Genomic DNA, 144,179 nt, shown 5'->3' with positions numbered 1-144,179 from the left:
CCGTTTTCATTGAAAAGCTTCCTTTAACAAGTTCAAACTGCTATGAAACTATGAAAAATGCTTCAATAATTATGAAACTTGGCACAAATGTTGACTACACCATAGCCTCTGTAACAGTATGCTCAATGGTAAATTTCCTGTTGCCATGGCAACGGGGGACATCTCAAAATTGCCAAAAATCACTATTTTGCATCGGTTTTTTTTCATCAAAACTTATTTCAAAGTGCTGCAACTTCTCAATGAATTGAGAAAGAGTAAAAGGCTTTTCAGCGTCGGTTACTAGTTACCCTAAGATCGACCTGAGGCCATTTTTAGCCTGCCACATGTCCAAAATTTTTTGGCGATGAGGGGGACTCCGCCCCCTTCAACCCCCCCCCCAAAAGAAGGGGTCACATCCCCCTTCTGGCAACCCCCTGATGTAATATTTGGATGGGAGACGGCGCCAAAAAAGTGGTCACTTTTTTTTAACAACCTTTCTCAAACAAAAAACAGTGTTGGGGGCCTCAATAGGGCATTTTTTTCACTGTTTGAGGCCTCAAAAAAGGGGGGGGGCAAAAAGCCGTCGAAACACGCTTATAGGTCTTGTTTTATTATAGTGTCACCCCTACTGAAAGGGCCAGCCATTTTGACTTATGAGACACCTTTTTGTTGCATACCATGTACCTCCCAATTCCTACCACTATGCCAGGCGCCAGGCGGATAGAAATCGGTAACCATTCATTTTAACTACCTCGCGGCTCACGAAGCGGCCATTTCGGAATGAGTCCCACGAGAAACATTCATCCTTCAATGGATATATATGGGAAAAGGTTAATAAAGATTCGAGCACCTTATTATTACCGCCTCTCATCAATAAACAGCTGCTGTTGTGATAATTTGATATATTTTACCTAGGAGAATTCTTATCATTAATGTAGTTTAGGAAACTTAACGCTTCCTACGCTTATAACTTAAAGATGACAAACAACGCTGTAGGATTGGTGGTTTCAGAAAAATCGAAGCATTAATGTGCAAAAAAATTGGAAAAACAAAATCAACAAGGAAGGGTACCATTCAATAAAGACAACCCACAGCTGATGATTTTTTTAACTTACAAGTGTAACATTACTCAGCAGCTAAATTAGTATATCTCCGGTGCAGGACTTAACTAGAAGAAAGGAAATCATGGTTCTTTTGGGTTCAAAAACGTATTTCCCAATGCTAAAGAGTTCCAGTCACCGTTGTTTCACCATACCACTGAGGTCCAGTTTCCCATGTTTCACCATACCAGTGAGTTCCAGTTTCCTATGTTTCACCATACCAGTGATTTCCAGTCTCCCATGTCTCACCATACCAGTGAGTTCCAGTTTCCCATCTTTCACCATACCAGTGTGTTCAAGTTTCTTATATTTCACCACACCAGTGTGTTCCCGTTTCCCGTGTATCACCATACCAGTGAGTTACAGTTTCCCATGTTTCCCTTTACCAGTGATTTCCAGTTTCCCATGTTTCACTTTTTCCAGTGAGTTCCAGTTTCCCATAATTCACCATACCAGTGAGTTTCATTTTCCCATATTTTCACCATACCAGTGTGTTCCAGTTTCCCATGTTTCACCATACCTGTGAGTTCCAGTTTCCCATGTTTCACCTTACCAGTGAGTTCCAATTTTTCATGTTTCACAATACCAGTTAGTTCCAGTTTCCCATTTTTTAACCATACCAGTACGTTCCAGTGTTCGATGTTTAACCATACCAATGAGTTCCAGTTTCCTATGTTTCACCATACCAGTGAGTTTCAGTTTCCCATGTCTCACGATACCAGTGAGTTTCAGTTTCCCATGTCTCACGATACCAGTGAGTTCCAGTGTTCCATGTCTCACCATACTTGTGAGTTCCAGTTTCTTATGTTTCACCATACCAGTGAGTTCCAGTTTCCCATGTCTCACCAGACCAGTGAGTTCCAGTAACCAATGTCTCACCAATTCAGGTATTCTAGTTTACCATGTCTCACCATACCAGTGAGTTCCATTTTCTCTTGTCTCACGATATCAGTGATGTCCAGTTTCTTATGTCTCACCATACCAGTGAGTTCCAGTTTCCCGTGTCCCACCATACCAGTGAGTTCCATTTTCTCTTGTCTCACCATACCAGTGAGTTTCAGTTTCCCATGTGTCACCATACCAGTGAGTTCCAGTTTCCCATGTCTCACCATACCAGTGAGTTCCAGTTTCTTATGTTTCACCATACCAGTGAGTTCCAGTTTCCCATGTATCACCAGACCAGTGAGTTCCAGTTTCTTATGTTTCACCATACCAGTGAGTTCCAGTTTCCCATGTATCACCAGACCAGTGAGTTCCAGTTTATCTTGTCCCACCATACCAGTGAGTTCCATTTTCTCTTGTCTCACCATACCAGTGAGTTCCAGTTTCCCTTGTCCCACCATACCAGTGAGTTCCAGTTTCTCTTGTCTCACCATACCAGTGAGTTCCAGTTTAACTTGTCCACCATACCAGTGAGTTCCATTTTCCTCTTGTCTCACCATACCAGTGGGGTTCCAGTTTTCCCCATGTTTCACCATACCAGTGAGTTCCAGTTTCCCATGTATCACCAGACCAGTGAGTTCCCGTTTTCTTATGTCTCACCATACCAGTGATGTCCAGTTTCCCACCTTTCACCATACCAGTGAGTTCCAGTTTACTATGTTTCACCTTCCAGTAAGTTCCAGTTTCCCATGTCTCACCATACCAGAGAGTTCCAGTTTCTTATGACTCACCATACCAGTAAGTTCCAGTTTCTTATGACTCACCATACCAGTGAGTTCCAGTTTCCCTTGTCTCACCATACCAGTGAGTGTCAGTTTCCCGTGTCTCACCATACCAGTGAGTTCCAGTTTCCCTTGTCTCACCATACCAGTGAGTGTCAGTTTCCCGTGTGTCACCATACCAGTGAGTTCCAGTTTACTATGTTTCACCTTCCAGTAAGTTCCAGTTTCCCATGTCTCACCATACCAGAGAGTTCCAGTTTCTTATGACTCACCATACCAGTAAGTTCCAGTTTCTTATGACTCACCATACCAGTGAGTTCCAGTTTCCCTTGTCTCACCATACCAGTGAGTGTCAGTTTCCCGTGTCTCACCATACCAGTGAGTTTCCAGTTTCCTTGTCTCACCATACCAGTGAGTGTCAGTTTCCCGTGTGTCACCATACCAGTGAGTTCCAGTTTCCCGTGTCTCACCATAACCAGTGAGTCCAGTTTCCCCATGTTTCATCATACCAGTGAGTTCCAGTTTCCCATGTCTCACCATACCAGTGAGTCCAGTTTCCCATGTTTCATCATACCAGTGAGTTCCAGTTTCCCATGTTTCATCATACCAGTGAGTCCAGTTTCCCGTGTCTCACCATACCAGTGAGTTCCAGTTTCCCGTGTCTCACCATACCAGTGAGTTCCAGTTTCCCATGTTTCATCATACCAGTGAGTTCCAGTTTCTTATGTTTAACCACTCCAGTGATTTCCAGTTTCCGATGTCTCACCACTCCAGTGATTTTCAGTTTCCGATGTCTCACCATACCAGTGAGTTCCAGTTTCCCATGTCTCACCATACCACTGAGTTCAAGTTTCCCACCTTTCACCATACCAGTGAGGGTGTACAGAGGTATTCAGTAAATTCGTATTTCAATAGTTTTCCCGAAAAAATGACGAATGGTTTTCTCAAGACTGAAAGATAAAAATTCCATGTTGTCTATCGAAACATCCTCGGCTATTAATTCTTTATCCGAAGACTGATGAAAATGTCCGAAACGTTGCGATGGCCATGTTGAAAGCACCGAGTCATTTTTATAGACACGAACATTGCAAAGTGTCTGTCACGTGGTTAAAATAATAGTTTTGTGTAGTTATATGAATTTTATGTTCGATTTATGAAGATCACCGAAATTTGAAATAATTGCATTATATGTATTAACTAATTACTTCTAGTAGGCAATATGTTTAAAGATACTGCATGTTTGTAACATCGCTTTTCATTGGATAATCATGACGTTTATAAACACGACTGCTGTCAATTTATGATTTTTTTATTCTCAAATAAAGAAAGTGTGCCTTATCATAAATTCGTAATAAAGATTCTTGACAGGTAATATAGAGGATATTTTGTTTAGTTCAGTGTAAGATCGGAATATATGTCACCGAGTGAGCACCAAAAGGTATATTTCACGAGTGCGCTACTCGTGAAATATGAACTTTTGGTGTTCACAAGATGAAATATATTTCGATCTTACACTAAACTAAATAAATTTTCTTTTTATTACATGCAAAGAAATGTTTTAAAAAGACATTAAACCTAATACTGTATGAAAAGCGCTCCAAATAATAATACCACGTGACGTCATTTACGACGTCACTTCATTAAGTTGGTTCCCAGTACTGTGCACGCTGGTTATTCACTGAAACAACGTAATGGGCTGAAATTCAAAGTAATGAAATAATCAAATTGATAATTTCATTGTTAAAAACAGAGAAATTATCAGTTTTATATCACTGATATATTTCTATAAACCACCGAAAAGCATGTAATAAACACCGCCTCCGTGGTCGAGGGGTTAGAGTCGATGACTTCTAATCCATGTACCTCTCTGGCGAGGGTTTGATCCCCGGGAGATGCTTTGGTAGTTTAGCGCGGAGGAAGGTTGTCTAGTACCGGTGTAACTCTCCAGGAACGATGGTTAGGAAACTTTCCGCCTAGATATGACTGAAATACTGTTGAAAAAGGCGTAAAATGAAACAAACAAACAAACAGCGTGTAATAAACGGTCGTTTTCAATTATGCAGTATAATAATTATGCAATATAAAAGCTCGCGTTATATATGCAAACAACAACAACCGTTTATATGATTATTTATACAGACTTTCTGACATGTTATATGGCCTTTTATATGATAAGCTGGCGGAATTTACCGAATGTCAACGAACTTGTACCTTTGACTAATTGGATGGTTTTTTGCTTATAGTAATGAAAAAATGATGAAAATATACTTATTATCGAGTAAGCTACGTTGATATTTCTCTTTTTTTATTTTATCAATAAAACCCAACAATACACGTTGTTTTTTTTTGAGGGATGACTTGTATACATGTACATGTATATTAAAAAAAAATACATCACAGAAATATTTCCAGCGATTATACAATTATTCTCTGATCTTATCTCTATATTATATTATAACACAAAACAAAAATAATAAAAACAACATAAAGGATGATATATTTATCAGGCCATGATTCCTTTTAACAGAGTTGGAAGGTGGGTTGGGATCGCAAAATTTCGGAAAAGGGTCAAGCATTTTCAAAATATGGGGAAGTGATATTTTACTAGATTCACCAGCCGAAGGTCGCGAGTCTAACTTTTTATGATTTTTTTTTCTGTATGATTTTCGCCTAAAAAGTACATTTTTTTAATGTAATAGAGTCAGTGCCATCTTCTATGTAAGTGATCTCGGCAGATTTGATGGGGCCCGATACTACCATTCACAATGAGCGGAATTATACAAATAAATATTCGTTTTTATCATATATCTATACATGAAATATTAAGACATATTGATGAAATAAAATGCGTATTTTCATTTTTCGTATTTTCACAATAACATGGGGTTTTTTAACGCTAAAAAGAATAAAATGGACGCTTTTAACAGCTCAATAATGCAAGCATTGTCACTTCTAACATTTGATTATTGTGTTTTTGTTTTTTGTTTTTTTTTTTTGGTTTTTTTTGTTTTTGTTTGTTTTGTTTTTTGTTGTTGTTGTTTTTAATATTATTATTGTTGCTATTTTGCGAAACGATGATCGCAAAAGACAACCAAGACAAAAATGCATACATTTTAATGTTCATAATAATGATAAAAATAATAAAATCTTTATCTACAGAAGGTAACACATTAAGACATAAAATTATACAGATTTAACACCTTATTACCAATGTGACCTTCGAAATAAAAACATACCGATCGAAGAAAATATAACATGTAAAAGGTACATTATTAAAAGGTAATCACAGTTTTAACATATATCTTGACACATAAAATGAACATTCATACAATTTGTTTATCAAAAACTATCATATGTCTTAATATGTGTGTATACTCAGACAATGTACACATGTCGCTTACACATTCAACAACAACTCATAGGGTTTTTTTTTGGAGATGGCCAAGCAAATCTTTTTTTTTTTATCTCATTTCCTTTTCCATGACAATTCCGATTGATACTTTATTTCCTTCAATGTATATGAAGATCCGAACATGTATAAAAACATATAAATACAGATAAAACAACTACATGTACATACAATATGAACACTATTAACACGTAGTCAAATATAACTGTAAACATATTTATTTATCAATTTACAGAAATCAACAATCGAGAAATCAATATTTCTTGAAACATACTCATATTTAAAATGAAAGAAAGAAAGAAAGAAAGAAAGAAAGAAAGAAAGAAAGAAAGAAAGAAAGAAAGAAAGAAAGAAAGAAAGAAAGAAAGAAAGAAAGAAAGAATCAATCAATCAATCAAGCAATTCCCGCTTTAAAGATTTTGTCAGAATGAGTGTAATTATTCTTACAATCAGTTCAATAACAAAAAAAACGCTTTTCTTTAGCTTTCGACGTTTTGTCTCATTCAGAAAAAAAATGACATTTTTAGGGGGTGTAATTATTCTTAGGAGTAAAGATAACAATGTGCAGATAGCCAGTGTTGTAGATCTATGTCCTGAACATAACATTTAACGAGAAACATGTAATAAATACGCGAATACTTAGAAAATGCCGGTAACCCATCCCTGTATTATTCAATGACATGCTAAAAAATATTAAAATTATAATTTGAGCAATTAAACAGACATGTAACAATTTATAGAAATGAAAAGCATGTACCTTTTAAAAATTCTTTGGACAAATCAATGCTGGAGTGAATAATCACAATACAATAGACTAAACATATTGACTCTCGAGTTAATTAGCCATGCCTCGGGGGCTACTTTATTCCAGTACCCAAGCGCATGTCAAATATTCTTCTTTGTACGTTTCGATTTATCTTGCGTAACTTAAAGAACGGTCATTATTTTTTCACAGTTTTTCTTCAGATGACATTTTTCAGACACAAAAGTTGGTCCGTTAATTAGCAAGCAATTACTGGTCAGTCAGTGAAAGGAGCGAAAGTTGTCACACCTTTTTCCGATGCGATGCTCTTTCATCCAATCAGTTTAGACTAAGGCCTGCCCAGGTATATAACGTTTGAATGTCCATCTGTCAATCAAGTCATCAACGTCAACGACTTTTTTAGGATCACTATGACAATGGTTAAAAGGTCTCTTATTCTTTAAAAGCAAGATTAAAACCACGGTTTGAGTCAAAAGTCTCACGGCATTTGGATAAAGAGGTTGCTAGGAATTTTAAGAGAGAACTGTTATATATATTCAAAGACTGGTGTGATATGTAAGCGGTGGACATAAAGTGAAATATAGAGAAAGTTGAGAAAAAATATCGCAAGTTTGAATCTTTAAAGAAAAGTAAAGGTGTATTGTTTTGATAAAAATGGGAAGTACAGACGCAAACCCCCAGGATCTGCTACGAGAGGCTTATAACCAGGTGGCTTTTTATGGAAGCAAAGAAGAGTCAGACTTGCCGCAATACAACGGAAGAGATACTCATTTTACAGAGGATGCATCGGGGCGTGCCGACGGCCATGTCGATTCGTCCGCTGGAGAAGAATCATACGCCGACGACAGCGAGAAAGACGGGTCTTCGGCGGAGGAAGAAGAGGGGCAATATGCAACATTGGAAACCGTCGGAACGAAATACCACACTGGCAATGAGTATCGTAATGAGTCACATGGTGTTAATGTGATTGAATTCAAAGATACCGTGCACGCTACACCGTATCAGTTTCAACCATATCAACCGTACTATCAAGGTGAAGGTCAAACAAATGAATATCCGTCGGATTTGAATCCCGAGTACAAACAGGAGAAGTACGAAAACGACGAAGATGCTCATTATGAGGGAAATTATTCATACCCGCCGTACTTAGGCTATGCGCCCGGGAATATTACACACAAGCCACGGGACGTGCCTTACCCGTACAATATGCCGCCATCTCTACCTGCAGGGGCTCATCAGCCGCTGTGTTACGGAGCCTACGGTCCACAGGAGCCTATACATTCGCTGGCATCTGGGAAAGCAGGCGTTTTTCTGTGTAATAGAGAGCTGTGGTCAAAATTTCATACACATATTACTGAAATGATTGTGACGAAACAAGGGAGGTAAGTCGGTGTTAATTTTGTTGATTCTATTGTAAATGAAACTTTAAGATTTAAATGGACTATGCAATAACTTATTTAAGTAATGACGTTTACAATACTAGTCCTATATTTATTTTTAGTAAACTTCAAAGGATGGTAAGTAGAAAAAATGTAAATATGATTTTGAAATAGTTGTAATATTAATTCTTTATTTACATTCAATATGGCATAATTTAGATGTGATCGTTTAACTTAAGTTACCACATACCCGTGCCGATTTTACGACTCCATAAAAATGGTATTGAACGGCCGTGACGTCTAAGCGCAAAGATGCGCTAAACGTTAGCGTTAAACTATATATTGACGCGCCGTCAATGATTCTTTTTGCACTTTTTACACAGTTCTTATACACTTTAGGTATGTGATAAATAACATTATATTCGTGTCAGTTCATTACTGAATTTATTGAACTCGTTGTTGTTTTTCAGGCGCATGTTTCCCGTACTTGAATTCAGTTTCACGGATTTAATTCCGACTAAAATGTACAATGTCTATGTGGACATGATATTGGCGGACAATCATCACTGGAAATTTCAAAATGGAAAGTGGATCCCCGTCGGAGATGCTGAGCAGTTGCCGAAAAGTAAAATTTTATTTCAAAACTCCCTCCATAGCCTCAGCTGGGTTTGATTCGTTTATGAAAAGATCAAGTTTTCCGTTGTTTTTTTTTTTAACTATTTTTCACAAATCAAATCCATATCTTTATACAATGATTAACCTTTACAATTTGGGTTAAAATAAATGACATTCGGATTTATTTTTCATTTTCGCTAAACGATGTTGTTATTAATGATGATGATAATGATGTTAATGATGATGGTGGTGGTGGCAATGATGATGCTGATGATGATAAAGTTGATGATTATCATGACGATGATGGCCATGTTGATAATGATAATTATGATGATGATGATGATGATGATGACTACAATTATTATAATAATAACGTTTCTATCACAGCTGGGAGGATATACCTACACCCTGACTCGCCGAACACAGGTGCACATTGGATGAAACAGGACATTATCTTCAACAAACTCAAACTTACAAACAACAAGAGCAATTCTGGAGGACACGTAAGACATTTATACCTCTTTTCTCTTCTTCATGTTTAATACTATAATTTATAAACAACAAACTTACACACAAAAAAACTTGATTTAAGAGCCTGTAAGCCATGTATTCCTATTTTCTGTTCTTCGTGCTCCATAATATGATTGAGATGATATGATCATACCAACAACAAAAACACACAAAAACAACAATAATTATTTTGCTGGCCTGTAAGCGATTTATTCCCATTTTCATTTCTTGATTTTCTTTCAATTTACTTACGGTCGGTAGAAATTCCGTCCCCGCCTCCAACACCCGTATTCGAACTTATTTTAGTTTATTTTCATTCTATTGCAATGACGACCTAATTAACTTTATTGTATCTGTTTTAGATTGTCGTAAACTCCATGCATAAATACCAGCCTCGAATAAATGTAATTGAAGTCGGGCCTTGTAAAACAGGGGACCCTCAAACGCTACAGACACATTCATTTCCGGAGACGCAGTTCATTACAGTCACGGCATACCAGAACACAGATGTAAGTCTAATTTTATGATTGCCACGACTATAGGTTCGAATCCCACTTGGGATTTTAAATTCTTCCATTCGAGGAAGCTTTAAGATACGACTGGTTTACGATAGTTGTTCTCTGTTGTCACCATGTGTAAAAGGGCATGTGTTTAAAATTTCCAAATTTGATTTCTTTTTAATCAATGGTGCATAAGAAATATTGATTGAATACATCTGATTCGAAAAAAAATTTTATTTTTCAGTAAAACCGCTGATAACTTTTTTTCGTTTCAAATTTTACCGTTTGTAACGGTTTGTTTAAATACCCGGCTGTTTCAAACATCTTAGATATCAACTACCGTTAACTCGATATTGCTTTTCTCGCCTTTTCGTGATATCGATACCTTATTTGATTCATTCTTTATCTATATGGAATATATTTGCTAATATCGAAATTCTATCTCAATATTTACCAGTATCTCGTTATAAATTTTTCACTCTCGAAAATTATTCTCATTGATATTATAATATTTTATAAATAACATATTTTGATATTTTGTATCCAGCCCTCTTTCTTGAAAGCCTTTCTAAAGCACCCTATAAATATCTATTGTAGAATCGTAAAACTATAGATATTAACTGATATTTCAAAGAACAAATATTCATATTTTTCAGATAACTCAGTTGAAGATTGACCACAATCCCTTTGCCAAAGGATTTCGTGATACACAAGATGGGTAAGCGCCTATGCCAAGTTAATTTAAGCACAAAGTACCCGTATGTGCGCCACAAAGTACCCGTATGTACTCCACAAATACCCGTATGTTCTCCACAAAGTACCCGTATGTACTCCACAAGTACCCGTATGTACTCCACAAAGTACCCGTATGTACTTATTTTGATTTTCATTCTGTAAATTCATTTGGTTTTAGGCTAAAATGTTATTCATCATAACTGTGAAAGTTCGGTAAACATGTATACTTCCGGGATGTTAAAAATCGTCGGTATGAGCAGAATGAATATTCAAGCATGTAACGTTAAGATGTAACGTTAGCAACGTCATTCCGGTCACTGTATACATGTACATGTATATTACTGACTTTCCATATTTCTATATAATAATGATTCGCGCATTAAAAAAAACATTCGCAGATATATAACACATATAAAGTTTTGACCAGTGTGTCATTTTCTAATTTCATTATACTAAAAATATTTCGCTTGTATACCTTTTAAAGAAAAAACATGATTTATCTGCATACGATAATGTTGTTAGCATCACAGTACTATTTTTGCAATTCATACCCGAAAGTAGATTCTCTCATCACGCACTTGTTTATAATTCATGACTTCTTTTTCTTTTACAGAAATGTACAAACAGGTAGAATGCTTCCCGGTGGGTACCCTCATATGACGCCAGCTACGCCGGATCTTGCATTCCATAGACTGCCGCCAACATCACAGGGATACTATCCAAAAGGCGGTTTTCCGATTACCGATGCGCACAGAGATTTACCGTTCCTTCCGCCAAATTACCCAGGTCCTACTTTTTCTTCCGCCGGACCAATGACATCAGGAGATTTAGATCATCACGCCAGTTCGTATGACCAGTTTCGGATAGCTCCACCAGTTCAAAGTGAAGAGCCCGCGCAGGAATATTGGGGTGAAGGTGAACAGTCGGAAGACCAATATAAGATGGAGCCTCCATCGAAAAGAGTGAGATATTCCGATGAAGAATATAATTGTTTATAATCCCACTTCAAATGGTAGAGGGTATTCGAATCATAAAATCGATAATTCAAGACGATGTTCAACTTTACATGATTTTTCTTACATATATAGAAATGCAAAGGTTTTTGGGGCGGGGGATTCTAACGAAATAAGCCAAAAATGCTTCAAATGGTACTCTAATTGAATTAAAGGGAAAGCTGTCATTCTCACGTCGGCGCCACACTTTGGTCAAGTTTTTGCTTGCAAATTGAATCTGAAAAAACTATTCAAGGAAATGACTTGAAACTTCAAAAGTGTTTTCCCTATTTTTGAAGGTTTGTTTGATCTTGGTCTATATTTTGATGGGTTTATTTTAGAGAGAGGAACTCGATTCTCATATTCTATGTAATGTCCCTGAAAGTCGAAGGTCAAATATTTTCCCCTACAATGTACATTTTTCAGTTTATTTTTTTTTATTTTCCTTTGTCATTTTTTTGGAAACAATATACAATAGTCACATAGATCCTTCTATAAAAATCATTTGGTATTTTTAATCATTATTATGGCCATTAGTTAACTGTTGTCGTAGTTATTTCCGATAACCGGTAACTTTTAATGCTTATTGTTTACAGCAATAATTTGCGATAAGTTTTAAGAAATTTGAGGCACACAAAAAAATGTTGCAATTTTTCGAAAATACAAAATGTATAGGTTTATATATTTATTTTAATGGCAAAAGTCTTTAACACAGGGCTGTAGAAAGCGAGTTTTATTGTATATATTTATATTGTTTTGTTCTAGTCAAATGGTTAAGTGCGTCTTGTGTAAATATTAGCAAAAGTTGTGATACATTGGTATTCATTTTTGTCATATTATCATCATAGCATTACACACTATTTTCCTGGTCATTTTGTCATTAAAACATATTTTTTATATTTCATTTCCGACGTGCATGTATTAGCACGTTCTGATTTGTAAACATTTTTTATTGGCCATTTCTCACGTAGTATCTATATTTCAAGTTTCATTTCCTCTCGACAAAAACACATTTCTTGGCCCCACTGAGGTCAAAAAGCCTAAAAACATAAACATTTATTTTTACATAGATCATGTGAAGCAGTTTAAATGGAAAAGTATGCAAAGACTGACAAAGAAATACGCCCGGGATTGAATTTAAAAATAAGTCTTTTTTGTGTAATTTATTGCCCAATTGAGCGAAAAGCGTTCAACGCTTTTCATTTTTTGGTAAATTTGCACAATAAAAATGCTGATTCTGATGAAAGAGGGTGTGGGTATGATCTCAAAATCTGCACACTGGTTATTTCTCCAGGCTTACATCAAATAATACCTTAATATTGGGATTTTTTTACCGGTCCCGTCAAGTTAAAAAACCTCAGTGGTGTCCCTTTAATGTAAAAAAGGTTCGGATACTGACTTTACTTTCCGATTATGGCGCCAGCGGGATTTGCCGAATTAAGACTATGATGGGATCAGGCAAATATTTCTGCTCTTTATAGATGGAATTTATGACATATTTACGACAAATAACAATATTTTTTATATTTCATTTTCATCGATGAATATATAGTTTTATATCTCACAGTGAACTTACACAATGCAAAGCCTGTCATTGTTCCATAAACTTATGAAACAAGAAGAAAAAATATTAATTTTTTTTTAAATAATAAACATATTTTCACATTTTTTTCACATTTTAATCGTGCCATTCATGACTATTTGGTATATCACCAACATGGGATATAGCTATATTTTCACTAATATCATGCATTCTATTTACACTTTTTAACTTCTGTATTTACGACTCAGTTTGCCGCAACACGTGAATCTTAAAAGGTCATTCAGTTTACATAACAATAAAATCGATTTATTTGGTAAGCAAATCTAATGGTTGGAGATAAATCGCAAAAATAATATAACATGCTAATTGAAAAAGTATAAGAAATGCCCAGGGAAGGTTTATTATTGTTTTTATATAAACTTCAATCTATATTACCATTGTGTAACATGCAACACGGAGTGCTTTAAACACATTTTTATCATTCAGAATAATATATTATACTAGATAAGCCATCTGCCCGGAGACTTACGTGATGAAATTATTGATCTAATTTAGAAAATATTATTTCGGAAGCTTCAATAATTGAAAAAATAATGATCAAAATAAATTAAAAAAAAATATATGAATTTTTTAAAAATTCAATGGCTATCTGAAGAAAAAATCGTTTATGATAAGCTAATTGGACTTTTCCCAATGTTTGCAGTTTTATGTAAATGTACCTTTTTAAGTATTAACAGTTGTATGCAAATGGCAGACTGGCTATCCAATTGCTACACTGGGATAATACATGCAAATTACTTAGTAAAGAAAAAATGCTGGGCAAAATAATTCCCGACTGAGTAAATGGAATGTTCATCCTTTTACTGCATTTTTGAGTGTCTTAACCCTAATGAACATTATTATATATAATATTTACATATTATATCATAATCTAAAATGTTTGTCTCTTTTTGCAGGAAACATTCTTGCAGTTTTTACTAAAAAATGATTGCCATATGCTTTTGATAAATGACATCATATTTCAGTTGAAATTAGTTCGATTGTTTCTACAAAAAGGGGCGAAGGTCATACTTGAAAATGTTCTTCCATTTGGCAGGAAAGATCGTTGCATTTTTTTTCCTAAAAATTATTGCCATTTGCTTATAAATAATGGAATTAGTTTTTAGATAAAAATGTGTTTGATTAAGTCTGCAAAATTTGATGAAAGTAGTTGATGAGGCTGTCCAGAAATGTTTTTATAAGAGCAGAAAGGAACATAGTGTGCAGATTCAATTAAAAGTGAACGCAAACGTTATTTCTTCAGTTTCTATTTAACAATTAGATCAGATCTATTAAAAACTAGAGCTAAATTCCTATCATGTATCATTATATTTGAATTCAGTATGTCATTTCCATTCATTTAAGGCAAAAATCTCATTACGATGTTTTGTATTTTCCGTGTCAAGTTATTTCAAGTCTAAAAGTCATCTTGCCATTATAGTCATGTTTGTGCTTTAGTTTTGTTGCTTAGTCCACCATCAGCTCATCATCTCCATTTCATTTAACTGTTTATATAAAGCATTTCTTGCGCATGTCTACGTTTTACCGGAAGTGACGCTTTGTTTGAAAAGGAATTTCAAGCGCCCATTGATGCAGAAATGTTTAAAATATGCGAGCTCAGTAAATACCAGCACCAAAAGATAGTTGAAATTATAGTAATGTCGGAAATGTTAATTTTAATGTATACCAAAATGTATGGCGTCATCATTAAAGCTTTTTTTTGTTCACAAATACTTTGCATAATTCGTAAAGCGTGGGTTTCTTATTGATTTCAAACGGAAGTGGTGTTTTTTTATCATGTATCGTATTTTACACGAGTGCAAAGGGGAATGACGGTTTCAGAACACAACGAGAATAAAAAAGTGCTGTAGATATTTTTTTTTTCTAAAATCTTATTCCGCAATTTTATCTTTCATCATTATTTATTAAAATGTGACATCGAAAACAAACGATATGCCATGCAAGTAACTTGGCTGACAATGGACACGTTTGTTTACAGATGATAAGTAGCGGAAAACATGTTTTAAGAATTCATAGTTTATATATTTTACTCATTTTATTTATTTCTGTAAATATCATAGCAATTGTTTTAATTATTGAAAATAAATATTGTGTAACAAAGATCTGTACAGACTTCATCTTTAATAGATATTTCCCAATTTTCCCTGTATTTACCACCCTTGGCAAAAGTGGCCGCCATTTTAGGGATCTGGAAGGACCCCAAAAAATGGCGACAATGGGAGGTAATAATTGCCATGTGGAACGCACGTATAGTTCACGTTTTAATTTGCATCGTGATATTTATATAATCTGTGGTCTTGATAAAGTACAATGTTTTGGCAATATTGACTTGAGACATTTGAATAGCCAATACCCTTTCGTCAGTAATTATCAACTTCTGAAGTAAATCAGATTTTTAAAAATGGCATGACCGCATACATAGTTCATGTATAACTCAAAAGTCACAGATCTCTCAAATTCAAATTGAAGGTAATTACATGTAGTAAATTGTAGTAGTTTCGAATCTTAATGTAACATTTTTTCCCCGAAATTCGCCTACTAGGTTTTTAGCATGCCAATTATCCACTGTATGACTTTGTGTACTGAAATATTAAAAAAAATACATATACATGTACATGTATTTATCTAGAAACTTTTGAGCTTTATAGCTCAATGATAGACCATAGTTAAAAAATAAAAAAGACACTAAGGAATAACTAAATGATTGCTGCAGATATTTTGTAAAACGTTGAAGAAATCTTTCACAAATGATCCGTGGATCGCGATGCCACCTTATTTACCACTAGGCCATTGGACCGTAGTTATGCATTAAAGGAACTCCTACCCCGAGTTGTTACGGTTATATACAACCGATAAAATTGAGCCATATAACCTGACAGACAGCTTTATAACTAATAATATAATCCAGACATGCTGTGGAGAACCTGTTTTTATATATTGCTTATATGTTAGTTTTATGAAATGCAGTTTTACTTATACCATTATAAAATTACTTGAAGATTTAATTAACTGTTTAATTTTTTCAAGCTTTGAATTTGTAACAGCTGTATTATGAATTCGCTATAAAGATTCCTGGAAGGTTATATGGTCGAATTTAAACGAGTGTTTTCAATATAACGCTCGCCTAGCGATTCGTGTTTTATTGGCAAACAACCGTTTATATAGGATCATAATTTATAACCGTTCAGTTAACTTTATAACTAATAATATTACAGTGTCGTGACGACTTGAAACTCAATAACAACAACAACAATAACAAAATACATGTACATCCATTGGTAAAAAGACTCTCGTTGAAGCTAGACTACAAGAATGATACTTTTAAAGGAACTTTTTTTCTTTTGTTTTCAAAAATTATTATTCTAATTGTGTACAATCATTCTTAAAATGATCAAAAAATTAAATGTTTAGCAACGCTTTCCACTCAAATTGGCCAAGAATTGCACAAAAACACGATTAACAATGCATTTCTGAGCACAGTCCATAATTTCTTGCATATATTTCCGTTTTGTTAGACAATGATTTATTTACTAGTAATAAAAAACAATGAAATTTCGAAGTAAGGAAATATGGAGTAAAATTTAGTTAATTTGGCTGATGATTTGGAACATAGCCTGTATACATACAGTAGACATCAAGTTTGTAATTAAATTTGTGCAACAAAGAAAGTTTGGGCTTTCTCCTCAGCATCAACAAAAGTGACTTAAAATCACAAATGAAAATCGTTAAAACGGCTAAGAATCGTACAAAAAGTCCATTTGCTCTAAAAATGACTGAAGATGGTCGACTTAAATAATTAAGATAGTTATGTTGTTGAAAACGGGCAACCTTGACCCATACAACGATGATTTTTTTTTAATTTGCATTCGCATTATTTCTTTAGTTTAGTTTAAACATATTTAGTTGAGATCTATTGCGGAACAAGTTCTTGCAACTTATTTCAACCACTTTCGAGTCCGCTTCCTGGAAGCAACCAGTACCGGTATGATATGAAGATTCATGGTCATGACCCGAGTAGGACTCGCACCCATGATCACCGTGTTGTGTGGCAGACACACAGCGTATGTGACATATAAACATTTATATATTTTCGATATTCAATCTGCTACATATGCGGCTAGATATTGATACGCTTTTCGTACAAACGAATCACCGTACTTTTATTATCGTAGTCTGACATTTATTTCTTACGCAGTTAAGATGATATTTGAGATGCGTGTTTCCAAGAGACGGACTTTGTTTGTTTTCGGAAATACGGTTGTCATGGTAATTCTATTGTTACAGGTAAATCAGACCAAAAAAATGACTAAAAACATCTGCCGATCAATTGGCGCTGACATTTACAAACAATATTTGTTATCGATTTACATGTACAATGTACCAAATAATCAAAATGCACCTGTTAGTTTTACGTTTCATGTTCATTCCGCGATCATAAGGCTCTTTTATAGAATGTATTGGTGGCTTGAGAAACTATTAACAATAGTAACAAAAAAATATTTTATGGTTAAAAATGTCTAAGAAGTAGTTTGTATGCCCGATGAAAACCTGGTGAAATAGTTTTACCCTTGTCCTGATAGACTCAGAAATAATTAACCTTTACCAAGGTTCAACCTGTACATCTTGATTACCCTACAGTAGATAATGGACCTGTCCAAAATATGAAAGAGAGACGGGTCTATTAAAGAAATTCAAGTTTAAGGCCCATTGTGCCTTAGACACGAATCAATTTTTACTCCTTTAGAATTGGCAAATTTGAATTGGAATTTATATACCGTTTAGAAAAAGGGTTAAGAGCATGTAAGATGCTTGTTACCTCATGAAAGTAGCAGTAAATAAATGTAATCAAAGTAGTAGTTTGACTTCCATACAAAATACTTCTTCACTACAACTGTATTTATTGCAACAGTTGAAAAAGATGGTTCAGATTATTGGCCAAAGAGTAACTGTTTTGATACTATGAAAGTAAACCAAAATTTTAAACGCTTTTGTGAAGTAAAAATAAAAGCATTTCTGAGGAATAATGGGCCTTTAAGCCTTAATTTGTGGAAAATATTACTGTTGTAAAAAAGAAGGTATTTCTATAGAGAGCTGTTCTATAACTGTTGTACTGTCATAAACATAAAAATGTTTTGAACATTTTTTTTAAGTTCACGCACGACGACTTTATAATTCTACACAATTCAATTCATCGGCAGTAAATGTGTATACCTTATAACAAATCGTCTTAAAAAAAAAAAAAAACTCAAATAACAAATTAAATTTTTATTTTGTTTAGAGCGCTTGGCGGAGCAAAAATAACTACATGTATATCAATATATATACATAAAATAAACATACATATTACGTTCACATATCAGAAAAACAAGTCATATATTTTAACATATAATTAAACATATATTTCATAATAATAATGTTTAAAGCATTTCATTACATGATACGGTTTCAAAAGTATCTAATTTACAAGCTTTTCCCAAGTACAGATGATAGCTTTCATAATCAAGCGAATTGGAAATAATTAACTTTAAAATTAAGTTACGCGTGAACTGGTAGGCTCTCTCAACGCTGAATGACTACTAAAACCGGTCAAGCTTAAAATCTCGTGCCATACCATACTCCCCCTAGCGGAGACTAATCAATATACAAGGGGAAATAATTCCCCACTAATTCATACTTCAAGCGTAGAAAATTATATTATATGAACATCATATATTATCCAATGAAAACAGACGTTACAATCGTACAACATTGTAAATGCTGATTATTTTGATAGTTTGGGTCAAAGTCAAGTGGAAATGCGCTAGACTAATAATCTAGCGATGGCGGGTGCGATCTCCCGCTTTTCCGTAAATTCTAATTGTCTTTTGGAAGAGATCTTTGAAACCGAGGTGTCATGAATCGGTGCTCAAAACCGGGATATAGAAGAAGCAGAGTCACATATGTGAAGGTCTCTTGTGCCATGCACTACCTAAAAACTCTTCTGGATTGGTCACAGTATGACCAATCGCACGTGACAGGAAATGAACCAAAAGAACAAGTATTTGAGACAAGAATTCCATCAGATCATGACTTTGATCGTCATTTTTTCGTTTATCTCGAAATACTATGGGCAAATTTGGACGATCTACTCAGTGCGTCTAAAATAGAAAATTAAAAAAAAAAAGATTTGTATACTTTATACAATTTATAATTTACAGATCTATAAACTTGTATATATGTCAAAATAATACATGATTAGAACGATTCACCATCAACACGTTTATACAATTTATCTTAAAGAGCGTTTAGTTGTCAAGAAAGTCTTAAAATCTTGATCATGCGGATGTTTGTTTAAAAGTTGTTTGACATGAACAAAGTCGTAAGTTACGGAATTTTCGCCAGCTTCATTCATGAACCATACGTGTCAGTTTTTTTTATAAAACATTCAAAATAAGAAACATAAATAGATATTATACGGTGCCTAAATCGACGGTCTCCGGTCACAATTAAAAGACCGGCAAAGAACGTCGATTAGACCTCCAATTGAAGGAGAGCTGCTATTATTATACACAACTGAGGAACATTACTTGTTATAAACTAGTTTGAGGAGGGTTGAACACTTTTGTTGATTTTCTTCGTTTGTTGCCAATCAAATCAGGGAAAGCAAATGCGTATAATTAATCTACAGAGAATAATCAGATGAAATATGTGTCGACACATAAAAAAAGTTATTGTGCAACGTTGGGACACTATGAACAACTCTTTTAAAAATTAACACATGTGTCGCTTATGTAATTGAAACACGTGTTTCAATATGTCATATAATGCCTTTTTTCTGATACAAAAAAAGACAACTTATCCCGTGTACATAATCTTTTAACCTTTAAACACGTTGTTAAAGAGTTTACGCTTATTCCATTGCGCAATGGTGTAAGAGGCATATTTCCACACTGTCGTTTATATCATTAACTGTCTTCTCTCCTAAGGTATGAGGCAGGAGTTTACTATGACGATAACCATGGCAACGAGCGCCAAACCTCCTGCTGCAGCGTCCAGAGCAAATGACCAGCCGAGAGTTGAATTCACCAGCGAGTCGAACCCAACTCCGTAAATAATTATTGCAGCTATAATACATCCACCTAAAAAAGAAGAAAAAATAATTGGTTGATGCACTTATAGAGAAAGCAATTTCATGTCTACTTGTAGAGACTTGTGAAAGATTATATTGTCCCAGAAAGTCAGATGATGAAAATCCTCCGAGGTTGAATTTAACAAGTGACTTGACTTTTTCGAAAACGTAGCTAAATACCGTTTTCCGGTACGTCACGGATTTTAGCTCTTGGGAATTAAACCAAATGAAGTACATAACGTTACTTTATACGTGTTATTTCTATTTCTAATCATTAATTTTACCGTTTAAGGTGGAGAAGTCTTGATATCTTATAAAAGATTAACAACACTCCTTTACTATCTGTCTCAAATTTGACAAAAAAATAATTATTTATCATGAAATTCTAAATATTTGAAACAGTCGTGGTGGCACCAGCCATTTTAAGTATAATAATTAAATTCTGCATAAAATTGTTATTATTCGTACAATGATATTAAATTATTTTTATACAAAAAACAATCGTATTTTTTTTATTTCAACAAAAGCATACTTTTTGCTTGTCCACGCTATTCATTTACATTGAAATTAAATTCCCTAGACCCACGGTGCATATCCATATCGGTACCCTCTTTGCGAAATCTGCCCAAACGGTACCCTCTCTGAACATGCACAGGTCATTCTCTGCTAAAAACAAATCAGCCATGAACAAGAAAATAAAGGACCGCTTTCAAACAAAAAGACTAGATAAACCTACAATTTGTTTATATTCATTTCATCATTTGCGGAAACTTGGTTGTATCCATATGACCAAAGTCATGTGCGGGAAATTAAATCGAAATAATGTTGATAATGATAATGACGACTTTGATACTGTTGTTGTTAATCATAATAATTATTATCAGGACAATCCAATTATAAAAGCAGGATCAAGCCTTGGTAACTTATAAACAATTTTCATTAAAACATGTTACGAAGCACGTACTTTTTATTTCATGAACGTCATAATATTCTTTATTATTGAAGTGTACAGTATACAAATTAGTACATATGTTTAGCAACATGTGCTTTGTATGTTGGCATAACAAAATGGTTTCCTATCAAAATGGGAAGGGACTCCACATTTTTTTACATGAACGACCTAGAAATATGTTTCCGAGATTTGTGTAGGTCTATACCAATAACGTATGTGCACATTTTCCGATCACTACTTCGGCCTAATTTTCTAAATGACTGCAAAATGACCCAACAAAATAAATATATATGCAACTCATTTGCTCAAACTGATCTTTAAAATCGCCCGAAAAATAGATATTCAATTATATCACAGTATATTTCTTTTTTATCCTCCATTTTAAGTGTCACACTATGTCTATGTAAGTATTCCAAATATTGTGATTTTCAGGCTTTTTATCTCAGTTAAGCTTCTTTAACATGTATATAAAATTTTATCCGATTGTTTTACATTATTGTTCATGTCGTTCACAATTGACACCTGTCTAGACATTTTTATTGAAATTAAACTCGATTACATGTACCTGTAATGGATTTGTTTTTGAATTATGAATATGGATCTCAGTCTTTATTGAAATCTATTTCATTTTATTCACTGAGATATATGAACTTAAAAGTAACAATTTTTCCGCTATCAAGTTGAGTAGAATTAGTGATATATATTTCAAAATATTGGTTATTGTGATAGAGCTATATTTGATAATGAAATTGTGTATATCACAATATAAAGATAAATGAGCCGTGTCATGACAAAACCAACATAATGGGTTTGCGACCAGCATGGATCCAGACCAGCCTGCGCATCCGCGCAGTCTGATTAGGACCCATGCTGTTCGCTTACCAACCTTATTACAAGAACAGAAACTGACAGCAAACAGAATGGGTACTGATCAGACTGCGCGGACGCAAACGTACTATGTTGGTTATGTCATGGCACGGCTCAATTATAAACTAAATGCTTATAAAAATCTTTTTAAGAATTGAACGTTACATACATATTGAATGATATTTATTTATTCAATGCCATTGCTTATTTTCCTTACATGTATAACCCTTCTTTCATTGTAAAATATAAGATTAAACACAATTATGGCAGGTGTAAAAAGTAAAAAGGAGAAAAAAGTCAAGTCGACTTACCTGCTAAGAAACATAAGATGATAGCAACAATTGCTGTAATTTTGTTCGGCAAACATGCGTACACTATAAGAACCACCATTGCCGCTATAGAAAACACCCAGCCAATCATAGCAAGTGATAGAGTCCATAGCTGGTCTGTGTAGTATTCTGTGAAAATGAAGAAAAACGCCGTTCATGTCATGTTAAATACATTTTTGTAACTAATTAGTTTGAAACTAGCACCGTGCGTTATTTGAGACTAACACTGTGCGTTATTTGAGACTAACACTGGTGTGTTATTTGAGATTAAAACTATTAGACAGGGCTATATCCGCGGGTTTCGTTACTGAGGCTTTCAATCACCGTGTATTATTTGAGATAAGAACAGTTACTATTAGGCAGGGGTTTCACCGTGTGTTTATTAAGTGGTCCAACTTAATGTATTTGGTAATATTATTTAGTAAATTCAAGTAATTTTGACCCGTAGTCAGCTGACATACATGTATTAGTCTATGTTTACGTACCGAATTGTTGTGCCGCAATTCTGTCTACCAAGGATTTTTAGCACGAAGTCGCTCGTTTCCTGATAGATATTTTTGAACGGGAGGGCTAGAGACCTTGGGTTGGTCTCATTTTGAAGCTTAATATAAACGTGAAATAGTGATAAAAGTTTTTTTAATTGCCTGGCCAGTTGTTTTCACAACGGCCCGGGAAATGAATCCCTTGCTCGTACGCTCGAATCTGGAGTTTCCGGCCTTCTCTTAACTTATAGTATATTTTAAAAGGGGATCATTATTTACATTTTTTGGGGTTTTTTTTACACTTTTAAGATGAACACAGGTTTTTTTTATCAATCTGGTCATATTTTTTCTTCCCAGGTCCGAAACTCGTGCCTGTGAGTGAATCGTATCAATCAAGCAGAGATAAACGGTCGCTGTTATTCTAATGCACAAATCCTGAAAATAGGCAACCTTTCAGCCACAAAAGGCATTGTCTCAATGACATTTCCGTTATTATTTTGACATTTGAAGCGTAGTAAATATCGTTATCTAAGTTCTCTTTTAATGAACCAATGACGTGCTTAATGACGCAAAAGGGGAAACAGTAAATGAACCAATGACTCATGCTATATGACGCAAAAGCAATGACTATTCTAGGATTTGAAAAACAGAGAAAAAAATGAAAATTTAATACATTTATTGATTTTTTTGCCTTGTTTATCTGTGTAAAATTTTCCCCCTGCCTCTGAAAAATAGGGGGGAAATCTCAAAAATATGGGTGAATCCCCCATCCCCCTCCTAGAATACATACTGAAAAGGTGAAACAAAGTGCGCAAAGAGTATAACTTACGTGAGTTTCCATATTTATCAAGAATGTCCTGTACACTGACGCACACTCCTAGAGTATTGTTACACTGCACCACTAACCCTGTGTAAATCTTGTCCCCATTGGCACCCTCCGTCTCGTTCCAATACGGTGTAAATATCGCTATTGTACTACACACCACACTAACTATCATCACTATCATCGCAACTTTAGCGATTATCGTACTGTCACCGCACACCATTTTCGATAATCTAGATATATTGATTATTTGTATAAAAAATCTGAACGGACTAGTAAAGTTAACGATTTCTATCCTTGCTGTATTTAATGATTTTTATGTATTTATGTTTCTAAAATAATAATTATAAATTCCCGGACTCCTGAAAAAAAACTGAATAATAATTATTTTCAAAGATTATAATTTTATTTTAAATCAAACTTGTTAAGTGCGTTCCTCTATATAAAAGTCAGGAAGAATTTACGCTTATATATCTATTGGTTATATACATGTATATTATTTTTATAGGTAATATAAAATGACCTAAGCAGCGAGTAATTTATTCTTTTCACCCAAGTACTTTTTACGTATATATCGCAATCCTAATTTTATGATTCGCCTACCAATAAGTCACGAAAAATGATAATACGTGCTATTTTTAATTTAAATTTCAATACAAGATGATTAAAGTGTGTTTATCCGATACCCGCATTTACGTACATCTATTGAATGGTCTAAGTACTTTTGGGCTATTTAAAACGTACATAACTCGTTAAATTGACGAGGTAGGTAAATATCGTACCATTTTTGTTTTGGAAACTCGAAATTCAACAAAAATTCTAAAAATAAAGATTAAAGATCACAAATTAGAGCGCTTTTTTAAATAGTTTAAATATTTGTTTAAATATTTATATTATTTTCTCTTGTCGGTTGAGCATTTAAGAGAATTGAATTTGTGGGACTTATTTAGGACAAGATATATTTATCTTTTAAGTAGTTTAAGGGCGATTATTCAAGTAGATTAATACTTTTTTCTTTGTGTATAAACAATGTAAGATGCAAACATAAAAAAGAAAACAAAGAAATGTATTTGGCCGCAAGTTATAACAAAATCAGGAAAAGGCCTGTTACATAAGAAGTTGCATTAGTTGCATTAGTTACAAAGTTGGCAGCATATGTATATGTCTGTGAAATTGTACACTAATAACTATATGGATGGTTATTTCAGAACGTAAATATTGTAGAAAAGGTGTAAGAAATAACTGTTCGTAAAGAAGCTCGAAAACAAGTTAACTTCTTGTCGTTGAATATATCGTATCGTATCGTATTTATTGTATTGTAGTTTTGTTGTGTTTTGGTTGTGTTATGCTATGCTATGCTATGCTTTGCTTTGCTATGCTATCTTATGCTATGCTATGCTATGCTATGCTATGCTATGCTATGCTATGCTATGCTGTGCTCGTATCGTATCGTATCGTATTGTATCGAATTTATTGTATTGTTGTTGGGCTGTGCTTTAGTTGTGTTATATTATGTTATGTTATGCTATGCTATATTATGCTATGCTATGTTACGCTACGCTACGTTGTATATATAGTATGTAATGAACTTGCCCCGCTTTAGATTTAGGAACCATCAAAGTTTAAGAGAATTATAGGCACATTGCTCAAACCTTTTATGTAAAGGCCAACATGAGTTTTAAAAATGTAAATAATGGTTTTAGAGCATATTAGGCGCATATTACCTGAAGAAAGTAGCAATGAATTTGAAATTATTTGTTGTAAAAGTTAAATGTCAAAATACAAAAATCCGAGCTAACAACAGAATCCAGCCTGGTCAGACTGAACGGATGTATAGACTTGACTGGCTCTACACTGGGTTAGAACTAGATCAAAATATGCAGAACAAATAGAAAAGCAAAATATAAAGAAAATACAAAAATAAAGCTGCGAAAAAGGGCTTGGAAGGCTAATGCAGCGGTCGTCATATATGTTGATTATTTTATAAAATATGAGTGGGAAAATATGGTTTTTCTTTTCTTTTATGAAATTCGAATTCTTTGTAAAAAGAAAATTAAAAAAGAAACTTAAACAACAACTTTTTTTGTCCGGTCAGGAGGTGTATTATTATTTCAGTCTGTCACTCATTACAGTAGTTTTGCATTTGTATTATTTAGAGCTCAATTTTATCCTACTGTCCTCGAAAAATTTTTAAGCTAGGAAGCATTTAAATGTTTATCAGAACAACTCGGCCTTTCTTCATAATAACCTCGTACTTGATACCGATTGAAAGTAGTTCTACCATACCACGTGGTTTTAGATGAAAGTATAATCTTTCATGATGTGTAACAAATGTAAATATTTGACATCCATAGGAAAATTAAGTATATTTCGCTAAAATTATGATTGAACAATTGTCTGAAATCTAGATATATTGTCAAAAATTCCCAGCATTAAATTACGATGTGTTTCCGCATCTTACTATTGCGTTCGATGTCCTTATCCGAAGACTGACGGAATGGGTCGAAATGTTGCGATTGACGAAAAGTCGACGGTTCCTACTTGTGCATCTATAACTTAATTAATGCTCAGTGCGTGTGTGCGCGTGTGGTTGCGTCGTGTGCTCGGTTGTGTGGATGAGGGTTGTATTGTATGCAAGTGAAAGTGCCGGTGTGAAATAATAAATTTAACTCTGACTCATGTTCAATAGAATGTTCTCAAAACTATGATACCATTAAAAATAGAGATCCAAAATGGACAACGACTGTATTTTAAGTTAATGATACCAAATGTGTAAGAAACATTGCAGTGTCGGATTATAAGAATATTTAGTATATAGAAGTTAGCTTAAACAAAAAACAACAACAAAAAACACACACAAAAAAACACAAAAAAAAAGAAAAAAGGTAAGTATAGTGTCTAAGGGAAGGGTGATGACGTCAGAACCTGTAACCAATTCACAGTTATTTTACTGTACGCCAATCCCTCTGGCAAAGTTTGTTAAGTCAGAAATTGTAAAGGAAACACTGACAATCCCCAAGAAGTAATGGTTGACAACTTTTAAAAATAACTTTTGGAAACAGTTGCTTTCTTTCTAAAATATTTCTTCCAGAGTCACCAACTTTAGAGGCAAAATCTGCCCGTTAACAATATCACACAGTCCTTCTTCAATAAAATTAGATTTAAAGGTATTTTTGTTCTTATTTTCTTTTTCTTTTTTCCAAATGAAAATCCCGTAAGGTATATATGGAAGTGGCTTCCCTTTAGCACATACCTGGTGGAAGTCTTTATTTCAATATATTGTTTCCCGGTTATATCATTTAAGTGTTATATCAATTTAAGTGGTATATCGTATAAGTGTCATATCACTTTACTGTTTTATCACGTTACAGTCATATCATTTTTAGTGTTATATCACGTTTAGTGTTATTTTCGCTTTATTTTAGTGTTATATCATCTTAGTGTTATATAACTTTACTTTATTATAAATCATTAAATTAGTTTTAGATAACTTTAGTGTTATATCACTTAAGTATTTTATTACAGCTCTCCATGAAGAAAAATTACTAAAAATCAGAAAAACTGTAATGTGCAAAATATATTCAAGTCTTTAAAAATGATGAACTCAGAAGATTATGAATATTTAAGCTGGATGCGAAATAATTTTCCAGGAAAACGGTAATAGCGTTTTCATAATCCGGAAATCGTCTTCCATCAGTTTTTTCAAGTACTTTGATAACGTTGTAATAGCCAAAGAGTATTTTCATATTGTCGTAAAAGCCAAATAGTACTTTGAATACGTCGTAACTGCCAAAGAGTACTTTGATAACGTCGTAAGAGCCAAAGAGTACTTTAATAACGTCGTAATAGCCAAAAATTACTTTGAAAACGTCGTTATAGCCAAAGAGTTCTTTGAAAACGTCGTAATAGCCAAAGAGTACTTTAATAACGTCGTAATAGCCAAAGAGTACTTTAATAACGTCGTAATAGCCAAAGAGTACTTTAATAACGTCGTAATAGCCAAAGTGTACTTTAATAACGTCGCAATAGCCAAAGAGTACTTCAATAACGTCGTAATAGCCAAAGTGTACTTTAATAACGTCGCAATAGCCAAAGAGTACTTTAATAACGTCGTAAAAGCCAAATAGACGAATCTGAGCAGCACCAAATGTTGCTCGTGACATTCAGAAAAGTAAAGTGACCTTGACACCGAGAGTCTTATGCGCATTTTAGTATTATTTTTAGAGTAATCTGGGACTATTTTTTCTTTCAGAACGTGCTCAAAAGTAATGCATATATGAGAGTGTGGCATTAATTTTTCAAAGAGTAGACCATGCGTAAAAATTTTGAGCGGTTTTCACTAGTTAAAGCGTTATTTGCAATAAAAATCTATGTAGGGTCAGCTCAGGCAACTACCATTTACAGCTCCATATATAATCCATCTGTTATGTTATATTTTCAACGAAATGCTTTACTCGAAAAACTGTAAAAAAAAAAACTGATGAAATATGAGTGTTTCATGAGTCAGTGAATGACGTCAATGATATGATTTTGTTTTTTCATAAGTGAGTAAATGACCATGTTGCGTAAACTTATTGAAAAGGGGGATGGTTCCTTTTTGAGTAAACATGCATTTGTAGGGTTATCTAATTCCCGGCTGATAATGATTTGCTATTGGACAAAAGTAGTGCTTTATCGGGGTAAAAAAATCTGAAAAAGGACCCTCAAGAGCTTTGAAAACAACAACGTTATATGTAAATTTCAGACTCAATTTGTTTGAGTATGTGCTTTGGTAAACCCGGACAAAATTTGCACAGATTTAAACTTACATTTTATTAAAGCGTACAATTTGTAGACTTAAAAAAAACAAAGTTACCAAACATTCCACCCGAAAAAACTCTAAAATCCAAAATGGCGTCCAATATGGCGTCTTAAATGGTGAGTTTATAATATTGTATCATTTGCTTGTCTCACATGAATGATTTAAAAACCATCCAATTCCCATGCTAAAATATTCAAAATATATTAACAAATTAATGTATGTGTATTATCAATATTAATAAGTTTTTCTTCGTTTTATTACTTATTTTACAGAAAACAACCTTTTTACATTTGGAATATTCAGTTAACTATAATTCTGGGATAATGTATATTTCAAGTGGTTAAGTTGACATTATGAACTTAAAGAAACTAAAAAAAAATTAAACCTGTAATTTTATTTTGACTACTATATTGATGTGCACTATTATAGACTTATTACAAATTTCAGAGTGATTAACAAGAAAGACAAGTCTATAACTGTTAAATATGAGGATACTTTTTTCAATTAAAAAAAAAAAACAATATATTTAAACATGCTTGTTTCGTTAAAGTTTACACATAATAAATTACTTCTTACATATTTCATCAGTGAAATTTAGTATAAAACCAAATATAAAAATTGAAGCTTTTTTTCTGACGTGTTTAAAAGATACTGTCCAAATTTACATGTAACTGAGTAGGTAGGGCATTGTGTTGTTGGGTGTATAGCAAATATTTTTTACAAATTAAATGTTAAAGAGATAATAAAAAAGGCAAGACCTCTCACGCCCTCTTACACAAAAAGTGTTGTAATTCATGATCGCAAAGGACCAACTGTTTAACAACACGTATTCATAAGTGAATGACACGTCAATACATGTAGATTTTGATATATAACTGATAATGAGCACGAGATAATTGAAAATGAGAGTAAATGATAGGATTGGTTTTGAATTATTGTGTGTGTCATGGCACGTAGAGTATTATTTTACAGGGCACTCTCGTAGCTTTTTGGTAGCCGAAAATGAATACGTTAAATGATGTCATTGCTGTGCGTCTTTTATAAATAAATTATGATCATATGATGACCACACCGTACAATCAAATGGGCAGACAGCTGTTCCAGCGTCCACAGCTGTACCAGTATATACATGTCGGCGCAGGGAATACAATTGACGTACGGTAAGTATTCATCTATTTTTAACATATCCAAACTGTGTACGAGTAAATCAATGTTATGGATTCATAGTCAACATCCAAAGAAGCATGCTAACAAATTTCTGGCCCTGTACAAGCTTTACTTCACATGAATTTTGACTGAAAATAACCACACTATCCGATGAGATGCGATATTTTTCGTTTGAAATCACAAAAACATATATTTTCATAGATAATTAATCCTTTTTTCATACGATTCGTTAACGTCAACATTTTGTCATTAAATATTCCAAACCATACCTTCAAAAAAGCTTTTCTGTTAAAGTTATAAGGTATTAAAGTTTGTCTGTCATCAAAATTTTAGTAACGTCATCAGCTGTTCGCCTTTTTTTAATGATAACATCGACAGCAATTCATCGGCAAGGATGAATAACGCTTAAAGCTGTTCAAAGAAACAATTTTCAGCGCTTTTGTGCTACAGTAACTAGGAAAAATAAAAACTTTTTTGTTCATTTAAAATATTACTCTATTCATGATACTTTCTAATTATATTATTTTTATTATTACTTTCTATCATTTGTTGTATCTTAGCTGAGAGGCCTATATCTCCATTTACCGCACTGTATTTCAATATTGATATTGTTCATATGAATGAATGAGTGAGTGAGTGAGTGAGTGAGTGAGTGAGTGAGTGAGTGAGTGAGTGAGTGAGTGAATGAATGAATGAATGAATTAATTAATTAATTAATGAACGAACGAATGAACAAACGAACGAATGATGCAATATACGTATATGTTAAAACAAATTGTCTGTAGAAAGTATACATTGTATGAGTTGTTATATTCTAAAAATTACATATTATACATTCATTTTTCTTCCTATGCATGTCCTGTTGTTGTTGTTGTTGTTGTTGTTTTCTATTTCAGAAGGTTACATTGGAAATAAGATATATATGATTGTTATTGTATGTTATTAATGTATAACCTTCTTTAAATAAATTAAAGATATTATTATTATTATTATTATTATTATTATTATTATTATTATTATTATTATTATTATTATTATTATTATTATATAAAAATGTAGCAAGATCTATTAATATGTTTCTGAAATGTAAAATTCAAAGAATGTAAAGGCAAATTTAACGCTTAAAACGAATACTCTGTATTATAACTAAAGCAATCAAGTGTTATTATAAATAATGGCATATAGTAGACATGTCCCATGCTGTAAATGGATGTGTAACCCGAGATGTCTGCCATATAAAATGATTTATTTAAAAAAATGAAAATTGAAATAAATTTTAAGAATGGTTATTATTTCTATTGCACTATACATTAAAACAGATTTCAAGGATAAATAATAACATTTTTTTCCATGCACTTTCATATCCCGGGTTACACAGCCATTCACTGCATAGGACTTGTCCATTATATGCCTTTATTTATAATAACACTTGATGGATTTACCAGACTGAATATTCATATTAAGCGTTAAATTTGCCTTTGCCTTTTGACTTAAACATTTCATAAACCTATTACAGGAACTCCACTGAGGTTAATAAGCCTAAAAACATGATATTTTATTTTTTCACATAAAAAAAACATGAGCACTAAAACATAAATATTAAATAAAATATAACCAAGAATTATAGGAGAAATACATTGAAAATCATATGTTTGTGCTATTCTCAGTCCGATTTGAGTGAAAAGCGTTTAAACTCTTTTCAATTTTGGGTAATGTTTTCACTATAATAATTTTCTGGAAAAACGGAAAAGGCTAATGATCGGAAATGTTGCATATAAGTTATTAGTATAGATTTACATCAAATGGAGAAATAATCTCAAAAAATTATTTCCAGTCTCGTCATGTCAAAAAACCTTAGTGGAGTCCCTTTAATAGGTTTTGCTACCTTTTTATATTGAAATACAGTGCGGTAAATGGAGATCAAGGTCTCTAACCTAAGATATGACAAATAATAGAAAGTAATAATAAAAATAATATAATTAGAAAGTATCATGACTAAAGTAATATTCTAAATTAACAAAAAAGTTTAACTCTTTTCTAGTTACTGTAGGACAAAAGCGCTGTTGTTAATACATGTAATTGTTTCTTTGAACAGCTTTCAGCGTTATTCATCCTTGCCGATGAATAGCTGTCGATGTTATCATTAAAAAGAGGCGAACAGCTGATGACGTTACTAAAATTTTGATGACACACAAACTTAAATACCTTATAACTTTAACAGAAAAGCTTTTTTTGAAGGTATGGTTTGGAATGTTTAATGACGAAATGTTGACGTTTACGAATCGTATGAAAAAAGGATTAATTATCATGATAAAATATAAGTTTTTGTGACTTCAAACTAAAAATACCGCATCTCATCGGATAGTGTGGTTATTTTCAGTCAAAATTCATGTGAAGTAAAGCTTGCACAGGGCCAGAAATTTGTTAGCATGCTCCTTTGGATGTTGACTATGAATCAATAACATTGATTTACTCGAATACAGTTGGGATATGTTAAAAATAGATGAATACTTACCGTACGTCAATTGTATTCCCCGCGCCGACATGTATAAACTGGTACAGCTGTGGACGCTGGAACAGCTGTCTGCCCATTTGATTGTACAGTGTGATGACGTCATTTTTCCAATATGAATGAAGTTGTAAAATTATACGCTAATATAAGAAAAAAGTGCTACATGAAAATATAGTTTCCGAAATATGATTGAAATGCAAGACAATGAATCAAACACCGGTTGTCGTGATAGATGGGAATTTCTAGCATATCAGACAGGGTTATTTACCGTGCTAGAAAAACCTGTCTTACTCCCGCCCATGTACTGACCGGAATTGCCAGCTCTCGGGTAACTGTTTAGCGGAAAGTCGGCAGATCATCGGTACTGCCGTAAACAGTAACCCTCGAGCTAGATATTCCGGTTTATTACCCCTCACTTTTTTCGTAATGCTAATTTCCCATAGGCCTCTGGGAGTTATTCTTACTGTTAATGCAAGTGTACCACGTGACTACGAATTTTGTACTGTTACATAGGTAACAGTATTTTTTAACAGTATAAAATCTGGTCACGTGGTCTATTTTCTAAATAAAATGAAATAAAATGGCCGCCATTTTTTTCTCGATTCATTCTTATTTTCGACGATAGGGCATCGCCGAAGTAACTATTACTCTGATAAAATTTAGGTCTTTGCAACCTAGAGTCCCTTTCGCGTATTAAATATCTTTTTGTTGAATAGTCAACAGGAAACATCCGTTTTCAACGGAAGTATTAAATTGTAATGTAAATAATTTTGTGTCAAACTGGAACATGCAGACAATTAAAGCATGCAACAAAGGATAATTTAACAATTTTAACAAGTGAAACGTTACAGATAGAGTTGGTGGACAGACATCTGTAGGATATCATCGTTATTTTCTAAATGCACCGTGTCAAAAACTATGCGAAGAATATTCTGGATGCAGAAGGATCAGATTTCACAGATCATAACCTTATAAATGGGTTAGTGTTTTGTTTTCTGAATAAAACACAGCTTATTTTATGTTTATGACTGGTAGATATCATCACTTGCCTAAAGAATAAAAGAAAAACAGCTTCTCAAGTAGGCCTAAGTGCACTTAAATTTAAAACTTGCAAGGTAAGGATTGTTTAGTTATTGCTTCTCTTGGCTTATTTTTGTTACAGTTAGATTTAGTTGCCAAATTCAGATCATCACAGTATTTGTTCGGGGTAATAAAATAAATAATACATGGGTTTGTGGGTAACAGTAAAAATATCATCCCTCGTATAAATACTGTTACCCTCGGCTACGCCTCGGGTAACAGTATTTTCCTCGGGGTGATATTTTTACTGTTACCCACAAACCCATGTGTTATTTATATAATGTAAGACCCTTATAATAAAATGTTTACAGAATAAATCGTCAACATTCAATCATAGCCAGTCAAAGCATCCAAATATCGTCTGGCGGGGTGGCCGAGTGGTTTAACGAGTCAGACTAATAATGTAAGTATTTTAGGCCACATGGGTTCAAATCCCGTCATCCGTTGTTTATGTGAGTAAGAAACTTTACACTCATTGCTTAGTACTGATTGGTTCCGGGAACGGATTCGGAAGTGTTTCAATATGCTTGTAAACAGCTTCAAATATTTGATAAGCATATAATCGAACTAAAATAAAGTATTTTTAACAAAATAATTGTTCAAAACAAATTATAAACCAAATTATGTTCCCATTCATATCGAAAAAAAAATCTTGGAATAGGGGACCTAAAAATAATCGATTTTTTTAGTTCAGTGTGGCCAGAAACACAATTCCAAATATTTCAAAATATGTTACACAGGTTGACAACCGATTGCACAGCATTATTTATAATATTTCTGGTGTCTTATCAGGTTTCATAAGATGTTTAAATTTTGAATAAAGAAAAACGTTTTTTAAGAAAATAGTTTTTGACTACAATATACAACAACCTACATGTACATGTATATATGTGAAGTTCTTTTTATACGCAATAGCAGATTTTTGCTGTCCATTATATCCAGTGCTTTCAGCACTTTGATGTTTTATTTCGCAATAGCAAGAACAGTAGAAAATCCGGTATATAAATTCATGCAGTGATAAACAACAACAAACAGGCAGAAAGTTGGTGAAAACAAACATTACAAGGGATGATCCAGAATTATCCGGAATTGTTAATAATTCTGATAGATTTCATGTTTTTCTCGTATTCATCACGTTCTAACTATTTACTTTTAAACATGTAAATTAAATCTTATTCAATTACAGTATGATCAAATGAATAATTTCTTTTTTTTTAATCATGATAAAAAGTCCCTAAATTTCATCTTCGACCCAAAAATAAAAATTCATTCATTCATTCATTCACTCACTCACTCACTCACTCACTCACTCACTCACTCACTCACTCATTCATTCATTCATTCATTCATTCATTCATTCATTCATTTATTCATTCACTCATTCATCCACTCATGTATTCATTCATTCATTCATTCACTCACTCACTTCCTCACTGACACACTCACTCACTCACTCACTCACTCATTCATTCATTCATTCATTCATTCATTCATTCATTCATTCATTCATTCATTCATTCATAGGCTCGTGTGGTTGGAAAAGAATCATTTGTACACAGAGAAGTTCTAGTATCAGTCAAATTTTCATAAATGATTAATTATTCTGCACAGCTTCTTAAAAATAAATTAGTTCTTCTAGAAGTGTCTCAGTTATTTGTATATTCACAAGCGTTAAAATCGTCCAATGAAATTCGAGGTAAAAAACGAACAATATCACAAGTACTAGATTAAATGCCCATAATGCCCAAGAAATGCTTTTATTTCGATTTCTCAAAATATTTTCATTTTTGCTGTACTTTTATAGTTTCCAGACAGTATCCCATTGATCATTTACCTGAATTATCTTTTTCTTCTGTTGTTTTTTCGGCAATTAGTATAGTGATTTCGTATTACATGTATGTATGGCAGTCAAAATACTACTTTCTTTATATGTTGCTACTTTTAAGATAAATAGTGAAAAATAAGTAGTCAACTGCAAATTCTATAAATTAGCGCTGCTTTATTCAGTTAACAAATTATCGTACATGTTCTAAAACCATTATTTAAACATTATAAAATTCATATTTGCTTTTTCTAGAGAAGAAAAAAATTTATTCATTTCTGAAGCATAATGATTGGATGCAAAGTAAAATTCTGTCCTTTTGATTCACGCACCGGAACCACGCATGCGCCGTGCGAGGTAACTTGCCTCTGCATATTCACGATGTTCTTCAACTGCAATAAACAATAACACAATTTATTTCAATAATCATATCAAAACTAGATGGTAAAGATCATTTCATGCGGGAGGTATCCAGCTTACAGAACGTCGGTGGTTCTACTCAGATTCCAGTTTGCGCCCGAAAATATGGACGAAAGGGGCACCTGAGGTCTTCTGCCATCGACGTCAATCCGAACTCAAAGTAACATGTTCTTATCCCAGGCAGAACATCAAAGAGCGTTTTTGGTGAAATAATGTAAGCAACGCCGACTCTGTAATATTCCTGTGGCGTTTTTTTAGCTTTATTGGGTGTAAAAAAACTGCCGTACTCGTCCGTGAGAAAATAAAGCTTAAAAGGATCCTTATATAACTTATATAACTTATGAAGGTTAACTGAATATTGCATGAAAGGGTCTTATACTATGTAAGAATAACCATTTCTGAATTAAAAGAAATGAGAGTCGTAAGAAGGGCTTGTAGCCTAGCGTTGTCAAGACATAATTAATTGCCTTTTGGTGTATTGTTATAAATTGTATATATACTGGACCACAGGAGAGGTATTTTTTAATATATGCAACATAATGTAAGACAAATAACAATTATTGTCAATATATACCCTGTATATATAATTTACAGACTTTTTTGTTTATTGACAGAATATTAAATTCCTGTGAGTGGCTTTACATGTATATTCCAAGCAATAAATTAAATATAAGCTAAACTAAAGAAATAGGTATGCGCCTGATATCTTGCGCATTATTATTCAAAATGTAGGTATATATACATTAAAGGGGGAGGGGGATAGATGTGCATTTAATGCTTTATTCCTCTCCCTCTCCAATACATTTATATTGCGTTTAACAAATCTAAATTGAAGCTCCTATAAAAACTAAACTACCATGGGTTCACATACTAAGCAAAGCAAAATCAGCAAACGAGTTAAGCGGTTTAAAGATTTAAGCAAAATTAAGTTGGATTGAGTGGCAGTGACGCGAAAACATGTTACAAACGAAAGCAATGAAACTTACCAACAATGAGGTAGGCGATCAGCTCTTGTATGCCTTGAAGTTGAGCAAAATCTTCCTCCAGTACTTCGTTGGAATATTCATCTGTCACCAGAGTTAAATATCGTTAAGAATTATAATTATGACTTTATGAATCAGGTTATACTTTTAAAGCCCCATTATGCCTCAGGAAAGCTATCATTTCAATTTCTCAAAAACTGTTTATATTTGGTATCTTGTTACAGTTTCCAAAAACATAGTTATTTGCTATACATGTATACATAATCTAACTTATGCATCTTTAGTTCTGTTGGCAATTGGTGTAATTATAGCTGGGACAAAAGATAAGTTAAATTATAGTTAATAAATATTTTGTATGGAAGTCAAATTACTTATTTGGTTATATTTTGCTACCTTTAAGACACAAAATGCATGTTTGGCGCTACCTTTTTTACAGTTTAAATATGTAAACATGCATTTAATCCATTATTTAAACATTATTAAAGATGTGTTTAACATATTTAAAGATTTTTTTAAAAATATCGATTTCTGAAACACAATGTGCCTTTAAACATAAGTATCTAACCAATCTGATTTAAATCAGCTCCTTAATAACGCTACTCATAAGGGTCTGACTAGTTACCTTCTCATGGTATTTCAAACAATCAATTATTGGCGAGCTTTCAATATTTTGAAAGCGATGCGGTTTCTAATTGTTTTTGCCCTTGAGTGGGACATATTCACAAAATTCTGAGAACAAACATGGCGTTGTCCATATAGCCGACAAAATTAAAAATTGCTACTGCAAAAACTTATCCAACTTAATGCCTGCATCTCAGAAATTCTTGCTGAAGGAAGGGAGGTAATATCTTATTACTATTTATGTAATTGTAGTTTAGAGTTACTTAACCTATCATAGCACGCAAAATGCCCACGCTTTGCCATTTGGAAGTAACAGCTGCTAGAAACAACAACGCACTGACCCATACATATCAGGGACAGACAGACAGATAGACAGACAGAATATGGAAACCTGGCGCATCTTCAGCACGATTACATTAATAGTAAGCAACTGAAGTCCAAATGTTTAGAAACATTACTAGTGCAATGAACAGGAAAAGATATCTTTCAAATATTTCCAAAAATTAGTCAGAATTAAATTTAACATAGTATTTATGTGCTATTATAAGCCCGATTTGAGTTTTAAACGTTTTTTAAAACTCTTTTTTTTATTTTTGGTTTATTCCTTTATCACAAAACCTTTTTCTTGAAAAAAAAGACAAAACAACCACAACAACGAAGCGAACTAATAATCTGGATTTCTGCACACAACATTTTTGGTCCAGACCCACATCAAACGTAGAAATGTGAAAATATAAAGAGTCAAATGTCAATTTCAACTAGAGCTCGACGTGTCCGTCCGTCAAGTAATAAAAAAGAACAGAAATAAATCTTTTAGAGTTGACAGTCGATTAAGATATGTCAATCTTCAACAAAAACAGTTTCAGTAGGAAAATCTTCGAGATTGGTCATCTTCTAGCTGGGATATTTGAATTTCTCTACCAACTCCGAACATGCACATAATTCAGTATACGAAACTGGTCAAAATATTGTTTTTGCAAGTGACAATATTTAGTGAGACGCTGACTTATGCTTATTTATGCTGGCTTATGCGGACTTATGCTGACTTATTCTAAAGGCACATTATGTCTCAGAAACAAATCGATGTTAAATTCTTTAGAAAGGGCAAACATGAATTTTATAATGTTAATAAAAAATGGGTTTAGGGAATGTCAGATGCTCGTTGCCTGATGAAAGTAGCGGTTAATGTTAAATTATTTGTCATAAAGGTAGCAAAATGTACACAAAGAAGTATTTTGACTTTCACAGAAAATATTCGTTCACTGTAACTGCACTTATTGTCAATAAGCAACAGATGAAAAAGATGGTTCAGGTAATTTTGTTATTAAGTATTTTTTTTTGGATACTATAAAGGTACAGTTAATTTACAAAACTTTTGAGAAATAAAAATAAAAGCATTTCGGAGGCATAATGGGCCTTTAAACGGATGTCTTGTTTTCATGTTGACGCTAGAGAGGAGAGAACATACCAGTAATATTTTTGAAAAACAAATAACAAAATTATTTATGTGGTGATTAATGTTAATCATACAAATGGACGTGAAAAAAAACGATAATGTTTCATATATGGCCTCCCTCAAAGAATTATTTTCAAAACATGTTGTTTTTGTTGTGTTGTTTTTGTTGTTGATGGTTTTTTCCCCAGTTATATAGTCTACATATATAAAATCGATTGCTTTAATTAACATTGTTAGCGGATATGTACAAAATATGTACAAGTTTATAGACTAGTTTCATTTCTATTAGTTTAAGGTTATCAGGGTCATTTTATATAAAATTTGTAAATTGTAAAATTATGTTGTTTCCATAAACATTATCTAATAGCCGATTCCCGAAGTGTTGTAACGTTAGCACATTAATATTAATACTATACTAAAATGCCCAGCTATTTCAAGTAGGATTTTGACCATAAAGCAATGATTTTGTCCAGTCAACAATTATGTAAACACATTTCTCTCGTGCAGGTTTTTTGGAATTTTTCTTATTCAAAATTCTAAAAGTAATTTTCTAAACTACGGACAGCAAGTAAAAAGATTATAAACTTAAAAAAGAACAACATTACCATTCATCCAATGAAGGATGGCGGATAGATTTTTAAGCTTTTCTTTGTTCCCAGTGCCAAAGCAGTCTGGATTTCCACTGCCACTAGATTCACTGCCGCTGCCACTAGATTCACTGCCGCTGCCACTAGACTCACCACCGCTGCCACTATATCCACTTCCGCTGCCGCTAGACGCATAATTGCCATCAGGTTCACTTCCACTTCCACTCTGTTCACCTCCGCTAACATTATGTTTACTTCCGCTAGATTCATTGCAGTTACTGTTGCTTTCTGAACGTTCAAATTCACCATTCAGAAGGAGGCGTTTTAGTCTAATAATAATGATAATAATAATAATAAGAAATAAATAAATAAATAATGATAATAATTATGATGATAAAGATGATGATGATAGTAACTGAAAATGAACATGAGACATTGTTTGTTCGTTTGATTTTATTTTTTAATTTATTACTGACTTTGATTTTCAATTATTAAAAACACTTTAATACAACGCTAATGAAATCAATTAAAGTTTTCTTCCTGGAGGTTGATATACCTTGGTGTTTACTGGGTAAAGATGGGCTCGAATGTTAATAAACTTGACAGATCACAGTATCATTAACAGGGACGGCTAAGAATCAAAGTGCTGGAGGCACTAATGCTGTAATCAATTATAATTATATGAGTAATGATTTTACATAATACCTTTTAGTTTTGTTTTACCTTTTTTCTAAGATTAACGTAGATATCTCTTTAACTTTAAATGAATAGTTTTGAATAATTTTGAAACATTGAAGAAGAAAAAAAAATTCTTAACCTGTCTTTAACGTCCGCTTCAGTCATCTCCGCCGATGTGACCGCTATTAGACATACAACCAGGACAAACATTTCCACATTCATCTCACTAGGACAGAGTAGGCGAATTTCTGAAAGGAAAAGAAAGTTAACAGTCGTTAAAACAAGTCGTGTTCTCAAAACACAAAATTCCTGGCTATGAATTTGTAAATCTGCTATATTTTTACAATGCAAGTTTCGAAAAACAGCTTGGTTTTTTTTGACAATATAAGTTTCGAAAAAGAGCTCAGTTTTATATTTTGACAATATAAGAATCGAAAAAGAGCTCAGTTTTTCCTGTAAGCCATTATAAGACAGAAATTTGAGCTAAACTCCATGCCGTATGATAAACAATAGTAAAGTACTTAAATAAATAATGTGCTTTTAGTCGAAACGAAAATGAACTTAAAAATAAATAGGAAAAAAAACTGAGATACGCGTTTTATTTCATAAATATTTCAAAATATTTCATTTGTAACTCTATATAAATTGTATATACATCAAATAAATAAATAAATAAATGAATAATTTAATCCTTACTTAAAAATTGTATCTTCTTCGGTTTGAGTTTCGTATTCTTCAAAACGTTTGACACATAAATCAAGCTTTCGCTCATTTATGCACGTACAGCTTTGTTTATAGCATTTCAAATTGTGTGTACATCACATTTCAGTTCCTTCGAGGGTCAATCAATTTTATTTAATTGTTATTGCAGTTGAAATAGGAATATATAACCAAGGTCATGCACCTTTGCCATTGTCTATGTCTAACTCTTCGGTCAATTGCCTTAAAATTGCTTCGATCAACCTCAAATTAAAATGTTTCAACGCCATTCACTGTAATAAATACATGTACTGACAAAAAAAACAACTGTAAACATAAACCAAATAACGCCATCCCTTATTTTCATGTCAGAATAAGCATACTTGTATATTAAAGTAAATATATTTATATTTTTACAATTTCACTTTTTTTATGAATATATTTGAAAAAAATCATACGATTACTGATTTGTAATTTCTTTATTAAAGCCAACAATAATATAATAAATAATACAATAATATTTTATCAATTAACTTTCAACTAGTGAATAGTTCTGAAATAATTGTAAGAAAAAAAACTTTTTAATTGATGATATTTAAAGTTTGTTGTTACACGCGTCCGAGGGAAAAAACTGCTGAAACATGTCGAGTTTAATTTCCCCTCTGTCCCCGTACTATCTTTGAACGCGACGGTTTAATTTTGACGCCACAATGGCCCATGATGACTCAAATCTTTGGAAACAATAGTTAAAATACACATAAAGTATACGGTATTTCGGTATAGCCTACGATCAAAAAAAAAACTAAACATGTAAAGGTATTTTGAAAACAGAAATTTTTTTACTGAGTTTATTCCATTACATCGTGTTTCTGTGACTCAGCATTGTCAGCCATGACTGTTCTCACTAAGTGGGTCCAAAGTAAAAGAAGGCCAAAATTCATATAACAACAAAGCTCACAATGTAAACTGATGAACAATTTGCAATAACACTTCCATGTATATGTTTTAAGGACTATAATAAACAAAAATAAAAATGATAACAATAAGAATATTTACCTTAAATGTGCTTAATTTCTGAAGACAAAGTAAAATCTTTTGCAAAGTTTTATACACATATTTAAATAATGGCAAAGTCCAATTGAAAGTCTGTTTTACTGAGGAGGAATGCTAAATTTTGCAACTCCTCTTACCTACTGGTGAAATTTCATCCAAACTTGACAGGAATGATCAGTATCTAGTCTAGCTTTGCACGGGTTTTCCGGTGATTGATTATATGCAGAGTTATGGCCCTTCAATATAATAGGTGTTTTTTTTTGTGTTGCCAGCTACACAGAAGCTTTTCTGGACTACTCCTCAGAAACTGCTGGTGCAATTTCAATTTTATAGGAATTATCAGTACAAAGTCTAGTTTTGCATATCATATGCATTTTCTGGTTCAATGATTTTTGTCAGAGTTATGACCCTTTAATAATTTTTATTTTTAAAGTTTGTTCAGACTACTCCTCTTATACCACTAATGCAATTTCAATGAAACTTTTCAAGATTGATTGGTAGCTCATAACACTGGGTTTTCTGCTTAAATGACTTTTTGCTGAGATAATGTCTCTTGGATCAGTGATCACATGTGTCGCCTCATGATAGCCTATTGCATGTAGCAGCAACTGTGTAACAGGAGACGCAAAAAACTTCTACGATCTAGTTTTCAGATTGGGGAATTCCCATTCATCCAGTGAATAGGCTACTATGATTTTATAAATAGTTTTGTTGACTACTGTTTGGACCAATGGGATTACAGCTATATTTAGATCATATAATAAATTGTTTAATCATATGAATAGCTACAATATGAGTCTCAATCTATTTTTAGATTGGGGAAATCCAATTCAGCCTATGAATATGATACTTCACCCAGTGAATATGATTTTATATGGTGTGTTGGCTACTGTTTGGACCAATGGGATAACAGCTATATTTAGATCGTATAATAAATTGTTTTATTATATAAATATAAGTCTCGGTCTATTTTTAAGACTGGGAAAAATTCAATTCCGGCAGTAAATATGATACTTCAATCCAGTGAATATGATTTTATAGATAGTTCTGTTGACTCCTATTTCGACCACAGGCGCTAGTCACATAATCAAATATTTTACATAATCGGTCTATATATGCATATACATATATAGACCGATTATGTAAAATATTTGATTATGTGACTAGCGCCTGTGATTTCGACCAATGGAATTTCAGCTATATCATATTTAGATCATATAATATTGCATGGATATACAGGCTGGCCTGATTCTATACAGGAGACAAATGATAATCAGATAACCAGCAGGGTAAGGTTTAATTAATTAATTAATTAAAAGTATTAATTAATTATTAGTAGTTAATTGATTAATTAATTAATTAAACCAATGATCTTTTTCTACATTTTCTAAGGTAAGCATATAAGGATGGCACAAAATCAACATTTTCTAAGGTAAGCATATAAGAATGGCACAAAATCAATAAAAGACTATTGTTTTATAGTTTTATTGAAAGCTGTATTCACGTACAATACCTTTCAAGTAACCCTTTACACTCTTTGTTTTAACTGAAATTTCAATCTAGATAAAAACCAATGATCATTTTTTAGAGGAACAATTCAAAACATTTCATAACTGAATAGCTAACAGTGCTCAGCACGGATGTGTCCGCCGATTTTTTTTTGTCTCAGCCCTAGTTGTGGGTAGAATTCAGTGGCCGCCAGTTGGCTCCGGGTTAATATCAAGTATAACAATGCATTACCTTAACACGTACATATCATGACAAATTAATAACAATACATCAGTTTCAATACAACAACAACATCATACTGTTACAAGGCAATCTATTTATATAACAAGAGGGGGCCAATTTTAGGCCAATATCGACCCTATAATGCTCACATGGACATTTTTTTCATCATATTATGATCTGATAAATAATGGCCAATTTTAAGACGATTCTTTCTTTGTCAGAAAGCCCTATTCTTTTTTAAGGATTAATGTATGTACGAGGGCTGTCCCAGTATGTCATGGATAACAGCATTTAAATACAAAATACTCAACTGACTTCTAAAAACATTTTTTCACTGATATCTAATACGACATTGCCGAGCAAACATGCAAAATTCCAGCATAATGAGACAGCCCTCGTATAATTCTGCAAAACCATGAGACTTTATTTAAGAAATTATGTTTAAATAAATCAATTCAATATCAGGACTTGTTTAAATCAATCTGGACAATTGCATCATTTTTAAGGAAAACATCATCTACTGTCCAAATAGTGAGGGGCAGAAGATTCAAAGAAAACCCTGTTTACAATCCAATCAAGATGGAAGCTTGACTTTTTTTTTTGCATACTACAGCCATAATGATTTAGTTTATGCAGAATTTATTTTAGCTCGATTGTGTAGGAAGCTATAAGCCTTTAGACACACTTTCAGATCCCTTGGTTCCTAGAATAAACAAGTATTAAGCAATAAGTGTAAAGTTTCTTGCGTAAGGAAACAACTTGTCCCCACAGGGTGTGACAGGGTTTGAACCAATGCGGCTAGCAATCAGTTCAGCAGACAGCTAGCGAAAACTAGTCCCATGTGATAACCACTGGGCCATGCAGCCACTTGATTTGACAATCTTTATGGCTGGAGAGTCAGGGTAGCATGCATTCCGTCAAGTTTGAAACAAAAAAAAACCCGTCAGAAATCCGAATGATCAAAAAGGGGCATGACTCAATCAAAATCCATAACAGAGTTATCTTCACTTGTCTGTAGATGGAGATCCTGGTCATAAAGTCTATTTATAGGTCTTTAACAAAGAAGAGAGTAACTATCAAGTTAAATGGGGAAAAAAGATGATTTTTTTCCCGACGGACATGCAGTGATCCAAAAAGCTCGCCATAAGTAACTTGGCTTTCAGATGAGCTATTGCACAATGAGAAAACCAAATCAATATACATCATAAAAAAAATAACTTAAAGTATCAACAAGTTTATATCACAAAATAAAATATCAGATATACAATATATCATAAACAAAAATACAATAGCCAAATAAAAAAAAACAGTGATGAAATGAAATTATGGGAAATGCTACAATATCATATATATTAATAGCTTTGCTTTTTTGTTGATCATCTCTAAGCAATATTGTATACAAATTTGTGACGAAATTTGTGCATGACCTACCTTGTAGTCAATTTCACAATTAGAAAATATATGGATAATTCAGTGTGTGTGTGCTTTTTTTCTCCAAATACTCAAAAAGAATAATGGCTTGAGCTTAAAATAGAAAATGGTGACTAGCCTCTATTAATCAGGCTCTGTGATTGGTCGATTTTGAATATGTAATGCGCTATTTATAAATAATTGGGAACTAGCCTGTCTATCAGGCTCTGTGATTTTTCAGTTTCAAATCTGACAATTTATATGCTGTAGTTTTCTATCACTTTTGGATTTCAATGCCAACTTTATATTGCGAGCAATTAAGTATTACTCAAATTAATTTTGAGGAGTTAATATATAATCAAGGAATGTTATAAATCATATGAGAACTGCAGCTGGGACAAAATCAAATGGGACATGCACCTGCAGCTTATTGCCTAATGATCTATTTCTTCAATTGGTTGCAGACACCTTCATTTTGTCATAATGATTGTTTAGAAAAAGGTATATTTATGTCCTTAGCAAACAATGTCTATAAGGAAAATATAAGCCAACTTTAGTATATGACTTTATGAAAATTCAACCAAGAATCTTTTTCTACATTTTTTAAGGAAAGAGCATAAGAAAGTATTTTCTATAATAAACTAGAAATGTGTCCATAGGACACGGGTGCCCCCACCGCGCCACTGTTCTGTCAATCTAATGACTCTAGGTCAAATATATTTTGAAAACTAAAAATCTTTTTACTAAGTAAAGGGCAAGAACTTAACAAATACTGAATAAATCCCCAAGCAAACCCCAAGTTGAAAATTGCAAATTTATACTACTGTAAGGCAGGGGCAATAACTCTAACAAAACTGAAAAAAATCCACATGCAAAATCCCAGGTTCATAGCTTCACAGTGATGTGAATCATTATTCCTGTAATTTAGTGATGTTGATTATTATTCCTGTAAAGTTGGTCGATTCTAACTCAAGCACTCAAGGAACAAATAACAACATAATGAAACGTTTTTTACTAAGTCAAGGGAAATAACTCAACAAAAACTGGATAAATCCACAAGCGAAACCCCAGGAGCAAAACTTAATATGCCGAGCAACCTTCCCATAAGGTTTAATGGCTCTATGTCAAATCCTTTTTGAGTTACATGCGACACAAGTTGAAAATTGCAAACATTTTCTAAGTCAAGGGCAATAACTCTAAAAATACTAAATAAATCCAGATGAAAATACCTGGTGCACAACTGCACATGCTAATCAATATTCCTGTAAAGTTTCATGACAGTATGTCAAATCCTTTTTGAGTTACATGCGACACAAGTTGAAAATTGCAAAATTTTACTAAGTCAAGGGCAATAACTCTAAAAATACTAAAAATATCCAGACGAAAATACCCAGGTGCACAACCTCACATGCTCATTTTACCCCTTCAAAAATTTGAGCTTAAAGGAACTCGACTGAGGTCAAACAGCCTAAAATTATAAAATTTGAAATTTTTACATAAATCAAGTGAAACACTTAAAATGGATAAATTTGAGAAAGATTATAAAGAAATATACTTAAAATTTAATTTTAATTCAGAAATTATTTTTTGTGCAATTTGTGCTTGATTTGAGAGAAAAAGGACTTTACAACGCTTTTTCATTTTTCGGTGTATCTGCACAACAAAGTTGAATTTACTGGAAAGCGGAGTTGAGGGAATGATCTAAAAATTTGCACACAAGTTATTGGTTCAGAACTACATTAAACGGTTAACAAAATTCTAAAAAAAAATTCCAGTCCCGTCATGCCTAAAAACCTCAGCCAAGTCCTTTTAAATACAATTTTATTATGAAATTGCAGTATCAACAAGAGCTGTCACAGGAGACAGCGAAGCTGACTAATAAAATACTGGACGCAGTAAGGAGGACAAAACTATGAAAGAACTAGAACTCCGCGAGTCGGATGTGTCGCCTTGTGAACAATATAGTTTAGGAGAAATGGCCAGTACAAAAATGAAATATGAAAAATAACCAAGGGCAATAACTAACAAGAACTGTCGGAGGACAGTAAAGCTCGACTATTCGAAAATTTGTCACAAGGGTGTTTCATTGAGTATAATAATGCTTACCTATATGAATACATAAAATTGTCCGAAAAGGTACAAACTCTTCAAGTTTCAATACATTCCCTTCAGTAGTTATGGAGATACAAGCTTACATACAAAAACTTAACCAAGATTTTCTAAGTCGAAAAAGGGGCATAATTATGAAATAAAACAATTCAGAGTTATGGGACTTGTACCAATCACCTTAGATAATCACAGAGACCAAGTGTGTGAAGTTTCAATCCACTCCCTTCAGTAGTTATGGAGATACCAGCTTACACGCAAAAACTTAATCAAAAATTTCTAAGTCGAAAAAGGGGCATAATTATGTTAAAAAGCAAATCCGAGTTATGGGACTTGTGCCAATCATCTAAGATAATCAGAGAGAACAAGTGTGTGAAGTTTCAATCCATTACCTTAAGTAGTTATGGAGATACCAGCTTACATGCAAAAACTTAACCAAGAATTTCTAAGTCAAAAAAGGGGCATAATTATGTAAAAAAGCAAATCAGAGTTATGGGACTTGTGCCAATTATCTTAGATAATCACAGAGAACAAGTGTGTGAAGTTTCAATCCATTCCCTTCAGTAGTTATGGAGATACCAGCTTACACGCAAAAACTTAACCAAGAATTACTAAGTCGAAAAAGAGGCATAATTATGTAAAAAAGCAAATCAGAGTTATGGTACTTGTGCCAATTGTCTTAGATAAACACAGAGAACAAGTGTGTGAAGTTTCAATCAATTCCCTTCAGTAGTTATGGAGATACCAGCTTACATACAAAAACTTAACCAAGATTTTCTAAGTCGAAAAAGGGGCATAATTATGAAATAAAACAATTCAGAGTTATGGGACTTGTGCCAATCATCTTAGATAATCACAGAGAACAAGTGTGTGAAGTTTCAATCCATTCCCTTCAGTAGTTATGGAGATACCAGCTTACATACAAAAACTTAACCACAGGGACGCCGACAAATGGGTGACTGCATTAGCTCGATTATTCTGCGAATAGTCGAGCTAAAAAATAATAAGTGCAGAGCAGCAGGTTCTGTGCACTGCACTTCTTATCAATAAGATCTATCATTCTATGATGTTTCAAGTCCATAGCTTTCATACTTGAGGAGAAATGACCAGGACAAAAATAAAGTAAGAAAATCAACAAAGGGCAATAACTCAAAAAATAAGAAATGCAGAGTATCAGTTCTTATGCACTGCACTTTTTCTTAATGAGATCTATCATCCTATGAAGTTTCAAGTCCATAACTTTTATACTTTCGGAGAAATGGCCTGGACAAAAATTAAGTATGAAAATTAACAAAGGGCCATAACTCAAAAATTAAGAAATGCAGAGTACCGATTCTTGTGCACTGCACTTCTTCTTAATGAAATCTATCATCCTATGAAGTTTCAAGTCCATAGCTTTTATACTTAAGGAGAAATGGCCCGGACAAAATTAAAGTATGAAAATAAACCAAGGGCAATAACTCAAAAAATAAGAAATGCAGAATACCTGTTCTTGTGCACTGCACTTCTTCTTAATGAGACCTATCATCCTATGAAGTTTCAAGTCCATAGCTTTTTTAGTTGAAGAGAAATGGCCCGGACAAAATTAAAGTATGAAAATTAACAAAGGGCAATAACTCAAAAAATAAGAACTGCAGAGTACCGGTCCTTGTGCACTGCACTTCGGGTTATTGAAAGAAGCATGCATACCAAGTTTGAAGTCAATCAGACTTATAGTGACTGAGTTATGCTCCGGACAAGCTTTAGGGGACGCCGACAACGACAACGACACAGACGCCGCCGCCGACAAAAGTAACCCCTATATGTCACCTTTTCAAGGCGACACAAAAATCAATTATGTATAATTATGTATTAAGTTATAGTAAAAAAATAACATTTGTTAACATTAATTCCAAGATCAAGGGGAATAATACTGGAAATAGTCATGCTAGAGTTATGGACCTTGTCACACAACATTTGTGTAATGATAAGAAATATATATTTGAAGTTTGAAGAAGATACCTTAAAAAGTAAATCCTAAGTTCAAAGAGAGATAAATCTCTAAATATTGCTTCAAAAGTTATGAACATTGTCACATAAGATGTGGATGATGATAACGTACATATATTTGAAGTATGAAGTTGATCCCTTTAGAAATAAATAAGTAACAGTAAAATATAATATTTTTTATGGAAAATTCTAAGTTCAAAGGGAGATAAATCTGAAAATATTGGTGCTAGAGTTATAAACCTTGTCACATAAGATGGGGATGATGATAACGTAAATATATTTGAAGTATAAGGTTGATCCCTTAAGAAATAAAGAAGAAACAGTAAGAAATAGTATTTTTTGAGGAAAATTCTAAGTTCAAGGGGAGATAAATCTGAAAATATTGGTGCTAGAGTTATGAACCTTGTCATATAAGATGGGGATGATGATAAGGTACATATATTTGAAGTATGAGGTTGATCCCTTAACAAATAAAGAAGTAACAGTAAAAAATAGTATTTTTTAAGGAAAATTCTAAGTTCAAGGGGAGATAAATCTGAAAATATTGGTGCTAGAGTTATGAACCTTGTCACATAAGATGTGGTTGATGATAAGGAACATATATTTGAAGTTTGAAGTTGATACCTTAAGAAATGACAAAGTTATAGTGAAAAATATTTTACTGCACCAAAACTTTAATCTAAAATCTGGACGCGGACGCAGACGCCGGGGCGAGTAGGACCGCTCTACATATACTTCGTATAGTCGAGCTAAAAATGTTAAGAGTTTCAATTACAATATCTGTAAACACAAACAAACCTCATTTCCTTCATTTGAAAAAAAAAAAAACAACATCAAAATGGCTACCACTGAAATGCTATTAAAGTATTAGTATAATGTGACTAATTCTGACAATGTAACAACAAAACAATGGAAAACAAGTTAATTCTTAACAGGGGGTGATAAAACATACTGGACGATTTCATTTCACACTTTGTTCGGCTCGGAACAATAATAAGTGTCATATAAAAATATAATTCTCAATCACTATTCTGGAATGCTTTTCACTTTTGGCAACAAATTCAAAACTAACTTCCGGGTCTTGAAATTTTTAAGACAACAAGATTTAACTCCCTCTCAGTCTAACAGTTAAGGTACAGTTTTAAATGTATTGTCTAAAAGTTTTTTTTTATCTATAGAATGAAATAGAGATATTCTATAAACAGGTGCGGTAAAAAAAATTTCTTAAAATTTCTTTAACTTCAACTTCGCAGTACTTGAAATTGATTATTGTTACAAATATTTTTGTTACAAATGCTGACAAAATTTTTAATTTGTCCATTGTTATATTGATCTCTTGTTACCAGTTTTACCTTATTTCACCTGGAATGACTCCTAAACAATGAAACAACGTGAAAACAAAATTAGATTATTTTTGAAAAATAAAATTAGTTATCTGGATACAAATAAAGGAAATCCAAATGTATCATACAGGATAATTTTCCTTACAAAAAAAAGCTCTCTTTACAAAAAAAAGTTAAGTAAAAATTAGTGACATCAAATCAGAAGAAATATTTTTTTCATTTTTTGCCCAAGATAAAATAGTGTTAGGATGTAAAGCAAGATGAAAAAAAGAAAAGCAATAAGGGTCAATAAAGAAAGAATATTCATATCTACAGTGACACAATCTTATTGTTACAAAAAAGTTTCTGATACAAAATTGAGCATCTTTGACATTTAAGTGAGTTCCCATACATGTAATTTGCTTCTAATCCTTGCCTTGAAGAAATTCCCTTCAATCATTTTTGTTGGATCGGGCTTGTGAATTGACAGAAAACACACCCCAGTGTCCAGTCATTCCAATCTCTCACCCTGGCATATATTTTGCTTAAATAATGAAAAACAACGGCCACAACAACAGCTAGAACAAATAAAGATGAAAATATTTTCACAAAAAAAACAACACCTACTTCATGTACTTGAAAAAACATTTTTGACGAATCATATCAATATTTAAAGCTACATGCCTCCAGATAAGCCAAAATATTTCAATAAAAGCACCCCCCAACTTAAAATGTACTAAAATTTTATGAAAAAGATAATATTTTACAAGTAATGTGTGAGTAATTATTTTCAATATTTATGACCATATTTATACTGCGTTACTAATGCAGTTAAGGCTATTTTAAATATTTTTACCTCATTTTGGTAATTTACATGGTTTTTGAGGTGCTGTTTGTAATGTGCAAGTTGCTTCCTTTTTGATTACTTCACAATATTTTACTTTTAAACACATTTTTAAAATGTTCATGAAAATCAGCATGAATCTTGAGGCATACTGCTTTAAATATCACCATCAAAAAATGCAAGTTATCAAAAATAGCTTATTGCAAGTGTTTACTGGCCAATGATTTTTTTTATTCTATGGTGGGTATAGAATATTTTAAAATATATTTTATAAGAGTTGTTAAATATGTGCCATTTTTTGTGTGTTGTTTTTCCTCATTATTCATCAGCGTGGGTACTCATTCATGAAAATAAAATATAGATCAAAGCATATGAGCAAAAAATGTAGCAGTGCTTTCAACTCACTTAACTGACAGAAAGGCCTTCGGTCTTCTTGATTTTGGAAAAAAAGATCATCACTTAAATTGCTTATTTGGAAATATAAAAGCTAGTGTAAGTTCAGATTTTTTGAAAAAATTGCACAATTTTAAAGAAAATTTGGATTCGGAAGAAGGTTTTTATATGCCTAGGCCTATGTGATATTAAGTGAAAAATCACTGTGTAGAAAAGTGGAAATCTGCAAATTTGTTTGTTATTTAACAACATCATGTACCAAACAATATTTCTTATACAATCCTATGTAAAGTCGGTTTTCACAGAAAAATCAATAGACTCTGCCAGAAATTCTATATTTATTGCATTTTATAACCATAAAGTTGTTAATAGATTTTCTCAGTTTTTTGACATTCATATTTCCAATATTGTCATAATGTTGTTTTCATTTTTACATACCAGAACTCATCAAGTTTCATAAGATAACGGGTCCAACAAAACCATCATCAAATGAGGGTCCATCAGTAAGTTCTATTGAAGAGGGTTCAACAAAAAGTTTTCTATTAATTAAGGGCCCTACTAAGAGACCAGGCTGATTACGGTACTTAAAGTCTGATAATAAAAAAAGTCTTCATGTGATAGAGTTTTATCACTTGAGGGTATATATATTTTTCATTTACAACATGTGGGTCACCAATTAAGAAATTTCATAAGAAAAATGATTTTAAGCGTACTTTCCGAGAAATACTTCAAAATATTATGTAGGTATCACTATATCGTTGGATGGGAATGAAAAGAATTCTTCAAATTACAAGTGAGACAGAGTTCATGGAAGTCGTTATAGACTGCAGAACAAGATGAAAACAAGAGCACTGGGGTGGCAATATTTACTCCAAAGAATTTGGTTCCATGAATTAAAAGTCATCTTTCAATTAAGGAAGAGACCCATTAAAAAAAACTCGACTGAAAAATGTTTTATCTTTCATTTTATTCTTATAATACTAAATGACCCCCTACCTCCCAGGGTGGGAGCATTTCTGACCCTATGTGCATGACTTTTAAAACTTTTGTAGAGGTCTACTAGGCATTTCTTCGTGCCAAATATATAAACTCAGGGCATAACAGTGTTCCACAAAAAGATTAGATATATTTAATTTTTAACCCATGGATAAGGATCTAGGGGTTGTAAAGGTCAACAAGGAAATGCTACATGCCAAATATTTAAGCTGTGGGAATTGCAGTTCAACACAAGAAGACTTAAATATATTTCCCTATGTAACTCAAGTAACTCCCACAGCGGGGCAGGTATTAAACCAAGGGGCAAGATTAGCACTCATTTTCACTAGGTACATTAAATTTTTTAACTTATACCCAATGACTAAATGTAACCTTGACCTGGGGAAAGTCAAATCTACGCTCTGCACATTGTCTCATCATGGTATAACATTTCTACTATTACTATAATATTACTTTCTTCAGCTCAAGAGATACAGACCGGATATGAAATTGCTTACAGACGGTTGGTCCAACGACAAGGTGCGTTACAAGTATACTAAAAAAATGCTTTTGGGTGTTAAAAAAAATGTATAGATCTGAAAAACTTGATTCATAAACTGTACATAGTATTTCAAATCATTAAGTATAAAAGCAATTAAGCCTCTCCTCCTCTGATCAAGTAAAATCTGACTGAACTTCCAATATTTAATTGTAATGAACGAATTATTGCGTTCTTTCTTTGAAGCTATGTCCATATTTTACCAGAATACAAGAATACAAGAAAGTTGCCTGGAAAAAAAAATTACGAAGCATGAAGCAAATGAAATTCAGTGAAATATAAATTCTCTAAAAAGGAATGGATCTGTATAGAATAAAAAAAATCTATAAATAGAAACATGTTACGTGGGATGGAGAAAGAGCTACACTTAGCATTAGTTTATTTCTAATTTTAAAGTTTTGCATCAAATTCACAATATGTAAGGCTGTTAACTTGTTCAATTTACAATACTCGAAGAAGGCGATATTCGTCCGTCCTGCATCGCCAGTTCGCAACTCTCACGTCTTGTGCGTTTCATGTGGCCACTCAGAACGTCAACATCCTTATTACACATTTCTTCACTTTTACTTTTCTCTTCGACGGAATCGTCCATTTTACTCTTTTTCTTTTTATATATTTCTTCGCTTCGACACTTTGAAAGAGTCTTTTCTTCACCATTTCCATACTTGCAAAATTTCATTGACATCGAAGAAACACTGCCGTTCAAACTAACAATTACATCGTTACTACTACCATCTGAGAGCGGAGGCGTCAACGATGTCGTACTTTTCTGTTTATCACTACTATCACTGTCGCAATCGACGCGACTTTCAACAGGCTCCACATGAATGAAACCTGGGTGATCATTTTCTACCTCCGTTAATAACACTGCCGGCTCAGAGTTTATTCGCCCAGTGACACGTCTTTTACTGCACCGATCCAATGCGTCATCTGAATCAAAATCATCTTCATTGCACATTTCCGATAAAGAGTCTATTCCATGTTTACCCATAGGCAAGTCAAGGACAGCGTCCTCAGCCTGAAAGCTCTGCAAGCTGACCTGGTCTGAAAAGTGAACATTCATCTGTTCTGTTGCATGCTTTTCTGCAAGTTTTGCGGCTCGTCGGCACTTCCGACACCTAGCACTGTGATGACGGGAACCGTCCTCATGCTCAGATGTCATTCCAGAGTTGGAATGAGGGGAACCAGGACAGGAATTGGTCTTCTTCTTGTCATCATGAGAGATTCCTTGGGAAAAGACATCAGCATTATTACAATTGAAAAACAGATTTTCACACACAACACGAAATTCGTATAATTTTAAATACTAGTACATTAATAATTTCAGGCACAAAGGGGCACCTGAATAGAACCACCAACAATTTTAAGCTAGTTGGATCCCTGGTCCCTGTCAGACTCAAACCCACAGTCATGAGGGCAAGAGTGGTTTGAAGTCAACATCCTGATCCACTTGGCCATAGCCACCCCTGATCACTAAAGGGTACATTTCTTTTAACATAATGAAGAAATATATATTCTTCAAAGTAAACTATACATAGCAAATCTAAGATCTCATTGCTATATCATCAAATTCGCACAAAACAAGTCATGTAGGTTTATTGATAACATTTTTTTTTTTTTTGCACCAACTATTCAACAGTGACAGATATTATCTATAGTTCACTGTAAACTTACTAGATGAGAGACTAGAAATGTCCAAATCTCGTGGCGTCGTACGTCCACCCTCTACAGTCAATGGTACATGATCAACCTCTGCCTTGGCTGATTTCGCTAAATCTACATGCACATCAGATGGCGTCAAAGATGCCGAATCGAACCTTAAAATAAAACAATAACAATTAGTAGTAAGTCAAGAATATTTGTACAGCTAAGTTCAGTTTATTACTGGGTGCAACTTTCACATTATTACAGAATTTGAGTAATATAATTTATAAGCTGGCAATTATTATAAATAAAGTCTCGTACTAAATTATGAATTTTTTAACCAGTTGTCCTGAAATTTACTGCTGCAAGTGAAATACCGGTAATTATAAGTTTTATTTAACTACTACAGAAGAATGTATACAAACAATTCATTAAAATTTGCCACCATAGATAAGTAGCATTTGATTTACATCTTTTTCAAACTGAATCAAGGAAAAGCCATGCTCAACACAAAGGACTCTATAATTGTAAACTTTCTATATTTTACATCCCTAATCCTATATCTTATATACTGTTCACCCCTAATCATATATCTTATCAAAAGTTTTATTAGAAGTGGGAATTATAGACCCACCTGGGAGACTGACACATGCATTATCATAGTCCTGAAGCCCCAAGTAAAGCAATTAAGGTAACAAACTAGCCCATCATATGAAAAGTCCCCTTAGTGCAGTAACGGGTAAAGTTAATAGGAGTTAACCAGTTATTCACTAGTTATCCAATGCACTAAGGTAACGATAACGTGCAACACTTTTCATTTCAGACATACTTGTAATTAGCTATTGAGCCAGCAAGGCCGCGTGTGCTTGCGTCATCTCCGATACCAGATTTCTCGCCAAGTGACTTTTCTCCGATACTAAAGTTGGCAGAGCCACTGCTGAAACTTGCACGTTTTCCAGTGGGTACGTCTGTCTCCATCTCTGCTTGTACTTCCAGCCTGAAAAATAAAAATTTCATGCTGAACATACATTGGATATACAAAAAATACTAGAGATATGTTCAGGTCAGACACATAAAGTATCCTCTTTGTTTCTGTTATGCTGATGCCTCTATTTTTTTTACAAGTAGATCAGTGGGACAAATGCATTAGTTAATACAAAGTTAGTTTAGTTTGATTGTGTTGGACGCTATAAGCTTATTGGAACACTCGCGAATCTGTTTCTGAAACCAACCAGTACTAGGCAATGAATGTACAGTTTCTTTCTCAAGGAAATAATGGCTTGCCCCTGAAAGGGTTTGAACCCACACAGTCAGCAATCCTTAGATTACTAGTCTGAAGTGTCAGCAACTTCAAATATTTGCCACAAAGGCTCTTTTTTCTTTCTTTATTTTTTTCCCATAGAATATCATAAACTAAAAGTGTAATAAATCAACTTGAACACTTACTTTGTATGCATTCCAATAACTGCAGCGTAAGTGCTCCCGCACATACTGCCGTTTAGACTCGAACCTGCTATTGCTCGATGACTGGCAGAATCTCGGTCACTCTCGTCCTCGCGGCTTACACCAACGCGATCAATGTGTGTACCACTTCCACTATACAAACTATTGTTCATTCCAACACTAGCCTCGCCAATGCTCGGTGCGATACTTGGGTTCGGAACCTGATGACCTGTTCCGACGCTCTGGCTGTCGACAGCACCTGCAACATTAAATTGAAGAAGTAAGATCATAAATGAAAGTACTTGCAGACATATAAGGTTATTTGATGCCCTAATCCTTAAAAAAACATTGCATCAATAAACATTATCTGAACATGACAAGAATGTAGCTTAGGATGATTAAAATAAAGTTAATTTAACACAAAATATGTTACACAAAAAGAAGAAATATGTTCAAAGAACACATAGGCACCCTCATTTCACTATTTTTGTCAGCCTGCAGATGAACAGCGTAATGGTTGGAAAAGGGCAAATCTATATGCAATTTCCCATCCCATAAATGGGGGCACACCTATAATAACAAATAAATTTGACATAGGGTAGGTAGTAAATGGTATAGAAAATGTAAGTAAACTGACAAGATTCATCCTTAAATTTCTATATATAAGAGAATAACAGGCACGACTCAGAGCTTTATACATCATCTTTGTGCCATGTTAATCAATAAAGTGTCGCGGGGTTACAAAATGTAAGACCGTGCTCCCTTTGGAATGTATTAAGCAGCTATTCTGAATCTGATTGAGTTACCATGGCATAATCCCCCACTTTATTCTAGTAAAATATCTATATATTCTAGTGTAAAATGAATGATAGTGAATATACATAAAGTCTGACCTCGATGCTATAAAAAATGCTCTATATCAGGAAATTTTTCATTGGACAGTCAGATTTATGAACAAATGTCCAGGTCTGAGCTTGAGATTAATTTTTTTAGGAAACTCAGTCACTTATGATTTAACTATTTAATCATTAAACTTTGTCTAAAACAACATAAAAATTCCCAATTCTGGGGGGGGGGGGGGGGGGGGGTCGGGTCTTGGTCCCTAAGTGCTGAGAAAAAAAAAAACACCCTGGAATACAATTATAAAATTGTCTTTCTGTGTTCCCGAAGTGCCGAGAAAAAACCCTGGAATACTGCTATAAAATTATCTTTCTAAAACAGGTATGAATCATAGATCTTTTTAGTATGAATTTCTTACATGCTGTACAAAACAACAAGGAAAAATCAATATCACTCTAACTTTCATTAGCACATAGTTCCAGAATATAACTTGTTATTCAGCAAGTATTATATGAGTAATATACATGTACATGTATGATGTAATGAACCCTTACAAAACAGGCACAAATACTAAACAAGATATACCATGCTCACATTTTATATTAGAAAATATTGATATTTGCTACACACTATCTTTGTAAAAAACAACCAAAGAAAACCAACATGTTTTGAGTTCATACAAAGTAAAATATGTTATGTTTTAAACTCTCCACACTATGAGTGGTCACAATATGAAAATATAGTGTTGTGTGGCAAAATCTGGCATTTTTTTAAAAAAGAAATGACCAACTTCACTTATCCTGTAATAGGGAACACAGCTTCCCATGCAAATTTTATTCACTATTTTGTTCAAATTAGACATATTAAGAAAGAATTTCATCGATTTCAATAAAGTTTCGTGATTAAAATATTTTACTCAATGATGGACAAAGTATATCTTTACACTTTACTTTTAACCATAACCTTAAATTTGATAGGGCTTTTTGTTTTTGTTTTGCTTTTTGTCATTTCTTAATACTCTTAATTTTCTATAATTCCATTACATGTTGTTCTGTGATTTTTTTTATACAAAAGTTTAAAGGCCCATTATGCCTGAGAAATGCTTTAATTTATTTATATTCAAATTCTTTTTAGTTTTGGCTAGCATTATAGTTTACTGGCAAAAAAATTACCTGAACCATCTATCCCTTCTGTTGCTTTTTGGCCATTAGTAAATAAATAGTGAAGTTTTAGTATAAGGTATTTCATATGGAAGTCCAAATACTACTTTGTTTACATTATACTACCGTTATGACAAGTTATTTCACATTTATCACTACTTTCTTCAGGTAACAGGTAGCTAACTTGCTCCAAAACCATTATTTTAAAGTTATAAAAATTTTGTTAGCTCTTTATACGAAGTAAACAAACATTTTGAAGCATAATGTTCCTTTAATGTTTATCTTTTTTTTTCAATGTTAAGTAAACCTTATTAAGGCCATGGAAAGTAATGTATGGGCGTTAAATAGAGACAATATGGTATTTCTTTAAACTCCTGAAATTGCGATTTTCGAAAAATTTTAAAATATCCACTCATACTGTTTTGACTTGGCTTAAATTTAGATTTAATTTGCAGTAAACATTTTCAGCTTCTTTTACCTCTTAAAACATTCCTTACAATTGTTTTACTTGTTTTACAATTATTTTCTCAAGCTGCAGGAAACCAAAAATGTGCACCCATTGTTGCCAGTTTAGAGCCAGGCCAGCTTACATATCCATACAGTCCGACCAGGATAGTACTGGTGGTAGCCCATTTTTTTAAAAATTATATTCAAATCTCTTTAACTTGAAATGGACTGTTCAAAATTCAAATCTGGGCAAGTTCATTGCACAGTAAGCAGGTAAAGATTTTCACATATATCCTAACCTACCTGCGTAAGTAGAGTTGCCTGTTTCGTTTTCCTCAAACTCAAACCTGACACCTCCGCTGTTTGTTGTCCGTACTCCACAGCCTCCGCTTCTACACAGTGAGATTGGGACAACCCCGTAAACATAGCCCAGAAGTATAGGCACCCCAATACCTGTTATACAAAGCAGAATTTGCAACATATTTTGATGAACATTTTATGATGAAATATCTAATTACAACAGTCATGATAACTAACTTCTTTTGATATTTTTGTTCGGCTTCAGTCAAAGTCATCTTAACTATTTTATGGACAAGCAGACCTTATGTACATTTATTTCATGCATATTTAGGATATTTTCTTTTTTGTATTGTCATTAGACAAGGTTCAGAAAACATTACCTAACTCTAAATTTCTGATTTTACCCAAAATGATGTTGGAAATAAATCAAAACTCAGCATGAATTTTTTTCACATGCACCCAGTTAGCACTGCTTTTGCATTTTCTGAAAGGGGTTATGTATTCCTATTCATTGAAATTTGGAAAATTGACAAAGAATGAGCCCCTTTAAACGAAAAACAAGAGCTGTCGGTAGGAGAGCGTGCTCCCATCTATCCTCAGAATGCTTGATAGTAAGACAAAGAGCCTGGATAATGTAGAAATTTCAAAGAACAAAAAGCGCCATAGTTATGTCAAAATCCATCTTAAGAGTTATGGGCCATGGAAATTTATTCCCTACTGTGCTCTCAAATAAGTGTGTGAAGTTTCAACCCATTCCCTTAAGTAGCTGTGGTGATACAAACTTTGACACAAAAACTGAACCAAAGTGTGATGCTGAAGCTTAGATAGTTAAAAAGCTCTCCCTATTCTTTCAAGTCGAGCTTATAAAATCTTCAAGAACCTTTCCAATACTAACCTACAGCTAGGCCTGCAACAATAGGTGATACCAGTATGGATGCTGTTACCCCACCCACTATGGCTACGTTATGTTTATGTTTTGAAGAATGTTCAAATCGGGAATGTATCTGAAAAGGAAAATGTAAACAATGTCATAGTTTATACAAATTTGTTTTAGTTTGATAATGTTTGAAGCTATAAGCTTAATTGAAAGTCTTGAATATGTTTCCAAGGAACCAACCAGTACTTAGCAATGAATGTAAAGTTTCTTGCTCAAGGAAACAACGGCTTTCCCCCTGACAGGGTTTGAATCAACATGGTCAGCAGTCTGATGTGTTGACCACTCGACCATGCCACCACATTGTCTTAACTAAGACATGTGTACATATTTTGTTACAAAAAAATAGCCTGTCCTTATCTTGGAAAATAAATTCAATGACCTTGATATTTCAACAAAGAGGCAGAGAAAGATAACATATTTATACTGCTGGAGTTTTTAAAGGCTCATTATGACTCAGGAATGTTTTTATTTTAATTTCTCAATTTTTTTTAAAGATACACTATGCTTAATTTGATATCAGGAATTATTGGTAATTGCTACACAGTCTCTTTGTAAATCTAAAATAAACATGTTGTGACTTCACAGTAGATATTTCATGTTTAAAACTCTACACACTTTAGGTGGTCACAATATGAATATATAGTGTCGTTAAAAAAACTGGCAGTTTTTTAAGAAAATACCAACTTTACTTATCCTGTCAAAGGGAATGTGACTTCCAATACATAGTTAATTCACTTTTTTTTATTCAAATTAGACATATTCAGTAAGGATTTCATAGGTTTTAACAAATTTCTTTGATTAAAATATTTTACTCAAAGATGAGCATAGCATATTTTTAATTTTAGCATACTCATATAGTATCAAAAAGTTACAGTACTCATTGGCCAATTACCAGAACCATCTTTTTCATCTGTTGCTTTTTTGGCAATAATAATTATATGGAAGTCAAAATTCTACTTTGTTTCCATTTTGCTACTTTTATGACAAATTATTTCATATTTATCACTACTTTCTTACAAGAATCTAAGATTCTCTAAAACCATTATTTGGACATTATAAAATTATTAATTAAAATTAATTAAAGAAGTAAAAATTTATTTGTTTATGAGGCATAATGTGCCTTCAAAGAGTATTCTTCTCAAAAAAATCTGACCTTGAAATTTTTAAGGGGATATAAGGCATTGATTTTAAGCATGCGCCATTTAAAGATTTACTTTTAAGGCAATATACAAACAAATTTCTTCCATACAGGCATTTTGGTATTACTGTTTTTATAATATTCTAACAATAACCTTGTACACTTAAGGCAGCAGAATTATAGCTTTATACCAGAGCAACAGATATAGAGGATATTTGTTTGTTTGTGTGTAAGATGAAATTTTATTTCATCGAGTGAGCTTTAAAAACAGTATTCTCACGAGTTCACGAGATGAAATAAAATTACATCTTACACAACAAACAGACAAATTTTCTTTTTATTTTATGCTTAAAAACAAGTTAAAACGAAATTTCCATAATTTTTACGTTAATATTAAAATCTGTTTCCCCCATTGAGAGCCCCATTTAGACGGAATTTCTCATTTAAAACAAGAAGTCTTGAGCTGAAAAATAAGTCCGCCAATCAAGGTTAAATGACGGTGATATTTATTCATTTTATTAAAAAAATATGAATGATCGCTTGTTTTAATAATAAAAACAAACAATTCTTGCAGGAGAAAATTCCAACCATCCATCCATATTTCTGTTACTTACTGCGAATTTATATTAGACCTGGTTTCTTAAATGTAAACGGCAGCCATTTTTTAAAGTTGTGTATTTCATGGGAGGAAAATAATTGTGTAAGATTCAGAAGGATATAATTTGGATTTGTTAGTCATACACCTTTTTAAAAGAAAGAAAACTTATTTGAAGATTGTAACAGACAAAAAATATGGGTTGACAGTAGTGAAAACATTCAGAAAAGGAGCTAGGAAAATGGAAAACTTGGAAGCTTGCTGAAGGAACGCTGGGTTAATTTACTTATTTTACGAGTGATGGCTGTCAATGCTTTAAAATTTTTCATAAAGCATACGGCAGTTATTGCTCGTAGGATACTTTAATATGCCCAAATGTCATCAAGAGCAGTTTTGCATGGGGAAGGACTGTAAAAACGAAACAAAAAAAAATTTAGAGACGAAATTTGGTGATTGGAATTTGAGGAATAGAAGTAAGTTTTCTCTCTGTGTTACTTTTGACATTTAAGTTATTTATCTATTTCAGCTTTGCTATTTCTTTTAACAGCCTGACATTGTCAGAATTGTCCGTAAAAATAAAATTGAGGTACCACATGGGGAAAATCTTAAAAAAGTAGTTTCGTCATTGAAAAAAGTGAAATTTTATTTTGATAATTTTCACTGTGAAATTATCAAATATAATTTTCACGGATAAATCAGTAATCCACTGAAAAGCATAAAATAAAAGGTGCGTATTTGCGTATTTACGCAATTAATTTTATAAAATACGCAATTGATTTTTTAAGAATGTGTATCAAAACCCATTAAAAAAAATAAAATACGCAATTGTCTTAAAAACCCGTGCGTATTGTCATTTTTATCACCGCAAAATTAATCTGTCGTACACTCGTAGTTTTGGACAAATTATATCGATATGCATGATATCCGAATATTCCAGAATCAATGCTAACTAATCAACAGTCTCCGGTCTTCGACAGTCCCAGGTCTCCAAAGACCGACTAAGCATGAGACCGTCGATTTGTCTACTCAGGTTGACGGTCTTTACCGACCGTCAGAGACCGTTGATTTTGCGGAGACCGTCAATAGGTAGGTCCCAGCTGTATCAATAGACGCTTTGAAAAGCAATATGGCGTCGTACAAAGTGAAAATGATTTGAAACAAAACAGTCGCAAAATAATAAAAAATCAGTCAGAAAATGAACTTGTTAAAAATTTAATGAAATTTAACATGAGCATTTTATATAAAAAATAAAACAATTGTGAAAAGTTCTAGTAAATTGTTAATCCTATTTTCTTTTTAAAACAGTTAAGATATCTAAATTTAATGTTATTGATATTGAAACCATAAAATTCATATCTTCATAATTGAATACCCAATTGATCTTGAAATCATAGGGTATCGAGTTTTGGAATACCCAATTAAATGGAGCCAATACCCAATTCCAAAGGAAATGATGGAGTAATACCCAATTCACTTTTAAAGCTTATCTGTTGCTCTGTTTATACACTTAAATTCTTCAATCTAACTACAAATGTACTAAATCAAGCATAAATGTACTCCTTTAAGAAAGAGCTGCAATGTACGTAATGACCTGAGCAAACCCGATTAAGATTTGTGTCAGATTTTTTTTATTGTTTATGGAGTACCTACAGTAGGTTTTTTAAGGCAGTATTTCTTTTAATTTCACCTTCAATGGCTTTTTCTACGAAATTTTCAAAATTTACCATTAAAATGCTGTTTAAAATTTTCAACAGCCCTGTAACTTATGTAGTATGTCATCAAGGGCAGTATGGTGTTTGTTTCCTAAGAAAAATAGTAAAATATACAAACTTTTCTTCCAACCCAGACCGGTATGCCAATTATCATAGCTGGAACCGCTATGCCTGCTAGAAGTGTGATGCCAACAGGGGCTCCAACCAGGGTACCAAGCTGCCACAATATCTTCTTCTTTCTACTCCAAGGCTTCTTACCCCAAAATGTGCAACCTGATGGACTGAAAAAAGAAGTATTAAGTAAGAATTATTGTTAGAAATTAACACATATGGCCCGATCAGATTCAATGAATAATACAGCATCTTTGACCTTTAAACCGTGCACATTACAATTTTAAAAAGCAGGCATTATATCCTAGATATACTGATCTACCATCTATAAGGCTAGAATCAGATGACCAACACCTGCTGGCATTCTCAAAAGACGCCCAATTAGTTTATACCAATTTATTTTCAGTTCGGACTGTGTAGGAAGCTATAAGCTTATTGAAACATTCGTGAATCAATTCCTGGAACCAACCAGTTCTAAGCAAGGAGTGTAAAGTTTCTTGTAAAGATGCACTATTACAAGACCACAAATGCCAATTTTTATATTTACTGACAAAGAACATAAACGCATGGGTGCAAGTTCAAAATGTTGGAAATCCTGAAAACCCTATGACTAGCAGATTTTAAATGGCTAAATAGATAAAAAAAGAGTGCTTTGTGGCATATAAATACCAGCACTTGAGGCAAATGCCTGAAAACTTGTAACACTGTTATCATGCATGGCCGAGAGGTTAATGTGTCGGGCTAGTAATCTAATGCTCCCTAGCCACATGGGTTCAAACCCTGTTCAAACAGCTCCTACACAATCGAACCAGGGTGTTCACTAGTCATGAAATCCTGAAGTTCATTTTGACTAAGTTTACCGACTACAAGGCCAAATCCCCATGATTTTAACAAAATTTGACCCTCCAGTTAAAATTCTGAGGGTCAAATCGGGTCGTTTGGAAATTTGAAGGGTTAAAGAGTCATATCAAGAGTCAAACGGACACCCAGCGAACTAAAATAAATTCGGTATAAACCAAGCTTACCTTAAGTAGTGAAGGTCAGAGATTTCTTTCATACACAGCCAACAAAACTCGGCACCACACACTGTACATGTCATATGATTACACGAGCCATCATTCTCTTTTACTATAAAGGCCGAACACCGTGGACATGGCTTGATAAAATCCTCTAAAATTAGAAAATCAATATTTTACTAATTGATGCATAAATTATACAGCATGCATTTTGATAAGCTATTATTCAATTTACTGCACATATAATTATCATTAGTCAGGAAATTTCTGTGTGAATATGACCACAAATTATCAATGAAAAGAGTGTTTGATTGCTTATAGAAAATATATATTATTGGTTTGATACAAAGCAAACAAAAGGGGGCATAACTTGGCAAATATAAATTTTAGGATTATCTGCCTTTATGAAATGATGCCATTGTTTGCCAGTGAACATGTATATCAAGTTTGAAATAAATAGCTTTGATAGTTTCTGAGAAAATGAATCTTAACAAAAATGTTAAGCAGGGCTAAAAATTTCAGTTGATAAAGGGGCCTAACCTTGCACAAAATATTTTAAGGATTATCTGCCCTTTTGAAATGGCATCTTTTTGTGACAATAAGCATGTAAACTAAGCTTTAAGTGAAAAGCCCTTATATGTTTTCTGATAAAATGGACCTTATTGAAGAAGGTTTAAACCAATGCTAAGGATCATACTTCTTTTCAATACTTTGCCAACTGCATTGCCATTGTATAGAATACTGACCCCAAAAATTGCAGCCAAGGGAGGTAAACATTGTAAAAATAATAAAAATCTGAACATTCTATAGATTCTAGGTAACACACTGTTTTAATGTTAAAACTTAAGCTATCACAAAGTAAATTAAGATACAGCCTTAACATAAGAAGCAGTCTTGCATTTAAAAATCTACCAAATGCTTTAAATCTGGTAATGAAACATAAGTCACTTTAGTGCAGTAATGGGTCAAGTCCTTCTAAATTTAATAGGAGTTAAACAGTTATTGCACTAAGGTAACGATATGCTAGCTTTTCCTTTTACTGCATGATTTTAGTTTATTTTATATCTTCAGTGGAAACTGGCACTTACTCTTATAGAAGCAATGGAACGCAAAATTGACCATAAACATGTAGATAGGCAATAAATCTTACTCTGAACAATTCTAGGAGATAGTGATAACGAGTCGACACCTAAAATCTGGAGGGCTCGTCGTTCAGCTCTTGCTGAATCACATGTTCGGTTCGGATGCCAGAAATGCTTGCAGTGGTAACAGAAATATGTGTTACATCCTGGTCTCTCGCATTTTATCTTTGGGCAGCCTGCGCACTCTGTCGCTATCACAGCATAGCTGTAATACAAATTAATCAGGTGCCAATAATTAACTACACATGTATATAGAAAATATAATAAAATCTGGAATGTTTGATTGTAACAGCCAATTTATCCATTATAATAACTGAATTAATATAATAGATAAATAACAAGGTCAGCTTGAAATTTGATAGCAGTTATGAATTCTTAATTCAAATTTTGTAAAATATGGCTTTGTTTAACGCATCTGAAAACAATATACACATTGGAATAGTAAAGAAAATCTGAAATACACTATTATACAAAATAAATGTAGATTATAGAGAAATCAATTAAAAAGTTATCCTGCAAAAAGTGAAAATGTTTATAGCATTAGTTGTCTACCTTTTGTCAATGACAAGGTTAAATTTCAAAGGGTTTTTAAATGGCAAAATCAAAATTCCCAAATAAACCCAAAGGGAAAAAATTAAAAAAATACTTAAAAAAATTAAACCCAAGAATGCCCAATTTTATAAAAAAACTTTTTTTTAAAAAGTTTTCCCATTTTTTTTTGAAATAACTTTACCCCCCAATCTGGTTGCTGGGCACCACTTGCATCTGGACCCCGTCCCAAAACCCTTCCCCACCAAAAATCCTCATTAATTTGGAAAAATAAAGCACCAAAATCCCCTATAATCTCTTTAAAATTTTTCTTTTGGGGAAATTGGAAAACTTTTCAGAGCACCCCGGGAAAATTGCTATATTCACCCACTCTCTGTGTTTTTAAATTCCCCAAAGTACTTTTTAAAGGGCTTTCCCCCGATCAAAATATAGCAAAGGTGGAAAGATTTTCCGGAAATTTATCCGATGGATGTTCAATTAGGCACAGTGGACACTCTCTCGAACCGTCTTTGCTTTTTCTTCGGTCCGCATTGTGACCAGGACCGTAGTACGGTAACGATGGCACTGACAATGTTGTTGTTGTAGCACTCGATGCTGCTGTGGCACCTAATGCAGCACCTTCAGTGCGCTCACGGTCTCTGATAGAATATCCCACATCCGACTGTGCAGATGACGTAGAGTTTAAGCTCATCCGAGACAAACCGGATCTACCTGCATAGAATATTCTTCTGATCGAGAACCTATTCTTCCTCCGCTCCGACCCCTTGGAGGTGCTCGAGGTCGTGGATATAACCTCGCTGTCATGCCTCTTCATTCTTTAAAAAAACAAAAATAAAATACTTATTTTTCAGCTTTTCATAGTACTTTCTTTTGTTTTCATTGAAGGTACATGTATTCTATGCTCATTTTTGGGTAAAATACAAGTTTTTATGGCAGACACTTATTGAAATCTAGGAAATTCTTACAAAATATGTGTAATTTTAACAAGAAATTGCACAAACGGTACATGAAATACCACATGACGCAGTGTTTCTTACAGTTACACTTTTTTGAGGGGTCATTTTTGACCCCCCGTATCAGATTTAAGGGGTCAATTTAAATTTCTGACGGTCATGCCAAACCATTTACTTTAATCAAAAAGTCAAAAGAGAATTGGAACAACTATTTTTCTTTGAATATTTCAAACAGCCAAGGAAAAATGGAAAGAACAAGAGCTGTCGGTAGGACAGCAATGCTCGACTATTCTTAGTGCTTGATAGTAAAAATTAGAAATGTGTCCATAGGACACGGGTGCCCCCACCGCGACACTGTTCTGTCAATCTTTTTTACTAAGTCAAGGGGAAATAACACTCTACAAAATACTGGATAAATCACAAGCGAAACCCCAGGTGCAAATCTAAAATATGCTGAGCAACCTGCCATAAGGTTTATTGACTATGTCAAATCCTTTTTGAGAAACTTGCGACACAAGTTGAAAATTGCAAAAATTTTCTAAGTGAAGGGGCAATAGCTCTAAAAATACTGAATAAATCCAGACGAAAATATCTGGTGCACAACTTCACATGCTGATCAATATTCCTGTAAAGTTACATGAGTCTAGGTCAAATACTTTTTGAGTTATGTTTGGCGCGACACATGTTGAATATTGCCAAAATTTTACTAAGTCAAGGGCAATAACTCTGAAAATACTAAAATATCCAGACGAAAAATACCAGGTGCACACTACAACATGCTGATCAAACATTCCTGTAAAGTTTCATGATCTAGGTCAAAATACTTTTTGAGTTACATGCAAACACAAGTTGAAAATTTGCCAAAATTTTACTAAGTCAAGGGCAAACAACTCTAAAAATACTTTAAAAAATATGCCACACGAAATACCCAGGTGCACAAATACACATGCTGATCAACATTCCTGTAAAGTTTCATGATCTAGGTCAAATACTTTTTTGAGTTACATGCGACACAAGTTGAAAATTGCAAAATTTTACTAAGTCAAGGGCAATAACTCTAAAAAATACTAAAATATGCACCGAAAATACCCAGGGTGCACAATACACATGCTGATCAACATTCCTGTAAAGTCTTTCATGACTGTAGGTCAAATACTTTTTGAGTTACATGCGACACAAGTTGAAAAATTTGCAAAATTTTACTAAAGTCAAGGGTGCGCAATAAACTCTGAAAATAAATAAAAATAGTCCAGAACGAAAATACACAGGTGCACAAACTGCATCATGATGACAACAAATTCCTGTTAAAGTTTCATGCTTGTAGGTCAATACTTTTTGAGTTACATGTGACACAAGTTGAAAATTTTGCCAAATTTTACATAATTGTCAAGGGCAATAACCCTGAAATACTAAAAATATCCAACCAAATACCCAGGTGCACAAACTACACATGCCGATCAACATTTCCTGTAAAGTTTCATGACTCTAGGTCACAATATTTTTTTTGAGTTACATGCGACACACAAAAGTGAACGGGAAACGGAGGGACGGAAAGGGAAACGGACGCGACGGAGGCACAATGGTAAATCTAAAATGCCCGCCATAACGTGGGGGCACCAAAAATGCTTGATAAGAGTTTTACCTCCTCCTGTTTACAAGGTTGGGGTCATGATGGTGAACAAGTGTGCAAAGTTTCAAAGCCAATATGCAATGGAGCTTTGAATATTTTTTGAACTATTACAAAAAAATTTAAACGGGTAAATTCTAAGTCGAAAAAGGGGGCATAATACTGTCAAAATGCTTGATAGAAGTTACCTCCACCTGTTTCGCTTTTTGGGTTGGGGTCATGATGGTGAACAAGTGTGGGGAAAAGTTTTCAAAGCCATATGTCAATTTGACTTTTGAAAATATTTGAACTATAACAAAACTTTAAGTGTAAATTCTAAAGTCGAAAAAGGGGATAATTCTGTTTTCAAAATGCTTGATAGAGTTACCTCTCCTGTCCTACCAGGTTGGGGTCCATGATGGTTTGAAAAGTGTGCAAACGTTTCAAAGCCATATGTCTATGGAACTTTTTGAAAATATTTGAAGCTATTTACAAAAAACTTAAAACGTAAATTCTAAAGTCGAAAAAGGGGCATAATTCTGTCAAAAAGCTTGATAGAGTTACCTCCTCCCTGGTGCTACAGGTTGGGGGTCATGAATGGTGAACAAGTGTGCAAAGTTTAAAAGCCATAATGTCTATGGACTTTGAAAAAATATTGAACTATTAAAAAAACTTTAACATAAGTGGCTACGCCGACGCGGACGCGGACCGCCGACGCCTCCGGGTGACCTGCCAATAGCTCTACTTATTCTTAATCGGAATAGTCGAGCTAAAAAACATTTGCATAAAAACCATTAGAAGATTCTATTTAAAGGGACTCCACAGAGGTTTTTTGACATGACGGAACTGGAAAGAAATTTTTTGAGAATTATTATCCCATTTGGATGTAAGATTTATCTACAAAATAACTTAATGTTCAGGGGCCTCAAGCTATGTTCAAAATTAGGGCACGAAGTTCACTTCACTTCTCCCTCCAGCTGGTTTTTGGGAGAAGTGGGGAGACTTTAGGGAGAAAGTGAGGGAGATTCATTTATCGATTGTTGTTGTATGTTATCGCAATTATGTTGACTCACTGTACCATATCTTATTAAATGAATTGGATTTGTGGTTTACAACAGAATATTCCCAATTTAAATTTTTAAAAGTAGTTTTTGAAACAAGTAATAAGAATGAGCATCAAATGGTAATGCAACCGTTTTCATTGCATTAAATGAAGATAAAAAAAGCCATAGTTGATTTCCTTCATGGATCATATCATGGGTGGATAACAGTTTTTTTCCCTTTTTCTGATTTACTAATTAAAAAGCTTGCGCCGGACATTATATTCCATTTTACTGAATGGTTTGTAAAGAAAATGAAAAAGTAGATAACGAAAAGAAACAATCTTTAATTTAACTTCATTTGTAATAAATACAGTGTAAATACGCCGTCAAAGTTTTTAAATCAAAAATTAAACTCGTCGACAAAAAAGTTATCATAAACTTTCATTTAAAATTAAACCGTAACAGTTATAATATGTCGAGCGGTTTCTCTTAATTCAAATAGTAAAATTTAATTGACGTTTGAATCCGTCCATTCTTAAATAATTGTTACGGGTAAGTTGATATGTTTTAAGCGATTTAATGATTTGGTTTAATTTAATGTCGCCTCGATTTAAAGCGTGAAATTTACAATTGGTTTCTCGCACGTATCGGTAATCCTCGCGTGGGCGGAAGTCTTAATTGTTTCCTCGCCTGTCTGTTAATTAGGACTTTTATGGACAATGTTGGTAAACAAACGGATTAATGACATTTCGCGTTTGATTGAGAATGCATGACAGTCCCTTTTTCCCGGGCGGCGAGGGTAAAAACAAGCAAACAAACAACAACATGTTTAATCACAGTTATTGTTATTGTTTTGGTAATTTTTCAAATAATGGAATCAATAAAATCGGTGACTTCATATCTTCGCTTTCATGTAGGATGTTGGCGAAGTCAGATGGAATTCGGCGACTATTTCGCCCGAATCGCCCACTAGCTCGAGCCCTGTTATGTGCAAAATTTCAGATGATGATCATTAGGTTGCTCTGTTTTTCCAGAATAATTATTATAATAGTGAAAAATGACCCAAAATTGAAAAGCGTTTAAACGCTTTTCACTCAAATCGGACTGAGAATAGCACAAACATATGATTTTCAATGTATTTCTTCTATATTTCTAGGTAACATTTTATTAATATTTATGTTTTAAGTGCTCATGTTTATCTGTGTGAAAAAATAAAATTTCATGTTTTTAGGCATATAAACCCCAGTGGAGTTCCTTTAAAACAAAAAAAACAACCTTTAATGAATTATCCCAGCTACTGTAGCTCCATTCAGGACAAATTTCTTAAAATCAAAAAACACAAGACTAAAATATATAATTTTACCGGGATCAAATATCGGTAAAAATCGGCTTTTATACATATTAAGTTTACGGGTTAAATAAAAGGGGTTTAAAAAATTTTAATTTTGGGAGCAAACATAGTATATATACAAAATGTATATAAAAGACTTTTAACCATTAAAAGAAAACCCCAAGAGGGTAAAAACCCATGTTTTAAAGGTTAAAAAAAATGCGGGATTTCCTTTAAATTTGGGCTCATTAAACCTTTAAAAAAAAAATTTTTTTATATACAGATTACGTAGATTTTCAGCATTGAATGGTAAAAATTTCAGAAAATTTTTAAAGGGAAAAAATAGAGGTTTTTATTGGGGGAAACAAAATTTGGGGAAACTAAGAAATTTGCTTAAAAAATACTTTTATTTTTTTCAAAAATATAATATGTCTTTGAAAAAGCTTAAATTTATGATTTTTTAAAAATTCTAATGCCCCTTTGGGCAAAAAATTTCTCCCAAAACGGTTCAGTATAAAAAAAACCCGGGAAAGCGTATATATAAAAAATTGCAAATGCGGGCAAAATTTTTTTAATAATAGTTTTTCTTACATTTTCAAAAAAGTAAATTTGGGTAATTTCCTGGTTTTTTTTAAAATTTCTTTGATTTGGCTTTAAAAAATTTGTTTTTTGGGAAATAATTTCATTTTTTTAAGCGAGCTGAGGTTTGGGCCCCAAAGGGGCCCTGCTAGCAAGAAACCCTTTACAGTAAGCAAGTATTTAAATTAGGGTTTTTTAAAAAACTTTAATCCGAAGAAACCCCAATTGGACCCCTTTCAAACTTTTAAAATTTTACAAGATAACGATAAAACCCGATGTACTCTGATTAAAAACGGAACCCATAGATGGTTATGCACAGTTAAAAAGGAAACCCATAATAAAAAAGGGAAAAACCAGAATAAAGGGAAAAGCAGAGTATAAAATACCGAATGGTAATTTTAAAACAGAAAATGTAAAATATAAATGAATGATTATTTTAACTATCTTGCGGTAAAAACTAAAAGAAAATCGAGCTAGCTTTGAGGCTTTGCCTTTTTCATATTAAATGTTTAGAGAAACATCCTTGGATCGGGAGAACCTAACTCGACTTGTGGGACAAGTAACTAACAGTTTGATCAATTTTTTTCATGCGCGTCACTATATTTCATTCGAAAATGAGAGGCGGCCATAAGCAGGCCTTTGTCGGACTGTATGATACCTGTCATTGGAAATAATATCACTTTATCAGATTATTGCAAATTTAATGATGGGGAGATCACAGTGAAATCTGTCATTATTTTATTAAATCTATATATATAATATAAACAAGGGATACAAGTCGTGGCCTCACACTACCAGCACGGGTTCGTAAAATGCATTCACACGTGTAAACTGTATAAAATATCCTCTATTCCATCAAAGTTATTGTAGAAGTTAATATATGAACGAGTCATTACCCAAGTTCTACTACAAACACTTCATTAAAACATGTAACATTGCAGGAAATAGCTAACATTTCAATATTTACATTGACTGTCAAGTTGTAGTCCATTTTGCAGGTGTGTTTATGTTCCGAGTATTTTCATTGGCTGATGAAAAAACCGCTATTCGTCGCGGCTATATGCCTTTATTATCCGGATTATTATTATTCATTAGCCAATGAAATTGACAGTTACTAACAGAAGTTGGATTTTCGCATTGGAACATACGGGCAACATCAAAATGGAAGCCATGGATAGAAATTATCAAAACAAACATAAATTGTTACAATACAGGGTTCTCACTAGGACTTTAAAACATGGAGTCCATGGACTCCCAACCCTGAAAAAGTTGGAGTCCAATAGCGCATCGCAACTAATATGTTTACAGATTATTCATATAATGCTCACAATAGTATTGCTGATATTTTGAACCTTCAAAAGACTTCCAAAGTTTATAGTTATTCAAAAGAAACTCTGAACTACATAGTAAAATTATTGTTTTGTTGTTAATATTTATTATGAAATTATTTCATTATAATGCATCAACACATGGAAATCAGGTTTTTTTTGTTTGTTTTTTTCACTTTTATACCAAATCAAATTTTATTCTGCTTAAATAAGTCCACTCTAAAGACAAAAAGTTTATATTTGTAAAAAAAAACGTAAATGTATATAGGCAGCGTTTAGCGGAATGAATAGGAAAATCGTGTACAGCTTCACACAGTGTGAAGAGATTCATCCGATCGACAATTATTTTAGCAAATATCTTCAAAAGGGGGCAAATTGAAGATCGATATTTGAAGATTTAATGTTGATTAAATAATTAAGGGACAATTCTTTCACATGTTTGGCTTGGAAACCGAGAATTTTTGCGAAATTTTAGGGTTTCTGACGAACGTGAAATCACTGATGTACGGGATAAAATCTAAATATCAAAGAAAAGCGTATGTGTATTTTGGTTTGTTGTCAAGGCATTTCGGCACAATATCTTAAATTCTTAACACTCTTATAGAAAGTTTTTGCAAGAATGAAACGTAAGCAAAATTGTGCCTAGAAAATGCCGAAAATATTCGACAATCATTCAAAATTACACTCATTTGTAATTTGAGAAAACAGTCTTTAAACTTGCGGCGTAAATAGTCGATAATTTTATCCTTTTGTCGGTTAAATTTGTTAATTTCCAATCAACTGTTGATCAAAGATATAAAACTATCACCAGGGCTCAAGCTAGGTTCAAAATTTAGGGAGAAGTCACTTCTCCCTCCAGCTGCTTTTGGGAGAAGTGGGGAGACTTTAGGGAGAAGTGAGGAGATTCATTTATCGATGTTTGTTGTATGTTATCGCAATTATGTTGACTCACTGTACATATCTTATTAAATGAATTGGATTTGTGTTACAACAGAATATTCAATTTTAATTTAAAAGTAGTTTGAAACAAGTAAAAAGAATGAGTATCATGTAATGCAACCATTGCATTACAGGGCCGGCAAAATCAATTGTCCGAGTTGCCCGAGTCGTAAAATTGTAGGTCTGGGCAAGTAAAATTCTGCAGTTTACTTGTCCGTGGACAAGTAAATTTCGGCGGCTAAAAGAGGATTCTGAAGAAAAAATCTAGTTTTTTTCTAATAGATCTAAATCAGAAGAAAAATCACACTTTTAATACGAAAACTAGCATGTGAAGGGTGGTGTCATTCCTGAGGGCATTCCGTGCATATTAGGGTGTTACTATTTTAAGTGTTTACATAAAAAGCGACCAACCAGGCTTGGGGTTTTCCTTACGTCATGCAGTTACTGCATGCGCGCGGCAATTAACTAATTATTGAACGTATCAAGGTCACTATGTGGGGTACATGTTTGTTTTGGTTTATGACTGCCGACTTAGCCTTTGCAATAAAATATTTTCGGTAGCAACGGGGATTCACCCATAAAATTGACTTGGAAGCTGTGGTCTTTTCAAGCGCATTTATTGTTTAGATAGCAGACACAGCATCAATCTCGCAACAATTGTCTTTGAAATACCGCTGTGTCGTACGAAAATTAAATACATTGTATAGCTTTTCCAGGTCATTCGGGAATATTTACGCTCACATCGGCAATTTGACTGCTTGAATTTATGTGGACAAAGTCATTTTATAATTTATTTTATGTAAAGATTTCTTGTGAAAATGCCTTTGTTTTTGAATGTCTAATACTGGTGTTAATGTATACATGTCAGTTTCATCGTCGTCGATAATAATGATGTCAAAATTTTCACAATTCATCTGCTGCAACCAAGCGTATATACGTAAATGATATTACATTCTGTGGCAATCATAATTATACTGTTAAAAAAGCCAGATGTCATCAATTTGACAAATCTAACTCAAGAGTTAACAGGATTCAAATGAATATTATATAGATGAATAGAATAAGGAGTGAATAAATAAGAAATGGTACCAGAGTGCAAAAAATTGAAGACAATATTTTAGAGCAATTTGGGTGCAAGAAAAAAACTGAAAAAGTGCTGGCAAAAGTCAAAGACCAATGCTCCTTCCAGTAAAATATACACAATTTGTCGATCACTGTTGTTCTACTTTAATCTACTGCGTTAACATTTTATAAATATATTATATTATAATCATAATATATTATATTATTAAACATATGGCACAGAATGTTTAATAAAATTGAAAGAAAGTTCATAATCATATTGCTCTTCTTTATTGACATTTGCAGTAAATATTAAAAATAAATACGGACAAGTGAACATTGAGTACGGACAAGTAAATTTCTTAGGTTACTTGTCCGTGGACAAGTACAATTTTCTGAGATTTTGCCGGCCCTGCATTAAATGAAGATAAAAAAGCCATAGTTGATTCCTATCATGGATGATATCATGGGTGGATTAACAGTTATTCCCTTCTGATTTACTATTAAAAAGCTTGCGCCGGACATTTTATTCATATTCACTTATGTTGTAAAGAAAATGAAAGTAGATTACGAAAGAAACGATCTTTAATTTAACTTCATTTGTAACAATTACATTGTTATACGCCGTCAATTTTATCAAATTTAACTCGTCGACAAAAAGGTTATCATAATTTTCATTTCAAATTACCGTTACAGTTATATGTCGAGCGGTCCTCTTAATTCTGACACTCATTTGATAGTGTAAATTTAATTGATCCGTCCATCATAAATTATTGTTACGGGTAGTAGTATGTTAGCGATTTAATGATTGGTTTAATAATGTCGCCTCGATTAAAACGTGAATTACGATTGGTTTCTCGCACGTATCGGTAATCTCGCCGTGGGCGGAGTCTAATTGTTCCACGAGTGTCGACTTTTATGACATGTTGGTAAACAAACGGATTAATGACATTTCGCGTTGATTGAGATGCATGACAGTCCCTTTTTCCGGCGGCGAGGGTAAACAAAGCAAACACACACAACATGTTATTCACAGTTATTGTTGGTAATTTTCAATAATGGATCAATAAAATCGGGCGACTTCATCTTCGCTTTCATGTAGGATGTCGGCGAAGTCAGACGGAATTCGGCGACTATTTCGCCCGAATCGCCAACAAGCTCGAGCCCTGATCACCTCGTGTTATATCTGGTAATTACATGTACTATGCAGCGCGTGTATACATTAGTCTGATCAATTAGCGTGATAATGATCGGAAGCGTTATCGCTGATTGGCTAATCGCTTCATGGGTCGATGTGCATAGGACCGCCTAGACTGACACACGCTGACGCATTTGTGTATTTGTGGTTGTAAACAATCGGTAATGTTTATGCGTCCCCAGGCAAAATTAAGCATACATGGAATCCTTGCTCTGAAATATTTGCGTCCAGCTGTAATAAACATGCGTACCGGGACGCCTAAATAAGCGTCCCCGAGAACCCTGCAATAATTTGTACCAGAAGTTAATGATTGCATCATTGATGGTGGTGGATAATTGATATTTAACCGATTACATGATTAAACTTTCTTATATGAGCATAAGATGTCGTTTTACACGTGTAATTTTACAAACCGAAATTTTACGAACGTGTGTAAAAATGAAACATGAAAGGTTATTTTTAATAATATCTTGTCCATGTAACAAAATGAGTCATTTTTTTTGAAATTATTGATTCTTTCATCAACGTCCAACAATCAGAAGAAAAAAACTGTTGTATACTGCGTTGTATTCACTTTTTCATGAATTGAGCAATTTTGAGTTGTATCCCTTGTTAAATTATATATATCCCACCTACATAGAGGTGTACTGGTAAGAAATCCAGGTAATCCTCGCATGTATCAGTGCTATACACTGGGCATGTAAAAGAACCAAGGGGTCTATTCAATAAGAGCTAGGGACTGGTTCCCGGATTCCCTTGTATCTTAAAGCTGTTTCTTAAATGTATACAATGTATACCAGGGTTCTCACTAGGACTTTAAAACATGGAGTCCATGGACTCCCAACCCTGAAAAAGTTGGAGTCCAAAAGCGCGTCGCAATATATTTATGTTTACAGATTAGTCATTCAATGCTCACAATAGCATTGCTGATATTTTGAATCTTCAAGAGACTTTCAAAGTTTATAGTTATTCAAAAGAAACTCTGAACTACCTAGTATAATTATTGTTTTGTTGTTAATATTTATTATGAAATAAATCATTATAATTCATCAACACATGGAAATCTTTTTTTTTTTGTTTTTTTTTTTTTTCACTTTTATACCAAATCAAATTTTATTCTGGTAAAATAAGTCCATTCTAAAGACAGAAAGTTTATATTTGTAAAAAAAACGTAAATGTATATAGGCAGCGTTTAGCGGAACGAATAGAAAAATCGTGTACAGCTTCACACAGTGTGTATGAGATTCATTCGATCGACAATTATTTTAGCAAATATCTTCAAAAGGGGGCAAATTGAAGATCGATATTTAAAGATTTAATGTTAATTAAATAATAAAGGAACAATTCATTCACATGTTTGGCTTGGAAACTGAACATTTTTGCGAAATTTTAGGGTTTCTGGCGAACGTGAAATTGCCGATGTTCGGGATCAATTTTCGGATGGAATCTAAATATCAAAGAAAAGCGTACAGTGTATGTGTATTTTGGCTTGTTGTCCTGGCATTTCGGCACAATATCTTAAATTCTTAATACTTTTATAGAAGCGTTTTTGCAAGAATGAAAAACTTAAAGCAAAAATTGTGCCTAGAAAATGCCGAAAATATTCGACAATCATTCAAAATTACACTCATTTGTAATTTGAGAAAACAGTCTTTAAAAACTTGCGGCGTAAATAGTCGATAATTTATCCTTTAGCTCGGTAAATTTTGCTAATTTCCAATCAACTGTTGATGAAGATATAAAATTATCACCTCGTGTTATATCTTGGTAATTACATGTACAGCGCGTGTATACATTAGTCTGATCACTGTTGCGTGATAATGATCGGAAGCGTTATCGCTAATTGGCTAATCGCTTCACGGGTCGATGTGCATAGGACCGCCTACTGACACGCGCTGACGTATTTGTGTATTTATGGTTGTAAACAATCGGTAATAACTATGCGTCCCCAGGCAAAATTAAGCGTACGTGGAATCCTTGCTCTGAAAAATTTGCGTCCAGCTGTAATAAACATGCGTACCGGGACGCCGAAATAAGGGTCCCCGAGAACCCTGGTATACCTGCCTTTAACACTCGTAAGAGGGGTTGGCAGTATCCAGAGATAGATAGATATAGTGGGAAAGGATAAAAATGACAGAATCCCCTGTGGGGGAGATTAGAGACAAATAATTTCTTTCATGATTTACCTTATAATACCAGAAAACAGAATTTAAAAAAATATCCAAAATCTATTTCAACATAAATTTAGGGTGGTTCGAATTCAAACTAGGCATCTGTAGGAGTGTCTGTCATTATGACATTTTTCCTGGAAAAACTTATTTTCCGGAAATTTTAATGTCATAATGAAAAAAAAAATATAAAAAGTTACGGAAATAACCTTTGACTGCTGAAGCAGATGTTTATAATAATTGTTAGTTTATGTTGTACAATTCATCGTTTGTGCTTATAGTCGAAAACACAAGTAGTTTTTGTTTTGTTTTGATAAATTTTGTTCCTCCTCAATCCAAAATGGCCGACTGTTACCATTAAGTCACGTGACGTTAAATGACCGAATTTTATAACCCCAAAGAAATTGAAATAGCGAAAAGTAAACCAAGTAAATTTTGTCACTTTGATTAACCAGTGCCAACACATGTATACTGAATATTAAAGAAAACCTGGATTCGTGTTTTATAACCTGTCGTTATTATAATGGAACTGTCATATCAACTCGTCCCTAGTCAACTCGACAGTTGGTCAACTGTCATATTTTTGCTCAACTCATCCCATCCTTTCGTTCAGATCATGCTCTCGGGTCAACTAGCTTGTCCATATTTTGGTCACTAATTAATTAATATTCATTAATATCAGGTTAGATGTTTTAAATCGTTTTTATAGAGAAAAAAACAACAACAACAAATATTATTTATATTTAAACTGAGATAAAATATAAGATAAATCAATCTGAAATCTTTAAGATAAAATTATTAAAAGTGTAATGTATGTAAATGGATTTTTAAAATTATCTTAGTGATGACTTTATATGTTATTCTTAAAAAAATTTCATATTCTAGGTGACACCAACGCCTAGCCTGATGACACGCCCAGCCTGATGACATGAAAATTCCCGTAAGGCGTTTACTACTTCTTGGATAATTAATCTTTATATTGTACTTTTTGTTGTGAAACTCATGCATGTTCGATTCTGTTCGTTACTTCAACATGAAAAGAGATTTACGGTCACTAATAGATATACTGACTTTAGATATGAAGAGCTGTTTGACAAATCGGTATAGCATCAGAAATTAGAGATAATTAGATTTTGAAATACATTTCAGGAAAAAGATTAATTAATTGCAAAGTTCTAACCTTAGCCTTAAAAGTGAAATTATGATGATAAATACTGAAAATCAGTCATTCATTGTGCATAACATGTATGTCATTACTATAATTGTGACTGTTCACTATTTTATTAAAATTTAAAAAGTTGATTTTCTTTATATAAGTCAAGCAGTAGAAATATGGTGTTAAATAATGTATTGTTTGCCTTGTACCTATGAATTCACTTATTTTAGGTGGACTTTTACAACATATATTGAAAATAATAATGTCAACAACTCCTAGCATTAAATTACTTTTACATGTTTAGTTTCTTTGCGTATGTTAGATCCGTTCTGTGTATTCATACTATTGTGTTCGAGGTCCTTATCCGAAGACTGACGGAAAGGGCCGAGTAGTTGCGATTGGCACAATAGTATGCATATACAGAACGGATATGGTATTCAAGTATAACCTACATGTACGCTTAGAAACTGAACATGTAAACAAATATATAGTAATTAAATGCTAGTCTCTTTTCCAATATATCAAGTAAAAGTCAACCCAAAATAAGTTAATTAATAGATATAAATGTAAACAATACATTCTTATATACTTATTATCGTGGTTGTAGAGACCGAAAATGCAAAATGCCAACCTAATGACATATTAAGTCGGATTTGTTTATTATTGTGCACCAGTGGGTATGTCTAAATTAAATGGTTGTCAGACATTTTTCCAATCATATTTGTACCGAAACAGACTTTATTTTCCTTTGAATGTCACATATATACATTCTTTTTACAATTATCGAAGATTACACTCCCTGTTTCGGTTTACATCTGAACCGTATTGTTCCCGAGGTTATTATAGATAATAGCCGAGGATGTTCCGATATCCCATGACTTTGCAATTAGCTCAAAAGTTAGAGCGTTGGTTCGATATGGAATGAAATATAATATTACTTGTATTATGACATCTGCTTGTTTTTTTTGTTTTTTTTTTTTTCATTGATCGCATCATAAAACTTATGACCAACGTTATCAGTTGACATTTGTGTTTATGTGAGTTTGTATAGGTGGCCTTTGGCTTACTATTAAAATAAATACAAAATGAAACTTCAGCTTGGAAAAGGAAAATATATAATATGTGTTATTTGCTTGTTGATGGCTATACAAGGTATTCTTTTTTAAGCTTCTGCCTTAAGTTAACATTGCATTAAATGAAATAAATAAATGAAATATTGACAAAATTTGATGAAAAAAATGCGCGTATTTTTAGTTTTCCTTATTTGCACTGTAAAAAATTATTTTTCACTGCAGTGAAAACATATTTTATGTATTTTCACTGATGTCTTGTCGGACTACTTTTTTCTACATTCAGCCTAAAGACAAATTTTAAGGGGAAGTCTTTCAAATTGTTATGTTGAAAAAGAGAAAATGTAAATTATAAACAGAAAATTTAAGTATTTTCTTTAATAACAGGATTTGATTTTATCTTGTGGTACGAAAATTATCATATTTCAGTCGTGGCTACCGACTTACGTGACTTATTACAGATTATGTTATACAAATACGGACTTTTTTACGTGGGGAGTATTATAAGGATCTAACACTGGCTACCGGTACAAACCGAAATATCTATGTCGAGGGTCCTGTTTACGGCGGTAATGAGGCTCTGCCGAGTTAACGCTAAACAGTAACCCTAGAGCAAGGTATTTGATTCCTTTTATTTGCATATCAAATATAAATCATTTTTCGGTAAAAAAATAAAAACAAATATTTTCATGTAGCACTTTTATACAACTTTATTCATAACGAAAAATGAGGTCATCCTATATAAACCTAATTCATTATTAAAAGGCTAGCGAGAACGTCGTCATTTAAAGCACGCAACCTGTCTTATAACGGGGTGAGGGCTGTATAACAGGTTTTTCTAGCAACGGTGTAAACTGTAGATATGCAAGAAGATGTGATATGTACTGTAAAAAATGATAACGAGGGAGGCTAAAGTCTATTAAATCTGTTTCTGAATATGACGCAAATCAATATTTTTTTAGTTTGTTTACTACTTTGACCAAAGAGACTCACTAAGTCGTGGCTGATATATAAATAAATTGGAATAAACACTTTAATGTGAAGAGAACAAGGAAGATATCACTCCACATAGGTATCATTGTTTTATATAACGGACACTAAAAACAATAAAGAGTATAATTGTATGAGATTTGAGAGACAATAGTTAAGTTTATTGTATATGTGCGTAAGACGCTGGGAATTTTCTTGAAATCACATCATTAAACATACTATATACAGCATGGCTCAAGATCCATACTTATTTTCATAACAATAAGGAAAAAGGAAATTTATGTAAAATATTGTGAAATGTACAGAGGAAGTAAATTACACATTGCATCCGTTCAGTAGCGTTATAAATCAAGTTTTTATTGTCCACAAATAAAACAATTTGTCTTGAATGTTTCAGAAAAGTTCAGAAAAATGTTTGAGAATCTTTAAAAAAAGTAAAATGTCAAATTTGACCACTATGTTGGAAATGTCATATCTAGGCTTATTTTATGTAGTCTTCTTCGCTGGCGTATTTCAGATTGTTTAGAGAATATTTGGAAAACATATTAAAACACTGGAAATAAAATAGCAATCAAAAGAAAACATGAAATTGCCCTGAAAGTGTTTTCTGTTGCAAGGACGTACAATATGTCAAGTGTCGTTCTGAAATATTGTATGAATGTTGTTTCATTTTTGACATGATATTTGCATATATGAATGTGCTTCTCATTTTAGTTATTACGAATTGTTTCAATGTTCTACTTGTCTGATTATCTTAATAATTATGTCATTTATATTAGGCAGATAAAAACGTTTTTTAGTGTAAAGCGTTGTGGTTTATTTGAAAAGGAAATTTTATTGTTGTGTTTTTTTTTAATTTCAGCAACATAGTTGCTCATTTATTTTCCCCGTCCATGTGGAAAGTGGGGTCGGGGAACCATCCACCACTTCCACTTACAATGTCAAACATCTATCCCAATATAGGGACATACAAAGTTATGTTATATGATAATTATGTTTTCAACATAACAACATAACTATAAAGAAAACATACATATTCATACCATATATAATGTTGAAAGAAAAAAAAAGTTCCATGGGGACAGATTTATATAGTATTTAAAGATGGAGGTTTATTATGTTAAAAAAAATATATGTTTCACAAATCTTTTAAAAAAAAAAAACATTTTCTAGCCAAAGCTTACTGCCATGTTTTGTATGTTATATTATTTTGATTGTACATAATTCACATATTTAGTGTATATATTCAATACTAAATGTATAACAAGTTTACAGACAAAAACTGCAGCTAAATATAATAAAGCAATTTTAATTGTAGTGAGCACAGGTACATGTAACAAAACTATCTCCAATGCTCTATATTTGCTATATACTACAGTCTTATTCAGTATATTGCCCATATAGAGCACCAAAGACAGTCTGCCTCAAGTACCTGTGGTAGTGAGTAAGTAAGGTAGCACTCCACAGTTAATTTCAAGTTCCTGCCGTCAATGTCCTACAAGCAATACGTCTAATAATTCTGATACCAAACTACACAACCTGGAAAAAGAAAACACATTTTGTTGAGAACATATATGACATAAGATTGCAAGATCATATTAGATGTCACAAAAACAAATTTTATGCTGAAAATGCATTTTAAAGACAACCAGTCATTTAAATCCAGAATATTCACTATAACCAAGAAATCCTTACATTACTGTGGTGTGCTACCTAAACAATCTTTCTAGTATGCTTAGGAGTTGTCTCCCTTAAACCACTTATATTTATGTTTCAGATGAAATTTAATGGTAATGCCTAATTGCTAGAAAAAAAACAAACTTTTAAATGTTAATATGAACAAGTTCTTTCATTATGTAAGTTCTTAAAAAAAATTTTTTTCACTGCTTTAAATACTTCAGGTCTAACCTAGACAGGGGAATTGTACACTTTTCATAGTCAAAGACTAAACTTATAACACTTATTACAAAATGTGTGTATACAAATTTATGTACATAAATAATACACAAATTATCAGAATATAAATACAAATGTAGACCGAAAGCTTTATGTATGAATTGATTCATAAACAAATAGATATATAAAAGGTTTTTGGTGTAAACTACTAGAGTTTCCTTCTTAAAGAAAAATGATAAATAAAAACAATTGAAAATGAGAATCAAAAAGGATGTGAATAAGGCGCGGTGGAAGACCACATTATAATGGTAGTGGGTCTGAGTTCAGAAAACTGTTTTTTTCTTCTTTTTTTTGCTTTGCATATAGTTATGTTAAATAGAAATTTCATAAAAAACCTTTCAAGTATAGTACATGGATATAATATTCTCTATTGGGATTCAACTGGAAGAACCAGACTTTTAAATTGTTGCCATGACTTTTCAAAGTTTTCATACCTAAACGTTTGTTTTGCAACACATTTTTCAATGTTATAATTGGCTATTATTTGTGACTTAAAAATTTCCAGTCCAGGCCTTATTTTTTTCATTTTACTATAATATACATGTATAAATTGCTTTGCCCATATTATTATCTTATTTATAACAATATCTAATTTTGTATTACCAAATAATATATCTATAGTAGTCCAATCATTAAAATTCAGATTACATTTATTTATTATATAAGACTGAAATTGCCGCCAAAATTGTTTAATTATTTCACAGTCATTGAACAAATGGATCAAAGTTTCTGGCTGACTTTGGCAAAAAGTACAAGCATCTTCATTAGTAAGATTCATTTTTTTCAGCAAGTGATTTGTTTCCTAGTATTCTATGATTAATCCTAAATTGGAACCAAGTTGTTTTGGGGTCTTTAAGTAAATTTATAACTCATATCAAATAGTATTGAATTCCTTTCAAAAAAATCTTGGTTCTGTGAATATCTCTTAATTCATACTTGGCCCATTTTTTTGTAAAGAATTAGGAAAATGACCTGCATCTTGCATATGCTTTATAGATTGATTTACACCCTTTTTTATCCTTAATTATTAGTGCTAGAGTTTGCGGAATATGTGTATAGAAGCTAAGTTTTTTTAGCAAATGTTGCATATTATTTACTTCAAGAAATTCATTTAGAAGCTGTTAACATACTAGTGCTGCAAATCAGCCCATTTTACTAGCCTATTTAGAGGGGTAACTGGTCTATGTCAGCCAACAGCAAGTTTCATATACCAAAATGTTCGTCTGGATCTGTAGTTTCTAGAATGGATATTCATTTTTTGGCCCAACCCGCGATGCGAAGCTAAGCGTCAAAGATGGCCGCCAAATCCCTAAATATTCTAGTATTTTTTCGTTGGCTAATTTACTTTTTTCAGTTTTGTAAATTCAATTGAAATTTTGGCATAAAGTTTCTTATTTTCAACTTACTCATGCTATTAATTTTGACTTTATTGATTTTTTTCTAGTTTTCCATGCCTAATTTAAACGAAAGATAGAAAAAAATATGTTGCAAACTGGGTGTGCTTGCCTGAATATGTGTAAATTATTAAAGTTTTATTCTTGTTTAAACTGAATAACTATTAATGATTTCGTTTAGTAACAGGCTTTAAAACTATATCTAGCACATATTTAGAATAAGTTAGAATAAGCGAGACTATTGCCATTTAAATGTGTTTTATTGATTTAAATTCATATACAAAGTGGGTGGGGTATTACGAACGGGCTGGCAACTTTTAAATTAAATAACTTTTTAGTTTTATATTATAATAGTGATATTAAAAAGATTAACAATTTTTATTAATTGGTTTAGTGATGAGACATCTTACCTTTCATAGAAAAATCCCTGGCAATGTGTGTCTAAATGTTGAAATCTCTCTTTTATTTGTCTGATGCACACAATAAGGAATACTAATTTACTGACCTGCAATTCAGTATTTGGGCGTTGACCTTGTGCTTGCCTTTTTTTGTTAAGGATTTGTTTGCAAGTTTGTTTCTCCTTAGCTCATAAACATTCATTGTTGTCTTCAAATGTGATTTTGATTATACTTGTAGGTCACTGTTCAAGACCCATAAGCTAAGCTAAGCATTTATTAGGAAATGATAATATCTATTTATTAACATACAGAATTTTTCGGACAAGATTAATCTCCACAACCATCATAGGTTACTTCCCTTTAACATGTTTTTTATTTTCAAAAGATTTATACTACTTTATGAATAAGAGAATTTCTTTATTATGCAGGGCTGTTGATTTTAAATATTCGAGCGTGGCTGTCTGACATGCAGCTCTTGTTTTAGGCATTAGCTAAAATATGATAATATACAATTGAACCATATTTGGAGTTTTGTCATTATTGATGACGGTATATAATATACATTAAAATGTAAAATGTAATTTGCTAGAACATTTAAAATGGGTAGGTTATTCAGTTTACAGTAAGAGACTTTTCTGCTAGACTGGATCTCAATTATGAATAAAATATTATATAAATAAACATATGTATATATATTGAGTGAATTGAAAATATATATAATTTTCTTTTTAGCTATTCGACGATTTAGGACAACTATCCTAGTCGCCCGAGCGTCGGCGTCGGCGTTAAAGTTTGCGTACCATCTCAAAGTCCATTGACATATGACATTGAAACTTGCACACTTGTTTACCATCATGCCCTCCACTTGAACACTTTAGGAGGTCTTTCAAGCATTTTGACAGGATTATGCCCCTTTTTTCAACTTTGAATTTACAGTGCCACCTCAGATAATTTCAAAATTCCATCGACATATCGCTTTGAGACCTTGCAAACTTATTCACCACCATAATCTCAACCTGTGTACAGAGGAGGTGACTGTATCAAGCTTTTCTACAATATTATGTCCCATATTTTACTATCAAGCACTGAGAATAGCCGAGCACGCTGTCCTACTGACAGCTCCTGTGTATGATTTTGAGCATTTTGTTTCAAGTTTGTTGTTAACTCTGCAACATTTTCAATTATGTTGTGTTGGACTTTCTCTAGGGATTCTTGCTTTTCTCTATTTTATCGTCATATCAGCGTTGTTTGTGCCGTGTGGAGGCTGTAAAAAGTCGCCCAGTACATTTAATCAGAGATGTTATATTTCCGATCCTTAAAGATCGTTCAGCACGACATAATTGTTGTGCTTGTGGTAACTGAGTTATTTCTATTTGGCTTTTTTCTTGTTGGGTGGTTCCAGTGTTCCTCACTTGAATACTGTTGAATCACCCTTAGGATATGTGGCCTGCTTTTTAAATTTGTCTTTTGACGTATTATCTGTGATACGCAGGCTTCATAACCTGTGATCCCCTTTCAAAATTCCATTTTATTTAGTTACGCCCATTGTTTTCTCGTTTAGGGCACAAGCATTTTCTTACTTGGGGACGATTATGCCGCTTATCATGGAGTGGCACTAACGTGTCACATTGAATGTTCCATGATAACCGCCATATGAACACATCTGCGGATGTTTCAAAATTCAAAAGTTTATCAATTTATTATAAATGTTGAATTCTGCTTAAGCCGGTGCTAGGGGCGGTGACGGTAGTTTGCACTTTACAGTACGTCCATGAACAGGCCTCAATCAAACCAAGGCCTGCAACATTTCTTAATTATGTTGTGTTGGACTTTCTCTAGGGATTCTTGTTTTTCTCTATTTCATGGAAGGAATTAAGAAGAGCTTTCGCGCTTGGACGAAAAATAGCTAATCTTTTCCTGGCGGGTACTTGATAGTAATACTATGTGTGCTAGGGGGCGTAGAGTAACATGCACTTTCCATAAACCGTCCATGAACAGGCTCAATCAAACCGAGTCTGGGCAACAGGCAGGGTTAGCAGTGTTATATATTAATAGATCATTCGGGATGGTTATGTTTTTGTGTGCGGTAGTTTTCAATCCGGATCACAGCAGTAACGCATATTAAATTTACCAGCAGCACAGTTCAGCCACCGAATCGTTCCTGGACAGGCTGTAAAGCAGTTTACAAGCCAGTTTCTAGTTGCCCTCACTTTCAGAAGGAACTGAAACTTCTGTACATACTAGAGCAAAGGTACTGTACAGTGCGAAAGATCGTAGAAAAGATTTCATGATCAATCACAACGAAAAATGACCTGCCCCGTCCGGGAATCAAACACGGGTTAGGCCCTTCACAGTCCAACGCTCTACCGCTACTTGAGGCTAACCGGACGACTTGGTCTTTCGGTGATCATTGTATTGCAAACCTTTTATAGTTGAGGAAGTGGATACCTACTTAGTTCGGCTAACTAAGAGACGTGAGATATCGGTCCTCTTATGAACACTGACCCCATCAACTGAGTTTTGAATTATCAACTTGGCCATGTTTAATTGCTCTGCAAAGGATCTTCTGCTTTTCCTGATTTTTACAATCATATATGTTCAATGACATGCATATGTTAGTTTAACTTTATTTCTTTTATATTGTTATAGAAGGATTTTATGTTAAGTCTCTCTAACTTTTTCATCAAGCCGGGAAGGCTATACGTTGCATTAAATAGCACTTGCCGCTACTAGATGATATCCTTAAATAACATGAAATAATCAAATTTGATGCAAGTGAATCTTAAATATATCTAACAGTGAACGTAAAATGAATAAAATAAACTCTTGATATTTTCAAATTTAAACATTTCTATCATTAACAATAAGAATAGTAACTACACTCCTATGATAATTGTTTTTTTTTAAATTAACGGTTGTTAACTGTTTCAGCGGTGTACTTCATGCAACATCATATTGGGTATATATATTTCTAAGTTAATTAGATATTTGCCTGGGTCCTGCTGTCGTGTGGATGATTCTAATGCAGCGCAATTTATTTATTACTGGCTAAACTTCTTTAACAAGGCTATCGCTATCATAAATTACGTAAATATTTTACAAAATAGATAAATACAGAAGTCCTGTCGTCGTAATTCAGATATATTTAAAATTTAATTATTGTACATTAAAAACTCTTTTACGTCTAGGTATAAGCAGGCCTGCTTTATGTGGAGATGATAGCGTATCTATGGCTTGTAGGCTTCATAACCTCTGATCCCCTTTCAAAGTTCCATGTTATTTAGTTCCGCTCATTGTTTTTCTTGTTTAGGGCACACACATTCTTGTACTTGGGGACCATACGCTGCTTTTATGGATGACACTGAACGTGTTCTGCATGATAACCTACATTATAAGCGCGTCTGTGGTTGTTTCTAAATCCAAAAGTTCACCATAACCATGATTAAATGTATAATTCTGCTTAATTCGGTGCTAGGAGGCGTGTACTGTAGTTTGCACTTGACAGTGCCGTTCATGAAAATTTTATTTATTTCGTCTAATGTAACCATAACAATTGTTAGAATTTTACTTGGATTTATTTTATTTACACTGTGTCGTCATATAGGAACATACCGGTAGAGGTAATTGCAAGTTACCTACCATCCACATCCTCTAGCACCGACTTAAGCAGAATTCTTAATTTTACATTAACTGGTACACTTTTAAAGGAAGTGAAGACACGTCCACAGATGTATTCATACGAAAGTGATCATGGTATCTTCAATGTAAAATGTTCGTGCAATTTCATGATATACAACATATTGTCCACAAGAAATAGAGAACAATGGGCGAAACTAAATTAAATGGATTTATATAACGGGATCAAAGGTCAAAATATAATCTTTAAAAACAGGTAACATATCCAAAGGCTTATTATACACTATTTATCCAAAGGGTTATTATACACTATTTAAAAAAGAAATTCTAGAACCACACAACTCGAAAAAGGTCAAATAGAAGGAATTAAAATAGCACAAACACAATTATAATGCCAAGAACGACATTATGTTTCATCCGACTACTATGCATGTTTCATGTTTCATGAAATCGAAGGTCAACAGAGTAATGATCTATGTAGATAAAATATCAAACTTTTTAAATGTCTATTTTGTCAATATAAGAAACTTTAAAAAATAAATTACATTTCATTTGACATAAAAAGGTGTGTAACATATAAATAAATGAGCAGAGGTTGTTTTGCATACATTGTACTTTTCAAATCCTTAGGTGAATTTCTTACAACAAAATCATGCTTATTAAATTGGTAACACATTTTTGAACAAAATTTTAGATCTGACAGGATACCTGTAATAGTATCACACTTTGAAAATCACCTTATATTTATTAACTTACGTAAATATTGTCATTCCATATAATCAGTATAATCGAGGGGTCATTTTTATTCATAGTGGGTCCATATACGGTTCATATACGATTTGAACAATAATTCATTAAATAACCAGAAGCAAATTGTCATATTCCTGGTTTATTATGGTAATCAGTTACATGGACTGCACTAAAGAAGCTATAATTTGTCATTAACACAAAATTTGGGGAAATAATTGATAGAACAAATAAGTACCAGTTACAACCTTACATTGAAAAACTATTTTAATGTACCGCATCTCATTTTATATGTCTTCCTGCATAATTACAAAGAAAGATTTCTTAAGATATGATATGAATGCATTAAAGCATAACTCTCCTGAATACATTACAATGGTGGAATAACAAAATAAGTAATAAATATTTCTCTGTTTACATAAGACAAGAGTATCATTGCAAAATACCCATATGTTTAGCATTATTGTGCTAAATTACGTATAAAAAAAGCAAAAAGCAATCTATTTTCTCAAATGAAATTAAATATCTTCGTATAAAACGCTTTAAATGATATCTTCCGTGCAAAACTTTCACTTGAAATACAAAAGCGGAAACAAATATGAGCATATATTAATATTCTAGAATATTTAGGGATTTGGCGGCCATCTTTGACGCCATCTTGGATTTTTAAACTACGCATCGGACTTGAACCAAATGAATATTCATTCCGGAAACTACAGACCAAGACGAACAATTTGGTATATAAAACTTGCTGTTGGCTGACATAGACCACTTCGGTGTCATTTTACCCTATGAATTTGCAGCACTATACCTCTATATTCCAAAAAGTTGCTCCTTATAAGTTTCCAAAAATTCAGTATATGTGTAAAAATCTCCATTTTGATTTAAAAGATCACCTAAAAACAGAACTCCTTTAGAGATCCATCTATTAATACAAACACTTGAATTTCCAACTTTAATTCCTGGGTTAAGCCATAAATGAACTGAAAAGCATTGTTTACTATTTTCTGGACAGAACATAATTATAGCTATAAAGGACATCTTTCCAGAATGGACTAATATCTAAATGCAGTTTTGCTTTTATATAATCTTTCCCATACTTGAAGATATGGTTTACATATCGACATATACGATCCACTAAGAAACTAAATTTGTTATTTAAACCGGAAAGCCTTCTTATCCATGTTACTTTTAAACTATTCATAAAATATTTTATATCTATCATTTTAATCATCCAAACATGTAGTCTTGTGTAATAATATTCCTTTTGACTTTATCTACAGAATTATTCAACATAAATTTTAAGAAAAGGTTCTGTATGGCGGTAATTTTGGCCAAATCTGGATTTGGTAGACTCAAAAATAAATGATTTAATTTTGCAAGAGCAAGGGATTTTACAACAACCAGTTTTCCTATTGGAGAAAGGACTCTTTTAGACCAGTTCGCAAATAATCTCTTAATTTCTTCAATTTTTAAGTCAAAATTTAAATCTATAATTTCAGATAAATCTGTAGTAAATTTAACACCTAGAACTGTAAAAATTTTGTCATTCCATGACAGATTATACTCTGGACAAAGAATAACATTACTGTTTTTTTTCCGATCCAAACCAGATCACTTTTGTTTTGTCTACATTAATATTAAGGCCTGAGATTCTAGCATAAAATTTTAATGTTAACATTGTGTTCTTAAGAGATTTTTTTGTACCATCTAAAAACAAACTAGTGTCATCCGCATATTGGGATATCTTATATTCTTTTCCACAGATTTTTATACCCTTTATATTTTTATTGTTTCTTATCATGATTGAAAGAATTTCAGCACATATAATGAAAAGTAAAGGCGACAGAGCATCTCCTTGACGACAGCCTCTCTGTAATAAGAACCATTCAGACATATGTCCATTTACAATCACACATGATTCAATATTGGTATAAAACAATCTAATCCAGGTTTTAATAGAATTGCCAAAATTGAAAAAGTCTAAAACTTGGTACATAAAGTTCCAGGAGACAGTATCAAATGCCGCTGCAAAGTCAATTAAAAGTAATAAACCAGGCATATTATTTTTTCTGTATAAAAAAGCAGATCATATAACATTCTAATATTTGATGCCATTAGTCTACCTGGTAAGAATCCAGTTTGGTCTTCATTTATAATATTAAAGTTACATTTAATAAATTTCATAAAAAACTAAATAGCGACATTTCATTCCCTGCGGGCCGGAGCCCGCAGGGTATTGGTACGCGTTTAATTTTTGATGCATGGAGGAGCACGTGACCTGTTTTCGGTACATGGAGGAGCATGTGATCTATTAACCGTACATGATTGGTTAATTGACCTTTTCGAAAACCTAGCTAAATACCATTGGCCGGTACGTTACGGATTTACCTCGAGTTACATCTGATTAAGAACATAGAACCATTACGTGATATTTCCAATTTTCTATAACTATTTTACCGTTTAAGGTGGAAAATCTTGCATGATGTGTTTGAAAAAAAATATTTTCAATGATCAATGTTTCTTTAATATCTATCTCAAAATATTAAAAACAATAATTGTTTATAGTGAAATCTACAAAAACATTCGTAGTGGCATTTGCCATAATAAATAGAGATATTTTCTGCGTAAATTTTGCGTAAATTTTGCACGGAATTATTCATACAATGGTATTTAATCATTTTCTTAAAAAGAAATACCGTAATTGTTTTATGTTCGACATTCTCTCCGGCCTCCGGTCTTCAACGGTCACCATTTTCCATAGACCTTCTTCTATTGATCGATTATTTTCAACTATATTCCTGATACAAACGTTTATTTATTTTTTCCCCAAACAATATTGAAAATAGTTAAATGAAATATCTTCATATCATTAGAAATGTTTCCCGCAGGAAACCATTTTACTTGTTAATAAATTGGGTTTTATATCGACTCCAGGTCTTATTTTGGAGTCCAAACAACCAAAATGAGTTTTATTAGCATAAAAATAGGTAACCTCATTGTGGCAAAATGGGAAGTACAATTTCTGTTTGCCTTCGGATCATCCGTTACGTACATCAATCAGCAGTCCTAATTTAACGGTATATTTCCGCATTGTAACGGATGTTTTCATACAAATTTAATCTTTTTACGAGATGATTACTTTTACTGAACCCCAGGTTTAGTGCACCGTGAAGCTTAAACGGTTAAAGTGTGTTTGCACAAGAAAATATCACATTTGCTGTGTTCCGGATGGCAACTATAAAACTGTGACGTAGCGCATACACGAGCTCATTATATAGTCTTCATTTGCATGTTAAAATTCGTATACGAACTTTAGTGTTACCGTGGGGTTTCCCGTTTAAAATCCTAATTTATGAACAATATTTGATGAGATTTACAACAAAACTTTTAAACAGGTTAATGAAACTGTAGAATGTTTGATTTTTAGGCCGACGGAAAAATATTTTTACATATTTATTTAATGTAACTTTAATACATTTTTAATACGAAAAGCGATTGAGGCAGAGGCTATCTTATAAGCAACATTTAATAAAGAAATAGGTCTCCAATTTTTTAAGTAAAGTTTATCTTTATTACCTTTGGGTATACAGGTTATGACTCCTTGTTTTTGAGTAATTGATAATTCTCCAATTGAGTGAGCATAATTTATTGACCTTACTAAAAATGTGCCAATATCATTCCAGAAAAATTTGAAAAATTCTACTGTAAAACCATCATTTCCAGGACTAGTATTATTAGACATGCGTTTTAAAGAATTAAACATACCGGTGTATGTCAGAGCTCCCTCAATGGATTGCTTATCAATTTCTGTTAGTTTCGGAACATTAAAATCACTCAGTGTTTCAGTTAAAGATATATTTTCAGTTTCTTTCACTTTATATAAATTTTCATAGTGTTGTTTTGTTTCCGCAAGAATTTCATCTTGTGTTTTTAAAATATCACCTTTTCTTGAGATTAAAGTGTTCATAAACTTTGAAACATAATTTCTATTTTTGAGATTACAAAAGTAACGGGTAGGATTTTCTCCTTCATGTATCCATTTAGCTTTTGACCGTATGAAAATGCCATCCATTTTTTTCTTTCTTAAATCAGCAAGCTGTCTTCTTTTACTTTCTAACAGTTCATAGTTTATATTTGTTTCTTTTTCAAGTGTTTCGATTTCTTTTAAAAGTTTATCTTCTTTATTAATTTCTGTTTTTTTCTTATGTGAAGCATAACTAATTGTTTTCCTTCTAATATTTAATAGCAAGGTCTCAAAAAATAACTGATCATTAATATTAAATCTTATTTCTTGAAGGGGTATATTATCTATATCTGATACATCTATTGAATACTGTAGTTTTGTTTCGGTAATAATATTTTTCACTTCATTTATGTATTTTTCATCTCTTAAGAGGGAATTATTAAATTTCCAGTAAGACCGCCCTTTTTTAAATTTACCAAATTCTAGTGACATTAAAATAAGTGAATGATCTGTACGGTACCCAGGTAAAATTAAAGTTTTGTCAATGTCGGTATATAAAGTATCTGAAATTAGGAAAAAGTCAAGACGTGCTTTTTTTATTGGATTTTGTCTAAACCACGTATATTCCCTTTTTTCCAAGTTATTTTCTCTCCAGCAATCCATTAGGTTAAACTCTGACATTAAACTGTGTAGCTTATCACGTGCATTTGGATTGTTTAAGTGTAAGTAATTAAAACAATCTATATCTGGATTAAGTACCATGTTGAAATCTCCAGCAGGAATATATAAAGTATTATTGAATTGTGACATTTTCTCTGAAACCATCTCATAAAAATTTGGGTTGTCTCTATTTGGTCCATAAAATATTTAATAGAGTGATATCTTTATATCGCATATTTTACAGTTCAGAATAAGCAAATTACCTTCTTTATCCTTCTTGATATTATTTACTTTACAATCAAAATTATTGTTGATAAATATTGCAACACCCCGAGATTGACTATTGAAATTAGAAAAGTAGGTATCATATCCCCATATGGACCGTATATACTTTTCTTCCTTATTTGTGAAATGAGTGTCTTGTAACATACATATTGAGTACTTTTTACTTTTTAAGAAATTAATAACATCTCTACGTTTAGCTCTGTCGCCTAGGCCTTGAACATTCATAGAAATCACTGACACATTATTTGTCATGGCTATCTAAATCATGAAAAAATTGTCTAAAAACATGTGAAAAAGAAAATATAATTGTCTGATATTTTATGAGAACAGGTAAAACTTCTTGAAAGATATATAGAGTATTTCAATAAAAACCTTTAAAAATGTAGGGTCTCACCCAAAAACTTAATGGGTCATCCACCAAAAACCTAATCTTATCCATCATTCTGTAATTTTTATATGAATCGATCGGCATATTGAAGAAGAGGGCTTTAAATTAAATTTAAGCTGTAATATATTCTTCATTTCACTAGGGGGCAGTAAATGTGCCTATTCATATATAAAAGGATTGTGTTTTTACAGTGAAAAAGTTTATAAAATATAATGTAGGAAACATATATATACTGGATGTGTTATACATAACCATCCATTTCCAGGTATTTTCAATAAGTTTATATAACAACAATACAAATACCAGTACATAGAGTATAACTTTACATTCCAAAAAGAAAATAAACAGTAAAAAATAAATAACATACTCATTGATTTACTGTGTTTTGACCATTTTCCCTGTGCCTCTGCCCATTCACATTAGATTCATATCTTACACAGTTCACGTTTCACTGAAAAAATAAGAACCAGACCATAAAGAACCGCTTTCAAAACGTAATCGTACTACTTATTTTCTATTATCTGGGATTAAAAAAACTTAGTTTTAATGTATTCCATTAATTATAAATATATACATGTACCGAAACGGCGAAAGGACGAACTGACTCATCAAAACAAATATTCGAAAGAACATCAAATCGACTTCTAAACTTTATAAAGAAAACATTTCTACGTGTGTTTTTCAATTAAGAGGTTTGCATTTTACTTATGTTTTCATACCGTAATATCTCCCAGCTTTGGTGTTGTGAACAACAGTTTATAATTTTTGACAGGCAAAATTTGGCATGGGCGCAGCCATTTTAACAGGTGGCGCTGTTTGCGCGCTGCGCATTGCATTTATAACATGTATTTACAAGCTAAATCTTGTGTTAAAATTAATTCTTTTAGTCATATATCAGAATTTTTTACAAGTCATACAGGCGTTCGTCAGGGTGAAAATTTATCTCCCATATTGTTTTCTTTATTTTTAAATGATTTAAACTATTTCCTGTCACAACATTTTAATGGTCTGGATCTACTATCAAACATTGTAAATGATATCTGATGTTGAAATGTATTTTAAATTGTATATTCTTTTATATGCTGATGACACAGTTATATTTGCTGAATCTGCTGAAGAACTGCAAAAAGCACTAGATGCAATGTCAAATTATTGTCAATTATGGCATTTACAAGTTAATCCTAGTAAAACTAAAATTATTGTTTTTTGTAAAAGTAAAAGAGGTTTATGTAATATTCCAGCCTTTAGTTTTGAAGGTAATTTGCTAGAAATTGTTGATGATTTTTCATATCTGGGTGTTAAGTTCTCTTATAATGGTAAAATTGCTAAAACAAAGAATCTTTTATTAGAACAGGCAAGGAAGGCTATGTTTTCAATTATAGTTAAGGCTAGAAAATTGGATTTGCCTATCGGTATGCAAATTCATTTATTTGATAGCATGGTAGCACCTATATTGTTATATGGTAGCGAAGTGTGGGGAATTGAAGATGTGAATATCATAGATAGATTTCAATTAAAATTTTATAAACTGATATTAAATTTGAAACAAAGTACTCCAAATTGTATGCTTTATGGAGATTTAGGGATATTACCTTTATCTATTCATATAAAAAGTAGAGTTTTGTGCTTTTGGAATAAGATTTTAAATAGCAAACAAGAATCAATAAGCCATATATTGTATGATATGTCACACTCTGTGTATTGTAGAAATGTGTTGAAACTCCCATGGATGAATAGTGTTTGTAAATTACTAGATTCACTGGGTTTATCAAATTTTTGGATTAATAATGTTGCCACTTCTCTTCCATTGTTTAAGAAAATTGTTAAAAATAGACTGAAAGATCAGTTCATTCAAAATTGGCATAGTGAAATGTCACAATCAAGTAGAATCAAATTATAGAATGTACAAAAGTGAATTCAGATTTGAAAAGTTTTTAGATATTTTACCATCTCATTTAGCTTTGGTACTATTGCGCTTTAGATGTATGAACCATAAAATGCCTATTGAGTCTGGTAGATTTTGTAATATACCAAGAGAATTAAGAGTGTGTAATTTATGCAATAATAGCTCACTTGGTGATGAATATCATTATTTATTTAATTGTCAATTCTTTAATACTGATAGAAAAAATATATTACTAGAGAGTATAGTACTAATGTTAATTCAATAAAGTTTTCTATGTTAATGAATAGCACAGATAGGAGTATATTGTTAAAACTTGCAGTATTCTGTAAAAAAATTATTTCAGCATTTAAGTAACTGATAACTAGGCTTATTTTCATAATGTAATACTTTCATTTTTAATTTATATTTGCCATGTAATACATCAGTATATTTCATGGATATCTCTTTATGATATGTCATACTATATGTATATATTATTGTATATGTGACTGATGCCTCTAAGAGGCCCAGCATTTTCAATAAACTGTTCATTAATCAGCCAATCACAGTATGGTAAGTGAAATTACCCAACAGGCTCAGTATAAACTTAAACACTACCACGTGCTTACGCACATGTTTAATGTAAACAATATAAAATGCGGCTAGATATCAACCAATCACGGTATCGAAAGTGAAATTACCCAAGAGGAGCAGTATACAATAAACCTAACACACCCAAAATGTTTAATTTTAAACAACTTTAATAGAAAAAATTAAGTTCACTATTCTTCCAGGGGAAAAAGGACAGTAAAAATAGCCGCGTAATTCATGTTTGATAGAAAGTCAATAAATAAATTTAAACAAAAAATAGTTAACAGTATATATATCTATATATGAAAACTACACAATTTTGAACATTTTCCCAACAAAATATTAGTCAAATAAATGTAAACATTAGTGCTATATCTATCAGTCCATGTATGAATAGTTACCAAACCACACAAAGTCACTTAGATTCCGTGCTTGGTATCACAGTTCCTGAGGACCCGACGGGCACTTTATCCAGATCACTTAGACGAAATACCACTAGTTTTTTTTATTGTTTTTCAGTAATGCCACGATTCTGCCTTCATCGCTCCAGGCAGCCTTCACCTGATCGTGTGCGGAGGTGTTTTCCAGAAGTTTTGCGTTGACCCGTGTGAGGTCTTCTCTTATGACGATGAACGAACCCTTAAGTTGTCTGCGAGCTTTCAATACTTCATGTTTGAGATATCTCTGTACAAACTTACATATGATGGGCCTGTTCCCATCACTACGGAACTTCCCGATCCTATGTGTGATGTCAAAGTCTCCATTTCCGACTTTTATATGTAGCTTATCGGAAATAATTGAAATTACCTTCTTACATGTGTCCTCGTAGGTTTCACTGACATCGTCTGCAACTCCGTAAATTCTGACACTGTTACATCGCGTATACTGTTCTAGATGATTGTTCTTTTCTTCCAATGATTTAACTTTAACTTCTCTTTCATCTATTTGCTCTTGAAGCGTTTTGTTTCTATGTAGTAACTGATGGTTTCCTTCCTGCAGTTGATCGGTTTTTACTTCTAAATCTGATACTTTATTTCTCAGAGTTTCTACTACATCTTCTATCGACTTAACCCTATCACTTACTACCTTCACTTCTTTATGTATATTATCTAGTTCCTTCTGTACTTGGACTTTAATGACTTTTTGTAGGTCTTTGAGCTTCTTACCAAGCAGATCCTCAGTAATCATTAATTTAAATTTTGATTCAATGTATTCTTGTGATGCCAAACTATCTAATTTATCAGAGACACTCTTCAATATATGCTTCAACTCATCAGGATTTGCATTAAATACCAAATGTTTATCAAGGGTAGGCTGGTTTGAAGCCTCGCTTGGTTTACCTTTAGTTTTTGGAGTTTCTACTGGACTTCTGCCAGTCGGAGACATATCTGCATCACATTGTTCTTCTGTCGATTGTTGTGGTTTGTTTACATTTGATTTGTTTTATTGGTTTGAGTAGCTGAAAGAACTTAAATTGCTGTAGTCCATGATTTTTGAGATGTATGTAAATACTAGCTGGTGGTTGATGAACAATTTTATAAGTACATTGTAAATCACGTTATTTTTTTCTTTTTAAGCACAATTTGTTAACTGATTGGGACCAATCGTCATGTGAAGTTGTTTATTAGTATGTTAAAAAGTTATAAATGCCAAATAAAATTAAGAAGACTTAAGTTAGTGCACGTAACCCAACGGAGAATATTGAAGCGGCAACATATAATTTGACTCATTAAACATTGCACATTACGTTTCCTACTTTAGAGAACAATCGGGAACCAGCCATAATTGCCCTGACAATGTGCACCAGTTGGTGATTGTTATGACGTCACAAAAGGCGAAATATTAAACTCTTTTTTTATATTTTACCTGAGCTCTCTTAGGATAAGCTTTTTGGGTCGTCAGTCCCAAATTTAATTAGTAAACACCGTAGTGGTCACATTTTGGCCTCAATTGTCACCACCCTTGGTCAGAATGTTGTTTGTCCCAGTAATTGTTAGGACGAGTTCGAACATGGATTATCTCGGATGAAAAACAAGGTCACAAGAGAATCTTGTTAACACTCTTGTGACTAATTTCCCCATCCAAATATCCTGGCAGAAAGGTTGTTCAGATGATTTCTAGCTCAAGATTGAATAAGGGTAATCTGGGGTAAAAAATATCTAGGCGAAATATGGGAAAAATCTTCAATTGAGATAACCTGAAAAATGTCCTTAAGATTAGTTACAAGTTTGAAAATGGACACTTTGGGTAACAAAAAAAATAGGCCACACAGTGAAAATATGGAAGAAAACTTGTTTACACTCTTGAGGCTACTGTTTCGGTCCAAATTTCCAGGAAATAAATATCCTAACTAATATTCACTGAATAGATACACATTATTTCATATACTTTCAGGAATATATTTCATACGGGACACTATCGTTAATCAGTACAGAAACTCGTCTTTGAATTATAACATTCAAAATATCCTGGGGAGAGGAGGTGCAGATCCTTTAAACAATGTATCTATTGACGAGGAATCCTTGTACGCTGAAAGGCAAAGAGCCATACATGAAGGTTGTCTTAGAATGAATAGGACAGTTTCTTTCAGTTGGAACGAAACAAAGCATTCAGTTGTTTCGAAAAATCGTTTAATATACTATTGTCCGATAACAAAGGTTGGATCAACATTCTGGAAAAGAATTCTAACTGTACTTGATAGCCAAGGAAAGTATTCGTCACCTTTTGAATTGGATCTAGGTCAAGTTAAATTGTTAAACGCTAAAGAACTTTCAGCAACAGACTTAAAGCGTGTCGAGGAAAATGGGACTTCTTTCATGTTTGTAAGAGATCCCTACGCCCGGATATTTTCAGGTTACGAAAACAAAATTTATCATTCCAATTTAATGTATTGGAACGCAATAGGCAAACATGTTATTCGACTCATTCGTAAAAGTAATGACGATGTGTATACCAAATACGGATTTGACGTCACCTTCCCCGAGTTCATTAAGTACTTACTGTATCTCAGTGAAAATAACAAAAATGTCGACATTCATTTTAAACCAATGGTTTCAATCTGTGACCCCTGCAGTACACACTTTCAATACATTGGAAAGATGGAAACGTTTAAAAAAGACGCCGATTTTCTCATATCAAAATGGCGACAGAAAGAGTTTGGAAATGTTACCATAGAGTTCGGGAACTTCGAGAAAGACTCTATCGTAGATACTGCGAGAGGACGGATTAAGTTTTTATTTCAAACGAAGACAATTTTAGATCAAATAAGGTTCCCTTTTGAAAAACTAATGCTAAGGACATGGCGAGATCTACAAATAAGAGGCTATATATCTAAGCATGTTAAATTTCCGTATGAACATTACAATGTAACCACAATTACAAAAGAGGATTTTATTGCGGAGGTTAAAAAAGCTTTGGAGGCGATACCTGATCGTGAAACGATCAAGAAACAAAGAGAAGAAGCTCTTGTACAGTCTTATCGACAGGTCTCAATAGAAGACATGGAACGTTTGAGGGAATTTGTTCGGGAGGACTGTCAGTTGTTCGGATACGATGACAAGCCAGCACACTTATTTGATAGAACAACACCTCTACAAGATGATTTTTTATATCTCGATGGCTTAGATACGTGAAATAATTTGATAGTCTCATTTTCATGTTTTGTAGATCTGAAAGATAAAATGATTGATAAAGCAGAAAAATAAATTGCCGTTATCCCCCCTAGACCGTCCTTTCATTACCCTAACAAAATCCGCCCAATTTCGTCCGTCCGTTACCCCGTCAGACATAAACGATAACTCATGATATCTTTCTGAAATATCTTCCAAATGATAAGGGGATCAGGACGGCGATGGGGAAAATCTAAGAGAAAGGGGAAATACTTACCGTAGACGAAAAACAAGAAGTAATGCAAAAGTGTCACCACAACAGTATGTAACAATGAACACGATATACATCTGAGTACCACAGGGAGCCGTCTTGGAACCGGCAACAGCTTAACCTGGGCAGTTTAAACCGGTAAATGGTGCCCCAAACCTGTAAGCCTCAACGTGTTCTTTTAAAACAAGTAAAGGGCCCGACGAAGCAAGACAGAGGATGAAAATTAAGACTTTTCAGGTCCAAAGTGTTTTAAGAACTGCCCATCAAAGAGTCTTCCACTTGGTCCGTCAGATATAATCAAAATATGTAAGCGTAGTGCTCAAATGTAAAAGGGTTGAGCACTAAGCATGCAGTATGTCTTAGAATAGAAGGGTCATAACCTCTTTTAATAAAATGTTTAATTATTTTAGAAAAGGCAGTAGAAAAGTTACCATGACCCAAGATCTAACGAAGTTTGTAAATCACATCTTTATAGAAGTCAGGCTTGCCAATCCCTAGCCGCAGAAGAGTTTTTGAATTTGAATTTTGAAATTAAATCGAAATTACGATTATACAATTTAGTCAAATATTTACTTTGTTTATGATAGCGAAAGCCCTTTTTGAGAAGTTTGCTGGCTATGAAAACATTCCGTTCGCTAAAATCGTTTACATAGCTACAAGCCTTAACTGAATCTGATACAAAAACCCAGTAAAATGTTGCACGTGGTACATCTGCATCTAAAAATGAATAATTGGCTATACAAAAATCAAAGTCATCTTTCTTATCATAGATTGTTGTGTGAATTGTATTGTTATCGACTGTAGTATGAAGATCCAAAAATTCGTTTTATTTAGTTGAAGTTCTTTAGGATAGATAACACACAGCATTAGATCAATAAATAATATACAGGGTTTTCTGAACATGAAATCAAGTGTTATTGTCGGAATGGTCGTAAACATAGTGTATCATATGGAATACTGATTGACAATAAACAATAAGAATTAATTTCATACGCCATACGATTGTTACACTACACTATGTCAATATAAACATCAAAGGCATTGTATTGATAAGTCATGGTTTAAAAGCATAGAAATATTATATGTCATGTAACAGACGGACGACGAGCCTATTCTGCTATGCTTTAAGTAACAGAAAGAGGCTGAGGAACACTTTAAGGAACACTTGTTAGGCTATCTGATTTGTACCAGGTGGGGGAGCACTCGAGTATAAATCAGATTGCCGGGTGATTTGATGTTCTGTCTCTTTTGTATCATAGTTTGGGGATCTTTCTGTTGAAAATGTGTCAGAGTTAAATCGTATACATATATGTATATACAATTTAATTTAGTAGAGTAGAGAAGAGTGGTGTAGAGTAGAGTAGAGTGGAGTGGAGTGAAGTAGAGAACAGTACAGCAGAACAGTACAGTAAAGTACAGTACAGTGCAGTATAGTATTTTTTCATTGTAATTTATAAAGATTGCTGTATCAGTTTTGCATGTACATTTCTCTTTCTTTTCTTTTCACAATTGAAATTGCAGCTACTTAAGCTGCCGCATGAATTCCAGCAAAAAAGATTATAGAGAAAAGTTTGTTTGTTTTTTAATTTCACGGGAGATATTCTCCAAAACACACAAAAACCCAAACAAAATCATATTCACGATTATTTAAATACAATATCACCATTTTGGCATTTTATAAAACTTCTGCAATATTCGTTATATTTTTTTTTCTAACGCGCACGAATTTTTCCATCTGTCTCACTTATAAAATTAATATAATAGCGTAACGTCAAATACTAAATACGTATAGTAAATTTGGGTAAGTAGGAAACAGTAGCTTTGCACGACCGTATACGTACATGCTTCCCCACTTAGTTAATAGTCCTTCAAATCAGAACATAACAGTATTAGTTTATCTGTTTGATTGATAATACAAAATCGTCTTCCACCAGTACTTTTAGTAATTTTATAGTAGGCACAGGGGAAACAACTGCTACAACACGATGCATAATGCAAGTAACGGTTATGTCATCTATAAATGTTTAGGCTGGCTAGTTATGGTGGCTGATTTCTGCCTTTTCGTGCCTTCGCCCCTCAAAAGGCGAAAACACGAAGACAATATGTTGGCCTGTCGTGTCGTCGCCTTCGACTTTTGAGGGCGCCGACACCAAGACACGATACATTTTAGGCGAAATAACGATTTTTAATAGGCGAAGACAAGAGGTCTACTTCTGTACAGATATCGTGTCGGCGGGTTAAACTCTTCATATCGGCGCCCAATATTTTTCATGTCGCTGTGTCTTTGCATCAAAAGGTGAAGTCACGATAACTGGCCAATTTATCGAGTCTTTCTGTCGTCATGTGTTCGCTCCGAAATTCAGGTCGAAGGTACGACGACACGAAATGGCGTAAATAAGCCACCATAGCTAGAAAATTAGTTGTCAATATAAAGCGGGCAGACGTAGTTATTTGTTAATATCGTGCGTGTGCTGATCAGAGTGTATAGTATTTTAGCTGATTTATGCAATGTCGTATTTTCACTCCGGAGCGCGACAGACGAAAACACGAACAAGGACTTTATCGTATTTTCTTGTTTTCGCCTGGCGCCCCGCAATAAAAAATACGACATGGCATGAATCAGCCACCATAGTATAGCGTTTCAATTTTGATATACAAGAATTAAATTCAAAATAACGTCATGGAATCATTTACTTGCCAGCTTCTGATTTTGTTATATTGTTCAGTTTTATTTATCTACCTGTTGCATGCTGTTTACACGATCAGCGAACAGAATACATACAAAATGATGAAAATTTGTACAAGGCTCCATTCGACTAGAACTTTAAATATAACCTATTTTTCTTGATCGTTCCAATACCAGAAAAACAACAACAACAAAACCATGTATCGTTATATTTAACTACTTTGATATAAGAGAACTGATTTTATTGTTCATGCAGCAAACATAAAAATCATGTTATAATGTTGATCAATTCATCAGTTTATATCTTTTTTGTTGTTTCTATGGATTGTTGAAAAGGTTTATTAGTACTAAATCCTACATCAGGTTATACTTTATTTCTCTAAACTTGTTTTGTTTTCGTGTAACCACTGGGATTTTCTGACTGCCATTTCCACATGTCAACACCTGCAAAAAATTAAGACAATCTAGTTTTAGCTTTATTTAATATTTATGATTATATCGTCCTATTTTACTTTATGACCTATTATGCCCCAGAAATGATTTTATTTTAATTTCTCAAAAGCCCTTTATATTTTGTATCCTGTTTCAAATATTGTTTCAAATAATCAAAGAGAAATACTTCGCCAAGTTGCAACATTAAGCAAAATACTGTACGTTAGGATAACATACTACGAGCCTTACATATACATATATATTTGTTACCCTTAATTATGTACGAAAGGCGTCTGTGGTGTTCATACACCAGACCAACTGAAAAGTTGCCATTAAAATCAAAATAATAATATAGAAATAGAAAAAAATCTTTTCCCGCCTGATTGCAGTGTTCTGGTTTTGGCTTCTTACATATTTTGTCAAGGCCATATTGAGCTGTCCATCCTAATTCTGCAGCAGCTAAAGATCGTTCGCAATAAGTGGATGCTAGATCTCCTGCACGCCGTTCTACAAATTCGTACGGAATCTGAAAATAAATTGTAACAATAACATTTTCTATGTAATTAATTGTTTAGTTAGTTTAGTTTATACAAATTTATTTTAGTTCGATTGTGTTGGAAGCTATAAGCTTATTGAAACACTCTCAAATCCGTTCCTGGAACCAACCAGTACTAAGCAATGAATGTAAAGTTTCTTGCTCAAGGAAACAACGGCTTGCCCCTGACAGGGTTTGAACCCACGCGGTCAGCAATCCTTAGATTACTAGTCCAACGCGTTAACCAATTATTTAGTTATAAACAAGACAATTAGCAGGTTGTTTTTTTAAAGACTTTAAAACCTTTTTAAATGAATTAATAAAAACGGTAAATTTTTATAGATTTAAATATCGGTAAACTTTAATAAGAAGTATTTATTAAAATTTCAAATAGTAGCAAAAGGGACTACTGCGCAGGACTTTGATTGAATTGGTCACTCACAAAAATTGAGTTACCTCCCTCTATCTAAATTTGGTATGCTTACTTTCTTTCCAGACGCCTTTTCAAATGCATGGACAATATCTAAAACGGAAAATGGTGTCCCAGTGCCTAAGTTATAAATCTGAAATTTAAGTTATAAATGTGAAATTGAAGATAACAATTAACAATAAGATCTAGATACGATTCGAAAAACAGACAGTTCATAGCCTTTTTTTATAATACTCATTAAAGATAATACTATGCTGTAGCCAGAATAGTATTACAAATTAACAAATATTGCATATGTCAACAAAAATGTTAATTGTGTTAAAAAGATGCAAGTAAAGATTTAAAATCTATTCTGATTACTTTCTTTTGTTTTTGTTTAACATGCGAACTAACATATGCAAATTAGGCTCATTTGTTTTGATGTGAAAACAACAACTATACTTTGTACTAATAAGTATAACAATGTTAAGGAATGCTGCGATTTTTAAACAAAGCAAACCACTTATAAACAACTATAAAAGTACAAATGTAAATATACTTGTATGCTCTTTTTCTCAAAATTCTGAACCTCTAAATATGAAAATAAGGCAAAAGATCAATCCAAATAATGACGTCAATTTTATAACGCAACTTGAAATTATTATTTTCCGATTTGATTTTGTTTAACTATACACAGTTCACCACAGCAATTTCACCTTTTTTGCATTTACTCGTAAATTGCATGTATTAAAATCAAATGTAAAAGAAACACAGGCGTTTCTCCAAGAGCAATGCCCGAACGTATAATAACTCGCGAGTAAATTTACTTATCGTCATGACGTCTTTAATGACGTCAGCGGTACCTTTAATCCGCAGTTAGTCTCTATTAGTCGTAATGCTGAAACGTGCCCCTTTGCCAGATCTACTACATGTATATAGTCTCTTAAACCTAAAATATACAATTACAAGTTTCAGACAGAAACCGTGAAGTAGCACTATAAACGTTAGTAAACAAAATAGTATCATTTTTATTGGACCGTGCGGTTAGCTCAATTGGTACAGCGTTGGACTGTGAATCGGGCAACCTGGGTTCGATTCCGGACGGTGCAGGTCGCTTTCGTTATGACTAATCATAAAAAAACCTATCTACTGTCATTCGCACTGTACCCCTGCTCTTGTATGTACAGAAGTAATCAGAACCTTGCGAAAGTGAAGGCACAAGTAATGGTAACCTGCTTGACAGCTTGCCAATGGTGAATTTAAACCACCACCAGCATCATTCTGGTACTTAGCTAAGCACTAGTTTTTTGTGACCATATCCCTACCCTAGGGATAACAGGAACATTAACTTTTGGATATTCATCAGGAAAAAAATATTTGCAAGGCTTTGCATTCAATTGTACAAAGAGGACAAGGGCTTTAACTCAAGTGGGTTTTTTGTCACATTTTTTTTGCACTATTATCTACAGCTGAATTAACTTATCAGTCTGATATATAAATAGATCGCACAGAATATGTACGGATATAGTCATAGAACTAACCCCTCCCCTTTTTGGTTCTTCTTTCCTAGGCCCTTACAAACTTAACATTGCAGGTAGAAATGTGTTATTCCTTATTACGTACACGTTCCGTCGGGGGTATCCCAATCATTTCCGTAAATCTTGAGCTCCTTCAATTTACCGACGGCGACTTGAGCAACATATGGTAATAGATTCCTTGGAGTACCTAGTGGGTCTTCGCCAATTCTTCCAGACTCGTGTGCTCCTACGGGGTTGAAATATCTGAGAAGTATTATATTCCATTCCTGAAAAATATAGCTAATAAATTGGCTCGTTCACAGATTTTATATGACTATGAAATCAGTCAATATTTTATTACAAGTGCATAAAGGTGTATGACACTTGACAATTTCCAATTAAATGTAATAAATAATAGATCAATTTATACTAATAATAATGATGATGGTGATGATGATGATGATAATGATGATGATGATGATAATACTAATAATAATAATAATAATAATAATAATAATGATAATAATAATTATTAATAATAAAATAATAATAATAATAATAATAATAATAATGATAATAATTATTATCAACATCATCATTATAATCGACATCAACAACATCATCATTACCGTCGTCGTCATTCATTCATTCATTCATTATGATCATCATCGCATCACATTATCACCACCACCACCATCATCATCATCACCATCATCATCATCATCATCATCATCATCATCATCATCATCATCATCATCATCATCAACATCATCCTTCACTATATACATGTACTAACCTTTTCAGCGGTACTAAGGTCTTTCATTATTTCTTCAATCATGAATTTCGATCGGCCATATGGATTAGAACAATTTCCGGTTTTGTGATTCTCATCAAATGGTAAATATTCTGGTACACCGTACACCGTTGTTGAGCTCGAGAAAATCATGTTAAACACTTTGAATTCTTTCATTACCTTGATTGAAACGAAAAGCAAATATACATGTATTAGGAAGGATGGAAAATGGCATTGTTTGACTTAAATTTGAGTTGCACAATATCAAATGTAATACATATGTAATTATATGCATGTAACTGTTTCTCACTTTCATACCACGTGATAGTTGGCAAAAATCTGAATCCGTGATCTCAGACGCCCGGGATCGTTTTAAACATAGCTATAGGAACGAATGAACTGCTTTGGTTTTGATGTTAATCGTAATTTTTGACAATAAGTTATAAAAAATTTATCACATCATCAAACCCGGGTCGCTCGATTCACAGTCTTACGCTCTACCTATTGAGCTAACCGGACGGCTTTATATGCCACTGCTTCCGTACAATATGAAGATATACCACTGATAAGAGTACAATATGGACACACATACCATTGACTGCAGTACCATATTGGAACATAAACCATTGATTTAAGTACTATATTGACACATTATCATATATACAATTGATTTCTTTACAATATTGACACATATACAATTGATTCCTGTACAAAATTGACTCATATACGATTGATTTCTGTACAATATCGACACATATACCATTGATATTGAATAGTACATTTTGACACAAACATATTACACAGCTTCCAGAACAATATTGACACATATGCCACTGATGTTAGTACAATATTGGCATATTTATCACTTATTTATGTACCACAGTACAATATGAACACGTGTACCACTGATGACAGTACTCTCTATAGACAAACATACCGCAAATAGTACAATCGGTATACACATAAACAACAGATTTTAGTGCAATATGGACACATATCCAACTGGTTGTAGGACAATATTGACATATTAACAACTGATTTCAGTAATGAATGAACATATAATCAGTGATGTCTGTACAATATGGAAGTTATTTACCTGTAAAAGATTCACAGTTCCAGCAACATTGTTTTTGTAGTACAATAACGGTTTTTCACAGGACTCTCCCACGGCCTTATAACCAGCGAAATGTATTACACAAGAAATGTTATGCTGAAAAGGTGTTATAATTACTATATGTAATTTTCATCAAGTCAGAGAATCGATCACACTATATATGCCTAAATTATATGTGCATACTCATAAAGCTACATATCTGCTGCTTATAATTGAAAAAAAAACACTAAAAACAGTGTGACTAAAGTTCAGATCTACTTAATTATTTCTTGCATGTATGCGTAGCGTTTATAAGGAGCTGATTTTAATCAGGCGAACAAAAATTGTTTAAATTAATAAAAAGGAATTATTCCAAAATAACCCTATGCAAGAAATATGCATGCAAATTTTCTGAGAAAAAAACGTATGAAGCACGCACAAATTTATTTCTAAATGAATAAAAATCTACTTAAAACATAGCAGCATAATACTTTTTCTGGAATATTATATTTTTTAACGTACAATGTGCGTTCAATAACAGAAACATTCCATGTTACAACACTTTATGAAATAAATAAGAAGTTTATGTAAAAAGCATAATCTTACCGTGATAAATTCTACAAAATATATGTCATAAGATCAAGCATTAGACTTTTTATGTTTAAATTTGGCAAGATCAACATTAAAGCAATGACGTCTTTTGGATAATTACGACCATCGTTGTTATATTTTATAATCCAGAGGTCGACAATGCGACAGTGCGATAGCTCGATGACGACAATGCGACAGATCGATGGCGACAATGCAATAACACGATGACGACAGAACGATCATGTGACAATGCTATTGTGCGATGGCGATAATGCGATAACACGATGGAGACAGTGCGATAATGCGATGGCGACAAAACGATTTGCGATAATACTATTACGTTGTTGCCATTGCGTATCGCACTGTCGCCATCGCACTGTCGCATTATCGCACTATCGTATTTTCGTCATCGCACTGTCGCATTGTCGCCCTCTGTATTTTAAAGTGCATGTATAACCATGATGGCCCTAACGGTATGCCGTAAATAATAGCAACTTCATGAACAGTTTCTCAGAATATTTAGCATAAATAAAACGACAAGATCATTCATCGAAAATGATTTTTGTAGACAAGCAATTCTATCTGTTGAAATAACATCATTTATATATACATACATAATGAAACAGTAACGAGAACTTTCCATTTCAGTTACTGTGCGAGTTGCTTCCCTTCACACTTATGCTAAGAGCAGTGCAATAAACAAGCTGAAAAGCCCACTGTATACATGTACATATATTTTGTTTTAACTTCATGATGGTTTGTTTTAAAAGACAACACAAGTAATATTAACCATGTTAAGAGTGGTTGACAGACTATTGAAATCCAGCTATATTGTTATAACTTGTCATCTTTAAATTTATTATAAATGGCACAGCCTGAGAAACTGTTGGCTGACATTGTTAGCGCAAACCGTGCTGGGGTCGAATATGTTTTTCGTTTAAAAAGCGATTTTGGGCAAATATTTTTTTGTCGTGATCGGGCTTTGGGGATTTCAAACTTTCACAGTTATTTTTAATGTCTCTTTTTAAGCGATGCAAAAGGGGGGGGCCCTTCATTGGGGGTTTTAGCTAAAATTTGTGCGTCACAAGTCTAACAGACATACTTAAGAAAAAGTTCTAAGTTGGAGAAAGAAGAATAATTTCCAAGCAGCTCTACTTGAAAAAAAATATAAACACGGATATTATATTGTCCACAAGTTTATATTGATTGAGATCTCCCTATCTTATATAATTTTTATAAAAAATATTAAAATCTACGATATGAAGATATATACATGTACACAGATGTTACATAAATTAATTACATTATGTAATGTTGCACAACATGACAACACAACAATATATTTTAACATTTAAAACTGTGCGCTCGAAGTCGTAATTTATTACTGCAATCATTAAAGTGTCGTGTACATTCGGCCATCTTCGTCAATCTCCGTAATTTATCTTTTATTGAAAAAACGGTCAAGTTGACATGATTTTTGTTGAGCGTGGCTGGACCAACATTAATTTGATAATCTTATGTGCCTTAGGTTTTTTCATATCTAGATGCGTGCAACTACTCGGATCCCTTCTTCCATCGTGCTTAATTTACAATAACACCTGAACATCAATTTTTGATTTTCACTCTGGGACTTATAATGTGTATTTCTGTCCCAGCATTAATGCTCCCACGAAAAACATATCCGAAAAGAAAGTCTATAACTCTAAACCAAACAATTAAGTATTTATCATTTCTAATTGAAATATTCAAGTATTCCTATGTAGTAAAAACTATGGCATTACCTTTTCAAAAACATTTCTCAGAGCGTCTGCGTTCAGCAAGTCCACTGCATATGACGGGACTTCTTTTCCTGTAAGTTCTTCAACACGTCTCACACTCTCTGTGGTTGTTCAAAACACATGCAAGATCAGGAACATATTTTACAATATTGCTGTTACGTCTATATTATGGAATTGTCAAGATAACATAAGAAATTCATCAATCTTTTCCGTAAATTGGATTTTTCCTGCTTTGAAATTTTGAAACTGTCAATTTTAGAGGTGTTTAAGGATTTTGCCACTATTGTGAAACTTATAATAATAATATTTTGATTGGCAGGCTTATCCTGCTTACATCAGTTAATCAGAACAAACAATCAAATAACAACAAAAAAGTAAACGGTTAGGGGCATGTGGTTTGAAGGTCGTTGACTTCAAACCACTTGCCCCTCACAGCTGTGGGTTCGAATCCCGACAGGGATTTTGGATACTTTCATGTGAGGAAGCTATCCAGCTAGCTTACGGAACGTCGGTGCTTCTACTCAGGTGCCCGTTCGTGCCTGAAATAATGCACGGAAGGGCACCTGAGGTCTTCCTCCACCAGTAAAGCTGGAACGTCGCGATATGACCTATACTGTGTCGATGTGACGTAAAACCCAAATCAAAACAAAAAATTAATGAAACTTTTAAGAAAAATGTATCACGTATTTTTCCGCCATTTTCGTTTACCCATAATATCAGCCAGATTTCCCTTTGAACTGTTTTACTTTTAAAAAAAGATTATAATATAGCACGGAAGGTAGTCGTTAATTGGCTGATTGAAAGATCCGAAAGCGAATGATTATGTTCATCACTTTACTTGGACCAGAAGTGATAATATTCGGAAAATTTGTTTCTAGTATATACAACTTTGAACAAAAATTAAAATCAATAAATTGATTGATTAATTAATTCGTACCCATATTAGCGTTTGCAAGGTTGTCAATCACAATAACTTTGTAGCCAGCTTTCAGCAATTCTACCACTGTATGAGAACCCACATACCCAGCGCCACCTGTCGCTAAGATATAACTTCCGGTGTCGCTTAAAAAAGATGCCATTTTACTTTCAGTTTTAAAAAAAAATTTGACAAATTTATAAATATGGGATCCCCACTGGGTTTTAAAAAGATATAAACCACGCAACTTTCATGTTTTACAGGAAACCCCCCTAAAAGAAAATATTTAGCTTTATTACGGGCCGTGGTGGAAACGGGGTTTAACATCGGGTTTTGGATAGTATTTTTTGGGTAAAACCCGGGGAAACCCCTTTTTTCGTCCTTTTTTTTTTAGTAATATTTTTGTTCCCTGTAAAAAGGGGTTTTTCCACTTTTTTTTTTCAAAAAATTTACGTCATTACTTTTCTAAGATTTTTAAATTTTCGTCTGGAAGGGGTCCCTACGATAATCCTTAACATGATTATGTTGACCTCAACTTCTTCTTTACAAATTACAGCTTCTTATTAAACAATCATGATGAAGTGAGCATGATTCTAAACACAGGCCAATGACTTGGGTAAATATTTTTAAAAAAAATATATTGACAAAAATATATATACATTTATATATAACACAAACAAATAGCATATATAGAAATAAATATTTGCTTTAGTTATTTTTACTTTAAACCAAATGTGTTGATTTTATAAACTATCGTGATGAAAAATAACCTATTTTGGGTATTCCTTTCTACGAAAGCCTAATAGTGTCAAATGAAATAAAAAATAAAAATGCAAAGGCGTTATAACGCGAATAAAGGCATTATTACGCGAATCAAAAGGCGTAAGAACGCGAATAAAGGCGTAGCAACGCGAATCAAAAGGCGTAAGAACGCGAATAAAGGCGTAGCAACGCGAATCAAAAGGCGTAATAACGCGAATAAAGGCGTAGCAACGCGAATAAAGGCGTTATAACGCGAATCAAAAGGCGTAATAACGCGAATAAAGGCGTTATAACGCGAATCAAAAGGCGTAGTAACGCCTTTATTCGCGTTATAACGCGAAACAAAGGCGTTATAACGCGAATAAAGGCGTTATAACGCGAATAAAAAGGCGTAATAACGCGAATAAAGGCGTAATAACGCGAATCAAAAGGCGTAGTAACGCGAATAAAGGCGTAGTAACGCGAACCAAAAGGTGTAATAACGCAAATTAAAACACATTATAATGCCAATTTGATACCATATTTATACTTATCAAATTCGCGAGAAAGGAAGACCAATATTGATCTGAATTTATTGCTCAAGATATAAACTCGTATACAATAATACAATATACATTTACAATAACTTTCATTCTATTTGCACAGGAATTATCCAAACTATTTGTCATAAACTAATAAAGACTCTTTAATATTTGCCAATATAGATGACTTGGTGACTTATAGGTTATAAAGTATTACCTCCTTTCAAATAACAATCCTCCTACGAAGTTTGAATATTGTGGGCCAAATGGAACTTAAGTTATGCTCCCGAAACCAAATTGCTTACGGACGGACGGACAGACAGACAGACGGACGGACGCACGTACGGACGCCAGGGGGTATAACATTATATGCCCGAAATTCTTTCGGGCATATAATAAAACGTACATCTAGATCAATTCATTTAAATCAACATTGTTCTTCCCTCCATACATTAATAGGCCACTGTTTGGAATTTATATGGTATTAAATTAGCGTTATAACGCCTTTTGTTTTGCGTTATTACGCCTTTTGGTTCGCGTTATTACGCCTTTTGATTCGCGTTATAACGCATTTATTCGCGTTAGTACGCCTTTTGATTCGCGTAATTACGCCTATTGTTTCGCGTTATTACGCGAATAAAGGCGTTATTACGCTTTTTCATTTCGCGTTATTACGCCTTTTGGTTCGCGTTACTACGCCTTTGTTCGCGTTATAAATGCCTTTGTTTCGCGTTATAACGCCTTTATTCGCGTTGCTACGCCTTTTTCGCGTAATTACGCCTTTTGATTCGCGTTTATTACGCCTTTTGATTCGCGTTATTACGCCTTTTGATTCGCGTTATAACGCCTTTATTCGCGTTGCTACGCCTTTTTTCGCGTAATTACGCCTTTTGATTTGCGTAATAACGCCTTTATCGCGTTGTTACGCCTTTTTTCGCGTTGCTACGCCTTTCGATTCGCGTTGCTACGCCTTTTGATTCGCGTAACTACGCCTTTATTCGCGTTATAACGCCTTTGTTTCGCGTTATAACGCCTTTATTTGCGTTGCTACGCCTTTTTTCGCGTAATTAAGCCTTTTGATTCGCGTAATTACGCCTTTTGATTCGCGTTATTACGCCTTTTGATTCGCGTTATTACGCCTTTTGATTCGCGTTATTACGCCTTTTGATTCGCGTTATAACGCCTTTATTCGCGTTGCTACGCCTTTCGATTCGCGTTGCTACGCCTTTTGGTTCGCGTTACTACGTCTTTATTCGCGTTATAACGCCTTTGTTTCGCGTTATAACGCCTTTATTCGCGTAATTACGCCTTTTGATTCGCGTAATTACGCATTTTGATTCGCGTAATTACGCCTTTTGATTCGCGTTATTACGCCTTTTGATTCGCGTTACTACGCCTTTATTCGCGTTATTACGCCTTTTGTTTCGCGTTATAACGCCTTTATTGGCGTTGCTACGCCTTTTTTCGCGTAATTACGCCTTTTGATTAGCGTAATTACGCCTTTTGATTCGCGTTACTACGCCTTTATTCGCGTTATAACGCCTTTGCATTTTTATTTTTTATTTCATTTGACACTATTAGGCTTTCGTAAAGTGTTTTTTGCGTTTATTTTTTTCTATTGCACATAAAGTTATAAAGATTACTTACTTTTGCATTGCTTTAGTATCAGATTAAGCGCCAATGTGTACTATACTGGAACTCCAAGCTTTTATCCAAAACTGACTACTTCTTTAGTTTGAAAATATGACTTAATGTATTGTAATAAATTTTCTATCCTTCGAAACAGATGTTTGACGAGAATGTAAATTATAATATGAAACCTGTTTCACTTATAAATCAATATAATATATGTTTCTTACTTTAAACACTTATTATATGTGAATATATAAAATGCGCGATATTTGCATTTAATTAACCCGAATCTATGTGGATAAGATAAGAGTGGTTAAAGATAATCACGTTTTGCAAGAAATGTACACAAACATTTTGTTGCATGGACGTTTTATTCTTGTTTGTTTGTTTGTTTGTTTCACTTTACGCCTTTTCCCAACAGTATTTCAGTCATATAGGCGCTTAGTTTCCTAACCATCGTTCCTGGAGAGTTACACCAGTACTAGACTACCTTCCTACGCGCTAAACTACCAAAGCATCTCCCGGGGATCGAAGCCACGCCAGAGAGGTAACTGGATTAGAAGTCACCGACTCTAACCCCTCGACCACGGAGGCGGACGTTTTATTCTTGAACTGTTCTTTTCAACGCATACGGGTAAAAAGTATAAGCTTGCTTCGTTTTCAATTTGTTGTATATGGTTCACAACTTGCCATTTACAGGCGAAAAGTTGTCTTGCCTTTTAAATTATCACAATACACTCACACGTGCGAATACAATACGAATTAATGATTAAAGGGACGTAACAAATACACGTCTAAAACTATAATTGTGCTTTTCAAGAGTTATCTCTCTTTGATATTCCTCACTGAAAGTTGGCTCTTTTTGTAAGTTGGCTCTTTTAGCACGTTGAAGCATCATATGGTGATCGAAAAAGCGTCAAACTTTCACTCGATAAAGACAAAGGTAAATGAAATAAAAGGTTTAATCGATTTACATTGGGATTTAAAATCATTTCTAATGTAATTTATAAAAAACCCATGTAAATGAGGGATTACACTTTGGGACTGAAAAAAATAATCGTTTTTTTAAATTTTTCTTTTTAATAGCCCGCAAAGGGGCATTCATAAAACCGCAGGGTTTTAAAATCTGTGGTTTTAAAAATTTATTTGTTTTCCCCTACTATGGTTTTTAAACCCGGTTATTTTATTTAGGGGGAAACTTCCCCGAGGGGGTGATTTGAAATAAATCCCGGGGATCGGGGTCGGGGGGGGGGTGGGGGTATTTGGGGTCCCCGGGGGGGAAATGTCATCCTACTTTAAGTAAAAGCTTTTGGGCAATATGACGACTTAAAGCTCAACACGAATACTGATAAATTCAACAGCCAAGGAAAAACAATATTTAAAGATCCTGTATGTTGTAATTAAGGATGTAACAGCATTTAAGTGAAATTTTATATATGCATATAATTATTCTTATAAAACAATTTCCAAACATCCAAGAATATGTTAAATATGTACCGCATTCTAAGTAATCGTTGAAACATAAAATTTGGCTTAGACTTTATAAAAAATAAATTTCTAATTAACAATTTGAGTTACAGGATCTTTAACAAAGAAATTATTTTATTTTAAAGCAAACGTTGTCAGCCGGTACGTTCACTTAATTTATATTTTCTAGCTTCATTAACCATATCTACGTTTCATTGCACATGAAGAAATAAGTCCATTCTTATTGTGAAGAAACGTTCAGACATGTGTTGTCACTTATTCAGACATATCGAAAGCGACCGACCTATTCCAAATATTTTAACCTTACACTTTTTCAATTTCTTAAATGAACGTGTCAAACTTTCAATTTTTGTATTGTCGGGAACATGATAATTATTTTATTCAGCCAACAATTTAGAGCCTGGCTTAACTCCGCGGATCTGTAGGCCGGCCTGGCTTTATGCTGGGGGTCAAAGGTTAAATCAGGTTAAAGGTCAAATATATTCATATAACAAGAACAGACGAAAGTAGAGAAAAATAATTTATTTTCAACTCGTTCCAATATGACATCACACACTGTTCACACATGCATATCTTAATTCTCGTTCGAAAGGGTCAACCTTCATGTAAATATAATAATATATAAACCATCCCAAAAATAATTCGCATATATATATACATCTTTTTTTTATTTAATCCTGTGAAATATAAACTGAACAGTACAGTTTTTGCATATCTTTAAGCAGAAGGAATAAAATTGAATAACCCGCAAGTCTGATTTTAAGTAACCACATAATTAGAAATAGTCATATATATATATTTAAATTTCTATCAACTCGACATGTCTTGAATCCCATTGGAACAGCCGGGGTATCCACCAGGGTTCATTTTCTGCCATCTCCAGATATCTTCGCCTGTAAAAACCCAAAAGATCTATGTAGCTACATCTAATTCATATACAAATGTACATTAAGTTTGTTTGATTAATTTTAAGCCACACCTATACTGTTAATTAAGGTTGTACGGCGATTTTCTAGATTTACTGAAGACCTCAGGTGCCCCTTCGTGCATTATTTCAGGCACCAACGTGGGCCTGAGTAGAACCACTGACCTTCCGTAAGCCAACTGGTTAGCTTCCTAACATGAAAGAGCGGATTCGAAATGCCACGAGGGGCAAGTGGTTATTCCTTCCCATGTTTTTAAATTCGACAAGGATTTTAAACTATTACTGTGACCTTGACCTAATGACCTTAAAATCAATAAGTTATGAGCACAGATCTTACTGAGTTTCACAAAGACTAGACCTATTACCTTTTAAGTTATTATGAGGACTATTATTTTAATACAAAGTGTAAGTATGACCCTGACTTTTGATTTTATGACATAAAAATTGATAGGGTTCTTCTACTGGCCATGACCATCCTTGAAAGCCCATCTTTAGAATAGTTATCAAGTTATTGAGAGGACATCAATGTTGCTAACAGACGGCCGGCCGGCCGGACGGACAAACGCCATACCATAATACGACCGCGGTTCCCTTCGGGTGTATATCAATCAGGTCACCATTAACACCCATATCACATTGGATAGGGTATATTATGAACTTATTCATACTTACACATTTCATCAAGACCCTTGTCTGCTACCCAGCCTAATTCCTTTTTAACAAGGGAAACATCCGACCAGAAAGTTGGCAAGTCGCCAGCTCTTCGTGGAGCAATCTTGTATGGCACCTTAACGGTAAATAAATAAATAAATAAATAAGTTAATAAATAAATAAAATCAAATAAGATTGACAATCATAGTACTCAATGACTTTTATAGTTCATGTAAAATCGAAATCGATAAAATCAGCTATTTTGTATGAAGTGTGCTCAAATGAAAGTGGCGGCCGTAAAAACGATCACTCAGATGCTGCTGAAGTAGTTAAATGAATTGCAACATTTATTTTAAAGACGAATCCGGATACTTTGCCCAAAGTAGGTGGCTATAATCAGGACTGTTTCAAACTTTGACTGAAATGATAAGCAGACTGTACTCTGGTTTTAAAAAACAATATCAACTTCTTTTCCAAAGGTAGTGCTATACTTACGTTCACTCCAGAGGCTTTTTCGAATGCTTTAATCATTTCAAGGACAGAATAAGCTTTCCCGGTTCCGAGGTTATAGATCTGTAAAAAAATGAGAAAGTTTAACTTTATTTTTGTTATGTGCAGTATAATCTTTATAAATGAAAAGTCAATTAAAGGCCCATTATGCCTTAAAATGGTTTAATTTTCATTTCTCAAAAGCTTTTTGTTTTCGGTGTCATATTACAGTTGCCAAAAAGTGGTTCATTGGCTAATTACATGAAATTATATTTTGCTTTTATTGTTTTTCAGCAAATAGTACAGCTTTAGTGACTTAGTATTTTGTATGGAAGTTAAGATACTACTTTATTTACATTTTTCCACTTTTATGACAAAAAATTTTACATTTAGCGCTAATTTCTTGATAACACCTAGCATATGCCATAACTATTATTTAAATGTTATTAAACTCACTGTTGCCCTATCTTAAGAAGGAAAAAACGTATTTGTATCTGAGGAATAATGTGCCTTTAAGTACATTGTGATTTCTCCGGAAAGATTTTGTGAGCATTTTGTTTTCAACTCTAATTTCTTTTTTCTAGACAATGACTTTTTATTTCTTTTCCTTTAAATAACACTTATAAGAAACAAAAGATGAATATTACTTTTAACATAAGTTTTAAGTTTTTGTTAGTACTTTCCGTGCATTATACTAAAATTTAAAAAGCGTTTGCATGACCAGGAATATCAAAACGTCTTAATCAATGTACCGCTTTAAAAAAAAAAAAAAAATTTATACCCGGGAAGAGGCGAAGTTTTCCAAATTAAAAAAAAATCATACCTTTAAGCCCCATTTCTTGTCAATGACAGCCAATGCTGCAACATGACCTTTAGCCAGATCGACAACATGGGTGTAGTCCCTGACACCTTAAAACGAAAAACAGAAGATAAATTAGTTTAAAGAACCGTTTAAGTACGTTATGTGTCTAATCTTTAGATTTTGTATTTCTCGAATTAAACTGCCTTTTTAAAAATTATATTTCGTGTATTTCTGTCAAATCTTGAAAACGTATATACATGTTTGTTGTTGATAATATTCATTTTAATGATGATGATGATGATGATGTTGTTGTTGTTCCTTCCTTCATCTTCTGCTGTTGTTGTTGTTGTTGATGATGGTGATGATGATGATGAATATTATAATCATAACGTCGACGTTGTTGATGATGATGATGATGTTGATGTTGATCATGATGATGATGATTTTGATGTTTATCATGTTTATGATGATGGTGACTGATAATTACAATGATGATGATGATGATAATGATAATGATGATGATGATGATGATGATGAAGATGATGATGACGACGATGATGATAATTATGATAATAATACAATGTCATAATGAAATCAATATCGAGAAGCTTAATGATAACTAGTTATAAATACATTAATTAAGACAACATTTGACTCATCATTTCCATATGTTACAAATTAAATATTCAACAGAAAATTTTGTAGCCATGAATATTTTAATCAATATAGATATATCATATATAATTTCTATCGGTTTCATCATTTTAAAATGAAATATATATTTATATTATTAATATCATTAATTTAATAAAGCAAGTCTCATTCTTACGGCGGCATAAACGGGCATAAAAAAATTAAACTGCATGACAACGTGTGCACGAGAATAGTATTACGTTGCCAAGCGATAGCTATAACGTTTTTTCTGTTGTTGTTGTTTAGTTGTTGTTTTTTTTTTTTTTGGGGGGGGGGGGGGGGGGGGGGGGTTGGGGTTTGGGGGGGGGGTGTTACATGTAATACGTCGCACCAACACAATTTAGTTCATGTGGTTTCAGTCTGTACTGGCGTAGGAAGACCCCAGATGCCCTTCCTCGGAACATTTCAAGGCACGAACGGGCACCTCAGTAGAACCACCGACGTCTCGTAAGCTAGAAGTATATGATCCAAACATGAAAGAATCCAAATTCCCGGCCGGGATTCGAACCCACAGCGGCGAAGGGCGAGTAGTTTGGAGTCAACCACCTTAACCGCTCGACCATAGACGCCCAAAATAGCTATTACGTGGCCACGCGATAGGTGTCACGGTGGTCACGCAATATGAATTACATCTGCAGGTACGCATGCGCCAGTAATAGCTATTGCGGGCGCACACACTTCCGGTGTCCTCTAATCCTCTTCATAAATACCACCGTAGATTCCTGTCAGATACAGTAACATTGCCGCGCGCCAAGTAAGCATGTATATAGGCTTGAAGCAAATGTCCTACTTTATGTGTTAAATATGTTGTAATTTGTTGCTTACCAGTTCCATCCTTCGTGTCAAAGTCATCACCAAAAACACTGACACATTCCAGTTCTTTTGCAGCAACTTTTGATATGTTTGGCATGAGGTTATGGGGTTTTCCGATTGGGCTTTCCCCTAATCTCCCTGATTTATGCGCACCAATGGGATTGAAGTAGCGTAGTAATACAATATTCCATTGCTATGGCGGGAAGAAAATAGAAAATCACATGAGTTAAGATGTAAAAAAGTAGCCCCTGTTGTTTATTTAGTCCATAATTATATTGTTTTGCATTTAAGAACTTGAGACTGTACGTTTATTTTTTTTCCTCACGTATACTCATTCTCGTTTGCTTTTCCTTTTTTATCTGCTAAATTGTAGTCTACAGTTTCTTCCCCTGTAACTATAATTTCTGGGAACCACAGGACAAAATTTCTTCACTTTACTTTTAAAAAGTATCTTTGAAAGTTATACTATACGGAAAAAATATCATCATGGTGTATGAAGAAAAACCATCTAAATCAAATATTGTCAATATCCATGATCAGAGCATAAATTTGAAATTGACCAACTAATATCAAATCATTTATAGACACCTGCTTACTAAATCGGGATATTTCAGCTATTATGCTTCAAAACATTTTACGGAATATTCGCACGGAAATTCCCGAATAGTTACGATTCAAACTTACCGGGGCTGCTGCGAATAAGTCTTTCATCATCTCTTCAATGAAGAATTTAGTTTTCCCGTAAGGGTTCGTACACCCTCCGGTCTTGTGCTTCTCGTCAAAGGGAAGATATTCCGGTTCACCGTATACTGTCGCCGAGCTCGAGAAAATCATATTGTAAACTTTAAATTCGTCCATAACCTGGAGAAAAAGAGCAGAAAATGTCATTTATTCTCGAGAAAACCTATCAATTCTGTGTTGGTTCAGATCATTTTGACATTTTTCTAAAAAAAAAAAAAAAAAAAATTCGAAATTCGAGAACAATTAGCATTTGATATGCATTTTTTGGATCCGGGAAATGAAAACGAGGCTTGACGGAGTACAATAGTGATTTGTAATGGATTTTGGACTCGGAACATGAAGAAGAGGCTATATGGAGTACATTAGTAATTTGGCATGGAATTTTAGACCGCGAAATTGAAAACGAGGCTAAATTGACTGCTTTCACTAATGATTGATATATTGGGAGATCCCATGGTACAAACGCTTGGATTTTAAGATTTTTTTAAGTTTAAACAGCCAAGCGACGTCTGCCTTGTTGCACGTGTGTTGTCGTTGTTGTTTTATTACAAATGTTACAGTCTAACACTGGTGAATGAGCACATGTAAAATACACACCATTCTGTAAGTATAATATTGTATTTTATTCACTAGGTTTCCAATACATTTACGAGTATGCATAAAATAAAAAATAAAAAAAATAAATATCAGGCTGTTGCCACATTAAATTCAATATCGTTTAAAAGCTTGAAATGTATAACAAAACAAACACAAATGAATAAGAATAATAACATACAATGAATAAGAATAATAACATACCTCCAGTAAGTTTATAGTACCGCCAAGGTTATTCCTAAAGTACTGCAGTGGTATATGCACAGACCTACCGACCGCCTTGAAGCCAGCGAAATGCATGACACATGTAATCTTGTGCTGGAAGAATCAACGAAAGCAACCCATTATTCACGAAAAGATCCCAGTTCGCCCAAAATACTTCTTTTCACATAAATGAATAGGAAAATCTTTTTTACAAGGCAGGTTTCGGACTGCTTTGAGTCAAGAAGATCATATTTAAATACTGTTCTCATTTTCATTGTATTCTGAGGATATAATTTATCGAGTGGAGTTGATAGGGATAAAAATATCGGACCAGAAAGACGCATGGATGGTCGGCATTACAGTGGAACACCTATCAACTGCTCGTCTTTACTACTCGGCTATCTTCGTAACAGCTCGTATCTACTCATGCTCACCCAGGCGTTTCTTCAATTTTGATAGATACGGAAATTAACGACAATTACCGACTTTTGAGGATGTATTTCTGCCCTATAGAACTACACTGGTGGAGTTTCATTTACATGCATTTATTTCCCATGTTGACAAACGTACATTAAATAGGATAACGACAGTGTCATTTACGGTCGGTTTACGGCGAAAAGATTCACTACGATTTTTTTACTTGCGCGTTTTTTAAAATAGATAATAAATTCAATTGATCAATTAACCCATTACTTCATGAGCATTTTGTGAAAAATGGCTGTTTTCATTGAAAAGTCTCCCGTTACAAGTTCAAATTGCTATAATACTATAAAAACTGCTTCAACACTAATCAAACTTGGCACAAATGTTGACTGGACCATTGCCCTTGCAACAACATGCTCAGACTGAAATTTTCTGTTACCATGGCAACGAGGGGACATCTCAAAATTGCCAAAAATCACTATTTTGCATTGATTTTTTCCATCAAAATTGATTTCAAAGTGCTGCAACTTCTCAATGGATTGAGATAGAGTCAAATGCTTTTCAGCGTTGGTTACACATTACCTTATGATCAATCTGGGGTCATTTATAGCCTCTCACAAGTCCAAAATTTTCTTGGCGATGAGGGGGACTCCGCCCCCATTCAAAACCCCCAAACAGAAGGGGGCACATCCCCCTTCTGTCGACCCTCTGATGTATCTTTTGGTTGGGGGCCGCGCCGAAAATGAGGTCACTTTTTTAACAACATTTCTCAAACAAAAACAAGTGATGGGGGCCTAAATAAGGCATTTTTTCACCATTTGAGACAGCAAAAGGGGGGGGGGTGAAAAAGGCGTTAAAAGGCGTGTATATAACGTAATGGGTTAAGAGAAATCAGATATCAGCAGAAATGACTAATTAACGAGGAAGAAGAAACCACATTTTTGGATATTGAGATAAAAACATAAAGGAGAGCAAAGGCCTAGTGGTTGTGGTGTCTGCATCTCAACCCGGGCGGTCATGGGTTCGAGCTCTTATCGCGTCACGACCATGTTTCTTCATATCACACCAGTACTGGTTGGTTCAAGGAAGCGGACTCGAATGTCAATAATATAAGTTGCAAGAACTTGCTTCATATTAATATATTTAAACCTAAAATGGCAATGTTTATTTGTATTATATCACCATGATTTCTCTACCACGTTACTAACGGAATGTGAGCTATTTCTGCATGTATATTTCCATGTAAAATATAATTTTCTGTGTATAATAAGAACTTTTTCTTATACAACGTAACAACATTTTTCCACTAATCAGAATTTTTGTTTCAGTTCCAATAAAAATAACATGAATCTGAATGCGTGACACTGTAAACTATCAAAAAGGCAACTATAAACTAAAAATAGAACTTTTTATACTTCTATACGCAGACATCTTACAAACATGTTGATTTTATTTCCTTTTCAATATGATGAATATATTTTGGGCATGGTCGATTTATGTGGGAATGTTAGACCAGTTTTCTAATACAACCCAATTCAGCTCACAGCGGAGGGTGCCGCGGTAAAGTCGGTTTGAATAGGTTTGAATAATGCTGGTTTTCGTTTGATTAAAATTAAATTCATAGTCGGGCTAAGTGTACGTACGTGAACACAGGGCGTTAAATATGAGCTCAAAGGATAAATTAAAATAGATATAAAATTATCTGTTTCTTGTGCCTTCTCAAAAATAAAAAAGATGGTACCTCAATAAACTTTAAGGTAAATCAGAGTGCGACAAAACTTATAGTAGTAAGTCAGAGTAAATCAGAGTGCGACAAAACTTATAGTAATAAGTCAGAGTAAATCAGAGTGCGACAAAACTTAAAGTAGTAAGTCAGAGTAAATCAGAGTGCGACAAAACTTATAGTGATAAGTCAGAGTAAATCAGAGTGCGACAAAACTTATAGTAGTAAGTCAGAGTAAATCAGAGTGCGACAAAACTTATAGTGATAAGTCAGAGTAAATCAGAGTGCGACAAAACTTATAGTAGTAAGTCAGAGTAAATCAGAGTGCGACAAAACTTATAGTAGTAAGTCAGAGTAAATCAGAGTGCGACAAAACTTATAGTAGTAAGTCAGAGTAAATCAGAGTGCGACAAAACTTATAGTGATAAGTCAGAGTAAATCAGAGTGCGACAAAACTTATAGTAGTAAGTCAGAGTAAATCAGAGTGCGACAAAACTTATAGTAATAAGTCAGAGTAAATCAGAGTGCGACAAAACTTATAGTAATAAGTCAGAGTAAATCAGAGTGCGACAAAACTTATAGTAGTAAGTCAGAGTAAATCAGAGTGCGACAAAACTTATAGTAGTAAGTCAGAGTAAATCAGAGTGCGACAAAACTTATAGTTATAAGTCAGAGTAAATCAGAGTGCGACAAAACTTATAGTTATAAGTCAGAGTAAATCAGAGTGCGACAAAACTTATAGTAATAAGTCAGAGTAAATCAGAGTGCGACAAAACTTATAGTAATAAGTCAGAGTAAATCAGAGTGCGACAAACTTATAGTAATAAGTCAGAGTAAATCAGAGTGCGACAAAACTTATAGTAATAAGTCAGAGTAAATCAGAGTGCGACAAAACTTATAGTAATAAGTCAGAGTAAATCAGAGTGCGACAAAACTTATAGTAATAAGTCAGAGTAAATCAGAGTGCGACAAAACTTATAGTAATAAGTCAGAGTAAATCAGAGTGCGACAAAACTTATAGTAGTAAGTCAGAGTAAATCAGAGTGCGACAAAACTTATAGTAATAAGTCAGAGTAAATCAGAGTGCGACAAAACTTATAGTAGTAAGTCAGAGTAAATCAGAGTGCGACAAAACTTATAGTAGTAAGTCAGAGTAATTCAGAGTGCGACAAAACTTATAGTAATAAGTCAGAGTAAATCAGAGTGCGACAAAACTTATAGTAGTAAGTCAGAGTAAATCAGAGTGCGACAAAACTTATAGTAGTAAGTCAGAGTATTTCAGAGTGCGACAAAACTTATAGTAATAAGTCAGAGTAAATCAGAGTGCGACAAAACTTATAGTAATAAGTCAGAGTAAATCAGAGTGCGACAAAACTTATAGTAATAAGTCAGAGTAAATCAGAGTGCGACAAAACTTATAGTAATAAGTCAGAGTAAGTCAGAGTGCGACAAAACTTATAGTAGTAAGTCAGAGTAAATCAGAGTGCGACAAAACTTATAGTAGTAAGTCAGAGTAAATCAGAGTGCGACAAAACTTATAGTAGTAAGTCAGAGTAAATCAGAGTGCGACAAAACTTATAGTGATAAGTCGGGCATCAATATAGCTATCATTTATCCAACTGGACATCTGTATTATATGAGTTGATGATGACTCAATTAGACGGATATATGATTTTACCTTGGAGAAAATCTTCCTTAGGCCTTCTTTGTCAAGAAGATCTATTGTGTATGCTGGAACCTTTACGCCCGTTAATTCTTCAACACGATTCAAACTCTCTGAAATTAAAATGATCATAATAATAATAATAATAATAATAATAATAATAATAACGATAATAATAATAATAATAATAATAATAATAATAATAATAATAATAATAATAATAATAATAATAATAATAATAATACTAATAATAATAATGATAATAATAATAATAATAATAATAATAATAATAATAATAATAATAATAAAAATGATGATGATGATGATGGTGATGATGATGATGATGATGATGATAATAATAATAGATACACAGATTCGAACTTGTACCTACCTAAAGTTGAGTTGGACAGATTATCCACAACCACTGTATCGTAGCCGGCCTCGATCAGCTCCAGCACCGTATGAGAGCCAACATAGCCGGTTCCACCTGTTGCTAATATACATCCTTTAGACGACATATTTCTATGAAAATAAAAAAATAAAACATTAATTAACGAATTTCCCTTTCACCTGCTTGACTTGTGTACTAGAGCTGTCAAAAATCTGATATCCAGTTTATCGATTTTTTCCCATACTTCAAAGCCATATACTAATATTGGAACAACAGCGCAATCGAATAAATGCAATTTATTTTGGATATTTAACTTGATGCTGTCAAATAACGATACAATGTTATGATAAGCCCTAAACGCTTGGTCAGATAAAGCCTTTACCCCAGCTTCAAAAAAGTACCAATATAAGTAAATTTAACATCTAGATTATGTAGGTGAAACCATCTACACTATCACTTTTAACAAAATCAATAAAAAAGTCATTTTGGCATCTAAAGTGGACTTGTATTTGAGTTCATTTATACTCGCCAAGATGCACTAAAATAAATATAGTTCGGAACTAAAAGTTATCAGATCAGTCCATAATGCTGACCATTTCTGAGACAGAATATAAATTTGCATTTTGATAGTTTAAGAAAAATAATGAAATAAAACAACAACAACAACAACAACAACAACATCTACGCCTTTTTTGTTTAACTGGCTTTTTTTTATATATTTATCGATAAATCAGTCGGCACTTTGAAAATACAATCTCATTTAAAGACACATGTTTCAAATGCTATTTGTTTAACATTTTTTACTTCTTCAAAAGATCAAAGGAAATTTTGATTGTCATATATATCTTAAAGCATTGTTTTTAAAATAGACGAAAAGACATATGTTTCTAAATTTTAACACTACAATCAAGAATATACCCATAATTTGATTCGCTATCCTTTGATGTTTGAAGATCAAAGGAATTTTCATACTTATATCAGATGTAAAAATCTAATTTCTATTTCAAGATGCTACCGTGATGAACGTAGTTTCTAGAATTGACTTTTTTACTCCACAGATGTGATTGTTTCCGCGAGAATATATCATTTTCTTATTGTTTTATACACTGACCACTTTTTTCTTTCTGCTATCAAAGTAACAAACTGCTTAAGTTTAAAAGAACACATTTTAGATGTTTTAAACAATTCAAGAATTTCTGAGTGATTCTTTTACATGTTAAGTATTTGTAATTTATGTTACATTCAGCCAAGTTAATAAGTTATTATCATATATTTACAGATCTTAATATATATTTAAAAAATAGTAAGCTTGTTTCACATTTTGACAAACAAATAAAATATTTTTTTCAAAAAGTCAAGTATAAAGCAAATCGTTTTGGTTTTTTTATGCGGAGGGGAAGGGGTGGGGGCTGGGGGCTGGGGCTGGGGGGACAAATAAGATGAATACACCGGTACGTCATTAGACCCAACCCGTTGTGGTCCATTGAGTAGTACTTTAACATATTGAATTGTCCATTTAAAGTCAAGGTCATGTTTAAATGTATTAATGGCATCTAGGTTTTTTGTTGTTTCTTTTTTGGGGAGATTGTGTAGGGGTTTTATTAGTGGCCTCATTTCTTGATGAAGGATTATATAAACATACTTACCCGCATAATTATATCAATCGGGCTGGTCAAATAAAAATACCAAAAAAACCTTTCGGAAGAAACTTTAAATCGAGGTCCCTTGCATAAGTGCTTTAAGAACCAAGAGAAGCGTCTGGAATTGGGGCTCCATTCTGTATCTGTATCTTCCACTATCCTCAAAAATCTAGAATGACTAATACTCTTCTAGAGGACTTGCCTTTGTGGACAACCGGCAGCGAGTATAAATAAACTCATTTAAATTTTCGAGATGTGCATAGCGCATATGGGACGTGCAAAAAATTGAAGGAAGGGGATTTTCCCAAAAATTTTTTTTTTTTTAAATTTAAAAAAGTTCAAAATCGTAATAAATTTTTTAAAAAATTGTCAAAATTTTTTTCCCTCGGGTTTGGTGGTTGGCACATGTCCCCGAAATTTTTTTTGCGTATTAAAAGGGGTTTATTTGGGAACTTAAATTGGAAGGGTTTTTCAAATTTTTTGGCCATGTTTTAAAACATAGGTCCCTAAGAGACATAAAAATAAATTTTTATGGAAACGGCCCGTTGGGAAAAAAGGGGGTTTATGCCGAGTTTAAATTTAATTTTTTTTGTGATTTTTTAAAATTGGGGCAAAAAATTTTAATTTAATTTATAAATTTTTAAAAAAGATAAAAAAATGCTTTGCAAAAAGGGCCTTTGAAAAAAGAAATTGGGAATTTAAACCTGGGGAAAATTTTTTCCAAAGCTCCAAAAAAAAAGGGCAAAATTTAAAAATTCAAAACGGTTTTACAGAAAAGCCCCAAAAAATATTGGAAAAACATAAAAGGCAAAATTCCACGGGCCCTTCCAAAATTCTGGGAATTTGGTTTCTAGGGGGTCCCCCGGGCCCCAAGCTTTTGCCTTTCTTAAAATTTTTGAACTACATGTACAATTTTCCCAATGGTTACATAATATTGCAAGTTTGTACAAGTATTTAAAAAAATTAAGGATGGGGGGGATTTTTAGAAAATTGCATCAATAAATAAATGGATTCTTTTGAAATAATCAGATAAACCTTCCACTACTATTTTTCAAATACCTTAAAGAGATAATTATTTGTGAAAAATACACCGATTTTTTACTTTTGACGATAATGAATATGCATAATTATGGACACAAATTCAATATATGCAGTTCACTTTTAAAAAGATCTAAAGTAAAGTGTTGAAAAAATATGCAAATCATGAACAAGTCAATAAAGTGTAGACTATTGTAAAAAGAGCTCCCGCTGTGACCAGAATGTTTTATACAACATAGATTTAAAGCAACTCCCTTAAATATGAAATTGAAAATAATAAAATTTTCAACATGTTCATTTTCGATCTGTAATAGTATATATCCAAGTTTAACAAAGACGGGCAGATAACTCTTACATTTCTGTGATGAATGACTCGGGGTATTATAATAAGGTTTCTGAAGAAGCATAATATGATTTTTGTGAAGAAAATTTGAAGTAATAACTTTGTTTAAAAATTAAAGCCAAATTTTTTTGGAACAAAATTGCCCGAAAATAAAAACCCCAAAAAGAAATTTTTCCCCCAAAGGGAAAGCAAAAACGTTTTTTTTTTAAAATTAACATTTGCGGGGGTTTGCAACGGTCGCTTTTGATTCGGATAAACATTTTTTGTCCCCTTCGCTAAAATTTATTTTGAAACAACCCTCCCCAACAAAGGTTCCCTTTGGTTTCGTTAAAGTGCCCCTTTCTTCTTTTAAAAAAATCAAAAAAATAAAAAATTTTCCCGTTTTTTGAAAAATTTAAACAAATAGGTTTAAAACCTTATAAATACTATTTTAAATTAAAAACTACGCTAAAATTTTTTTAAATTTTGTCTTGTCCATTTTTCAATCGGGAACAAAAACATTCGTCATTTTCTTTAGTTTTTCTTTTTCAAAAAAAATTTATTATATTTTTAAACTAGCAAAAAAATAAAAGACCAGAACGACAGAAAACGGAAGTCCCCGGCCCCTGATCTTGGTCTGCACGGGCCCCGCTAAGAAAGGAATTTTGTACCCCCCAGGGGGGCTAAAACAGCCATTTTTTAAAAAAAATCAATAAAATAGTAAAATTTGTTTTTTCAAAAAAAATAGAAAAAATGTCCCTTTTAATAAAAATTAAATATAAAAATTAAAAACAAAACTGTTTAGCATCTTGAAAACGCCTGCTTTTCCCCGGAAAATTAAATGCAGCCCTTTTAATTAAGGAATATTTTGTTTTAGAAAAGAAATAAGATTTTTCTTTAATTAACGGTAAAACAATGTTGATGTTTGTAATGTGGTTTGAGAGTTAACAAGTATATTCTGCACTTATATTGGCTTGCTACAACATTAGGCTGTTACAATATTGACCTGTTCAACATAGACCTACTACAACACTGGCCTGCTACAACATTGACATGCTACAACGTTGACCTGCTACAACATTTACCTGCTACAATATCGGCCCGCTAGAACACTGGCCTGATCCAACATTGACCCTACAACATTTGCTTGCTACAAAATTGGCCGGCTACAATATTGACCTGTTCAAAGATTGACCTACTACAACATTGACCTGCTTCAACATTGGCATGCTCCACATTTAGACTGTTCTAAAATTGACCTACTACAACATTCACCAACTACAACATTGTCATGCTCCAACATTGACCTGTTCTATTATTGATTCGCTACAATAGAGGCCTGCTACAGAAGTGTCTTGCTACAACATTGACCTGCTTTTACATTGCATTGCTACAACATAAAGCTTCTGGAACATTTGCCTCCTGCAACAATGACAATCTACAACATTGACCTCCTACAACATTGACCCGTTACAGCAGTGGCCTGCTACAACAGTGGCTGGCTATAACAGTAGCTTGCTAGTACATAAGCCTGTTGCAACATAAGTCTGCTCCAATATTAACCTGCTACAACATTGACCTGCTACAATTTTGACCTGCTACAACATTGATCTGCTACAACACTGGCCTGCTACAACATTGACCTGCTACAACATTGACCTGCTAAAATATTGACCTGCTACAACATTGACCTGCTACAACATTGATCTGCTACAACACTGACCTGCTACAACATTGACCTGCTACAATATTGACCTGCTACAACGTTGACCTGATACAACATTGACCTGCTACAACATTTGACCTGCTACAACACTGGTATGCTACAACACTGAACTGCTACAACATTGACCTGCTACAACATTGACCTGCTACAACACTGGCCTGCTACAACATTGACCTGCTACAACATTGACCTGCTTCAACACTGGCCTGCTACAACATTGACCTGCTACAACATTGACATGCTACAGCATTGAGCTGATACAACATTGACCTGCTACAATTTTGACCTGCTACAACATTGATCTGCTTCAACACTGGCCTGCTACAACATCGACCTGCTACAAACATTGACCTGCTACAATATTGACCTGCTACAACGTTGACCTGATACAACATTGACCTGCTACAACATTGACCTGCTACAACACTGGTATGCTACAACACTGAACTGCTACAACATTGACCTGCTACAACATTGACCTGCTTCAACACTGGCCTGCTACAACATTGACCTGCTACAACATTGACCTGCTTCAACACTGGCCTGCTACAACATTGACCTGCTACAACATTGACATGCTACAGCATTGAGCTGATACAACATTGACCTGCTTCAACATTGACCTGCTACAACATTGACCTGCTACAATATTGGCATGCTACAACATTGACCTGCTACAACACTGGTATGCTACAACACTGAACTGCTACAACATTGACCTGCTACAACATTGACCTGCTTAAACACTGGCCTGCTACAACATTGACCTGCTTCAACACTGGCCTGCTACAACATTGACCTGCTACAACATTGACCTGCTACAGCATTGAGCTGATACAACACTGACCTGACACAACACTGACCTGCTACAACATTGACCTGCTACAATATTGGCATGCTACAACACTGACCTGCTACAACATTGACCTGCTACAACATTGACCTGCTACAATATTGACCTGCCACAATATTGACCTGCTACAACACTGGCCTGCTACAATATGACCTGCTACAACATTGACCTGCTACAACATTGACCTGCTACAACACTGGCCTGCTACAATATGACCTGCTACGACAATGTCCTGCTGCAACATTGGCCAGCTACAACACTGACCTGTTACAACATTGACCTGTTACAAAGTTGACCTGTAAAACATTAGACTCCAGCAACATTGGCCTGCTTCAAAATGAGCCTGTTACATTCATTGCTTAGTACTGGTTGGTTCCGGGAACGGATTCGAGAGTGTTTCAATAAGCTTATAGCTTCCAACACAATCGAACTAAAATAAATTTGTATAAACTAACATGAGCCTGTTACAACATTGACCTGTAACAAAGTTGACCTGTTACAATATTGGCTCCTCCAACATTGGATTGCTCCAGCATTGGCTTGCTCAAGCATTGACAAGCTACATTAGCCAGTTCCAACACTAGCATGTTACAAAATTGCCACACATACCACACATTTATACAAATGGGGTGTTTTATTGAGGTATATATGCGAATTTGTAAACAAAAAAAAAGAAGATTTTTAGGTACCTAAGTTATGTTTGTTTCATACCTTTCTGTAGAAAATTTTTTAGATGGAATTACTGGTAAAATATCTACAAATAATATCTACATAATAACATAACTTGTCACAAATTACAGTCAAGAGACAGAATCTATATGTTGATAACTTTTTCCTAGTGTGCACAACTGTGCTTTTGTCTAGTTTATTTAGGGTCGAGTTGGTTTAGGGCCGAATAAATGGTCGAGTTAGTTAAAGGCCGGGTTGGATTGGAGCCGATGAGATTATCCTATATATGAAAACTGAGCTGCATTCAATTTTGACAGCATGAATTACAAAATCTTAGAAGGAAATTGATATGTCATTCATGAAAATTGTTAGACATCCTTAATACTGCATTTTGTGATACTTATTAAAAATTGGAAAAAAAAAGAAAAAAAAAAGAAAAAAAAAAACCAATGTATGGTTCACCTAATCATTAAGTTCTTTGATTGTTGTTTGCATGTATAGGTACTGTCATTTTATTACATATTTTCTGCACATCTTGCCTTAGAAGACAATGAAAAATTCCCATCTTTAGAAAGGCCAAATATGAATTTTATAATGTCAAAATAATGGTTTAAGAGAATTTTAGATGCTTATTACATGAAGAAAGTATAGATAATTAATTTGATATAAAAGTAGAAAAAAATGTTAACAAAGTAGTATTTTGACTTCCACAAAAATGCTAAACCACTATAACTCTACTAACTGTCAAAGAAACAACAGAAACTTAAGATAGTTCAGGTAATTGGCCAATGAGTAACTTTTTGGATACTATAAAAATACACCAAAATTAAAGGTTTTTTTGTTGTTTTTTTTTGAGAAATAAAAAAAAAGCATTTCTGAGGCATGATGGGCCTTTAAAATAGTTTTTGTGTGAAAACGTCATGTATGATGCACTGAACAAATTAATTCAATTAGATTAGATTTGAAATATATACTTTGAAAAGGAATGAGAAATATAATCCTCATTCATTTGAATGAGACACGCTGTGAAATTATCAATTTAACTTTATTACTTATAGCGCAAATACATATGAAGTTTTTATGCTATTTTTACTGTTTTTGTTCATGAAAATTTTTTTCACTTGATAATAATAATAATGATAATAATAATAATGATAATCAAAAATTAATAATTTTGTATTAATGATGAAGATGATGATGACGATAATGATGATAATGAGGATGTGAGGCCGACGACGGCGAGGACGATGATTAAATGACAAAAATAATGATAACAAAATAAGTGATTGTTGTGGTTGTTGTTATAATAATAATAATTATTATTATTAACATTATCTTTTATTTTAATTGAAAGCATTTTATTATTGTCATTAATGTGTGTCGACTCCAATCAAGGATTAAAGAGGCATATCCATTTATATTAAAAAAAAATCAGTTATTAATTTAAAAACTTTAATAACTAAAACATAAGTATGATAAAGTATGCCCTCTATAAAAAGGGCACGCATTTTTATCAGTCGCTTTGTTGTTTAAAAAAAAATAACTCATGATTAAAAAAGAAACGTACCTTTATTATTTTATTATTATATCCACGATGAATCCAAACTTCCCTTGGCGAATATATTATAGAAAGAGATAGCTAAACGTTTCACAATTGATCACGTGACTTTACACGACAGCAAAAGGCGGCAACAGATTGAAGGGTTAAATTATGATAAAGGAATGAAATATGAAAGTGTAATTTTTTTTCAACAAACGCAGATCGGAAAAATCACCGTAATACGTGAGCGTATTTCATACAAACACTATACCTCTGTATAAATTATATATTAGGCCAGCTTTAAAAAAATATTTGTTTTCAGTTACACCCCTAAAAGAAGCTCAGTTTTATTTCTGGCATTTCAAAGGACTAAACTTAGTTCTTATGAAGTGAATTTTTATGGCAATTAACTGGAAAAAAATATGTCCTTTGAAATGCCAGAAATAAAACTGAGCTTCTTTTAGGGGTGTAATCTACTGTTATTGTCAATTATAAATATATAAAAGTTTGACCAAAAAATATCTCGGTTAGTTTACACATATGCATTTTATAAATAAACAGTGTCGATAAGTCCTAAAAAATAAAACATTGCTAGTGGAATTAGCCATTATATGTTGCATATACCGCTATGTTACACAAAACTTTACAAACACCGTTTTGGTGAGATTTTCACAATTAGTAGAGGATTTGTGCGACCGTGCGTGTGTGCGCACGTGCGTGCGTGTTTGTTCATAAAACAAAATATTAACTGAAGTGGGTATATATGGATATCTATCTTATCATCACCAAGTGGCAACGTGGCTCCATGAGTGGCGGAGTTGCACAATGAGTGGCGGCATTGCCGAGTGGTTAACGCGTGGGTTCAAACCTTGTCAGGGGTTTCGTGAGCAAGAAACTTTACACTCATTGCTTAGTATTGGTTGGTTCCATGAACGGTTTCGAGATTGTTTCAATAAGCTTATAGCTTTCAACACAACTGAACTGAAATATAGATAAGTATTAACTAAACTACTTATCTCCGATGTGAGATATATTTTACATCCTTATATGGTTCCACGAAAAACAAACACATTTTTATATACCTATTAACACATGTTCATATTACAATATACTATGCATATTTATGATCACCTCATTGTATTTTCCATTGCTATGTCATGTTTGTTGTATTATGTCGTATTTTGGGCCGGAGGCCTATGTTTCAAGAAATAAACTTACTTACTAACAAAATAAGAAGATGAAAATAAAATTTTTGCAACATCTTTATTGAAATGGGCGTGCGGGGGATTGGAGGGGGAGACAGGAGAAGCACGTAAGAGTAAAGCAATTTGCAGTAGTTGTTCAACGGGTACACATAAAATATATTTAAATTTAAGTGTATTTTCTATCACTGATAAAACTCAGTATTTCACTTACTAGCATAAGATATAGCAATTAGAGGTTAGACAGTATTTTTCAGTGAGGTTTGCACAATAATATAAACGCCACAATTATCCAATGAAAACGTGAAAATCGTTGAATTTTTTTTTAATGTATTTCGCGGTAATCGATTAAGCTGTAATGTTTTTGCTGTATGTGTAGGTACTCAAACAACAACATAAGATGATTTTTAAATCTCATTTAAGGGTACAGTAGTGCACTGTAAATCCGCACAGATAATAATTTCACTTCAGAAGAACTATTATGCAGTATATCCGGCAGATTATTGTAAGCTCTTTTGCAACAAGCAACAACCTCGGTGCCTATTTTGATATCATGCAAAAGGTCTGCATTTCCTTTAAATGTCCATCATGATATTCACATACAAAATGAGTGGCTATATCGAGTCCATGATCTTAACCCATCCACGTTGCATAAACTTGTATTTGGTAATATGCGGGATCCGAAGTCTTTTGCAACCTAAATATAAATTGGATATTGTTTTATACGGTCATTTCAAATTATAATAACGGTAAAATTGGACAACGGATAGTCTCATCAGACTGTACTGGGCTGATTTAAAAAGCTGAATAAAAAACATATATTAATGAATGATTAGGGACATTCAGGTGAAAATAAGGGTTCCACTGTGCACATTAAAACAAATTTAAAAAAACAAAACACACACAAAAGAAAGAGATACACAAGATTACTTATATTGATAGCATTAGTTTATATTATTGTATATTGTAATGGCTAGAAAAAGTGTGCATCCTGTAACTAAGGCAGCTCTCCGCCAGATTTGTGTAACCTTGCCGGTCAAAAATAGTGTTAAATGTAAAATAAAGTGATTTGGCCTAAGCTATCAATAGTTCTAAGAAACTCATTTATTACTCAAGCATTTGAGTGGATTTTTTTTATTGAAAATGATATTCAACCACGCATCAAACATGCGAAATATAAAACTGATTTTAGCGGGGGGGGGGGGGGTTATTCACATTTTTTTTTTCATTTCTCATACTAATTCTATATTTACCTCCCTTTTCTTAATTCTTAATGTTCAATCATACAGAGATGTACAACTTTTAAAGACAGGTTATCTTATAAAGAAATGATATGTATGTATCTGTTATGTATCGCGACATTTGTGATGTTAAAAGTCCACATGCGCAGTAAACAAATAGTGGTTTATTACGCGCACGCGAGCGTTAGAACGTCATAAATGCCACGTACTGTCATAGTAACTTGCATATCATTAATCATAATGTGCTAAAGCTATTACATGGCTTGTCGCCGACATAAAGTGGTTTCATTAATTTGATGACCTGTAAAGGTCACACTTCTTTTTTTTCTTTTCTTTTTTTGTATCTTACTAAACAAATGACCAAAGAATATTATGGTCAGCGTGCTATTTTTTGTCTTTACTTTATCTACAACTGAATAATAAGGTTATTTCAATTCATATTTTAAAAAATTGAAACGGTCTCACACGTAACGCAAAGGCACATTTGTTACATAAAGAAAACCTGTTAGCAAACAAAATTGGCTAATATAAATAAAACACAGAACCTGTTGAAAATAAACATGAAACTATAACCTAAAGTACGGGAACTAAAGAGATTCAAATGTAACTATAATTTTATAGTAAAACTTGTTACACTTTCAAAACTCACACGTTTGATTTACAACATAAAATGATCGCATAAAATATCAACAGAAAGATTTATTCAACAGAAAGGCCCTTGGCTAATAAAGTTTTCTGAATGAAAATGTTTGAACGTAACGGTTCAATGTTGTAAAACATACTTTATTATTTTGCTTTATGATAAATAATATTACTGGCTATCTTTTTGTTACTGAAAAAAGTTCTATATTTGGGAATTGATGAGACTTAAGATTTCCCAAATTCGGCGTCGTGTGTTTGATTACCGTGTTTATTCAAAATATCGCGTTTAAGTTCAAGGTACTTAAAAATGTTCATTGATTTAAAGAACTAGTAAGATATTATCATCAAATAGTAGACTCAAAGTACCACTTAATTTTATGAATGAAAATATATTTATTTACATGTAGTATATTCACTTATGCTGCTGTAATTTACTACTTAAAGCAAAGTGTCTCTATATACATGCTAATTCTCATTTAAAAACAACAACAACAAAAACAAAGAAACAAAAAAAATCAAAAAGCTTAACAAACAAGTAAACAAAACAAATAATATTGGTTAGTCTTTAACATTTCTAATCAATTTACAATTATAATAATAATAATAATAATAATAATAATAATAATAATAATAATAATAATAATAATAGTAATAATAATAATGATAATAATAATAATAATAATAATTTTAAAGGACAGTAGGATAGTACTTTTCAAAAAATAGAAAATTCAATTAAATCCACCAATAACATGCAAAATTCCAGAGATATTTGGACAATATATACATTGCTAAATTGTTTTGAAGTTTAATATTTTAATAATTTGTTTACTCATAAGTAGATATGTAGCTTTATAAATGTTACATGGTAATTCAATACCGCTTCTTAATATAAATTACTAATGTATCACAAATAAAGAAAGGTAACTATTTCGGTCATAAATTTTACCGAACTATTGTCCCCCTTGAATATGTTCTAATATTTAAACTTCCTGTTTACATACAGATAAACTTTACAACAATCAGGAAAATGTAAGCTTATATTAAATTTGTTTGAAGCAGCAACAATTCACGGATATAACTTACTATCGTAATAGTTCACGTTGTCAAACTTGACAAAAATTTTTTATATCATAATTCAAAATTTAAGAGGATTTTCATTGCTTTGTGGTATGAATATGGATTTTCATAAACACAAAATGGAGGTATCAGGTCGTAAGGAATGCGACGATAAACATTCAACATCTAACCAAGGGAGACAACTTACAGTTTTTTGCCAGCCTTGTGAGTGTGACGGTGACACAGTAGAAGCGGAGGCATTCTGTGAAACTTGTAACGAGTTCATCTGTTCTCCATGTTTAAAGGCTCATCGAAAATTAGCTATAAGTAAAAATCACGTGATCAAGTCGAAGGATGAAATGCCAAAATCAAGGAAAAAGCAAGACGATCCATGTACGGAGTTGTGTTCAATCCATCATACTGAAATTATAAAGTTTTATTGTGAAGACCACAATTCTGTAGGATGCGGAGATTGTATGGTCCTTAGCCACAAAACGTGTTCTGTTAAACTCGTCAATGATGTCTCCGACAGCTACGATACCAGCGAGGAACTCGTGCAAATCAGGAAAAAGATGGAAACCCTTCTGAGTAGAATTTCATCTTACCAAGGTGATATTGTAGAAGGCATAAAGGCTACTGATGAAATGAGAGAAAAAATTAGGAAAGAAGTTCATATTTTCCGTCAAGAGATAAACGAATATTTGGATAATGCTGAGGCAGATCTGCTGAAACGAATAGATCAGCTGACATCGAAACAAGTGTCTCAGCTTGGGCACATGCAAAACGAATTTGAGTCTATGAAAACTGAGATGAGAAAATGTCAAGATGAAATAAGTAAAAATACAGACAAGATAAATCAATTGTTTGTATAGCAAAACTTGCTCATGAAAAGATTGAAGCCTGCCAGATTTCAACAGTGGAACTAGCATCTAAATGTGAGATTGAAATATTTGATTTTGTAAAGTCTCAAGAGTTAGAAAAAGTTGTAAAAGGTAACATTGCCATTGGTGTAATTAATGAACAAAAGCGGAAATTACGTACACACAGCAAAAAGAGCCTCAAAGATATTCAAACGACGCTGTTAAAAAGTCTTAATGTCAGGTCAGTAAAGGACCCAAAGCAATGCTTCATATCAGGAATGGCATTGATTTCATTTGATGAACTCTTGCTTGTTGATTTTCATAATCATTGTCTTAAACTTTTAAACGTAGACAAGAATAAGATAACCTTTAGATTAGAAACAGATGGTCCACCATGGGACGTAACTGATATCAATTCGATATTATTCGCAGTAACTTTAGTATCAACAGGTGAAATACTATTCATAAATACATCAAATGGAATTTTTAAAAGTCACAGTATAAAGGTCAGAGGGGACTGTAGAGGAATCGACTACCGTGACGGAGTTTTTGTTGTATCGTTTGTTAATCCAGGATGCGTTCAGCTACTTGACATACAAGGGAACATAATGAAAAAGTTTGATATCGGGAAACATTGTCCACATCCTTATTATATTTCCCTATGTAACGACAACAACAAAAGCTACATTGTGTCTGATTACTATGAAAATGCTCTTGTTGAGTTTACTGTTGATGGGAAAGTTAAGGATAAAATAACGAGCAATGATATAAAATCACCAAGACAACTTGTTATGACACATGATGGGGCGGTTATTGTTTGTTGTAAAGGTATCAGTGATAAACTAATCATGGTTACACCAAATACAAGAAAGGTACTTCCTATTGCTGTGAAAGGTGTCCAGTGTCCCTTTTGTTTTGCGGTTTCTGATGATCAGACGAGGATGTTTATATATGACGGGTCAAAATGTGATATCAAAGTATTTGATATCAATTAAGTATTTGATACCAATTGACATGTATTGGAGGCATAACTTAGATGTGCGTTTATTACGTATTATCGAACACTGATTGTATATGTAGGTCTTTTATTTATTTAACAAAACTATCTTAAGTTTGACATATTTTTGGTTTGTCTCTCTCAAATAATAAGATAAGTATCTATGTAAGGAGAAGTTAAAGGCACATTATGCCTCAGAATCGAATAAATATTTCCTTCAAATTTTTCAAATAATTGTTTTAGATTATGTTACATGTTTTGTTACCTGAAGAAAGACACAATAAATGTGAAGTTATTTTGGCATTAAAGTCGCAAACTATAAAAAGTACTATTTTGACTTCCATATAAAATACTTAGTCACTGTATTTTATTAATTGCAATAAAAATAATCAGCATGAAAATATTGTTCAGGTAATAGCCCAAATGAATAAGCTTTTGGGAACTATCAAGGTACACCAAAATTAAAAGCTTTTGAGAAATAAAAATGAAAATATTTCTGGGGATAATGGACCTTTAAGTTTAATTTAAGATTTTACAAATACTATGTACCATATCTTATCTAATTTTTAATAATCTAGAATTATTGTTGTAATCATTGCATCCTGCACAACAGTTGTATCATTTAAATGAATATTATTATTATTATTATACTTGAAGCATTACAATTTTTCTATCTAGAAACAGACGCTCAGATGCTTAGATGTCGTATCAATCACTGGTTCAAAACAACTCCATCTATATATTAAAATGACTTTTTATTTGTTAAAAATATCTTGTTACCCCTTTAATACATGCAAACACATAGCATTTTATCTTCAACATAATGAACAATGTAGAATTTCCCTTACAAAAGCAAATATCTGCAAATATGTGTATAAAATATGTACATTTACTATCTGTGTACATGCTGGTAGCTAGATAGGAAATATATGTTTTACATATACAGCATGAAATGTACATATTGTGAACCATTTTAAAAAGTACCCAGGAGAAAACCAGTTCACATAAAAAACTCATACTGATTGGTCATTTTGGAAGTAGTTTTTAACGCGGAACTGAGAATTGAGAACTGAATAAATGTCTTTACACAACACTTAATATTTACTGCGTACATTAAAAATACAGAACAGTTGTTTTAGGCCTAAGCTTCTGTGACGACTTTTCCAAATCCGATGAATGATGAAGGGGTGTTAACTTTTTACATACAAAACAGTAACATATATACGGTTCTATGGTACTCTTATTTAGACTAATGATAGCTATATAATAAAATTAGGGAAATAACACAAAATGAGCAAATATCTGTATTTCTAAGACTGTTTGGCTTTGTTTTAGTATGCTATATCATGTTATGCAAATGACTACAATGAAATGCTGTGTATTTCTACCATTTATTGTATCGAGCTATGATATGATAAGGTAATAAATGATACAATGAAAATAAATGACGTATAATACAACAGCAGTTGTAAAACGCTAACTGGCAGCTTTAAAATGTTGATCCGAACAATATCCCAGGGAGATTACAGGACATTTCGGTGTTGAGGATTGCGTACCGCTTAAGCATGTGCTAGAGGACGTGAGCGAAATTGCATATTCCATCAGACTTAAACTTTTTGCTATCTGTTGATGATGCTTTTGTTGGTTTTTTGCTTTGTTTGTTTTGTTGTTTGTTTTTTCATTGCTCTCGCGTCTAGATTTATTATCTAATATTTGTTTTCTGTGCACTTATTATTACTTACGCAACATGTTTTCGTGCTTAACCGTCGAACGGTTAGCTATATTATGTGATGTTATATAAAAAATAAACGTTTTTAAAAGTTTCAAAATTTTAACTTACTCTTATTCATAGAAGGATGACTTTAATTTCATTTAAATTTTCATGTATACGAAAATTTGCTGGCAATGAAAAAATTTGAATAATGATACAAACAGCAATACATATAACGATTATCATGGTCAATATTTTATTATTGATCAATAGACAATTATTCATTTTATTCATTAACATTAGAAAAACACTGGTTATTATTGAATGCTACTAAGTAAATATAACAAATTTTTATGTAAATGTTGAAATATCGATGTTCTCAGCTGCATAACGTCATATAATTAACAAAAGTTAGATTATATATTTGTATCATTGGGCCAATATCTGGAAAAAAAGTGATTACTCGGAAGCATTAAAAAGCAAGGTTTCATGATAATTGCAGACTCGGTCTGATTGAGGAGTCTGTACATGATGGCTTATGAAAATATGCAACATCTCTCACGCCCCCTAGCACCGGCTTTAGCGGTACTCAATTCGTTACACTTAAAAGTGCTGGACGCAATGATCCGTAAGGACCAGAAAAATATAACAACACTAAAGTGAAGAACGGGGCAACTTATTACGTCTGTCACACAGCACAGCACATGACACCTTTTGTTTTGATGTATAAATATTTGGAAAAAGTGATCCCTTGGAAGCATTAAAAACAGCAAAGTTCCATGAAAAATGCAGACTCGGTTTGATTGGGTCTGTACAGGAGGGATAATGAAAATAGGCAACATCCCGCACGCCCCTAGGGTTTTATCCATACTCAATTCTCAACACCTTAAAATGCTTGACTCAATGATCCCGAAGTACCAGAGAAATATAACAACACTGATCGAAGTGAAGAACGGGGCAACTTTTCACGGCTGCCACACAACACTTGAGATGTATAAATATCTGTGAAAAACAGCATTCAAACCTACAAATCGTGCACATTTTATTTTTCTGTCTTACCTTGTTTTATGTTAATATAGTGTTTATACTACGTGTTAGAAAAAATGATTCAGACGTAAGGTTATAGGAAAACGATTTCCAACGTTTTAAAAGCAATCGTTACAAATTCTAACAGTATAAGATATTGTACCACAAGTTAAGATAGAAAAAAGTCGACAAACACCGCTATGTTACTCCTTGATATAAAATGGGAACCTACTGAAATATCAATCTCCTTTTCCGCGAATCTCAGAACAAATACACCAAACACAATAGTATGAACAATTATAATATAGTAGAATGAAATAATTATTTTCTACAAAGCATAAAATAGATCCAATACATTACTTTTTTCTGTAATTTAAGAACAATTTCAATAAAAAAAAAAGTTACATAAGTCTATAACAAAGAATGTTTATTACAAGTGTTATTGTTGCAGTGTATATAAACACAAATGAATAAGAAGTTTAGATTCAGCATGACTGGAACCGTAAAAGCTTAATTATATCTGTCATATGTTGCGGTTCGGACCGGAATATCCGTCCCGATGGGACAACCCCATTAGGCAGTAACAAGGCTTGTCATGGGCGGGTTCCCGAGGGACGGATATTCCGATCCGAACCACAAACATATGCAGATATCTTTTCTTGCATATTCTGAAATATCATTTCATATTTAAAATGGTTTACCTAAATTTGATATATGTTCATGGAAATTAAAGTCATTTCATCTATAACTATTTTCTTACAATAGGGTATGAACTTACAACTTAAATAACAATGGCGAAATGACGTCATCCTAAGTACATATTTCCCTTCTAAAACTACGTCATTTTAACGCGGTTCATTCATAAAGTGCGCTAAAATGACGTTGTTGTTTGGCACGAGACTCATCTGGCACCTCTATGCCAGTTGAAATTTCCGGCATGGGTAAAACTCACTAAAACGCCAGTCTGCTATGAAAGAATAATCGGTACTACACCTGGAAATATATACTTTTTCAACAACATAATCCATCCCATATAATTGCTATAAAATAATTGCTATAAAATTTGGTATGCAATAAATTATATTCGTTATCAGATATCTGTTGAATGTATTTTAAAACTTAAACAATTAC

The 144,179-nt window shown here is 33.2% G+C and overlaps 8 protein-coding genes across 9 annotated transcripts; 3 read left to right on the top strand and 5 right to left on the bottom strand.

Annotated features, from left to right (window-relative positions):
- The first annotated feature begins 7,341 nt into the window (after nucleotides 1-7,341).
- Nucleotides 7,342-11,747, top strand: LOC132738705 (T-box brain protein 1-like). The gene is made up of 6 exons (XM_060726297.1): nucleotides 7,342-8,297; nucleotides 8,765-8,919; nucleotides 9,297-9,412; nucleotides 9,782-9,928; nucleotides 10,576-10,637; nucleotides 11,268-11,747. The coding sequence occupies exons 1-6, from the start codon at nucleotides 7,570-7,572 to the stop codon at nucleotides 11,650-11,652; spliced, it is 1,593 nt and encodes a 530-aa protein (XP_060582280.1). The 5' UTR covers nucleotides 7,342-7,569; the 3' UTR covers nucleotides 11,653-11,747.
- A 7,861-nt stretch (nucleotides 11,748-19,608) lies between these two features.
- On the bottom strand, nucleotides 19,609-24,260 carry LOC132738720 (uncharacterized). The gene is made up of 3 exons (XM_060726313.1): nucleotides 23,817-24,260; nucleotides 22,488-22,634; nucleotides 19,609-20,367 (listed from the first exon to the last, which is right to left on the bottom strand). The coding sequence occupies exons 1-3, from the start codon at nucleotides 24,031-24,033 to the stop codon at nucleotides 20,210-20,212; spliced, it is 522 nt and encodes a 173-aa protein (XP_060582296.1). The 5' UTR covers nucleotides 24,034-24,260; the 3' UTR covers nucleotides 19,609-20,209.
- An 11,117-nt stretch (nucleotides 24,261-35,377) lies between these two features.
- Nucleotides 35,378-40,181, bottom strand: LOC132738704 (uncharacterized). Its single transcript, XM_060726295.1, has 4 exons — nucleotides 40,077-40,181; nucleotides 39,278-39,588; nucleotides 36,599-36,679; nucleotides 35,378-35,584 (listed from the first exon to the last, which is right to left on the bottom strand). Exons 1-4 carry the CDS (start codon nucleotides 40,157-40,159, stop codon nucleotides 35,517-35,519), a joined length of 543 nt encoding a protein of 180 aa, XP_060582278.1. The 5' UTR covers nucleotides 40,160-40,181; the 3' UTR covers nucleotides 35,378-35,516.
- Nucleotides 40,182-43,163: 2,982 nt separating this feature from the next.
- LOC132738713 (E3 ubiquitin-protein ligase RNF19B-like) lies at nucleotides 43,164-78,627 on the bottom strand. The gene is made up of 12 exons (XM_060726304.1): nucleotides 78,468-78,627; nucleotides 66,486-66,867; nucleotides 65,934-65,965; nucleotides 65,512-65,708; nucleotides 64,371-64,515; nucleotides 63,353-63,515; nucleotides 59,748-59,856; nucleotides 58,856-59,005; nucleotides 56,109-56,364; nucleotides 55,492-55,659; nucleotides 54,693-54,835; nucleotides 43,164-54,245 (listed from the first exon to the last, which is right to left on the bottom strand). Exons 2-12 carry the CDS (start codon nucleotides 66,864-66,866, stop codon nucleotides 53,455-53,457), a joined length of 2,535 nt encoding a protein of 844 aa, XP_060582287.1. The 5' UTR covers nucleotide 66,867; nucleotides 78,468-78,627; the 3' UTR covers nucleotides 43,164-53,454.
- A 1,766-nt stretch (nucleotides 78,628-80,393) lies between these two features.
- LOC132738703 (carbohydrate sulfotransferase 11-like) lies at nucleotides 80,394-101,700 on the top strand. Of its 2 annotated transcripts, none has more exons than XM_060726293.1 (2): nucleotides 80,394-80,566; nucleotides 99,776-101,700. In XM_060726293.1, exons 1-2 carry the CDS (start codon nucleotides 80,500-80,502, stop codon nucleotides 101,011-101,013), a joined length of 1,305 nt encoding a protein of 434 aa, XP_060582276.1. In that variant the 5' UTR covers nucleotides 80,394-80,499; the 3' UTR covers nucleotides 101,014-101,700. The 2 variants fall into 2 exon arrangements, with proteins under 2 accessions (XP_060582276.1, XP_060582277.1); XM_060726294.1 differs by lacking the exon at nucleotides 80,394-80,566 and adding an exon at nucleotides 80,899-81,101 and having other exon boundaries at nucleotides 99,776-101,699.
- Nucleotides 101,701-104,142: 2,442 nt separating this feature from the next.
- Nucleotides 104,143-115,135, bottom strand: LOC132738701 (UDP-glucose 4-epimerase-like). The gene is made up of 10 exons (XM_060726292.1): nucleotides 114,941-115,135; nucleotides 112,032-112,156; nucleotides 111,098-111,195; nucleotides 108,729-108,842; nucleotides 107,636-107,812; nucleotides 106,946-107,126; nucleotides 106,186-106,271; nucleotides 105,399-105,476; nucleotides 104,790-104,904; nucleotides 104,143-104,390 (listed from the first exon to the last, which is right to left on the bottom strand). Exons 1-10 carry the CDS (start codon nucleotides 114,946-114,948, stop codon nucleotides 104,326-104,328), a joined length of 1,047 nt encoding a protein of 348 aa, XP_060582275.1. The 5' UTR covers nucleotides 114,949-115,135; the 3' UTR covers nucleotides 104,143-104,325.
- Nucleotides 115,136-116,920: 1,785 nt separating this feature from the next.
- Nucleotides 116,921-134,493, bottom strand: LOC132738719 (UDP-glucose 4-epimerase-like). The gene is made up of 10 exons (XM_060726312.1): nucleotides 134,341-134,493; nucleotides 126,526-126,656; nucleotides 126,150-126,247; nucleotides 122,326-122,439; nucleotides 121,471-121,647; nucleotides 120,799-120,979; nucleotides 119,302-119,387; nucleotides 118,485-118,562; nucleotides 118,011-118,125; nucleotides 116,921-117,306 (listed from the first exon to the last, which is right to left on the bottom strand). Exons 2-10 carry the CDS (start codon nucleotides 126,650-126,652, stop codon nucleotides 117,224-117,226), a joined length of 1,059 nt encoding a protein of 352 aa, XP_060582295.1. The 5' UTR covers nucleotides 126,653-126,656; nucleotides 134,341-134,493; the 3' UTR covers nucleotides 116,921-117,223.
- Nucleotides 134,494-138,594: 4,101 nt separating this feature from the next.
- On the top strand, nucleotides 138,595-140,309 carry LOC132738712 (uncharacterized). Its single transcript, XM_060726303.1, has 2 exons — nucleotides 138,595-139,288; nucleotides 139,327-140,309. The coding sequence occupies exons 1-2, from the start codon at nucleotides 138,595-138,597 to the stop codon at nucleotides 140,307-140,309; spliced, it is 1,677 nt and encodes a 558-aa protein (XP_060582286.1).
- The last annotated feature ends 3,870 nt before the right edge of the window (nucleotides 140,310-144,179 follow it).

The sequence above is a fragment of the Ruditapes philippinarum genome, unplaced genomic scaffold (genome assembly GCF_026571515.1).
Source record: "Ruditapes philippinarum isolate M1 unplaced genomic scaffold, ASM2657151v2 ctg777_1_1_1_1, whole genome shotgun sequence".
NCBI lineage: Eukaryota > Metazoa > Mollusca > Bivalvia > Venerida > Veneridae > Ruditapes > Ruditapes philippinarum.
This window is presented reverse-complemented; position numbering and strand designations above follow the sequence as displayed.

Excerpts from the sequence above, each read along its gene's own strand:
- LOC132738705 (XM_060726297.1), top strand. The coding sequence starts at position 7,570 with ATGGGAAGTACAGACGCAAACCCCCAGGATCTGCTACGAGAGGCTTAT. Across the intron at positions 8,920-9,296 it reads TGCTGAGCAGTTGCCGAAAA|CTGGGAGGATATACCTACAC; the intron begins GTAAAATTTTAT and ends TTTCTATCACAG. Across the intron at positions 9,929-10,575 it reads CGGCATACCAGAACACAGAT|ATAACTCAGTTGAAGATTGA; the intron begins GTAAGTCTAATT and ends CATATTTTTCAG.
- LOC132738720 (XM_060726313.1), bottom strand. The coding sequence starts at position 24,033 with ATGGTGTGCGGTGACAGTACGATAATCGCTAAAGTTGCGATGATAGTG. Across the intron at positions 22,635-23,816 it reads TGATAAATATGGAAACTCAC|AATACTACACAGACCAGCTA; the intron begins GTAAGTTATACT and ends TCATTTTCACAG. Across the intron at positions 20,368-22,487 it reads CATCTTATGTTTCTTAGCAG|GTGGATGTATTATAGCTGCA; the intron begins GTAAGTCGACTT and ends CTTCTTTTTTAG.
- LOC132738704 (XM_060726295.1), bottom strand. The coding sequence starts at position 40,159 with ATGAATGTGGAAATGTTTGTCCTGGTTGTATGTCTAATAGCGGTCACA. Across the intron at positions 39,589-40,076 it reads GAAGCGGACGTTAAAGACAG|ACTAAAACGCCTCCTTCTGA; the intron begins GTTAAGAATTTT and ends CATTATTATTAG. Across the intron at positions 35,585-36,598 it reads GATCGCCTACCTCATTGTTG|TTGAAGAACATCGTGAATAT; the intron begins GTAAGTTTCATT and ends TGTTTATTGCAG.
- LOC132738713 (XM_060726304.1), bottom strand. The coding sequence starts at position 66,866 with ATGAAGAGGCATGACAGCGAGGTTATATCCACGACCTCGAGCACCTCC. Across the intron at positions 65,709-65,933 it reads TTTCTTTACTATTCCAATGT|CTATGCTGTGATAGCGACAG; the intron begins GTATATTGTTTT and ends TTTGTATTACAG. Across the intron at positions 56,365-58,855 it reads AGGCAACTCTACTTACGCAG|GTGCTGTCGACAGCCAGAGC; the intron begins GTAGGTTAGGAT and ends TTAATGTTGCAG.
- LOC132738703 (XM_060726293.1), top strand. The coding sequence starts at position 80,500 with ATGAAACTTCAGCTTGGAAAAGGAAAATATATAATATGTGTTATTTGC. Across the intron at positions 80,567-99,775 it reads CTTGTTGATGGCTATACAAG|GAATATATTTCATACGGGAC; the intron begins GTATTCTTTTTT and ends ATATACTTTCAG.
- LOC132738701 (XM_060726292.1), bottom strand. Across the intron at positions 111,196-112,031 it reads CCTTGCAAACGCTAATATGG|AGAGTGTGAGACGTGTTGAA; the intron begins GTACGAATTAAT and ends GAACAACCACAG. Across the intron at positions 104,391-104,789 it reads ATATGGCCTTGACAAAATAT|GTGTTGACATGTGGAAATGG; the intron begins GTAAGAAGCCAA and ends AATTTTTTGCAG.
- LOC132738719 (XM_060726312.1), bottom strand. The coding sequence starts at position 126,652 with ATGTCGTCTAAAGGATGTATATTAGCAACAGGTGGAACCGGCTATGTT. Across the intron at positions 120,980-121,470 it reads ACTTATTCGCAGCAGCCCCG|CAATGGAATATTGTATTACT; the intron begins GTAAGTTTGAAT and ends TTCCCGCCATAG. Across the intron at positions 117,307-118,010 it reads CAAGGGTCTTGATGAAATGT|GCGAAGATATCTGGAGATGG; the intron begins GTAAGTATGAAT and ends GGGTTTTTACAG.
- LOC132738712 (XM_060726303.1), top strand. The coding sequence starts at position 138,595 with ATGGAGGTATCAGGTCGTAAGGAATGCGACGATAAACATTCAACATCT. Across the intron at positions 139,289-139,326 it reads AAAATGTCAAGATGAAATAA|CAAAACTTGCTCATGAAAAG; the intron begins GTAAAAATACAG and ends TTGTTTGTATAG.